At 35.0% G+C, this 144,179-nt stretch overlaps 2 protein-coding genes across 3 annotated transcripts in view; both read right to left on the bottom strand.

Moving 5' to 3' along the window:
• Positions 1–21,988: 21,988 nt before the first annotated feature.
• LOC148940974 (toll-like receptor 2 type-2) lies at positions 21,989–90,938 on the bottom strand. Of its 2 annotated transcripts, XM_089104938.1 has the most exons (5): positions 89,960–90,934; positions 86,633–87,693; positions 78,345–78,890; positions 70,575–70,720; positions 21,989–22,317 (listed from the first exon to the last, which is right to left on the bottom strand). In XM_089104938.1, the coding sequence occupies exons 1-5, from the start codon at positions 90,864–90,866 to the stop codon at positions 22,194–22,196; spliced, it is 2,784 nt and encodes a 927-aa protein (XP_088961064.1). In that variant the 5' UTR covers positions 90,867–90,934; the 3' UTR covers positions 21,989–22,193. The 2 variants fall into 2 exon arrangements, with proteins under 2 accessions (XP_088961064.1, XP_088961065.1); XM_089104939.1 differs by lacking the exon at positions 70,575–70,720 and having other exon boundaries at positions 89,960–90,938.
• A 53,221-nt stretch (positions 90,939–144,159) lies between these two features.
• The window catches only part of LOC148940975 (head-specific guanylate cyclase-like), a 287,023-nt gene continuing 287,003 nt past the window's right edge, over positions 144,160–144,179 (bottom strand). Inside the window, exon 15 of the mRNA XM_089105123.1 lies at positions 144,160–144,179. This exon is cut by the window's right edge and continues 257 nt beyond it. The gene's annotated coding sequence lies outside the window, so the exon portion shown is untranslated.

Here is a 144,179-nt window from a genome sequence, read left to right on the forward strand (position 1 = left end):
TTTTTCAACTTAATAAAAGCTTGTCAGAGACATTAAAGGCCCTTTTTTTGCCCAATATAGACATTTTCCCCCATTTTCGGGGTTTGAAGGTGATTTTTAAGCTAATAAGAGCCTACTCGTTTTATGCGTATGGATTTTGCTAGAATATTAAAGTTTCCCCCTAGTTTTAAGGAACTTAGAAATAAGGCAGTTTTTAGCTTTTAAGTGCCTACTCGCGAGTTTTTGGGGTCGTCAGTGCCTTCCCATATTAAAGCTTTTTTTATTCATTAATTTTACATTTCTGATTAAGCATTAAAAACAGGAATAGTGATGTGGCCTTGAGAGTCCCCGGGGACATTAATTTTATAGCTAAGAACATGACTCGGAGAGTTTAGGGAGATACCCCCCTCCTGTTAGTTCAATTCATACCTAAAATTTATGATTTCTTTTTCAGAACGATTTCGACCGTATAATTCACGATCACCTTACCAGTTCCATAGCAGCAGTACCAGAGACCGATACTTATGAAATACCAGCATGGAACGATGATATTCCTGAAGCCTGGCCAGAACTCAACCCCTGCTCGGTAAGTTTTCCATGCCCTTTTTTAAATACAACCATAAAGGGTCCTTTAGAGCCTTGCAGTATTTATTAGCAGTAGTTTGGGTACATCACCAGTGGCAGGGTGTCTACACTTCCAAAAGTATAGTACCCCTTCTTAATTCTATGACTAGTGCGGCGTATATGACTACCAAGAGGGTATACTAGTCATAAACGCTCTCTCTTTTTCATAGGACAATAGCTTCCAGTAAACTAATATGCTCTTATTATTTTTCTAGGCTCACACATCACCTTCACCTTGGACTACAACCACTACGAGGACATTGAAAGTTATATGAATATGTAAAAGGCACCGGAGAATAGTGAACGCGAGAGGGGTTTAAGTGCGGTGGTGAGTCCGGTTAGTGTACCACCCTTTGATTTAGAAAGTTTTTTGAGGGATCTTGCCGTCTATATTGACTATGAATGGGTTGACCAGTCACATCAAGTGAGGTCGAGACAACCTCTCACCGTGATATAGGGCAAAGTGGAGCTGGCTCGCCCCCAGTGTTACCTGATCTGTATCTAGCAGATACTGCTTTGCGCAAGATTCACGTCTATAGGGCCGAGTTCTGGGACCCGTTTAATTTCCTGTCATGTGTTACTATTCAAACGAACCCATAGAAACCGCACACCTCTACGTCAGCATGATTTGGGAACTTCTCGAAAAACATTTACGGAAGGCGGGAGGGCGGGATTCTTCAAAAGCATCCATAACATTTAAAGTTATTTTTTAATGCAAGTTTGGTTGTTTTGCGTGACTACCATATTCAAAAAAGAATGCAGACGCTACACCCAGACCTGCACAATTTTGAGGGTGTGTTTTCATACTGGGTAGGTGAAATTTTTAATAGGATAGAGGGGTATAATGAGAATGGGAGTGGATTATCGGTTTTATTTTTAGAAAAACTAGAAAAAAATATAACTAAATTTAAAAGGGAATTTGCTTTAAGAGGTGGGAGGGGGAAGAAAACGTATAAAAATTACAATAATAATTTAAAGGGTACTTAGAGTGTACAACACTTTCGTTTCGACACGGGCTTGGAGTGTTCCAAGTATTCCGTCCTTGTGGCAGGACATAAGTCGTTGAAGATGAATGGCATTAGTAAGAAAATGTTGAAAGATTGGGCAGTAAATGGGAAAGAGGGTTCTGATCTTCCAAAAGTAGATTTTAATTGTTTAAAGGGACAATATCCAGTTACGCTTAAGGGGATCGATATTTTTGAAAAGGCAAATGGACACTTAAAAGTTGGGGTAATAGTTTTACAACATGATGAAGAATTTGAATATAATGATAAAAAGGGGGTAATTTATTCTGTAAGGGTCCACCGTTCACTGTCCATTGACTCAGTGAAACACAGGGTTTGGCTTCTGTATGAACCTGCCAAAGATCCTGAATCAATTGGACATGTCTTTCCAATTCCAAATATTAGCAGGGTATTAAGTGAGGGTAAAAATTATAATGATGGGAGAATATACTATTACTGAACAATTTTTGTTTCTAGATTTCACAGCGAATTAATATTGAATAGTCACTTGAGACACTGCAAGTGTCATGGGTACCAGTCTGTGGAAACGGTTACAGGGGACAATGCTACCTTGCGGTTCAAAAGCTTTCAGGACACACTATTGCAGAGCAACAAGGTATTATTGGATATTGAGGCTGCTCTCATGGATGTGTCACATCCGTCAAATTCGAATCATGTGCAAAACATGAAACCATTGCGGTCTCTTTTGCGCAGGCGCGGAGAGATTCAAGTAATGCCATGCAATTGGTAGATTTTTTTGAGACGTTGGGTGGAAAACAATGTGTTGGCAAGTTACAATGAGTAAAAATTATAATGATGGGAGAATATGCTATTACTGCCCAATATGTGTTTCTAGATTTCACAGCGAATTAATATTAAATAATCACTTCAGACACTGCAAGCGTCATGGGTAACAGTTCTTTGGAAACGATTTCAGGGGACAATGCTAAATTGCAGTTCAAAAGCTTTCAGAACACACTTTTTCAGAGCAACAAGGAATCATTGGACATTGAGGCTGCTCTCATGGATGTGTTGCAACCGTCAAATTCGAATCATGTGAAAAAACATGAAGCCATTTCGATCTCTCTTGCGCATGCGGGGAGAGATTCAAGTAACACCATGCCATTGGTAGATTTTTGTGAGACGTTGGGTGGAAAACATTGTGTTGGCACAGCTATGGCTGCTCTCATTAAAACAGCAAATGAGGCGATTTCACGGCTGCGCCATACACACTATCCATTTAATTTATCACCAGAAGACGAGTTGGCAAATCAATATCAAGATATTTTTTAGGTTTACGAGAAAAAAATTATTGAGGGGGATGCAAAAACCCGGGACCATGATCATTTATACCAAGAAATTTTATTAAGGGGAAGTAACTTTCGGGGGGTTGCGCATAAATCGTGTAATTTAAATGTTAGGTAACAATACTTTTTACCGGTTTAAATGAACAATTCCAACTATGATTTGTAATTCATATTACCAACGTTGGCACCATTGCTGAAAATTGAACTTGTGGATGGCGCATGGGTAGATGGTTCTTTTTCATATAACATAATACCGAAATCATCTGAAAAGTTGCTAGTATTAGAATTTCAACGGCAAACAATTGATAATGGTAATACTTGTTGGAATACAATCCGTTTCCTTGATTCTTTTAGTTTCTTCCCTAAATCCCTAAGTCAATTGATTCAAGCACAACAAAGCGATGATTTTAATAGTTTCCCTCTTCTTAAACAGAAATTTTCAGATGAGGAAATATATGACTTATTAATGTGTTAGAGCATATACCCGAATAAGTACTGTAACTCAGTCTTCAAGCTAAGTGAGGAAAAATTCCCACCCATCGCAGAGTTTTATGATTCAATTCGCGATAGTCAATGCACCACTGCCGATTATGAATTTTGATAAGAGGATTTGGGAAAAGGGAGGGTGTAAAACTGGGTGGGATTACTATAAAATGTAACTGCCAAGTAATGTATTGACGTTGTTGGATATTGTCTGTAAGAACACGGACAAAATTCATGATGAATTTGGGTTTGTTTCGGGTTATTATTTTTCCACGCCTCATTTGGTGATGGATTTGATTCTTAAAATCAGAAGAGCAGAAATAGGCCCAATCGTCGACGTGGATCAGCACCTGTTTGTAGACAGATCTATGAGGGGAGGGTATGGTTTCACGGGGATCGTATCTTTGAAACCGACCCGACTGAACAACGCACCGGTGAAAAGTCGGATGGTGTTTTCTTGGATATGAATTCTCTTTATCCGTCAACAATGTCTCACTTTTATTTGCCGTGTGGGAATTACCAATTGCTTGACAATCCTTCTGCTCCAGATTTCCCCAATATTCACAGTGTTGAACAAATGGAACACAAGGATTGTTTTTCAAAATTGATGGTAAAATTCCTCTGGAACTGCATGACTCGGTAAAAGATTTTGTTTTCCCTGCGTTAATAGACCGGTTCATAGGGACTCGCCTAGTCCCTACAATTTATCATTAGTAGAGATTAAAGGCATGCACTGGACACCGACCTGGAGCCGAAACGGAATATTGTTGTACACCACGTTCTTTCGCGGTGGATGCTTGCCAACGGTGTCAATGTCAGAAGGATACATATAGCCCTCCAATTCTATCAAAAGCCTTATATGAAGACGTTTGTTGACACTTTTGTCAACCAACGGTCTCAAGCAAAAACAAATGTCGAAAAGGATATCTTTAAACTAATTTTAAATGCGGCAATTAGTGAGATGTGTGAGAGTGTGCGCAACAGGAATCTTTGTGACGTTGTGACCGACCCAGAAGAATATGCCCGAATAGTTGCGGATCAAAACTTTACATCATTCACGATCAAAGACTCCAATATGGTCCTTTTATATAGGAAAAAATAAATATAGTTTTAAATAAAATCTTTGCAACTGGCAAAGAATTTAGAAATTTTGAAAAAACTCGTGTTGGAGTTTTATTACAATGTATGTAAGCGCCAGTGGCCGAGGGAGGGATAAGTTCAAGTTTTGTATGGGGATATCGATTCATTATTGTTAAAATTTAAATTTAATAATTTATTGGAAGATTTGGAAAATTGAGTGTACATTAGCTTTCGGATGGAGTATACGAACTGGGATGAGTCCCGCTATCCGGAGCTGGCGAAACGCCAGGCCCAAAATCAATTATTATAATTAAAATTAGAAACGGGAAGTGATTTGGTAATACATGGTGTATTTATCGGTCCGTAGGTGTACTGCGTGGAAACGCACAATGAGACTACCAAAAAAGTCTTTGAAGGGGTGCCTGCAGACTATGTAAAGGAAAATTTCACCATGAGTGTTTAGAACAAATAAGAACTATATAGAACAATATTTAGGTTCAAGACTGAGTGTCATAGCCATTCGCTCTTTAAAATATAAAAACTACACAGTTCGAGTAAAAAAAAATGCCTGTCCACCATATCGGACAAAGTCTATGTACTCGAGGGTAGTTTGAGGGTACTAACACATAACCACTACCTGACTTCAGATCGAGTTGAATGTGTAGATTATAGAAAGCAACTCGGCCTGGAGAAAGCTCTATAGTTGTGGGAGGGGGAGGGAGGGCCATCTGTTGGGGGGAGGGGAGCCGTTTCCGTCAATAGCTCAACACTGCCTTTTTTTATATCGAGTCATTTTTTCGTCACAAGCTCGGCACTGCCCTTTTATTTTATATTTCTTTGTGCAAAGCGGTAATTTTCAAGTGTTTATTTCGTGTTTTATTTTTAAGTGCCTATTACTAGCCCACCGTGGAACCTTCCAGCCGTCGCGGGTACCGTCCACTGGTCACAAAGGGTGCCGGCCTGGCAATCGTTATCGTTGGTCGTCCTTCGGTCATTTTTTGTTTAAAATGGTTATGTTGTAAATATATTTTTATGTTTTATATATATGTGAATTAAAGAAACCATTATTTTATTTCCTTTGAATATTTATTAAACCGATTGAGGTTAGGATAGGTTAGTTGTATTTTGACACTGAAAGAGTATGTATAAATTCAAAACACCCTTCAGATCATCTCTTTGTGGACCGTCCATGTCCGGCAAAATTACATTTTTAACGATAATCCTTCAAAACCATGATAAAATGTTTTTAGAGAACCAAATTTATCTATTATTGCTATAGTATATGGCAAGAGTCTTATGATGAAGAAGATTATTAGAATAAAGAGTCTTAGAATAAAGAAGAGTCTTAGAATAAAGAAGATTGATCCACGCATAAAATTCATACAAGGGCTTGACGTGTTTTTCAGTATTGCGTCGAACTCGTGGCTGATTATTGACGATTTAGCTGAATCTATTAAAGAATGGTGGCGGGAAATGTTACAACTGTTTACTGTCCGGTCCCCTCATAAAAAATTTCTGTAACTATTGTTCTCCATAATCTTTTTCATCAGATTAAATGCATAAGAACAATTGCTTTGAATTGTACCTACTACATCATCTATAGAGATGTTCACGATTCAAGTTCCCTTATAACTCTCAATAAACACATCTTTCCTGGTAAACCTAAATTTTTACTTTCCGCATACAATCTACAAACTAATAAACTTTATGGTTACACATTATTAGACCTGAATCAAAACACAACCGAAGAGTTGCGTGTAGTCACTGATATTTTTGATAATGAAATTACTGTATATCTACCTGTGAATAGTAAAAAAGGTCATCAGTTGCAATCATGACATTGAAGAAGCTACATGAAACCGACGTTTATTTTTCGTTCTAGCCAATTCAAAGCCACGACTTAGAAAAGCAATTCTCAAGCATGGTTTTGACAGCAAATTTATTAATCTCTTGTCGGAACTTTGTTTAAATTTAACAGCAAGTAATGTTCAACTGCCAGATCGTATTAAACAACAGACAAGGCAACGTCGATCACTTGTACGTGCTCTAGCTTGCAAAAAGAAAGCAAACTGTAAAAGAAAACGTCTTGTTCAAGCGAGTGGTAATTTCTTTTCAGTGTTACTACCGATAATCGCCGGACTTGTAAACACTATTCTCTAGAAATGGCTAAACCCTATAAATTGACGCCAATTGAACTCACTCTTTCATCAAAAGAGCACTTTGAAGATAATCTTTATAAATTTATTAAAACTGAACCAATTGCCGGTGATGAAAAATTAGTTTTACTTCAAAATGCCCCTCGACGTGTCAACAAACGTAAACCTTACCGTGAAAAACCGCTCAAAGTAAATTCCATTTATCAACCTTCTGATAACAGTGAAATATCGAAAAGGAAGATTTAATAACAAGTGTTGTAGACTTTTTGTAACTAAGCTAACCTAGTTACTAACTAAGTTACTAACTAAGTTACTTTTTGTAAACTAAGAGAACATAGTCCATTAAAGGTAGAAGATGATTTTGAATCTTTCTTGGAAAACACACCTAGTGGTGATTTGACACCGGTGGCTAGAAAAAAGCGAAGACGTATTGATTCACCTGGTAGTATGCAAAAAGGTAGCGGACGGTTAAGAACAAAATGGATCAGATTTTTAAAGGTGTTTATGAAAACATTGGAGAACCAGGAAATTTAAGTTCTCCCTTTACACTTTCACAGGTTACCGGAATTAAAAAGAAGCTAGCAAAAGATAATTTGTAAAGTGAACCGAGCTATACTCTTCATCGAAATCATAGGACTAGAGGTAATCACTATCGAAAAACTAAAGACATTTATCCTCGGCATATATTACAAGCAGATCTTTTGACTCTGGACACGATTCAAAGACGTCATAATAAACCGTAAAAGTATATTTTAATCGCAATAAGTGTTTTTAGTCGGTATGCATATACAGTTCCATTGCAGTCAAAGAGAGGTGTTGAAGTTGCTAAAGCCGTTGAATCCATATTTGAACATGCTTCATATAAAAAAATTCAAATAGACCGTGGAAGTGAATTTGTTAATCCTCATGTAAATACAATTTTATTGAAATATAACACAATACTCTACCATAGTCATAGTCCTATAAAAGCGGCATTGGCAGAACCTTTAATACAAACTATTCGACTTTTAATTTCAAGATATTGTACATTGAAAAATACGGCTTTATTCATTCATGATTTTGATACAAGCATGCGAATATACAACCAACGTCCTCATCGATCCTTGTTCAATACTAGCGCTCAAAAAGTTCATAATACTGGCAATACACATTTCCTTAAACGATATTCTAATGAAAAGACGGGACAGAAAAAATTTAATGTTGGTGATACTGTTTGAATCAATCGTACAAGAAATATTTTTGAAAAGGGAAATTATTTGAGGTCTACTGAACTTTTTAAATTATGAAATATCCTAGACACTAAACCAATAACATATCGTCTTCGTGATATGAAAGATGAAGAGATTCTCAGCGGTTTTTATGATTATGAATTACAAAAAGTTAAAAATACTAGAATTTATCAAATTGAAAAGGTATTAAAGACTCGTACTCGTCAGGGTAAGCTACAGTTGCTTGTTCGCTGGCTAGGATACAACTCCGATTTTGCTTCGTGAATACCTGCTGCAGACGTTAATAATGTCTGAAGATTTTATGTGACATTCATGTCCAATGTTTCTGATCCTCTTTATGACTAATTGAATAAAACGAGTGATTTTCGGACAAAACTTTCTCCTGCCATTAAATTTGAGGGAAGGTGTGAAGTGACTCTTGTAGATTGTATTCTTAAAAAGAGATATGATATCCTAAGAAAGGATCATAAAAGTTAGACCCCATGATTGACCAATTGTTGACGATCAATAAGTGATTGAAAATATGAATTCATTTGAATACCCCTTTGCCACATCATCATATAAGGAGTTTGGGAGTATGAACGAATTATGTCGTGCAATCAACAAAAAAACAATTTCCGCTCGTAAAAATGGTGCCTTTCAATTTAATTATTCAAAGGAAGAGGGGAAAATCTACATTAGTTCGCCCATTGACAATGTAAAGGTTATTCTCAATGATAACCTAAGAGAAGTGCTTGGTTTCACACATAACATAATCAAGAGTAAAAGTGCAGGAAGTGCTAGTGGCATGAATCGTGTCATTTTCGAAGAGTTTCCACCCGCCTTCTCTTCGGACAGTTGTATATTTCTCTATGCCCCCTTTGTCGAGAGATCAAGAGTTGGTAGTACCAATGTCCCCCTCCTATGTGTTCTTGAACAAAAAACATTTAATGACCATATTCATCACTACAATATAAAGCACCTTCAATACGTTCCAGTCAACACTTCGTGTTTGGAGCTCTGTCAGTTCACATTAAGAAGTGAATTGGACGATCCTTTCGCAATAAAAAAAGTTTTGGCTGTAATTACATGTCATCTTTTACCCATTCAGTGAAATGGCTAATAGAACTCAGTTTGTATGTCCTGATATTGATTGCTATGTTGGTACTCTTGGACCACGCCAGTTGGGACATGGGATGGACTATTATAGGGGTCGTTCGTCAATATCCGGGTACGGTCTCGGCAGTTAGTTTGCTAAGCTTTTTCGCTCTGCACTACCTTTGGCTAGAAAATATATTGCACCGGTTGTAGCGGATTTTGTGTCCTCTACATTACATGATTGGGGCTCTGGGAAAGATATTCAAGAAAGTGTTTCGCAAAATCTCAGGTCGAGCGCACGATCCCTCGGTAAGCGATAGAAACAGACGGGCAAAGATTTAAAAAGGAGGAGAAAGACCCATCATTCATCAGTCTCAAGTCAGCCGGGAAGCGTAAAACATCAAAGAAAGTAAAAACATCCAAAAAGGATTTCTTTTCCTAAGATGGCATATCTACCACATAAAGATTCTCACCCTTCAGTCACCTCATCTCTAAATCTTTTCAACACGGAAAATGTAGATGTAAGTGTAAAACATGGATACTATGAACAATTTCACCCGCAACAACCGCTCTCTGTAAATGTCCATTTTCAAATTTATTCTAATGAAGATTACTTCATCGATTTGAATTCGAAATTTATATATTTAAATGTCATTGTTAAGAAATCGAACAATGAAAAACCAAATGCCGCCGAGGGGTTATCCTACGAAAATTGTATACTGCATAATTTATTTCGACAAATAAATGTCTACATAAATGGAACATTGGTGAGCACGAGTAATAATCTTTCAAATTATGCAAGTTATATACAATTCATGTTGATGAAACCAATATCCTATAAGCAGTTGAGAGGTATGACAATTGGATATGAATATAAAACAACTACTGATACTTCAAATATTCTTAGAGATGCGACAACTAAAGATTTACATTTAGTTGAGAAACTAAATCATGAAATATTTAATATACCTCAATGACTGCCTCCTAATGTAAAGATAGATATAAAAATACGACTCGCGCCGTCCAAATATGTTATGCGGAAAGTACTGGACGCTGCACCCGATGTAACAGTCTCTCTCGCGTCGGCAATACTCCACTTACAAAAACAACAAGTTATGAGTTATGTTGCCTTGATAATTGAAAAATTAAGAGCCTCTGGAAATAATATCAAATTGCTCGTGCCTCATAAATTTATGATTCAACGTCATATTTCTACATGTACGTGGACCTATACCGATTCTTCTTTTATCAATGGCGGAATCCCTACGAAATTGGTATTGGCTTTTGTAAAAAGTGCTAGCGCTGCTGAATCATGGAAAGATTCCCCGTATAAATTTGAATTATTTAGACTTTCATTGCTTGTATGTAAAATAAATGGAATCCCACTCTACAATTTATCCTTTGATAAATCCTTCAGGACCCTTTCTGAACTGACAATTAAATCCGTAGACCGAAATTCTCAGTTATTCAAAAACGGTATAAGTGACGACGTGTTTACGAATACGTATGGCATTATTGTATTAGATTTGTCTGGTACTCAAGATATGAGTATTGTCCGGACGGGAAATGTACGGATAGAGTGTACTTTTTCCAAACCGTTGGAGGAAAACATTGCATTTATCTTGCTAAATCAATTTGAAACCTATCGGGAAATTACCCCTGACGGCAGTGTTTTACTAGACTTGGTGCCATGAACACGGAACAAATAATCGATGTATTTAACGTGGACCCCTACATGTCCAAATATAAATCTTATTGCATACCTTCAGATTTCCTGGAGCATATTCAACATGTTGACAATACCCTTATTATTATTAATAGCAGTCCGTCGAGTGTAAAGACAGGGCATTGGTTATGCATCTTTCACACAAGAAGCAATGTAAAATTTTTCGATCCGCTTGGCTTGCCGTATTCATTCTACACACCTCATATTAAAAATTTTTTTGAGCAGAGCGGAAAATCTATTATTCAAAATCGCAAACGGGTACAAGATTTATCAACGAAGAGATGTGGTTTTCATGCCTTGTCATATTCTTTTTCGAAGTCGTAGACATACTTACATGGAATTTATCTAGATTTATTGTGACATTCCTTGATTGAACGACTTTCTAGTTGAAAATACTCTTTCTTACCCTTATAATTTAAATTTCAGTGCCCTAAAAGTGAAATGCTTTAAAAATCTATGTAAATTTGTTTATTAATAAAATTTATATGCAAAACACTGTTTCCTTTAGATTTCTTCTTCTACGTATAGGTAATCATCTGAAACGACAAGTGCAGGTAGCTTGTCAGGATTCACCTTGTATTCGTCTTGACGTACAAAGTCAGGGTCACATTTTGTACAATATAGGATAATTTTATTTTTAGTAAATCTCTTTGTAAAGTCAATAATACTACTCTGATTCTTATGATAAAATTCACGCGTTTCAATTTGCTTATTTGAAGCAATGTCACATACAAAATTCTCATATGAAGAATTACTTTCTGCAACAACCAAATAAAAGTGTGTAGGTTTATTATCATAATAACAAGTATCTTCACAGCGATGTCGTAAAAACCAGACTCTTTTATTATTCTAGCAACTGAAGGGTAGACCGGGTTCTTCTTCCCAAAATAATTTAAAGCCGTAACGATACCAATATCTTTAGAATAAACTGAACTCACGTTTAGGGTTTTCCGCAATCAGGCCAAAATAAGTATTTTCCCATTGATCAAATTTATCATACTCACAATTGGAGCATAAGAATTCTCTATTATGAGAGTCACAAATCTCTTCAAGACAAGAGATTTAGTCTTTAATTTGCACAGTATATCCTCTGTACAATTTACACGGATTGCATAATTTACACTTTTAATTATAGTCATTAGCAAAAGTACATTTCTCGCAGGATGACCAGCTGCCCAAAGTATACAAGCATAATGGGGATGTGATAAACATTTTTCGATGTTGACTGCTCTACTTCCAAAAACAAACTGACTCTCGAACAATATCTCCAAGGTGCGTTACTAAATGCTTGTCACAATATCATTTTTTCTCAATCAATATATCTTTATATAAAGCTTGGAGACCATGACGAAGATAGTCCAAAGAAGGGGAATCGATTCCCATCATATCGTTAAGCATTTATCCAGAAGTTTTATTTGAAGAGATAATTCCTGAAAGTCATCACCCAAAACTAACCACTTTTCCAATTTTTCTAGATTACGCATGATTTTCTGTTTCTCAAATCCACACTCTCACTGCCAAATACCACAAACAAGAGATTGGGTATGACCTCCTTCTCTCACTATAAAAGTCTAAAGCCTACTGCGTCATTGGCGCTTTACTGAAAACCAATATTATGACAAATATTTTCTTTTGTACTTAATATTGAAAATCAACATTAAAATTATAGTAGCATTTTGAACTGAAGAGCTTTCAGCAATTACTATCATTATACATCGAATATTCAGTATAATTTATGAGCTCTTTTTAAAGTTGTTAAAGACGAATATAGTTTTCCTACAAACAAGTGTTTGGATACTGCCTCCTTTCCTAACTGTAAATAAAAACCAAAGGCCTACTGCGTCATTGGCGCTTAACTGAAAAAGGATTATATTACAAACATTTTCTTTTCCAGTTCTTACAGTATTGAAAATAAAAATACAATTACAGTGAAAAAAAATTTTGAACTGATGGATCTTTCAACAATTAATATCATTATGCACCAAATATTCAATTTGATGTTTTCTACACTTTCCAAGACTGTTCAAGACGCATATAGTTTTCAATAAAGCGCCAATGACGCATTAGGTTTTAGACTTTTACAGTGAGAGAAGGAGGTCATACCCAATCTCTTGTTTTGTGGTGATTTTTGTTCGTTTCAAGCTTGATTTGCATATTCAATTTAAGTTTAAGATTTATTTATTAATTTACATTAATATCTATTGTATGTTTGTTTGCATTGATTGTTTATTTAATTTCTGTTCGTTTTAAGTTTCATTTATACTTCAATAGGAAAATATTCTTTTTCATTCTAATCTTGATATTATAATTCAATCTAATCATTACTTGATTTAAGATCTGTTTATTAATTTATATTATTACTTTTTGTATGTTTTTGCTATGATTGCTTATTCAATGTCTGTTCGTATTGGGTTTCACTTATTCTTTAATAGTAATTTCTGGTCGTTTTTAGTTTGAATTTTAAAAGGTATTTGTATCTGATGAGCATAAGTTTAAAATGACTTTTACATTTCTTTGAAAAACTTATTTTCGGAAAGTTTTTTTTAATTGATTTTTTGTTCGTTTTTGATTGCAAAAAATTTCAAGTTTTTAAAACTTCCTCGTTTCAAAATCAAACTTAAAAAAAATCAAATATTCATCAAAGTATCAAAACTGATATCAAAGTAACAATATCAAAGTGAAAAAAATGGTTTGTGTCAACCTTGGAGTTTTTATTATCTGATGTTTGAACTATTTTTAACAAAATTCCTATCTCAAAATTTGTATCAGATGGGTTTGGGGAAATAGGGCGTGGGGGGACTAGATTAAGCTTTGGTCTCTTTTGACTCTTCAAAAGTGAACTAGAACTTTCTATTTTCAATCAAATGAGCAATCTGTGAAGTTTACACGAGTATCCTTTCTATAAGAACCATATTTATCCCCAGAGTATAACTTACAACGCCTATCCCTGGCCCCTGGGGGTTTGTGTCGACCCTGGAGTTTTAATATCTGATGGTTGAACTATTTTTAACAAAATGGTCACCTGAAATTTTTATCGGATGGGTTTATCCATCAGATACACCCAAAGGCGTGGAGGGCGGAATGGGCTTTTTAATTTCCATTCAAATATACCCTCTCTGAAGTTTATACGAGCATACCTTCCATAAGAGCCATATTTGCCCCCAGAGCAATACTTACAACGCCTGCCCCGGCCCTGGGGGGGATTTTGTCGACACAGGAGTTTTTCTTATCTGATCTTTGAACTATTTTAAACGAAATGACCATAAGTAAAAGAGTTTTTGTTATATGATCTTTGAACTATTTAAAAAAAAATGGCTGCCTCAAATTTTTTATCAGATATACTCGGGTAAAAAGGGCATTTACCCTCTGATCACTTTTGACTATTAAAATTGCACTAGAACTCTCGATTTTCAATCGAATGAGCCCCCTTTAAAGTTTATAAGACGACCCCTTCTATATGAAGCGCCTCTGGGAAAAAATGAATGGAGTGTGGGGGGAGGCTAGCTGCCCTCCAATCTCATTTGACTCTTAAAAAGGGAATTACAGCTTTTGTTTCCAATCAAATGAGCCCTCTAGGAATTTAATACGAACATCCCTTCCATAACAACCATATATACCCCCAGGGCATAACTTATACAGCCAAACCCCGGGCCCTGGAGGGGGGGGCTGGGTCGACACCGGAGTTTTTTGGTCATCAGAACTTTGAACTATTTTTAACAAAATGTATATCTAAAAATTTTTATGTTATGCATTTAAGACTTGGAGGAGGGGGGTCTAGTAGCCCTCCGATCTCTTTTGACTCTTAAAAAGTGAACAAGAACTTTCAATTTCCAATCAAATGAGCCGTCTCATTCATTTGAAGTTTATACGAGCATCCCTTTCATAAGAACCATATACGCCCCCAGGACAACACTTACATCACCTATCCCCCGGGCTCTGGGGGGCGTTTTTGTTATCTAATTTTTAAACTATTTTCAAAACCCCGGCGATCTCAAAATACGTAGCGGACGGGTTTGGGGAAAAAGAGCGGAAGGGGGGGGGCTAGTTTAACTCTCTTGACTCTTAAAAAGTGAACTAGAATTTTCAATTTCCAGTCAAATGAGCCCTCTATGAAGTTTATATGAGCATCCCTTTCATAAGAACCATACATGCCTTTAGGGCATAACTTAGAACGCCTTTCAATGTGCCCTGGGGTGTTCTATTGACAACGGATTTTTTCTTATCCGACCTTTGAACTATTTTTAACAAGATGTCTATCTCAAAATTTTCGTCAGATGGATTTTGAAAAAAGAAGACGTGGGTGGGGGGGCTAGCTGCCCTTGGATCTCTTTTGACCATTAAAAAGTGAGCTCAAACTTTCAATATCCAATCAAATGAGCCCTCTCTGAAGTTTATACGAGCATCCCTTTCATACGAACAATATATGCCCCAGGGCACAACTTACAATGCCTGTCCCCAGGCCCTGGGGGGTCGTGATGAAATCTGAGTTTTGGTTATCTGACTTTTGATAAATTTTTAACTTAATGGCTATCTCAAAGTTGATATTGGATGCATTTGGGGGAAAAGGGCCGTGGTGGGGGCTAGTTAACCTCCAATCTCTTTTGACTCTAAACAACTTAACTAGAACTTTCAATTTCCAATCAAATGAGGCATCCCTGAATTTTTTACGAGCATCCCTTCAATAAGAACCATATATTCCCCCAGGGCATAACTTACAACACCTGCCCTCGGGCCCTGGGGGGCTGAGTTGACCCCTGACTTTTCGTTATATGGTCATTGAAGTATTTTGAAAAAAAAATTCTCAAAGTTCTTATCGGATGGGTTTGAGGAAAAAGGGCGTGGTAGGGGGGGGGGGGGCGCCGGCTAGGTGCCCTCCAATCTCTTTTGACTCTTAAAAAGTGAACTAGAACTTTCAATTTTCAATCAAATTATCTCTCTTTGAAGCTAAAACGAGCACCATTTCCATAAGACCCATAAATTCCCCAAGGGTGTAACTTACAACGTCTGCCCTCGGGCCCTGGTGGGTTGTGTCGACACCGGAATTTTGTTATATAATCTTTGAACTATTTTTAACAATGTAGCTATCTTAAATTTTTTTATTGGATGCATTTGGGAAAAAAGGGTTGGGGGGGGGGGGGGAAGCTGGTTACCCTCCAATATCTTTTGATATTTAAAAAGTGAACGAGAACTTTCAATTTCCAATCAAATGAGCCCTCTCTGAAGTTTATACGAGAATTCCTTCCATAAGAACCATATATTTACAGATGCGGTTGGGTTGCAAAATATGATTTTGTTGATTGATATAAAAATGAGCAAATTGTATTTTTTTTTTCTGTTACTAATGCAAACAGTCGATTTTCAGTCACAGTTACAAAATTTTCCTCGGGGTATCAGAGGTGGCTCTAGAAATTTCACTGTGGTGCAGATCACATATTACGAAATTAAATCAAATCACATAGGGCATAACTTATAACCCTTGCCCCTGAAGACTGTGGGGGGAGTGTCCTGCTCAAACATATAATTTTCATTACTTTAAACTACGTTGAACAAAATGGCTACATAAAAAATTTGACTGGATGTGTTTGGGGAAATGGTGGGCGTGGAAGGGGTAGCCTTCGAATCACTTTCGACTATTAAAAAGGGAGCTAGCCATTTAAATTTCCAATCGAATGAGCCCTTTCTGAAGTTTCTACGACAACGTTGTCTATAAAAAACCTTATATGCCCCCGGGGCATAACTTACAACCCCTGCCCTGAGGGCTCTGGGAAAGTTGTCATCCTGAAAGACCTAATTTCCGGAACTTAAAACTACGTTTGATAAAATGGCTGTCTCAAAATTTTTATTGGATGTGTTTGGGGAAAAGGTGGGCGAGAGGGGGGCTAGTTGCCCTCAAATCACTTTCGACTATTAAAAAGGGCGCTAGCCCTTGGAATGTCCAAACGAATGAGCCTTTTTTGAAGTTTCTACGACAACGCCTTCTATAAAAACCTTATATACCCCCAGGGTATAACTTAAAACCCTTGCCTCGAGGGTTTTGGGGGAGTGTCCTCCTCAAAAATATATTATCTATCTGGAAATCGACTACGCTGAACAAAATGGCTATCTCAAAATTTTAATTGGATGTGTTTGGGGGAATGATGGGCGGGGGGGGGGAGGCTAGTTGCCCTCCAATCACTTTTGAATATTAAAAAGGGCACTAGCCCTTTGAATTTCCAATTGAATGAGGCTTTTTTGAAGTTTCTATAACAACGCCTTTTATAAAAACCTTAAACCTACGTTTAATAAAATGGCTGTCTCAATATTTTTATTAGATGTGATTGGGGAAAAGGTGGGCGTGAGAGGGGGTTAGTTGCCCTCAAATCACTTTTGACTATTAAAAACGCACTAGCCCTTTGAATTTCCAATCGAATGAGTGTTTTTTGAATTTTCTATGACAACGCCTTCTATAAAAGAATCATATGCCCCCAGGGCATAACTTAAAACCCTTGCCCTGAGGGTTGTGGGGGAGTGTCCTCCTCAAAAACATATTTTCTATCTGGAAATCATCTACTCTGAACAAAATGACTATCTCAAAATTTTGATTGGATTTGTTTGGGGGAATGATGGGCGTAGGTTGGGGGGTTAGTTGCCCTCCAATCAATTTCGACTATTAAAAAGGGCACTAGCCCTTTGAATCTCCAATCTAATGAGCCTTTTTTGAAGTTTCTATGACAACGACTTCTTTAAAAACCTTATATGCCCCCTGGGCATAACATAAAACCCTTGCCCTAAGGGTTGTGGGGGAGTTGCCACCTCAACAACATATTTTCTATCTGGAAATCAACTACGCTGAACAAAAAGACTATCTCAAAATTTTGATTGGATGTGTTTGGGGTAATGATGGGCGTGGGGGGGCTATTCGCCCTCCAATCACTTTCGGCTATTAAAAAGGGCACTATCCCTTTCAATTTCTAATCAAATGAGCCTGTTTTGAAGTTTCTACGACAACGCCTTCTATAAAAACCTTATATGCCCCCAGGGAATAACTTAATACCCTTTCGCTGAGGGTCGTGGGGGAGTGTCCTCCTCAAAAATATATTTTCTATCTGGAAATCAACTACGCTGAACAAAATGGGTATCTCAAAATTTTGATTGGACTTGTTTGTGGGAATGCTGGGCGTGGGGGGGGGGGCTAGTTGCCCTCCAATTACTTTTGACCCTTAAAACGGGCACTAGAACTCTCGATTTGCATTCGAATGAGTCCTCTTTGAAGTTTCTACGACAACCCCTTCCATATGAAGTGCCTCTGAGAAAAAGAATAAATAGTAATAAAACACTGGAGCCGTATGGCCTTTACTATAGGCAACGCTATAGCGTTGCCTCTGATATTCACATTAGCCGCGAAGCACAATCGTTCTTCCGACTTGAACTTGCTTAATGTTCTAACATATCCATTATACATCTTGTCCCATTCTAGGGTTACTCGAGAACCCCTCGTAATTTCTACCCCAACCTTAGGCACTATAGGTCCCGTTTTATCAACACTTTCAACAGTGTATAAGCATCCATGTTGACTGTCCCACTTCCAGAGAGAAACTGATCCTCGATCAATAGTTTCAACCACCTGGGAACGTGTCTAGACATGATTTTGCGTAGAAACAGGGAAGAGGGTGTGTCCTTGAAATCTTGGCTAGACATGCCGAATATTCCTTGCACCTGCCTATTCTTGCCAAGGGAGGGAATGTCGCCTAAAAACAGGTGCGAGGGGCTAGGAACTCCATTTGTTAATTTCTCTATGTTAATTTCCCTATTTGACACGTAGAAACTCCTTATTAATCTGTTACCTGACCCGTAGAGCCTGGAACCCCCTCACTACTAATATTATCGATCAACGAAAATTTTTAAAATCTAGCAGAAATGAAAACCTTATTCCTAAGTCTTTAAGACATAAATTACATTTAAATACCCAGAAAGAATCCAATTCACTCATACACTACAATTAAAAACGTTAATCCACATCATTAAGGACAAAAAACAGAAATGACATATTATTTAATCAGAAAGACAATCTCTGGAAAAATTTTCAAACAGTTCGTGGTAACGAACTGTAAGTAAGGAGCGACCCGGTCTCCGGTGTGGTCTCAGAAATTATTTACCCGGCTCAATAGAGACCAAACTGTAAAAAACGGAATTTTCATACCAATAGATGCATCAAAAGAATCAGATTTTTATGCTGATTTCTAAGACATAAGTTTTGTCAAGTTTAGTCCTACACATCAAAAGTTACGCATCTGAGAAAATTTGCTTTATTTTCCAAAAAAGGGGAACACCCCCTAAAGGTCATAAAACTTTAATGGAAATCCCACCATCAGATTCAGCGTATCAGGGAACCCCACTATTCAAGCTCCTATTTTCAAAAATGTGGAATTTTGTATTATTTGCCAGAAGAAAAATCAGGGATGCGTGTTTATTTGTTGTTTTTTTTTGTTTGATTTTTTTTCTTAGGGGTGACCGTATCGAACCAGTAGTCCTAGAACATCGTGAGAGGGCTCGTTCGAACAAAAATAATAAGTTCTAGTGCCCTTTCTAAGTGACCAAAAAAATGGAGGGCAACTAGGCCCCCTCCCAAGCTCATTTTTTCCTAAATTCACCCAATCAAAATTTTGAGATAGCCATTTTGTTCAGCATGGTCGAAAAACACAACAACTATGTCTTTAAGGATGACTTAATCCCCCGCAGTCCCCGGGGGAAGGTCTGCAAGTTATGAACTTTGTTCAATGTTTACGCATAGGATTGGTTATTGGGAAGTATACAGAAGTTTTCAGGGGGGATTTCTTTGGTATTTGGGGGCGGGGGTGTCGGGGGTTACGTGGGAGGATCTTTCCATGGAGGAAGTTTTCATGGGGAAAGAGATATTGCTATGAAGGGGGCGCCGGATTTTCCAGCATTATTTAAAAAAACGATCAGAAATTAAACAATAAAAAAAAATCTACTGAAAGTAAGGAGTAACATCAAAATTTAAAACGAACAGAATTATTATATGATTGGGTTCACCCCCTTAGTCATCACCTAGCTCTTTACGTTAAAGTTTTGTACTTTCATCAGAGCTGTTTATTCTAATTAATGGCCTTTGTGATTAAAGGGTCATTAAAGAATTGGAACAAAATTTGAACTTTAGCGTAAAGAGTGAGGTAATGACTAGGGGGTGAAACCCTAACTCACGTAATAAAAATATACGAAAGCCATTTAGCAAACGAAAGCCATTTAGCAAAAAAAGTAGAATTAATGTGGAAATTTCGTTTTAATTATTCATGCACTGAGAGCCAAAATCAAAGCTGTATTAATTCAAAAATGTTCAGAAATTAAATTAAAATTTTTTTTTTTAACTGAAAGTAAGGAGCAACATTAAAATTTGAAACGAACAGAAATTATTCCATAATGAAAGGTGCTATCCCCTCCTCAACGCCTCGCTCTTTACGCTAAAGTTTGACTCTGTCTCACAACTCTATTTTCTAAAACAATAAAAAACTTTAGCGTAAAGAGCGTGGCGTTGAGGAGGGGCAGCCCCTTTCATATACGGAATAATTTCTGTTCGTTTTAAGTTTTAATGTCGCTTGTTACTTTCAGTTAAAAAACCTTTTTTTTGTTTAATTGTTGGAAAAGCTGTCCACAGTTGATTATTCTCAGGTTGCTAGATTGGAAAGGAATTTATTTAGTCACGATTTTCGCTTGTCTAAGGATCGACTTTATAAGAAATTAAATATAAAAAAACAATTTTTTTTTAACTGAAAGTAAGGACCAACATTAAAACTTAAAAACAACAGAAATTATTCCGTATATGAAAGGGGCTGTCCCCTCCTCAACGTCTCGCTCTTTACGCTAAAGTTTTTATTGTTTTAAAAAATAGAGTTGTGAGAAAGAGTTTAACTCTAGCGTAAAGTAATTTCAAGTTTGGCCAAAGCGTGAATGCCTTGACAGACACTATAGTTATTTACAACTTGATCACTAGATTGAACTGATTTTTTTGTCAGGTTTCGTTGACAAATATCGGTCAACACTTTGACAATTCTGTTCTCAAAGTTGTTGATTTCCTTTGTAACAAATGGTGTTCAGTCAAAAAAAGAAAAAAAGATGTTTCCAAATTTAATTATTTTGACAAATTAAAGAGCAATTCAAGTTTGGCCGAAGCATTAATGTCTTGCAACTAAAACATTTTTTCGCACCTTGGTCACAAGATGCACCATGGCACCTTGGTCACGCTTTTCGACAAACCTTTTGTCAAAGACGCTGATATCTTTGGTAACAAATGGGCTAGGGCTAACAAAAAATTAATTAGTTCAATTTTTTTGAGGGGCAAAAAAAGTGTAATTCAAGATTGGCCAAAGAATGCCTTGGCAAACACTATAGTTTTTATAGCTTGATCACTAGATTGAACTGAAGTTTTTTTTAGGTTTTGTTGACAAATCTCGGTCAACTCTTTGACAATTCTTTTGTCAAAGCCGTTGATAAATAGTGTAACATTTTTTTTCAGTTCAAGAACAAATTTATTTTGAAATATTACTTTTTGAAAATAATAATGCGCGATTCAAATTTGACAGGAGTATGACTGTTTTGCAACTAAGTTTCGTTACTAAATTTCATTAAATGTAATTGTCATAATACTCTTGAGAAATCTTTTGTTTCTTTTGTTTAGAGCAGATTACTTTTAGAGGATTTATGCATAAATGGTTTTTTATGATAAATAACTGCTCGTAATATAAACAAAAGTACAAGAGCCAGTTACAACTATGTATTTTTCATGTCACTAAATTGGCGAAACATTTCAACGGTGTGCTGAAACTAATAATAAAAACAATTCTAAATATAAACTAAGTCTAAGATTATAAACACCTAAAGAAGATGTGACATCACTAAAAAAATAAGCAAAACGTATTACAATCTAAGAAGATTGTAATTTTTTTCACTATCTAATTGTACATTCAATTTATTCTTATCTTTGGCTACTGTATTAGAGAAGAAGACATTAACGTTCCTTCGTACACTCAAATATTCTCATGAAACTTGGCAAAAACTGAGAAGATTATTTTTTTTCCTTTCATATATCTTTTTTCCATTTTTGAGCTTCCTATAATTTTACTTTCTTAAATACTTTCATAACCTTTTTTATATTAATATTTATCAGTTGCGACTACAAACTGAAATTTATTGATAGTGTTAAGAAAAATAAAGACAAAAGTGTTTTAGAAAAAAAATATTAGAAAAAAAAGAAAAGTCTTTTTTTTACAAATAAATTTATTTTATTTATTAAGTAGCTTTTTCTCATGTCTTGGGATAGTGAGCGTCATATCATCAATAACTATAATTATCTTAATAAAATTAACAAAACTTGAGCAAAACTACAACACAATTCGTCTCATTCTCAGCCCACACATGTGATCTTTTCAAATTCACCCGAATCATAACAAAATTCTGGATATAAAAGGCTATAAGTATTCTTGTTACGACACTGTGGTCAATTACTTCCGAAGTATTTGAGATCGGACGGTTTCTCAGACGGTAGTTGTAACAGGATCGCCTAAGAGTTGAACCATACGTTTGTAAAACAGTTTCTGACCTTCGGTATCATTGAACCACTCTAAATAAGTTCGAGTGCGAAGTAAATACCGTAAAACCCTGGAAAAGAAAGTAATAATTAATATTACAGTTTCATTTAAGAGACAGTTTAATAATTGAGCTGTTCAGAAGCCAAGTAATAATAGCCCCTTCTGTTTTATTCCACTAGGTCCTGGTCGCAAAGGATTTGAGTAGCTTTCAACATTTAGCAATCGCAAAGAATTGCTCTTGAATTAGAATTCCAAAGTCAGAAAAGAGCACTCCGGCAACAATATATTAAAAAATTCTTTAAAAATCCGTTTGAATAGCTTAACAATAAAATTAGCTTGGGTATAGTCTCGTAAAACTGGTGTTGGGGTTTAGCTTAACATAGTATTATTATAGCAGGTAATAATAGAAAATAAAAGGGTATTGATACAAGCTGTTCAAACAATTAACATTAAAGTTAATTAACATTAACTTTAGGGAAGCATTTAGAGTACGACTTTCTCAGGGAATCAAACAGTTCATGGTAACGAACTGTAAGTAAGGAGCGACACGACTCAATAGTAACCGAAACTCTAAAAATAGGAATTTTGATACCAATAGATACATCAATAGAATCAGCTTTTTATGCTGATTTTAATACACACGTTTCATTAAGTTTAATTTTACTTATAAAAAGTTAAGCGTCTGAGAAAATTTCGAAAAAAGAGGGAAATAACCCCTACAAGCCATAGAACTTTCGCACCATCAGAAAATCACACCATCACATTCAGCTTATTAGAGAACCCTACCATAGAAGTTTCAAGCTCCTATCTGAAAAAAATGTGGAATTATGTATTTTTTGCCAGAAGAAAGATCCCGGATGTGTGTTTATTTTTGTTATTTTATTTTTTTTTCCCAGAGGTGATCGTATCTATCGAGTAGTCCAAGAATTTCGTGAGAGGTCTCATTCGAATGGATATTAAAAGATCTAGTGCCCCTTTTAAGTCACCAAAAAAATTGGAGAGCAACTTGGCCCCCTCCCACGCTCTTTTTTCCTAAAGTCACCCAATCAAAATTTTGAGATAGCCATTTTGTTCAGAATAGTCAAAAATCTAATAACTTTTTCGTTGAGGATGACTTAATCCCCCACAGTTCCCGGGGGAAGGGCTGCAAGTTATGAACTTTGCCCATTGTTTACATTTAATATTGGTTTATGGAAAGTATACAGACGTTTCAGGAGGGATTTTTTCCCGGTGGGTGAGGCTCGGAGGAGGGGTTACGGGGGAGGACGTTTTCTTGGAGGAAAGGACATTTCTGTGAAGGGGGCGCCAGATTTCCCATCATTATTTAAAAAAGATCAGAAATTAGATTAAAAAAAAACAAGTTTTATCAACTGAAACTAAGGAGCAACATTAAAACTTAAAACAAACAGAAATTATTACGTATAAGAGGGGGTTCGCCCCTAGTCAATGTCTCGCCCTTTATGCTAAAGTTTTTTTTAATACTTTCAAAAGAGCTATTTCACTGCCTTATATAAAAACTTTCTCTATCGTTCTACTTGTTGTTTATGATGGAAAGGCAGCGTGGTCTTCGTCGCTACTAAGTCTCACTCAGGGTTGCCACCGTCAGTAGGATTTTACTAGATCTAGTAAACAAAAATCTAGTAAATTTAGAGGATCTAGTAAATTTCCCGAAATCTAGTAAAAACTAGTAAAAAGTCATGATTTATAGTAAACAAAACTTTTTTTTTATTTTCAATGAATTCAGGGGAAAAAATTATCGTAAATATATGACAATTTACAATTTTTGCTTGTCTGTCGCTTAAAGAGACAGACAAGCAGTCACCTATTTTCATAAACAGACACTTCACTTCCGGCGTCAAAAGGTCGACAAATATATCTTTCTGTGTATCAAATCTTACCAACTAAAAATGAAGCTGTAATGACACTTGGATTTCTGATGATTGGGAATCTATTGGAATCAAAACAAAAGCCATCCAAAACAAAAACCACCCAAGGTGATTTGGTGAATCTCCTCGGTCTGAAAATTTTTATTGAGCAAAAAGGAGCCTGCTGAGAGGAATTAAAAGTAAGTAGAAAAGTAACAGTTATCACTCCATAATATGCCAAAAAATTGTAGTTACCAAACTTTGAAAGCAGTAAAAGTTATCTTTTTTTCAGAATTGCATAAAATGATTCATTTTACTTGTAGATAGAAAGTTTATCATCCTTTCATCCTAGGGTAGAACTAACGTAAATAGTAATATTTGTGGGTAGGGGCGATTGCCGGTGGGGCACTCGTAATTGAGTCAAGGTTTAAAGCTATGATATAGGTTTGATACATTAATAAACATTTATTGTTGTCAGATATTAAATAATCGTCCCATTGTTTATATTTGAGTCTCTTAACTAAAATGGCTGCTGACCACTGTGTTAGGTGAATGCCGTGAACTTGAGTGCTTCTTCTCTTCTGAATGAGTTGACCTATGGTTTCAGTCTGCACAGGGGCGGATCCAGGATTTTTTTAGGGGGTGGGGGCGCAAAATAGATTGATCCGAAAAAAATATTTTAGGGGGGGGAATAGGTTGATCCGATAAACTTGAGTTATGAGCAAGTTTAATTAACGCAAACTTGAGTTTGCGTTAATTATCCGGAGGAAAACGATCACGGAGGAAAACGATTCTCCGTTACATTTCACAATTGAACCTCAAAAATGCGTGCAAACTTTGAAAAGCTCTATCCCTTTTTAAAGACGCTGCTGAAAACGAACTGTTTCCATACTTATCAAAGTATTTTCTTACTTTCTGCACCTTGTCCAATTCAAGTGCTGGAGCAGAGAGACAGTTTTCGATTTTGTCCGTCATAAAAACCGAAAATTGGAATAAGCTAAATATCTCGACTGTTTCGGCCCTTATGAAGACAAAGCAACTTGTCCTCAGGTCGTCAAGTGGAGTCCATGACAGGGTGATCCCCAGCGATTTGTCTCGGGCTACCAAGAAATGGAAACAGGTGGATTCCTTGAGTCAGAATACGACACTAGTCGATGCTTTAAATTCGGATGAGGACGAGGACGAGTAAAGCCTTTTAAGTGCGACTTTTTTAATTATGACTACATGTTTTTCTTTTTACTATTAAATTTGTATGATTCACCTGACCTGAAGACTATTGACAAAATAGTATTTTTTAAACTAATTATTGTATGTTATATAAGTTTTCTTTTTCTTGGCAGCCCTAGTCCAATTTGAGGTGTACTTTTTAACTTACATAATTTTATAACTAAACCGGTAGCCGGTTACGTCGTTTCCAGTTTGAAGTGACATAAATTAAATTGGTTTTTGATTCCCTAGAATAGGGAATCGATCGAGAAATAATCTATAAAAAATCAGTTAAAAAAAAATCATAAATTAATTGCTTTAAAATCTGCTAGACATCTTTGTAAGAAGCATATCCCAAATTTAAAGACCAGTCCAATTTGTGTTTAAAAACTGGCAAATTTCCTCCTAAAAATTCAAAATTGAAGGCTTTAGATTTCAAATCTAAAAACGGAAACTAGGGGACAAATTTCAAAATCCGTCACTTTCAAAGACACCTCAGATTCTTAGCACTTCATCGCCTGAATTGCTTCGTGATGAATTGTAGCTGTTTGTTTTCGTTGATTGTTTTCTACTTTTTCAATATATCTGAATTCTATGACCTGAAGAACATTGATAAATTTACAGCCGGGCTTCACCAGCAGAATTTCCAGAATCCAAGATTCCAGACTATTGTTTGACGTCTTGCATAGATAGACCGTATCTGGAATATGAAGCATATCCAGTAGTACATTCAAATAATCCGAAAAAAAAAGGATTTTTCAACTTGTAGGTTTCCGGAATTTTCAATCATACTATGAAAACGAAAGAAAAGAGGAAAACAGAAAAAAAAGAAGAAAAAAGAAATACAACTGTGAAAAACGTAATGACTATCCTCCTATAATAAATATCGATGGTTGATGGTGCGCGTGCGGCGTAACTACACGCGCAAAATTTTTTTTTGAGCATTTAGTAAAAACAGATGCGATCTAGTAAATTTTTCCTCTCTGATTTAGTAAATTTTTCTAGGTCAGGGTGGCAACTCTGGTCTCCCTTATGGGGAGCAATTGACCTATGATACCTTTTATTTTATTAGTTTAGGAAAAAAACACGCTAATATTATCAATAAAAAAAATCCTAGAAAATAATATTATCAATAAAAAAAAATCCTAGAAACTTGCAGAAATGAAAACCTTATTCCTAAGTCTTTAAGATATAAATACATTTAAATATCCGGAAAGAAACGCAATTCGCTCATACACTGCAATTAAAAACCTTAATCCACATTATTAAGAACAAAAACAAAAAAGACTTATTATTTCCTCAAGGGAAAATCTCTTGACAATTTTAATTTGAAAAGCTGTCCACGGTTGATTTTTCTCAGGTTGTTAGATTCGAAAGGAATTCATTTAGTCATGATTTTCGCTTGTATAAGGAACGAGTTTATAAGAAATTGGAAAGTCCAAAGTGCGATTCTTCGATGAGTTATCGTACTTATTCTCCGAGGCTTACTCCTAGATTCGCTATCGTTAATCTCTCCTCTAGAGGTCTTGAACCTAAGGAAATCCAAACTCTTGAAAAAGGTCTAAAATTCTCTTTTCCACCAAAACAAGTTCCTGTGGCAGATATAATTTCCTCTCTAGAATCCTTTTTGCACAAACACTATGAAAGTATTTCTAACCCAGATGCAGTTAGATCTTGTTTTATACACACAATTTACGGCAGCCAAAAAAAAGTTACGTTTCCTACTAATTTGACGCCATAAATTTCGCACAACATAAAAATATTGTCTAATCAATGCAAAGACCCGTCTCTTATAATAACAAAAGCAGACAAAAACAATTCACTTGCTTTCATGGATACGTTAGATTATGAAACAAAATTTATTCACGCTTAAAAGACAAAAAAAAAAACATGACAAAAAAACAAGACAAAACTACCATGACTCACGATCATACTGACAAGTTTGCGAATGATATTATAACCGAATTAAAGAATCTAAAGCAAAATGGTAAAAAACCCCACAATTGTATAATAAAATTTTCCTCCGTGGCAGCTTTTGTCCAAAACTTTAAGGTTTACCAAAAATACATAAGCAAGATATTCCTTTAAGGCATATTGTAGCATATACGAAAGCCCCTGTTTTCAATATTGGAAAGTGGTTACACGCAGTCTTCCAACCTTTGCTCTATTCCCAAAAATCACACGTATGTAATTCGGTAGATTCAGTGGAAAAACTTAAAAATGTAAGCATTTCAAAAATTACAATAGTAAGTAGTGTTGACATAGTTTCTAGGGATACTAATATTTATGTTGCAATATCTGAGCAATTACTAAAAAATAAAATTGAAGAAAATTATCATTGAATAGAAGATTCAACAACAGGAATAGATTGCGAAATTTTAATGTCCCTAGTCCAAATTTGTAGTAAGTATTCAATGTATTTTCAGTTCCGTAATTCTATTTATCAACAAACAAAGGGCCTTCCAATGGGGGCGCATATATCCGGGTTATTAGCGATTATTTATGCAGAACACCTTGAAAATTGGGCCTTAAATTCATATTAAAAAAAAACAAATCTATTGGGGGCGTTACACGGATGATGTAATATCTATCTGGAATTATGCGGAAAACGAACTTGGGGTTTTTCTAGATCACCTTAATACATATGACCGAATCTACAATTTACCTTAGAAATTGAAATTGGGAATAAATTACCGTTTTTGGATATATGAATTATTCGTAGCATTGATACACTGGATTTTACAATTTACAGAAAACCCACACAAAACAACAGATATCTGCATTTTAAATCCAATCACTCCACAAGTTAAAAGAGCTTTTGTTAATACTCTTGTCGATCATGCCCTAAACATTTGCTCTGAATCTCACATGACAACCGAACTAGACTTTATTAGAGACATACTTTTTGGAAACGGTTTTCCTATTATCTTTATTAATAATTAATTAAAAAAAACTTTCCTAAAAATAAGTTTTTCAATGAAAAGTAAAGGCCATTTTAAACTTAAGCTCAGCAGATACAAATACCTTTTCAAATTCAAACTCAAAACGGCCAGAAATTACTATTAAAGAATAGATGAAGCCCCAAATGAACAGAAATTAAATAAACAATCATAGCAAAAACAAACAACAAGTAATAATATAAATGAATAAATAAATCTTAATGAGAGTAGTGCCTTTATTTAATATGAAAATAAAACTTAAAACGAAAAAAAAAAAAAAATTCCCATTGAAGTATAAATGAAACTTAAAACGAACTGAAATTAATTGAACAATACATGCAAAAAAACATACCATTCAAATTACTCTAACTGAGTTAAATGAATAGCAAAACGAGTGAAACGTAAACTTAATATGCAAATCAAGCTTGAAACGAAAAAAATCACTACGAAGAAGAGTTTGGGTATGACCTCCTTCTCTCACTGTAAAAGTCTAAAACCTACTGCGTCATTGGCGCTTTACTGAAAACCAATTTTGTGACAAACATTTTCTTTTATACTTAATATTGAAAATAAACATTAAAATTATAGTAACAATTTGAACTGATGAGCTTTCAGCAATTAATATCATTATACATCAAATATTCAGTTTAATTTATTAGCTCTTTTTCAAGTTGTTAAAGATGAATATAGTTTCTACAAACAAGTGATTGGATACTGCCTCCTTTCCTAATTGTAAATAAAAACCAAAGCCTACTGGGTCATTGGCACCTAACTGAAAACGAATTATATTACAAATATTTTCTTTTCCAGTTCTTACAGCATTGAAAATAAAAATACAATTAAAGTGGAATAAATTCTTGAACTGATGGATCTTTCAAAAATTAATATCATTATTCATAAAATATTCAATTTGATGTTGTTTATACTTTCCAAGATTGTTCAAGACGCGTATAGTTTTCAGTAAAGCACCAATGACGCAGCAGATTTTAGACTTTTACAGTGAGAGAAGGAGGTCATACCCAAACTTTTGCTTGTCATGATTTTTGTTTGTTTCAAGCTAGATTTCCATATTCAATTTAAGTTTCACTTGTTTTAAGATTCATTTATTAATTTACATTAATATCTATTGTATGTTTGTTTGCACTGATTGTTAATTTAATTTCTGTTCGTTTTAAGTTTCATTTATACTTCAATAGGGAAACATTTTTTTTTCGTTTTAAGCTTGATTTTCATATTCAATCTAATAGTGGAGGAAAGATACGGAAAAAATGGTCAAACCTCGGGGAAATTGCAAGAGAATTTTTTTTTACACCAAAATGCTCAGAAAAATTAGCTTAATCACACAAAAAAATCCCTCCGAATCACTCCTGCACAAGTATCCCAAATTCGCCCTTGAAGGGGAAAAACGAGGGGGGAAATAGATTTTTGTGGTAATAAATATTTTGGAGCTTAAATAGTTGTTTCCGAACAAATCAAGAAAGCTGAATCCAAATATGAATTCAGATTTTAATTTTTCAGTACCCTAATGCCCATTTCCACCCATAAAGGGCAGAGGGTGGAGGGGGGTAAAACTTGAAATTAAGAGGCTGCTGGATTATTTGGTCGTTTCCTATGAAATCAATGGCGGCGACTTTGAAAATGAAGTTAAAAACTTGATTTTACGTGGTCAAGTAACTTATCTTACCTAAAACGCCTGTGAAAGTTGACCAGCACGAACTAGTTATTTTAATCACTGGTCGGTTGATTCACCATTTCCAATCAAGCTAGGAATGGCACCTTAGAATACGAGTCTCGAACAGTTTAATTTCAAACCAGTATTTCAGACTCCCCTCCCCCCTCCAGTTTGCGGTTTCCATTCCTTAGTGTCATTCTTTATAATCAGTGGAGCCACCTACCATAGTACTTACTATAAGACTGGCGTTTTCAAGGCTATATACAAGGTTTGTGCCGTTTTTTTTACTCCCGCAAAAAAAGACAAAAGAATAAACTAGGATCCGCGAACGTTGAGCATAAGTATTTGGTGAGATAGCGTTTAGAATTGTGCTTCTAATTTTTGAAAAGAGTGGATAATCATTTCTGCTTTTAAACTTCAGTTGTGCAATGCCATCTACTGTGTATCATTCAAGCTGAGTTTCTTCTAGGTGGTAATGGGTTTAATCCTGATTTGATTGTGCCTGAATTGATTTAATCAACAAGTGGTATGAAGTAATGAAAATAGCGTTTGGTTCGGGATTTTACTGAATTCACTTTGTTTGGATCCACGGTGGTACGGCTTCCCATACCCCTCTTGCTCAGCATTTCCTCCTTATCCAATACTTCTTTTTTCCCTACTATTCTTTTGTTTCTTGTTTTCTATGTTGTCATTTTTATTGTTTTTTTGTCGATTAAGTTAATTTTTCTATTATTATTATGACGAGAAGTTTTGTTTTGTGTATGTCCCATTATTTACACACCCAGCCTTAAGAGCTCTGCTCTCTGTTGGGGATTAATTTTTTTTTATTTTTATATATATTAAATAAATAAAATAAATAAATTTAGAAGTCTCATTTTCTTCTAGAACCGTCAATGAAGAAAACTTGGTCTCCCCGATATGCCAAAGAAGCATCAAACCCGGTGAAAACACTGCCATATTATCCGAGAAAGGAGCCGATAACGTGAATAACACAAGCAAAGAAAGAGGTAGTAGCATGACTGTGACGACCGGAAATGAAGTCCACACAGCGTGTCGTCTTAACTTCTGTGACAGACGTCGGATCGACAGAGAAAAGAACGCTAAAAGGAGACTTGAGCAAAAAGAACCCGTTGCAGCTCCCCCGACCAGATCTTCAGCTCCAAGCTTTGATTTTTCGAAGAACTGCCTATTCTGCAGTCAAGCAGTGACATTATGCAAGATCGTAAGTCACGAATTTGTTGAAACTTATGCAGTACGAACTCATAGCTTCGGCTGCTCGATTAGTAAAATGTGTAAGAGCAGGAACAATCAGTGGGCCGCGACAGTGCTTGGTTTGATAAATTTAAATGCTTTTGACCTTAATGCAGAGGATGCCGTTGATCATCAAATATGCTCAGTAAACTGCAAGACAGGAAAAGAGATTCCAAAAAAATTATGTGGTCAAGAAGAAGTGAGTGATGTACCTCCACTTATGAAACAGAATGGAAGACCGTGTGATAGTGCAAGGAAAGCCGCTCTCGAAGAAGTGCTTTGGTGTTACGCCAATAGTGAAGAAACTGTACCACTGACGATCATTTTAAGAAAGATGGTTCATATTCTCTCTGAAACTGACTATGATAGTTTGGCCTACAGCTTTCGTCAAGACCGTCCACACCGCGTGTCGTCGTAACTTCTGTGACAGACGTCGGATCGACAGAGAAAAGAACTCTCAAAGGAAACTTGAGCAGAAAGAATCTGTTGCAGTTCCCCCGACCAGATCTTCAGCTCCAAGCTTTGATTTTTCGAAGAACTGCCTATTCTGCAGTCAAGCAGTGACATTATGCAAGATCGTAAGTCACGAATTCGTTGAAACTTATGCAGTACGAACTCATAGCTTTGGCTGCTCGATTAGTGAAATGTGTAAGAGCAGAAACGATCAGTGGGCCGCGACAGTGCTTGGTTGGATAAATTTAAAGGCTTTTGACCTTAATGCAGAGGATGCCGTTGATCATCAAATATGCTCAGTAAACTGCAAGACAGGAAAAGAGATTCCACAAAAATTATGTGGTCAAGAAAAAGTGAAGTGATGTACCTCCACTTAAGAAACAGAAGGGAAGACCGTGTGATACTGCAAGGAAAGCCGCTCTCGAAGAAGTGCTTTGGTGTTATGCCAACAGTGAAGAACCTGTACCACTGACGATCATTTTAAGAAAGATGGTTCATATTCTCTCTGAAACTGACTATGATAGTTTGGCCTACAGCTTTCGTCAAGACCGTCCACACCGCGTGTCGTCGTAACTTCTGTGACAGACGTCGGATCGACAGAGAAAAGAACTCTCAAAGGAAACTTGAGCAGAAAGAATCTGTTGCAGTTCCCCCGACCAGATCTTCGGCTCCAAGCTTTGTTTTTTCGAAGAACTGCCTATTCTGCAGTCAAGCAGTGACATTATGCAAGATCGCAAGTCACGAATTTGTTGAAACTTATGCAGTACGAACTCATAGCTTCGACTGCTTGATTAGTGAAATGTGTAAGAGCAGGAACGATCAGTGGGCCACGACATTGCTTGGTCGGATAAATTCAAAGACTTCTGACCTTCTTGCAGATGATGCCCTTTATCATCAAATATGCTTAGTGAAGTGCAGGACAGGAAAAGCGATTCCACAAAAGTTCTTTAGCCACACAAAAGAAGATTTCACAACAGAAGTGAATCAAGTTCCTCCACCAAAGAAACAGAAGGGAATACCGGGCGATAGAGCAAGGAAAGCCCCTGTCGAAGAAGTGATTCGGTGCTATACCAATAGTGAAGAAACTGTACCTCTGATGATCATTTTAAGAACGATGGCTCATATTCTCTCTGAAACTGACTATGATAGTTTGGCCTACAGCTTTCGTCAAGACAAGAATTTGCTAATCAGTGAGTATGGTGAACGAGTGGTTGTGTCCGATTCAAACGTGAAAGAGACACTCGTAACATTTAGAGATACGGTTGACAAGATATTACGAGAATATCATCAAGAGGTGAAAGCAGATAGTGAAAACGGAGAAAGGAATCAGCCTATCAAAGTCGTTGGAAGAATAATAAGAAGTGAAATCAAATCCATTATGACAAGGAAGGATTCCTATGAATTTCTTAACGAAATATCGCCAGTAGAGAAATTTTTGAACTTTGTGTGCCCATCTCTTTGTCTACTACTTTCATCGATAGGAGTCGACACGCCTCGTCTGATATCTTCTATCGGACAGGCTATAATGCAGGCATGCAGATCACGGGGTTTAATGTCTCCTGTACAAATAGGACTGGCTTCGCAGCTGCATCACCATTTTTCATCACGATTTTTAATGACGCACTGCACAATTTCGGCTTCTGCTTTTTGTACTCAGAGGTAAAAAAAATTTGAGAGCTTTGTAGTATTAAATCAAACGTTGTTGGAAGAGTCGAAAGAGAAAGCACATTTTTTTCAGTATGTAAACGTCGATTATGATATTGCTACTATTGATAGCCTGAATACCTTTCCTGGAATGAGTCTTTTTAAAGTGTCAACACCTGAGTTGCCAGTAACGGAGCTTTCAGTGCCAAGAATAGAAGTAAGTAGAGATTAGATGAAGTCAATGGTCAACGTACCATTCTACATTTACAAAAAACCCGCCATGTCACAACAAAGGACTTTTGTTTGCTTGACAAAAAAATGCTGACCCTTATGACAATGATTGGGAGGTTGAAACGCTATGGCGCATCTCTGGCTTTTTCAAAAGTTCATACATGAGATGGTTGGCCTTTATGTGGTCAATACACCAAAAGCTACCTCATCCGGAAAAATCTAATATTCGTTTTTTGCCAATGATTAACCACAACCCAAGCGATATCTCCTGTGTTTATTCTACACTTATGCATGCTAACGAGCGCGCTAGTCAAGCTGGAAAAACTAGTCATTACCTTTGACCAACCGCTTTACTGGAGGGCGAAGTGTATCGTCGATGCAGAGCCTGCCACAAGTGCTTTAAGAAATGCTATTGTTGTCCTGGGTGGATTTAACACACGCATGAATTTCCTAGAAGCCATTGGCTTCTTTATGGCTGACTCGGGACTTTTGGAAATCCTAAGTCAAGTATACGCACCTAACACTGGGCGGAGTATGTTACAAGGCAAAGCTGTCTCTCGTGCAGAGCGAGGCCATGGTCTGTTGGAAATAACCTTTTATCATCAGAACTGGGTAACAGAGCGTTTGATGGCAATGACATGCTACCAGAGCCCCTTGAAAAGGCAAAACAGGCGTATAAGTTGCTCCTTGAAGGAGATGCCATCGATGAAGCGCAGGTGTGGGAAGCAGTAGAGCTTATCTATGAATTAGTTCAAAGTGTAAATGAACGATTGCCCGAGTGCAGAACTGCCCGTCTTTGGTTTCAGTATCTGGACTTACTCGGAATCCTGAAAAAGAACCTGAGAGCTGAACGAAGTCCCATCCTTGAGCTTTATCTACAGTCGTGGTTGGGAATACTTCTTTACTTTGATGATTCCGGCCAAAAAATTTGCATGAATTATGCATGGTTGTTCGTGCAGTCGGTGTTTAAGTTGAGGAAAGACAACCCAGAGTAGTACAGAACGTTACAGGAGTACCTGTTAATCCGAAGAACTGACAACTACTGGCCAGCACTTTCTCCTGATTTGATGATCGAGCAGACGTTAATCAGAAGTATGAAAACGAGTGGCGGTCTGACGAGAGGTAGAGGCATGACTGAATTACAGCGGACAATTTGGACATCTGCTATGCCTACTTTGGTTCTATTTAACGAACGCATGCAGAAACTGACTGGCCTCGTGGAGTTGACTATTGAAAACCACGCAGAAGCGATATCTTCGAGGAGAGCTAGAGATATGGCGGACATTGAAAAGATAGTTCGATACATTGAGCCCCTAGAACCCTACAGGAAGGAATCACAGCTGTTGAACGTGGTTACTGGTGTCCGCATTCCTCATCTGTAAACGCAGAGGATACCAAATCTATGACAGAAAAGATTCTGAAGGACATGGAAGCGAAAGAAATTGACAAATATGTTTTCAGGAGAAAGAAGAAAGCTGTAACTATGACTGAGAAGTCATCTGTGGTGATAGATAGCGAGAGGGAATGGTCGACCCTGCTCTAATCTTTCAACGTCTAGCTGCAGTGGCTAGTACCAATGGTTCTGACTTGAATGAGGTTCTGTCGTTCGAGCTCTGTAGTTTTCCATCATCACTCTTTAGTTCGTTCGAGGTGATGAGGACAGCCGACAAAGCCTCTCTAACAAATGCACTGATGAAAAATTGAGGTACTTGAGGGTCCAATGACATTGCCATCCTCCCAGAGAGTTTTATATGGTGGCTGGCTAGTCCATACGATCCCGTGGACTGCCGAATCCACATATTCTGAGGTGGCAGGATCCTACGTAGATTATGTCACAAGACATTTCGGACAGGCAGCGGTAGTTTTTGACTCTTACACTGATACACCGACGACCAAAAATTGCCCACAGCTGAAGAGAACCAAAGGTTTGTCGTGTGCAACGATTGAATTCTCTCCTAATATGAAGATCGTCAAAAGTAAGGAGGAATTGCTGAGAAATCCCAACAATAAACAACGCTTCTTCCACCTACTTACTGAGAGGCTGACGAACTCAAGATTCAAAGTTCTACATACTCAGAATGATGCCAATGTCTTAGTTGTACAAAGTGCTGTCAGTTGTGCTGAAACTTTGTTTACCACTTTGGTTGGAAGTTATACCGATCTATTAGTCCTTTTGCTGTACCATGCCAAGCATGATGCATGTGATATCTTTATGCAGACAGACACACATCGAAATAATGGACGAGTGTACGACATAAAAAGGATCAAGAACAAACTAGGAAACGAAGCAGCAGAAAATCTTCTCGTCTGCCACGCAATATCTGGCTGCGATACAACATCTGGACTTCACGGCGTAGGGTAACCAGCAGTAGTTTCCTTGTCTCTTAAAGATGGGAATTATAAGGATGCTTTCAAGATCTTCATGACACCAGGATCCAACCACCAGAAGATTGCCGAAGCTGGTAAGAAAGCTTTGCTCCGCATATACAAAGAGAAAAGCAATGAGAAGACCCTGAAGGATGTCCAGATGCGAGTATTTACAATACGGGTTGCAAGTGCAAATGCTTTTGTTCAGGCAGAGCGACTTCCACCGACTTTGGCTGCCACAAAGTATTACTTTTACAGGTGCTATTTTCAAATAATGAAGTGGCAAGACACGTCAAATTCACTAAAGCCCGAAGAGTGGGGCTGGAGCCTTTCTTCGTCACGGAATATGTATCTTCCCATTATGACAGATGCTTCAGCAGCACCGGAGAACCTACTGAAGATGGTGGGGTGCCAGTACACCAGTGGGTGCGAGTCACTCAGATGCAGCTGCCGTCGGAACGGTTTGCCCTGCAGCTTTGCTTGTGTGGGGACTGTGAAGGGGCGTTATGCACTAACGCTACAGCAAGACAGGATGAGGACGATAACGAAGACGAGTAGGAAGAAGAATTAGCTTTAGGTTGTGCTTTAAAATCAAAATGTTCTTGTGATTAATTTACCTGAGTTCTAAACGTTTTTCGTTATAACTGATTGATCTGAAGTTTTGATCTCGATTAAAGAAGTGGTTTTTCAAGATATTATACGAGTACTTAGCAACTCATATATTACAGGCCCCTTAGAGGTGGAAATAAGGTAAATAGTAAAAAAAACTGCTTTTTAACCTCATTTTAGGCAATACCGTACTTTATTTGATATAAAATGATCCTTCAGCCGCAGGAATCCGGCAAATAATGATCTGCGTACTTTACCCCCCCCCCTTCCTTGAAGGTGAAAATTGATACTGGGGTACGGAAAACTTGATTTCTGACGTCGGATTCGGATTCTTCATGCCTGATTTGATAGAAAACGACCACTTAAACCCAAAAATACGTACAAATAGAAATTCCGATTTCCCCCCTCATTTCACCCCTTCAAGGGAGATTTCGGGTAGTTGTGCAAGGGGGATTCAGGGGGACTTTTTGTGTGATTAATCTGATTTTTCTGAACACTTTGGTGTAAAAAAAAATTATGTTGCAATTTCCCCGAGGTCAAACCGTATTTTTCCTCCACTATAAGCATTACTCGCTTGAAGATTTATTTATTCATTTATATTATTACTTGTTGTATGTCTTTGCTATGATTGTTTATTTAATTTCTGTTAGTTATGGGTTTCATTTATTCTTTAATAGTAATTTCTGGTCGTTTTGATTTTGAATTTTAAAATTTATTTGTATCTGCTGAGCTTAAGTTTAAAATGACCTTTACTTTTCATTGAAAAACTTATTTTTCGGAAAGTTTTGTTTAATTAATTTTTGTTCGTTTTTGATTGCAAAAAATTTCAAGTTTTTAAAAGTTTTTTATTTCAAAATCAAACTTAAAAAAAAAAAAATATTCATCAAAGTATCAAAACTGATATCAAAGTAACAATATCAAAGGGAAAAAATGGGTTTGTGTCAACCTCGGACTTTTTATTATCTGATGTTTGAACTATTTTTCACAAAACTGCTATTTCAAAATTTTTATCGGATGGGTTTGGGGAAAAGGGGCGTGGGAGGACTAGATTAAGTTTCGGTCTGTTTTGACTCTTTAAAAGTGTGCTAGAAATTTCTAATTTCAATCAAATGAGCCCTCTCTGAAGTTTATATGAGTATCCCTTCTATAAGAACCATATATACCCCCTGAGTATAACTTACAACGCCTGTCTCTGGCCCTGGGGGGTTGTGTCGACCCTGGAGTTTTCATATGTGATGGTTGAACTATTTTTAACAAAATTATCACCTGAAATTCTTATCAGATGGGTTTGTTCAGATACACCCAAAGGCGTGGAGGGCGGGAAGGGTTAGTTGCCCTCTGATCACTTTTGACTCTTAAAAAGGGCACTAGAACTATCGATTTCCAATCGAATGAGCTCCCTTTGAAGTTTATACGACGACCTCTTCTATACGAAGTGCCTCTGGGAAAACAATAAATGCAGTGTGGGGGAAGGCTAGCTGCCCTCCACTCACTTTTGACTCTTAAAAAGTGAATTATAACTTTCAATTTTCAATCAAATGAGCCCTCTAGGAAGTTTATATGAGCATCCCTTCCATAACAACTATATATGTCCCCAGGGCATAATTTACAACGCCTACCCCAGGGCCCTGGGGGGCTGTGTTGACACCGGAGTTTTTTGTTATCAGAACTTTCAACTATTTTTAACAAAAAATGTCTATCACAAAATTTTATCTGATGTATTTAGGGCGTGGAGGAGAGGGGCTAGTTGCCCTCCGATCTCTTTTGACTTTTAAAAAGTAAACAAGAGCTTTCAATTTCCAATCAAATGTGCCCTCTCTAAGTTTATACGAGCATCCCTTCCATAAGAACTATATATGCCCCTAGAGCGTTACTCATAATGCCTGCCTCAGGGCCCTGGCGGATTCCGTCAATACAGGAACTTTTCTTATCTGACCTTTGAACTATTTTTATTGAAATGGCTATTATAAAAATTTTATCGAAGGGGCTGGGGTAAAAAAGGGTGTGTGGGGGGGGGGCTAGTTGCCCTCGGATATGTTTTGACTCTTAAAAATTAAAATAGAACTTTCAATTTACAATCAAATGAGCCCCCCCCCCTGAAGTTTTTACGAGCATCCCTTTCATAAGAACCATATACGCCCCCAGGACAACACTTACAACGCCTATCCCCCGGGCTCTGGGGGAAGTTTTCGTTATCTAATTTATGAACAATTTCCAAAACACTGGCTATCTCAAAATTTGTAGCGGACGGGTTTGGGGACAAATAGCGTGGGGGGGGGCTAGCTTAACTCTCTTGACTCTTAAAATGTGAAATAGAACTTTCAATTTGGAATCAAATGAGCCCTCTATGAAGTTTATACGAGCATCCCTTTCATAAGAACCATACATGCCTTTAGGGCAAAATTTAGAATGCCTTCCCCTGTGCCCTGGGGAGGGGATCTATTGAAACCATATTTTTTCTTATCCGACCTTTGAACTATTTTTAACAAGATGTCTATCTCAAAAGTTTCATCAGATGGGTTTTGTAAAAGAAGGGGTGGGGGGGGGGGGCTAGCTGCCCTTGGATCTCTTTTGACTATTAAGAAGTGAGCTCGAACTTTCAATATCCAATCAAATGAGCCCTCTCTGAACTTACCCTCCAATATCTGGTTACCCTCCAATATCTTTTGACGCTTAAAAAGTGAACTAGAACTTCCAATGTCCAATCAAATGAGCCCTCTCTGAAGTTTATACGACAATGTTGTCTATACAAAACCTTATATGCCCCCCGGGCATAACTTACAACCCTTGCCTTGAGGATTGTGGGGAAGTTGCCATCCTCATAGACCTAATTTCCAGAACTTAAGACTACATTGAATAAAATGGCTGTCTCAAAATTTTGATTGGATGTGTTTGGGGAAAACGTGGGCATGAGAGGGAGGTTAGTTGCTCTCAAATCACTTTCGACTATTAAAAAAGGCACTAGCCCTTTAAATTTCCAATCGAATGAGCCTTTTTTGAAGTTTCTACGAAGCCGCCTTCTATAAAAACCTTATATGCCCCCTGGGTATAACTTAAAACCCTTACCTTGAGGGTTGTGGGGGAGTGTCCTCCTCAAAAACATATTTTCTATATCAAAATAAACTATGCTGAATAAAATGGCTATCTCAAAATTTTGATTGGATGTGTTTGGGGGAATGATGGGCGTGGGGGGGGGGGGCTTGTTGCCCTCGAATCACTTTCGACTATTAAAAAAGGCACTAGCCCTTTGAATTTACAATCGAATGAGCCTTTTTTGAAGTTTCAACGACAACAGCTTCTATCAAAACCTTATATGCCCCCAGGGCATAACTTAAAACCCTTGCCCTAGGGTTGTGGGGGAGTGTCCTCCTCAGAAACATATTTTCTATCTGGAAATGAAACTACGCTGAACAAAATGGCTATCCCAAAATTTTGACTGGAAGTGCTAAGGGGAATGATGGACATGGAGGGCTAGTTGCCCCCCAATCACTTTCTACTATTAAAAAGGGTACTAGCCATTTGAATTTCTAACCAAATGAGCCTTTTTATAAGTTTTTACGACAATGCCTTCTATAATAACCTCATATGCTCCAGAGTATAACTTAAAACCCTTGCCCTGAGGGTTGTGGGGGATTGTCCTCCTCAAAAACATGTTTTCTATTTGGAAATCAACTACGCTGAACAAAATGGCTATCTCAAAATTTTCATTGGATGTGTTTGGGGGAATGATGGGCGTGGGGGTGGACTAGCTTTCCTCTAATCACTTTCGACTATTAAAAAGGGCACTATCCCTTTGAATTTCCAATCGAATGAGCCTTTTTTGAAGTTTCTACGACAACGCCTTCTATAAAAACCTTATGTGCCCCCAGGCTTAACTTAAAACCTTTGCCCTGAGGGTTGTGGGGGAGTGTCCTCCTCAAAAATATTTTCTATTTGAAAATCAAATACGCTGAACAAATTGGCTATCTAAAAATTTTGATTGGATGTGTTAGGGGGAATAATGGGTGCGGGGGTGGGCTAGTTGCCCTCAAATCACTTTCCACTATTAAACGGGCACTAGCCCTTTGAATTTCCAAACGAATGAGCCTTTTTATAAATTTCTATGACAACGCCTTCTATAAAAACCTTATATGCCCCCAGGGTATAACTTAAAACCCTTGCCCTGAGGGTTGTGGGAGAGTGTCCTCCTCAAAAACATATTTTCTACCTGGAAATCAACTGCGCTGAACAAAATGGCTATCTCAAAATTTTGATTGGATGTGTTAGGGGGAATGATGGACGTCGGGGGGGGGGGGGCTAGTTGCCCTCCAATCACTGTCGACTATTAAAAAGGGTACTAGCCCTTTGAATTTCTAATCGAATGAGCCTTTTTATAAGTTTCTACGGCAACGCCTTCTATAAAAACCTTATATACCACCTGGGCATAACTTAAAACCTTTGCCCTGAGGGTTGTGGGGGAGTGTCCTCCTCAAAAATATATTTTCTATCTGAAAATCAACTACGCTGAACTAAATGGCTATCTAAAAACTTTTATTGGATGTGTTTGGGGGAATGATGGGTGTGGGGGGGGGGCTAGTTGCCCTCCAATCATTTTCGACTGTTAAATAGGGCACTAGAACTCTCGATTTTCAATCAAATGAGCCCCCTTTGAAGTTTCTAAGATGACCCCTTCCATATGAAGTGCCTCTGGGAAAAAAAAAATAAAACGTTGGAGCCGTATGGTCTTTACTATAGGCAACGCTGCAGCGTTGCCTCTGATACAGTTAGCCGAAGACTGGCAAGATAATCCCGTAAAATCAAGGGTCTTTTACTTTGGAAAGCTCCCGCCAAGCCCTCAGTATATTTGACCTTCCATATATTCCAATAGTTACTACAAATTTAAAAAAAAATTGTACACAAAATAATTTTTATGTAGTAATTACCAATAATTTTAAAATCATGAAATCCCTAAACTCTGGTAAAGATATAGCCCCAGTTATTCAACAAAGAGGGTTTTATCAAATACCATGTGACTGTGGCCATTTTTATGTTGGTAGAACCCATCAAAATTTAGAAAATTGCCTACAACAGCACAAAGATGATTTAACTAAAGCTTTAAATTCCAATAGTAGAAATGTTTTGTTTTTTTATTCTGCTTTAAGCAGTCATATCTTTCATAATCCTAGCCATGAAATGCCTTTTGAAGAAAATTTCCTTATTAGGCATAAAACAAGTTGTTCGAGAGGCAATTGAAAATAGAATCAAAATAAATAGTAATACTTCTTTAAATAGGGATTTGGGGGAATATTCACTTAATACCTTATATACAAATTTAGTTTAAAAGGATTTACCTAATTATACTAGAAACCCAGTAAACAATTCCACTCAACCTGTTCGATATTTTCACAATTTCGATAATCATAGTCATAAAATTTCCCTCTCGCTTTTTGAAGAAAAATCCCTTATTAGCAATGATTTAGATATAAAACAGGTTGCTCGAGAGGCATTTGAAATTAGAATCAAAATAAATAATAATATTTCTTTAAATAGGGAATTGTGGGAATATTCACTTAATCTTTTATCTACAAATTTAATTTAAATGATTTAACTAATTATATTAAAAAAAAAGTAAACAATACCACTCAACCTGTTATGGACAGACATTCTGGGCTGGCTGCCAAAAAGGCAAGATTAGCTTTAAGAGTTTGTTTTTAAATGTTTTTTATTCCATTTGAATGAATTATCTTTTTCACTTCGCTTGATGTACCAGTCCTGGTTGAACTTTCCTGAAGTAATGATGCTAGGGCTGTGTTGAAAATAATTTAGTTTTAAAGATTGCATTTTAGTGTGAGTTCTTTTATATTCGTTTTTTCTTCTTTTGTTTTGGTGAGGACGGCCCTTGGATATAGGGTCGAAATATTCATTTAAAGTTGCATTTCACTGCCTTATATATAAAAATTCTCTGTTGTTCTACTTGTTGATTATGATGGAAAGGCAGTGTTGTCTTCGTTGCTTTTTAGAGGAAGACATGGTCTCTGCTAATTTTCTTACACATAAGACAATTAGCAGAGTTGTGTGCACAAGTTGTGTGCACAATCTGCTCTTAGTGTTGTGTGCACAAGCTTCATAAGGTATAATCCTTATGACTCGTATAAATCAAATAAATGATCTAACGGTTGTAATCGTTTTATAATTTTTTAAATTTTATTTGTATTAAAACGTAGGGTGCACTTAATAAATGAAAATAATTAATAAATTATGAATTAACCAGGAAAACCAATTTAAAAATAAAAACAACTAAATAATAATATTAAAATAAGTATAATTAAAAAATTCAACTAAAATAATTAATGATAGTTAGGTAGATTTAATAGAAAATGATTTGGTTAACAAATGAAATTTTTTTTAAAAATTTGGCCTGAAAATTTTGTGGGAGACACTAATCGAGCGTTTGCCCGGGCGCAAAAGAGGCCAGAATCACCACTGTCACTGCCACTAGGCAGGGAACTGTCACTAGAGACTTAATCTCCCATTTTGTCAGTATTTACAGCAATTATAAAAATCATAAAATTTATGCTTCAAGCTATTTAATGAAAAGAAAATTAATTAATGTAATTTGCTTTCTCTGTGTTTTAAACGCAAAAGTTACTTTTGGCAACATCTATTAATTTTTTAGGTTGTATAACTAGTAACAAAAAAGGAGGAGGAAAAAAGGAAGGAGACAATTAGAACCTGGTGGTTTGGGTTTTTTTCTATTCGCTGGATTTTTTCTATACATTTTAGTTTCTATTCGCCATAGTGGTTTGGGTTTTTTTTTTTTTTTTTTCATAGTGGTTTTGGCCATAGTGGTTTGGGAACCATAGTGGTTTGGGTTTTTTCTATTCGCTGGATCTTTTCTATACATTTTAGTTTCTATTCACCACAGTGGTTTGGGTTTTTTTATTTTATTTTTTTTTCATAGTGGTTTTTACCATAGTGGTTTGGGAACCATAGTGGTTTGGGTTTTTTCTATACCCTGGATTTTTACTATACATTTTAGTTTCTATTTGCCATAGTGGTTTGAGTTTTTTTTTATTTTTAATTTTTTTTTTCATAATGGTTTTCGCCATAGTGGCTTGGGAACCATAGTGGTTTGGGTTTTTTCTATTCGCTGGATTTTTTCTATGCATTTTAGTTTCTATTCGCCATAGTGGTTTGGTTTTTTTTTTAATTTAATTTTTTTTTATTTCTTTATTTTATTTTTTTCATAGTGGTTTTCGCCAAAGTGGTTTGGGAACCATAGTGGTTTGGGTTTTTTCTATTCGCTAGATTTTTTCTATATATTTTAGTTTTTATTCGCTTTAGGCTTCAATTATTCGATCATAGTCATTTTTGTTGGTTTTAAGTCCCAGTTGTTAAAAGACTTTATCACCGCCCGTCGTAGGTTGTAATGCTGTTCTTTCCCAGTCTTTTAAAGAACTTATTTAATTGTTATACGGAACAACAAAGTTTATCTTATTGCAATTCAAAACTCTCTTATGAGGAATACAAGTTTTTCAGGGTTGCCTTGATTATATTTCAAGGAATGTGTTTCAAGAGTTATCTGTAGTTTATGGCAAATTACATTATACCGACTTTTTCTTTATTCGCCTTTTTCTGGGATATTGTAAATTACCAACTATTGCATGGCTAATTGAATTTGCGTCTCTCATCATTAGCAGAAAGGCAATATAGCGTTGTTTCTACCCAAGCGGACATCAGATGTCAAAATTGTTTATAATCTTTGGTTACTTTTAAAAGTCTATCATAGTTACAACCACAATCTAAAAAAGCCACTATCTTAGAGCCATAATCACAATCTACTTTCTTACAATCTATAAAGGACCGCTTTAGCCAAAAGTTTCAAAGAGTATACAAGGGTTCTATTGTGATCTCCATGATCAAAACCTACAACCGAAGATTTAAAAATTCTACCCTTGTATACATACATCTTATCCCATTTCTCTTAGTGAGCGAAAAATAAAAACACATTTTGAAGAAAATAGCTATCTGATCGAAATACTCGTTTATTTACATTCCATGTTCTATAAACAATAAATGAATTTTTTATGCGCACCTTTTAAAGATACCAATGGATATATATCCCTTGGACTAGTTATATTTGTGTTAAAGTTGCACATAACTTGTAGGTAAGTTTAAGGAAAGTAGGAAATAAATCCTATATTCAACGCCTATAATCTACATTTATATTGCCTACATATTGAAAACATAATTCGTTTATGCTTGATACTAAAATTGGTTTAACAAAGTCTCATTGCTTAGTTCCATTGCCGAAGGTAGTCAAAAATATTTTTATAAGAAATGAAAATGTATAATTGTTTTTAATAATTGTGTAAAATTTTAAGAAACTAGAAATGAACAACAGTTAATTTAAAAAAAGTTAAGTAATTCTTATGGAAAATAGCGAAGTTGAAAATTGAAACCAACAAGAAATTACTGCTTCGCAGATTTTGCAAAACAAACCAACAAAACAAGGCCAAATAAATTGACCTGTGATGCTCCCTATATTTGTAGAGCTCTAAAAGCTAGAATTTTACTTAATACTGAGATTGCTTGATGTTTTTTTTAAGAGAATTAAAACTGTATATGAAATGGTATGAATATCATGGCCGGTGTAAGACTATTGAAAGCCTTATAAATCGAAAAGCTTATAAACAAGTTCAAATAAACTGACATGTGAATTCCCTATATTTGTAGAACTCTAAAAGTTAAAACTTTACTGAAAACTGAGCCTACTTGAGTTTTCTTTTAGATAATTAAAACTGTATATTAAATGGGATGACTACATGGGATGTCAAATGGCATATAATGGTATGAATATCAAAATGGTGTATATTATGGGATATTGAATCTGCTGGCTACTTGTGGACTTTCTACTGCTAAATGAACATTCTGTTTTTTTGTTTATTAGGGTTTTGTGTTTTCTGCAAGTGCTAATTTTAAGAATTCTACAAATATATTGAAACAGCGAGTCGTTTTTTTAAGCCAATTTTGTAGATGTTTCTTGCAAAACCTATAAGGCAATATTATATTTGTTTTAGGTTTCAACTTCGCTAACTTTGCTTAAAAACTAATTATATAAAATAGCAAAGCTTTTCTTATTAACATTTGGGAATCTTGTTGTGAAGAATAGGAATTTATTCCTTATACAGTTGGCTGATAACATTTTTAGGGATGCAATTCTGGAGCTATCTTAGTTTCCAGAAACTTCTATTTCCAGAACTTCCTCGCAGGAAATAGACATTTTAATCTTGCTAAGAGCATTGAAATTAAGGATTTGAGGGTATAATAATAAAAAATTCTTTAAAATTGACTTTTCTTTCTTACCAACATCCATAAAAATCTCCCTGTAAATGATTTCACCAAAGTTTATTATATATTCAACATACGATTTTATTATTCTTTTTTTTTACTTTAAAAAGTGTCAACAGTAAACTAATTACACAAAATAGCAAAGCTTTTCTTATTAACATTAGGGATTCTTATTGTGAAGAATAGAAATTTATTCCTTATACAGTTGGCTGATAACATTTTTAGGGATGCAATTCTGAAGCTATCTTTAGTTTCTAGAAACTTCTATTTCCAGAACTTCCTCACACAAAACAGACATTTTATTCTTGATAAGAGCTTTGAAATTAAGGATTTGAGGGCATAATAATAACGAATTCTGTAAAATTGACTTTTCTTTCTAACCAACATCCATAAAAATCTCCCTGTAAATGATTTCACCAAAGTTTATTATATATTCAAGATAGGATTTTATTATTCTTTTTTTACTTTAAAAAATGTCAACAAGAAACAATTTTACCAGTTTATTCCCTAACCTTGTCAATTAACACTGTTTTAGACACGGGCCTTATTAGTAGACACGGGTAGGGAGGGATTGGTTTTTGATACCTCCATAAAGCTACTCTTATCCCCCTAATAAAAACTCTAAAGATCCTACAGAGTTTGTCATGGCACACAATTTGTTGCACCATTGTGCATGGCGTCGATAATTTCTTAAAATTTCTATTAACAGGTCTTCTTTTTTTGTAGGGACAATTAGCTATCCTGTCGATTAGCCTTGCGAGAGTCGAGACCTAGCTCTGGGCCCTGTATTGTAAGCAGAGATTAATCGCCGAGCTACTGCAGGAAACTAAAAAGGAATTCAATTCTAACTCCCGAGGAAAAACGTAATTCCCTCTGTTCTAACTGGCCAAGTAGAGGAAACATTTCCAGCTGACTACTCATATTTATATTTCGTTATACTCAGATTCACGGTGCCAGGGAATCTATTGTACAGGTCTGGATATACCGCTAGTCCTAATTTATTTATTTCTATTTTGAGGTTGCAATTGTCTGTTTTACCATGATGTTTTCATTCTTGACACGTTATTCCACAGCAAAGTTTCAGGAAAACACGTATAAGAAGATCACTCTGAATCTATGTTCAGAGCCAAAACAAGCCACAAGCCCTTCTTCCTCCAGTGTTATCTTATCAAATATTTCAGATAGACATTTTGCTCAGAATAGTTGAAAAATCCAATAACTATGTTTTTAGGGGTGAAATGACCCCCCCCCTCCTATCCATGGGAAGAGGCCTGTAAGTTATGAAATGTGCCCATTGTTTAAGTATAGTATTTGTTACTGGGAAGTATACAAATATTTTTTGAGGGGACATTTTGTGCTTGGAGTGGATTTGCATAGGGAGAATTTTCTGTGGAGAATGAAATATCCAGGGGGAACTTTCCAGGGGAAATTTCACCCTGGAGGGACTTGACAGAATTCATATACGAAATTCTTTTTATTTGTAACAGAGACTATTCCGTATATGAAGGGACCGCCCCCCTCCTCAATAACTTGCTCTTTGCGCTAAATGGAGGGGTCCAATAAAGTCTCTGGCTCTTGGGGAGGAGGCTCCTAGCCTTAAAAGTTCTAAGGCCTAGCCTTCTGAAGATAAAATATATTACTTTTTTTATGTTTTTATGTATATTTTGCATTTATAACTTATAAGAAATCAGTTAAATAAAATCATTGATTACTGAGTTTCCCAGGAATTAATATCCTCACATGATAAAAACTCTGTTTATTTTCCTTAGTTGTTTCTATTCACCCTGAAAATTATACTGATTTATTTTTTTATTTTTCGTTGATGATTTGAAAAATAAAAGGACATTGTTTGAAATACTTATGGATTTAAAAAAAAACAAAAACGAATGACGTTATAGCTTTGGTCTTTTACAGTTAGGGTAGGAGGAAGGGGACAGTATTCAAGATCCTGTTTGAAGTAATTATGTTTGTTTTAAGTTTGATTTGAGTATTTAATTTAATTTTTACTCCTTTTACGATTTATTTGTGATTTGTTTGATTAGTGTTTTATATCTTGAGGTTTGATATGATGGTTTATTTTAATTTTTGTTTATTTTGGATTTCACTATGCCTGGATAATAATTACTGATTGTTTTAACTTTGAGTTATTATAGGACTTTATTTCTACTTATCTTATGTTTATTATGGCTCTTTACTTTTCTCTAAAAAACTTCTTTTTCGGAAAGCTCTGCTTTTGAAACTCCATACCAAAGAGTCCGTGGTAACGAACTGTAAGTAAGCGGTGATTCGGCTCAATAGCAACAGAAACTGTAATAAACTATTTTTGATATCAAACAGTTCGTGGTAACGAACTGTAAGTAAGGCTCAATGGTAACCAAAACTCTAAAAAAAGGAATTTTGATATAAATAGATACATCAAAAGAATCAGATTTTAATTCTGATTTCAAATATATAAGTTTCATCAGGTTTAGTCTTACTCATCAAAACTTACGCGCCTGAAAATATTTGGCTGATTTTAGAAAAAAGGGGGAGAGACCCCCTAAAAGTTATAGAACCTGAATGAAAATCACATCATCATATTCAGCGTATCAGAGAACCCTACTGTAGAGGTTTCAAGCACCTATCTAAAAAATGTGAAGTTTTGCATTTTTTGCCGGAAGAAAGATCACGGACGCGTGTTTATTTTTTTTTGTTTTTTGTTTTTTTTTGTTTTTTTCGTTTTTTCCCCAGGCGTGATCGTATCGACCAAGTGATCCTAGAATATCGTGGGAGGGCTCATTGGAACGGAAATTAAAAGTTCTAGTACCCATTTTAAGTGACCAAAAAATGGAGGACAACTAGGCTCCCTCCCACACTCATTTTTCCCCCAAAGTCACCCGATCAAAATTTTGAGATAGCCATTTTGTTCAGCATGGTCGAAAAATATAATAGCTATGTCTTTTAGGAATACTTAATCCCCCGAAGTCCCGGGGGAGGGCTGAAAGTTATGAACTTTACCCAATGTTAACATATAGTATTGGTTATTGGGAAGTATACAGACGTTTTCAGGGGGGATTTATTCTTGTAGGTGGGGGGTAGGGTCGGGGGTTATATGGGAAGATCTTTCCATGGCGGAAGTTTTCATGGGGGAAGGGACATTTCTATGAAGGGGGCGCCGGATTTCCCATCATTGTTAAAGAAAGAGATCAGAGATAAGAAAAAAAAAGAAAGTTTTTCAACGGAAAGTACGGAACAACATTAGAACTAAAAACAAACAGAAAATATTATATGTATGTTTGGGCTCGCCTTCTAGTCAAAAACTCGCTTTTTAATTCAAAGATTCTTTAGTACTTTCATAAGAGCTATCTATTCTAATTAACGGCCTTTGTGATTAAGAGGTCATTTTCAAAGAATTGGAACAAAATTCGAACTTTAGCTTAAAGAGAAAGGTATTGACTAGGGGGCATACCCTCTAATATACGTATTAAAAATCCATGAATATTGAAGTTCGTTACGTAAGTTAATTCGTAAGTTACGCATATTTATTACTAATAAAAACGTTCGTAAATAAAATTAAACAAGTTTCGAGAAAGCCATTTAACCAAAAAAAAGTAAAATTCATATGCAAATTTTGTTTTAATTATTTATGTACGATGAGCCAAAATCAAAACCTGCATTAATTAAAAAACGTACAAAATTAAATAAAATAAAAACAAGTTTTTTTTAACTGAAAGTAAGGAACGACGTTAAAACTTAAAACGAACAGAAATTATTCCGTATATGAAAGGGGCTCTGCCCTCCTCAACGCTTCGCTCTTTACACTAAAGTTGGACTTTCTCACAACTCTATTTTTTTTTTTTAAACAATAAAAACTATAGCGTAAAGAGCGAGGTGTTGAGGAGGGCAGAGCCCCTTTCATATATGGAATAATTATCGTTCGTTTTAAGTTTTAACGTCGTTCCTTACTTTCAGTTAAAAAAAACTTGTTTTTTTATTTAATCCATAGATAGATCAGAGGCAATGCTATAGCGTTGCCTATAGTAAAAGCCATACGGCTCCAATATTTTATTATTTGGTTTCCCAGAGGCACTTCATATGGAAGGAGTCGTCGTATAAACTTCAAAGGGGGCTCATTCGATTGGGAATCTAGAGTTCTAGAGCCCTTTTTAAGGGTCAGAAGTGATTGGAAGGCAACTAACACCCCTTTTACGCCCATCAATTCCCCAAACACATCAGTAGTAAGGGCATATAAGATTGAAAACTTACATGCACTTTCACAAGCCTGAGGCATGGATATGTGTGTAGGTTTTCAATGCATTGGGTTACCAGGGTCATTTGATACCGGTCCTATTAAGGACAAGTTTTTCTGACGTAGATTTCTAGTTCATGATATACAAGTTTTTTTTTTTATGTTTAATCCGTGGTCATTCATATTTAAGTTTATTAGTAGGTTTTTTTTTTTTTAAAATTTGATACTAGTCTAATTTGCTTAATTAATATAAAGACTAATGTTTTTTGAAAAGGGTAATTACTTCTTTAGTTTACGAGATTTGCGAATTTTTTGCGAAAAGGTATTTGCGTAAAGGTATTGCGATGGTTAAGAATGCATCACGGGTGAAACTCAGAATAGATAGGAGGCAAGATAAAAAAAAGGGCTAATTAGTGATTGGAAAATTGTTTAATGCTTTTACAATCGGAGATGTTTGTTTAACATTTGCAAAAAAGGGGTAATGGAATTTTCGAATTGGAGGAGATGTCGTGATTATGTACTGTATAATACACAAGTGATGTTTTGGAGAGTATTATCAATTTAACGAAGAAATGACTGAAAAGTGTTACTGTGATCTGATTGAATTGTCGCCGACAATGAGATTTAATCGCTGCTAAGCCTATTGTTATTGCGAAAGAGATTACTCGATTTACTTCTTTGTGTTAAATGACAGATTTCCAAATACGATCATTTTGAAAAGCAGACAAAAAAATTGGTTTGGTCCCTCATTTCTGTAGGGCAGGAGATACCTTAATTTACTTAGACAATTAACTATATTAATTAGTTATTGATTGTATCAGTGGAGAAAAAAAAAAGAACTAAACTGATTAATAGCTAAGGTAACCCCAAAGGAGCTGTTAACTGAGGTAATTTGTTATAAATTTGAAAAATACCTAACGACGAATCGGAAATGGTTGATTAACATTTGCAAAAAAAAAGGGGTAATGGGATTTGCGAATTGGAGGAGATGGAGTGGTTATGCACTGTATAATACACAAGTGATGTTTTGGAGAGTATTGTCAATTTAAATAGGATCTAACGTTCCCCGAGGGGTTTAGTTAAATTGGGTTGAGTTGCACGAAGGTTCAGTAGTACGAGAGTTCAGTAGCACGGGTGTTCAGTTGTACAGGGTTTCGGTTATACAGGGGTTCCGTTACATGGAGGGATTCAGTTGAACAAGGGGGGACTTTGGGCAGTGTGAGTCTCTTTAGGTTGTGTGTCTCTTTGTACTGAGTGAATCTTTACGGTATATATGTGCCTCTGTTGACTGTGTGTGTCGGGTTTGGCGGTGCGTCTCTCGATGGTCTTTTTTTGTCTCTTTGTGATGTTTGAGTCTCTTAGGTCTGTGTTTGTATATTTGGGTTGTGTTTCTCTATTTGCTGTCTGTTTATCTTTTAGCGGTTTGTGTCTCTATAGTCTGTGTGTGTCTCTTTGTGCTGTGTGTATCTTTGAGCTGTTTGAGTCTTTTTGGTCTGTTTGTGTGTCTCTTTGGGATGTTTGAGTCTTTTTGGTCTGTGTTTGTATCGTTGTGATGTTTGTGTTTCTTTGGGCTGTGTGTGTGTCTTTGGTCTTTGTGAGTCTCTTTGGGCTGTGTGTCTCTGTGGACTGTGTGAGTCTTTTTGATCTGTTTGTGTCTCTTTGTGATGTTATAGTATTTTTTGTGCTGTGTTTGTCTCTTTGGGCTTCTGTCTCTTTGTGCTGTTTGTGTTTCTTTGGGCTATGTGTGTCTCTTTGGGCTGTTTGATTCATTTTGGTCTGTGTGTGTTTCTTTTGGGTGTTTGTGTCTCCTAGGAGTCGTATCTGCCTCTTTGTGCTATGGATTTCGGTTTGGGGTGTTGGAATCTATTGGTCTGTCTGTGTCGGTATGAACTTTTTTTGTTCTTGTTGTGTTTAGTTATTCGATTTTTTTCTCTGATATGCAATGTGTGTCTAGTTTTGCACTTTGGTTATATTTGGAGGGATTTGAATCTTTTTGGTTTTTATTTGTATGTTTGGGCGTGTTTTATATATTTGAGCTGGGGGTGTGTGTCGTTGGGCTTTGCGTGTCTCTTCTACCTTTGTGTATTCCTCTTTAGACTGTGTGTGTGTCTCTTTTGGAGGTGTGTGTCTCTTAAGGGTGCATGTCTCGTTGGTCAGTTTGAATCTTTATGGTCTGTGTGTGCCTCTTTTGGCTGTTTGTGTCTCTTCGGGCTTTGTGTCTCTCTGTTGGATGTGTGCGTCTCTTGTCTCTTTGGGCTGTGTGTCTCTTTGAGCTGTTTTAGTCTTTTTTGTATGTTTGTGTGTCTCTTTGAGCTGTTTGAGTCTTTTTGATCTGTGTTTTTTATCTTTGGGATGTTTGTGTCTCTTTGGGCTGTGTGTGTTTCTTTGGGCTTTGCGTGTCTCTTCTAACTGTGTTTTTGTCTATTTAGCCTTTGTGTGTCTCTTTGGGCTGTGTGTATGTCTTTAGGCTGTATGTCTCTTTGGGCAGTTTGAATCATTATGGTCTGTGTGAGCCTCTTTTGGCTGTTTGTGTCTTTTCGGGCATTGTGTCTCTCTGTTGGATGTGTGCGTCTCTTGTCTCTTTGGGCTGTGTGTCTCTTTGAGCTGTTTGAGTCTTTTTGGTCTGCTTGTGTGTCTCTTTGAGTTGTTTGAGTCTTTTTGATCTGTTTGTGTCTCTTTGGGCTGTTTGAGTCTTTTTTGGGCTGTGTTTGTCTCTTTGGGCTTCTGTCTCTTTGGGTTGTTTGTGTTTCTTTGGGCTATGTGTATCTCTTTGGGCTGTTTGAGTCATTTTGGTCTGTGTGTCTTTCTTTTGGCTGTTTGTGTCTCTTAGGGGTCGTGTGTGCCTCTTTGGGCTATGCGGTCTCTTTGGGGCGTTTGAATCTTTTGGTCTGTATGTGTCTGTTTGGGCGTTTATTTTTTTTGTCGTTACGTGGTTATTGTGGGGTTTGGAGTCTGAGGGTAGGGTTGGTCTAGAGGTAGGGTGGGTTTCTGGTTTATATGTGTGTATCAATTAGGGGTGCTGTAGTCTTTTTTGGTCTGTGTTTGGCTCTTGGTGCTGGTTTCACTGTGTACGTTTTGGGGGTCTATTGTCTCGTTTTTTATCCTTGTGGTTTCTTTTTCTGGATTGTCGTTTTTTTTATCTTGATTATCTATGTCTTTTTTTGAAGAGGTTATCTTGTTGAACTGTCTGTGTTTCTGGGGGCCGTTTGGGTCTAGTAGAGGTCATGTGTGTCTCTTTGGGCAATGTGTGTGTCTCTTTGGATTGTGTTTATATTTGTTGTACTTATTGCTATTAATTGGCGTGGTGTTTGTCTATAATATGGGTTTTTGGTTCTCGTTTGGGGGTGTTTGTATATTAGGTCTTTTGATATTTCCATTGATCAGGGTTTGGTCTCTTTGTGCAGTGTGTTTAAACTTAGGCTCTATATCAAGGGTGATATTTTGTACACTGCTTGTCTGGTTGTGCCAATGTGGGCGGGGTGTGCCTTGTTGTGCTGTGTGTCACACTTTTGTCTGTGCGCTTAAATCTGGTGCGTGTAAATCGCGTTTTTCTGACCTTTTCTCTTTGATCTGTGTGTGTCTCTTTTTTATTTGTTTGTATCTTTATGCGGTGTGTATCTCGTTGGACTGTGTGTCTTTTTGGGGTGTCTGAGTCTTTTTGGTCCATGTTTGTCTCTTTGGGCTGTTTGTGTCTCTTTGGGCTGTGTATGTTTCTTTGGGCTTTGTGTGTCTCTTTGAGCTATGTGTCAATACGTTTAAGCAATAAATATCTTTAAGCTTAACCCGTCTATATTCTTTAGAATAGTTCTATTGTAAGCAAGTAACAAACTCTTTCCTGAAGTCACCTCTTGGATACACAATGCAGAAACTTCATTTAAGAAACTATGAAAAAATTGTAAGTAAGTAACAAATTCTTTCTTGAGGTCACCTCTTGGATACACAATACAGAAATTTCATTAAATAAATTATGAAAAAATTGTAAGTAAGTAGCAAATTGTTTCCTTAATTCACCAGCTGGATAAACAAAAAGACATTTTGTTCAAGAAATTATGACAAAATTCTAAGTAAGTAACAAACTCTTTCTTGAAGTTACCTCATGGATACACAATGCAGAAATTTCATTTAAGAAATTAAGAAAAAATTTTAAGCAAGTAACAAACTCTTTCATGAAGTCACCTCGTGGATATGAAAAAATTGTTAGTAAGTAGCAAATTCTTTTTTGAATTCACCTGCTGGATAAACAAAAAAAAGACATTTCGTTCAAGAAACTATGACAAAATTCCAAGTAAGTAACAAACTCTTTATTGTTTTCATGACTTAGATACACGATGTAGAAATTTAATTCAAGAAATTATGAAAAAATTCTCAGCAAGTAACAATTTCCTTCTTGAAGTCAACTCTTGTGTAGAAATATAATTCAAGAAATTATGAAAAAATTCTCAGTAAGTAACAATTTCTTTCTTGAAGTCAACTCCTGGATTTTCATTCAAGAAATTATGAAAAAATTCTAAGTAAGTAACAAACTCTTTATTGTTTTCAAGAGTTAGATATACGATGTAGAAATTTAATTCAAGAAATTATGAAAAAATTCTCAGTCTAAGTAGCAAATTCTTTCTTGAATTCACCTGTTGTATAAACAAAAAGACATTTCATTCAAGAAATTATGACAAAATTCTAAGTAAGTAAAAAACTCTTTATTGTTTTCACGAGTTAGATAAACGATGTAGAAATTAATTTCAAGAAATTATGAAAAAATTCTCAGTAAGTAACTATTTCTTTCTTGAAGTCAACTCGTAAGTAACAATTTCTTTCTTGAAGTCAACTCTTGGATACGCAATACGGGAATTTCATTCAAGAAATTATGAAAAAACTGTAACTAAGTAGCAAATTCTTTATTGAATTCACTTGTTGAATAAACAAAAAGGTATTTCATTCAAGAAATTATGACAAACTTCTAAGTAAGTAACAAACTCTATTGTTTTCACGAGTTAGATATACGATGTAGAAATTAAATTCAAGAAATTATGAAAAAATTCTCAGTAAGTAACCATTTCTTTCTTGAAGTCAACTCTTGGATATACAGTACAGATACTTCATTCAAGAAATTATGAAAATATTTGTAAGTAAGTAACAAACTCTTTATTGATTTCACCTCTTGGATATACAGTACAGATACTTCATTCAAGAAATTATGAAAAAAGCTCAAGTAAGTAACTTTTTTTCTCTTTATCACAGACAATTTTCACTTAGCTACATGATGTATAAATTTAATTCAAGAAAGTATAAAAAAATTCGGAGTAAGTAACAGTTTCTTTCTTGAAGTCAACTCTTAGATACACAATACGGGAATTTCATTCAAGAAATTATGAAAAAATTGTAACTAAGTAGCAAATTCTTTCTTGAATTCACTTGTTGAATAAACAAAAAGACATTTCATTCAAGAAATTATGACAAAATTCTAAGTAAGTAACAAACTCTTTAGTGTTTTCACGAGTTAGATATACAATGTAGAAATTAAATTCAAGAAATTATTAAAAAATTCTCATTCTAAGTAGCAAATTCTTTCTTGAATTCACTTGTTGTATAAACAAAAAGACATTTCTTTCAAGAAATTATGACAAAATTCTAAGTAAGTAACAAACTCTTTATTGTTTTCACGAGTTAGATATACGATTTAGAAATTAATTTCAAGAAATTATGAAAAAATTCTCAGTAAGTAACCATTTCTTTCTTGAAGTCAACTCTTGGATACACAGTACGGAAATTTCATTCAAGAAATTATGAAAATATTTGTAAGCAACAAACTCTTTATTGATTCCACCTCTTGTATATACAGTACAGATACTTCATTCAAGAAATTATGAAAAAATCGCAAGTAAGTAACTTTTTTTTCTCTTTATCATAAAAAATTTTCACTTAGCTACATGATGTAGAAATTTAATTCAAGAAATCATGAAAAAATTCTGAGTAAGTAAAAATTTCTTTCTTGAAGTCAACTCTTAGATACACAATACGGAAATTTCATTCAAGAAATTATGAAAGTATTTGTAAGTAAGTAAGTAACAATCTCTTTATTGATTTCACCTCTTGAATATACAGTACATATACTTCACTCAAGAAACGTGATTAAACACGTTTTGAAACTACATACTATTTGCATGCCTTTCCTTGGCACCTTTCCAAATGAGCGGGGATTCCCCACTGCTTCCTAGACATTGCAAAAAGTGAGCAGTACAAAAACTCCACGTTTTTAACCAGACTGGTTTTTTAGACAACACACCCACAGAGATGACACACACACACATAGAGACGAGACACGCACAGACACGACACACAAACAGAGTCATAGTGAGAGAGATATCCAAACAGTTGGGTTGATCTAGGTTCACTTAGAGTGGCGCGCCACTCTAAGTGACAGAGTCACAGAGAAGTCACAGAGTTGACTTCAAGAAGGAAATTGTTACTTGCTGAGAATTTTTTCATAATTTCTTGAATTAAATTTCTACATCGTGTATCTAAGTCATGAAAACAATAAAGAGTTTGTTACTTACTTGGAATTTTGTCATAGTTTCTTGAACAAAATATCTTTTTTTGTTTATCCAGCAGGTGAATTCAAGAAAGAATTTGCTACTTACTAACAATTTTTTCATATAAACGAGGTGACTTCATGAAAGAGTTTGTTACTTGCTTAAAATTTTTTCATAATTTCTTAAATGAAATTTCTGCATTGTGTATCCATGAGGTAACTTCAAGAAAGAGTTTGTTACTTACTTAGAATTTTGTCATAATTTCTTGAATGAAATTTCCGTATTGTGTATCCAAGAGGTGACCTCAAGAAAGAATTTGTTACTTACTGAGAATTTTTTCATAATTTCTTGAATTAAATTTCTACATCATGCAGCTAAGTGAAAATTGTTTGTGATAAAGAGAAAAAAAAAAGTTACTTACTTGCGATTTTTTCATAATTTCTTGAATAAAGTATCTGTACTGTATATCAAAGAGGTGGAATCAATTCAGAGTTTTTTGCTTACAAATATTTTCATAATTTCTTGAATGAAATTTCCGTACTGTGTATCCAAGAGTTGACTTCAAGAAAGAAATGGTTACTTACTGAGAATTTTTTCATAATTTCTTGAAATTAATTTCTACATCGTCTATCTAACTCGTGAAAACAATAAAGAGTTTGTTACTTACTTAGAATTTTGTCATAATTTCTTGAACGAAATGTCTTTTTGTTTATCCAACAGGTGAATTCAAGAAAGAATTTGCTACTTAGACTGAGAATTTTTCATAATTTCTTGAATTTAATTTCTACATCGTATATCTAACTCGTGAAAACACTAAAGAGTTTGTTACTTACTTAGAATTTTGTCATAATTTCTTGAATGAAATGTCGTTTTGTTTATTCAACAAGTGAATTCAAGAAAGAATTTGCTACTTAGTTAAAATTTTTTCATAATTTCTTGAATGAAATTCCCGTATTGTGTATCTAAGAGTTGACTTCAAGAAAGAAATTGTTACTTACTCAGAATTTTTTCATAATTTCTTGAATTAAATTTCTACATCATGTAGCTAAGTGAAAATTGTTGTCCTGGGGACGTATATGGTTTTTATGAAAGGGATGCTCGTATAAACTTCAGAGAGGGGTCATTTGACTGGAAATTGAAAGTTCTAGTTCACTTTTTAAGAGTCAAAAGACATTCGAGGGTAACTAGCCCCCCCCCCCACACACCTATTTTCCCCAAGCCCATCCGGTAAAATTTTTAAAATAGCTATTTCATTAAAAATAGTTCAAAGGTCAGATAAGAAGAACTCCTGTGTCGACGCAATCCCCCAGGGCCCAGAGGCAGGCGTTGCAAGTAATGCTCTGGGGGTGTATATAGTTCTAATGGAAGGGATGCTCGTATAAACTTCGGAAAGGGCTCATTTGATTTGAAATTGAAAGTTCCTGTTCTCTTTTAAGAGTCGAAAGAGATAGGAGGGCATCTAGCCCCCCCCCCCATCCACGCCCTAAATTTTGAGAGAGAAATTTTGTTAAAAATAATTCAAAGTTCAGATAACAAAACTCCGGTGTTAACACATCCCCCAGGGCCCGGGGGTAGGCTTTGTAAGTTATGCCCTGGGGGCATATATGGAAGGAATGCTCGTATAAACTTCATAGAGGGCTCATTTGATTGGAAATTGAAAGTTGTAATTCACTTTTTAAGAATCAGAAGTGATCGGACTGCAGTTAACCTCCCCCCAAACTCCATTTATTTTTTCCCTGAGGCACTTCATAAAGAAGGGGTTGTCGTAAAAACTTTAAAGGGGGCACATTCAATTGGAAATCGAGAGTCCTAGTGCCCTTTTTAAGAGTCAAAAGTGATCGGAGGGCAACTAACCCCCCAAGCCCTCATTCCCCAAATACACCTAATAAAAAATTTAAGGTAGCCATTTTGTTAAGATTATTTCAAAGATCATATAACAAAAACTCCTTTACGTAAGGCCATTTCGTTAAAAATAGTTCAAAGGTCAGATGAGAAAAACTCCTGTATCGACACAACCCCCCAGGGCCAGGGGCAGGGATTGTAAGTATTGCTCTGGGAGCATATGTGGTTCTTATGGAAGGCGTGCTCGTATAAACTTCGGAGAGGGCTCATTTGATTGAAAATTGAAAGTTCTAGTTCAGTTTTCAAGAGTAAAAAGATTTCGTAGGGCAACTAGCCCCCTCCCCTCCATGCACTTTTTTCCTTAAACCCATCCGATAAGAACTTAGTGGTAGCCATTTTTTCAAAAATAGTTCAAAGATCATATGATGAAAACTCCGGGGTCGACGAAGTCCCCCAGGGCCCGGAGGCAGGCGTTGTAAATAATGCCCTGTTGGCATATATAGTTCTTATGAAAGGGATTCTCGTATAAACTTCGGTAAGGGCACATATGATTTGGAATTGAAAGTTCTCGTTTATTTTTTGAGTGTTAGAAGACATTGGAGGGCACCTAGCGCCCCCCCCTCTCCAAACTCTATGTTTCTCAAACTCATCCGATAATAAGTCTGAGATAGCCATTTTTTTCAAAATGGTTTAAAGATCGTACAACGATAACTCCGGGGTCGACACAATCCGTCAGGGCCCAGGGTAAGCGTTGTAAGTTATGCCTGGAGGGCATACACAGCTGTTGTGGAAGGGATCCTCGTATAAACTTCAGAGAGGGCTGATTTGAATGGAAATTGAAAGAACTAGTTCAACTTTTAAGAGTCGAAAGAGATTGGAGGGCCTCTAGCCCTCCCACGCCCTTTTTTCCTCAAACCCATCCGATAAAAATTTTTAGATAGCCTTTTTTTTAAATAGTTCAAAGGTCAGGTAAAAAAAAATCCGGTGTCGACACAACCCCCCAGGGCCTGAGGGCAGGCATTGTAAGCTATGTTCTGGGGCCGTATATTTTTCTTATGAAAGGGATGTTCATATAAACTTCAGAGAGGGCCCATTTGAATAGAAATTAAAATTTTTAGTTCACTTTCACAGATTAAAAAAAGATCGAAGGGCAACTAGCCCCTCCCGCCCTCCATGCTTTTGGATTTATTGGATGGATATACCCATCTGATAAATCATTGAAGTTACCCATATGTTAAAAATAAGTTAACCACCAAATATAAAAAATCTGGGGTCGACACAACACCCCCGGGCTCAGGAACAGGCGTTGTAAGTTATACTCTGGTGAATATATGGTTCTTATAGAAGGGATACTCGTATAAACTTCCGAGAGGGCTCATTTGATTGAAAATATAAAGTTCTAGTTCACTTTTAAAGAGTCAAAAGAGACCGAAGGGCAATTATCCCCCCCCCCCTTCATTTTTTCCCTAAACCCATCCAATAAAATTTGGGGTATAGCCATTTTGTTAAAAATAGTTCAAACATCACATACTAAAAACTCCGAGGTTGACATAAACATATTTTTTCACTTTGATATTGTTACTTTAATGCTAGTTTTGATACTTTGATGAACATTTGATTTTTTTTAAAGTTTGATTTTGAAATAAGGAATTTTTAAGAACTTGAAACTTTTTGCAATCAAAAATGAACAAAAATGAATTTAAAAAAACTTTCCGAAAAATAAGTTTTCCAAAGAAAAGTAAAGGCTATTTTAAACTTAAGCTCAACAGATACAAATACATGTTAAAATTCAAACTCAAACGACCAGAAATTACTACTAAAGAATAAATGAAACCCAAAACGAACAGATATCAAATAAACAATCATAGCAAAAAACATACAACAAGTAATAATATAAATGAATAAATAGATCTTAAACCGAGTAATGCTTAGATTGAATATGAAAATTAAGCTTAAAACGAAAAAAAATATTTTGCTATTGAAGTATAAAAGAAACTTAAAACGAACAGAGATGAAATAAACAGTCAATGAAAACAAAAAAACAATAGATATTAATGTAAATGAATAAAAAAATCTTAAAACGAGTAAAACTTAAATTGAATATGCACATCAAGCTTGAAACGAACAAAAATCACTGCAAACAAGAGTTAGTGTATCGCCTCCTTCTCTCACTGTAAAAGTATAAAGCCTGCTGCGTCATTGGCGCTTTACTAAAAACTATATGTGTCTTGAACTGTTTTGGAAAGTATAAATAATATCAAATTGAATATTTGAGGTATAATGACATCAGTTGGCTGAAAGATCCATCGGTTTAAGAATTTATTTCACTGTAATTTTGATTTTATTTTTAAAGCTGTAAGAATTGGAAAAGAAAATATTTTTAATATAATTCGTTTTCAGTTAAGCGCCAATGACGCAGTAGGCTTTTGATTTTTATTTACAGATAAGGAAGGGAGCAGTATCCAGACTCTTGTTTGTAGTGAAACTATATTCGCCTTGAACAACTTTAGAAAGATTTAATAAATTAAACTGAATATTTTATGTATAATGATATTAATTGCTGAAAGCTCATCAGTTCAAAATGTTACTATAATTGTAATGTTTATTTTCAATATTAAGTACAAAAGAAAACATTTGTAATAAAATTGGTTTTCAGTAAGGCGCCAATGACGCAGTAGGTCTTAGACTTTTACAGTGAGAGAAGAAGGCGATATTCAAACTCTTGTTTGTAGTGAATCTTGTTCGTTTCAAGCTTGATTTGCATATTCAATTTACGTTTAACTCGTTTTAAGATTTATTTATTCATTTATATTAATATCTATTGTAAGTTTGTTTGCATTGATTGTTTATTTGATTATTTATGGATTTTATTTGATTTTATTTATGGTCGTTTTGAGTTTGAATTTTAACAGGTATTTGTATCTGCTGAGCTTAAGTTTAAAATGGCCTTTACTTTTCTTTGAAAATCTTATTTTTCGGAAAGTTTGTTTTAATTAATCAAAAGAAATGGCTTTTTATACTAATTCCAAATATATAAGATTCATTAAGTTTAGTGTTACCCATCAAAAACTACGAGCCTGAGAAAATTTGCCAGACATTTGAAAAAGGGAGGAAAAAACCCCTTTAGAAAATATCAAGAATCCTTATGATAATCGTGCCATCAGATTTAGCGTATCAAAGAACCCTATGGTAGAAGTTCCAAGCTCCCATATACAAAAATGTAGAACTTTCTATCTTTTACCAGAAGGAAGATTACGGATCCTTGTTGATTTGTGTTTTCCCCCAAGGGTGATCGCATCGAACCAAGGGTCTTATAATATCGGAAGAGGGCTCATTTGAACGGAAATTGAAAGGTCTTGTGCTTTTTTAAATCACTGAAAAGATTGAAGGGCAAATAGCCCCCTCCCACACCCCTTTTTATCCAACGTCGTTTGATTAAAATTTCGATATAACCATTTTGTTCAACATAGCTGAAACGTCCAATAACTATGCCTTTGGGAATAACGTGACCCACCACATCCACGTGGGGATAACCTGAAAAGAATTATTCTTAAATTTATATTTTCTTTAGTTAACATAAATCTCTCACAAATATTATTCAAACATATTTCCTAGCATGTCAATCACCTACAAAATGTTTTTCGTAATACAATTTTTCAAAGTCTAGTTTAAAAAGGGTTTGCAACATAGCACATGAAGCAGCTGGAAATACATTAGCCAAAGGAAAAAAAGATAAAGCTGAATGTGTTTTAACATCTTTGGTTGCAGGGGGTTGCAGGGGTGGATCTAGAGCAAAATCTTGGGGGAGGCCCAATGTGACAAGGGGACAAATGAGCAAAATCTTGGGGAGGGGGGCCAATTTGACAAAGGTGCCAATAATTGACCAAATTGACAAATTTATTCTTAAAAAAAGAGTAAAAAAAGAAAAAAAACAGGAGGATACCAGAAGAAATCTTGGGGGGCCCGGGGTCCCTTCCGGTCCCTGGATGCGCCAGTGCCCTCTTTACTAGGTTGTAGCCGTTCCTGTTACCCTTATTACGATCACAGTCGTTAGAAAATCTCTCTACCTCCAAGTTAAACTTTGCTTGGAGGGTACTTGCTCTGGCATAAATCTAGCGATAGGAAAGTGTATTACCATATTAACTGACTTTGGTTGAAATCAGCTCCCCTAGCTTAAAAGTGTAAACTAGGGCTCCAGCATAATTAGAAAAAAGGTAAGAAATTACATGTCTTTTTCAAATAAAAGTATGCTAAGGAGAATTTTTCAATCAGATTCGCCCGCAAAAAAATTTATGGGAAGAATTTTCAGCGAGGATTGAGTTGTCTGGGAGGTGTATTTCGCGTGGGAGGGACTTTCCATAGAGGAATTTTTTTGTGGGCAGAGAAAATTTTCCACGGTGGGGGAGCCGGATCTCCCAGTATTATTTGAAAAACGATCACATATTAAATAAAAATAAAACAAGTTTTTTCTACTTTAACTAGGAAGCAACATTAAAATCTATAACGGACAGGAATTATTCTGTGTATTAAGGGGACTATCCCCTCCTCAGAACCTCACGCTTTACGCTAAAGTTTGACTTTTTATTGTAAATCGTTAAGAAGGACTAGTGAAACGCAAGGGATATTTAATTAATATAAGAAGCTTTTTTAAAAGTACTAAAATTTTAGCATAAAAGGCGAGGGATCGAGGGGGGAGCAGCCCCTCTCATATACGGAATAATTTCTGTTTATTTAAAAAATTTTATGTTGCTCCTTACTTACAGTTGAAATAACTAATTTTTTTTATTTAATCTCTTAAAGAGCTTACCTCTAAAAGGGCAATTACTACTTAGACAATCTAATTTATTGTTTTGTTTTCTTTATTTACATGTTTGTTTGTGTTCAAAAGTTAATTTTTGTTGTTACATTTCACTATTACGAGCTCCGTTCTCCGTTGGGGTCGCATCATAATGTTCTATTTTTTGAATCGAATTAAGCTAATATTCACTCACTACAGAATCTTTATTTTCTCTGCTATAATTTGTTACGGCATTTCTTATATTTGAATCTGGTTTTGCTCCATTATAACTTGTAACTATCTTTCTCATAAACGACATTTCTCAAAAAATGCTTATCTTTTTAAGAGGTATAGGCTCTAAATAGAGAATTAATAAATCTTGATTTGCTAAGTTTTTATAACGGTATTATTTGTATTTCTCATAAACAATATTTCTCATAAAGTGCGTAACTTGATTGCTGTGAGAGTGAGCAAAACTGGGATGAATTTACAGGAAATGATATAGAAAAAAAGTTTCTGCCACTTTGGAAGAAAAGAAAGATTTGTTTTGCCAGTAAGAATTAGAGACATAGAGAATGGTAATTAGAGAGAGAGAATGAGAGACTAAATGATTACAAAATAATAAGGTCCCAGGTGCTGATAGTGTGGTAAGTGAGTTTTTTTTTAAATATGATGGTTGTGAAGTTAGAAATAAATTACTGAAGATTACGAATCTAATTTTTGAAATAGTACCTTGCAACTTTAACAAAATTTTATTTGAACCCCCCTATGATAAAGGTGATAAGAGTGAGTATGGTACTTATAGAGGAATTTGCTTGGTTTTCTATAGGAAGAAAATTACTTTATCTAATGATGCTTTTTAGACTTACAGATGCTGTAGATAAAGTCTTAAGAAAAGAACAGTGTGGTTTCAGGAAAGGGAACGGGTGTGCCAACCAAATTTTTCACTCTTAGATTAATAATTAATAAGTGCCTGAGTAACCAGGCCCCTACAGTCCTCTGTCTTATAGATTATGAGCAAGCATTTGATTCATTCGATAGAAGAGCCTTAGCGAAGGTCCTACTCTCGTATGGCATACCATATAAACAAATTGAAGTGATTAGTGCCATGTACGAGAACAACATTGCTGTAATTAATGTAGGGAATGATGTTAGTAGCTGATTTTTTATTGAATTAAATAAAAAAGACGAGTTTTTTTAACTGAAAGTAAGGAACGACGTTAAAACTTAAAACGAATCGAAATTATTTCGTATATGATAGGGGTTGTGCACTCCTACACGCCTCGCTCTTTACAATAAAGTTTTTTATTTAAAAAAAAAAACAGAGTTGTGAGAAAGTCAAACTTTAGCGTAAAGAGCGAGGTGTTGAGGAGGGGACAGCCCCTTTCATACACGGAATAATTTCTGTTCATTTTAAGTTTTAATGTCGCTCCTTACTTTCAGTTTAAAAAACTGGTTTTTTTTATTTATTTTTTGAACGTTTTTGAATGAATGCAGATTTTGATCTTGCCTCACAGTACATGAATAATTAAAACAAAATTTTCATATTAATTTACTTTTATTTGGTTAAATGGCTTTCTCGAAACTTGTTTCATTTTATTTACGAACGTTTTTTATTAGTAATAAATATACGTAACTTACGAATTAACTTACGTAACGAACTTCTATATTCATAAATTTTTAATGCATACATTAGGGGGTTCACCCCCTAGTCAATACCTTGCTCTCTAAGTGAAAATTTTGTTCCAATTCTGTAAAAATGACCGCTTAATCACAAAGGCCGTTAATTAGAATAGATAGCTCTTATGAAAGTACTAAAAAATCTCTGGCTTAAAGAGTGAGGTATTGACTAGGGGGTGAACCCAATCATATATGTAATTTTTCTGTTCGTTTAAAGTTTTGATGTTGCTGCTGTTGCAGTTGAAAAACTTGTTTTTTTATATTTAATATGCTGGGAAGTCCGGCGTCCCCTTCATAGCAATGTCCCTTCCCCCATGAAAACTTCCTTCATGGAAAGATCCTCCTACATAACCCCCGACCCCAGGCACGTACGCAGGAATTTGTTTCGGGGGGGGGGGGCCAAATCCTTCGAACCCATTATTCTGTGAGAAAAATCAGAAAATTATGGGGAAATGAAAAAAATCGCGAGATTTCGGGGGGGGGAGGCTGGTCCCGGAGACCCCCCCCCCTGCGTACGTCCCTGACCGACCCCCCCCCCACTACCAGGAAAAATCTCCTATGAAAACGTCTGTACTGTATGCTTCCCAATAACCAATACTATATGTTAACATTGGGTAAAGTTCATAACTTTCAGCCCTCCTCCCGGGAACTTCGGTGGATTAAGTCATCCTAAAAGACATACTTTTAGTATTTTTGAAAATGGTGAACAAAATGACTATCTCAAAATTTTGATCAGGTAACTTTGGGAAAACAATGAGCGTGGGAGGGGGCCTAGTTGCCCTCCATTTTTTTTCGGTCACTTAAAAAGGGCACTAGAACTTTTAATTTCCATACCAATGAGCCCTCCCACGATATTCTAGAGCCACTGGGTCAATACGACCACCCCTGGGGTAAAAAAAAATAAATAAACATGCACCCGTGATCTTTCTTCTGGCAAAAAATGCAAAATTCCACATTTTTGTAGATAGGAGCTTGAAACCTCTACAGTAGGGTTCTCTGATACGCGGAATATGATGGTGTGATTTTCATTCAGGTTATATAGCTTTTAGGGGGTCTTTCTCCCTTTTTTCGAAAATCAGCCGAATTGTCTGTAACTTTTGATAGGTATTAAACTTTCCCCCTTTTTTTGGAAATAAGCCGAATTGTCTGTAACTTTTGATAAGGATTAAACTTGATGAAACTTATATATTTGAAATCAGCATTAAAATCCGATTCTTTTAATGTATCTATGTGTATCCAAATACCGTTTTCTTGAGTTTCGGTTACCATTGAGCCGGGTCCCAATAACCAATACTATATGTTAACATTGGGTAAAGTTAATAACTTTCAGCCCTCCTCCTGGGGGCTTCGAGGCATTAAGTCATCCTAAAAGACATAGCTATAATATTTTCGACCATGTTGAACAAAATGGCTATCTCAAAATTTTGATCAGATGACTTTGGGAAAAAAATGAGCGTGGGAGGGGGCCTAGTTGCCCTCCATTTTTTTGGTGCCCTAGATTCCGTACCAATGAGCTCTCCCACGATATTCTAGGACCACTGGGTCGATACGATCACCCCTGGAAAAAAAAATAAATAAACACGCATCCGTGATCTTTCTTCTGGCAAAAAATGCAAAATTCCACATTTTTGTAGATAGGAGCTTGAAACCTCTACAGTAGGGTTCTCTGATACCCTGAATATGATGTTGTGATTTTCATTAAGGTTCTATAACTTTTAGGGGGTCTTTCCCCCTTTTTTTCGAAAATCAGCAGAATTGTCTGTAACTTTTGATAGGTAAAATTAAACTTGATGAAACTTATATATTTGAAATCAGAATTAAAATCTGATTCTTTTGATGTATCTATTGGTATCAAAATTCCGTTTTTTAGAGTTTCGGTTACCATTGAGCCGGGTCGCTCCTTGCTTACACTTAGTTACCACGAACTGTTTGATTATACGGCCCTTGTGTTTCAGTAGCCGTTCTTAAAAAATGGGACAAACAGTAGAAATATAACATAAACAGCAATGTATTGAAGAGGAGGTAACCCTCCATATACGCAATAATTTCTGTTCGGTTTGATATACGTATATGAGGGGGTTCGCCCCCTGGTCTCTTTACGCTAAAATCACAAAGGCCAATTAAGTAGAATAAATAGCTCTTTTGAAAGTACTAAGAAAAACTTTAGTCTAAAGAGCGTGGTAATGACGACAGGGCGAACCCCCTAATATATGTAGTAATTTCTGTTAGTAAAGCTTTTCATGTTCTTCCTTACTTTCAGTTGAAGAAACATTTTTTTATTATTTTAATTTCTGATCGTTTTTTAAATAATCCTGGGAAATCCGGCACCCCCTTCATGAAAAATTCCCTCCCCATGAAAAATTCCTCTATGGAAAGATCCTCCCACGTAAAACAACTCCCCCAGCCCCCCCTACCAGAAAAAATCCCCCCGGAAAATATCTGTATACTTCGCAATAACCTATACTATATGTAAACAATGGGCAAAGTTCGAAACTTGCAGCCCTTCCACTTGGGACTGTGGGGGGTTAAGTCATCCTTAGAGACATAGTTTTTACATTTTTCGAGTAGGCTGAACCAAATGGCTATCTCAAAATTTCAATCAAGTGACTTTGGTAAAAAAAAATGAGCGTGGGAGGGGGTCTAGCTGCCCTCCAGTTTTTTGTCACTTAAAAAGGGCACTAGAACTTTTAATTTCCGTTTGGATGAGCCCTCTCACAATATTCTATGACCACTGGGTCGAAACGATCACCCCTGAAAAAAAAAGCACGCATCGTGATCTTTCTTCGAGCAAAAAATGCAAATTTCCACCTTTTCGCAGATAGGAGCGTGAAACTTCTTTGATAGGGTTCTCTGATGTGATGGTGTAATTTTCGTTAAAGTTAATTAAAAATGCAAAACTCCACATTTTTGCAGATAGGAGTTTGAAGCTTCTTTAATAATGTTCGTTGATAAGCTGAATCTGATGGTGTGAATTTCGTTAAAGTTAGTTTAAAAAATTTGCAATTAAAACAAAATTTTATTGTTTAAAAAAAATTGAGTTTTGAGAAAGTCAAACTTTAGCGTAAAGAGCGAGGTGTTGAGGAGGGGACAGCCCCTTTCATATACGGAATAATTTTTGTTCGTTTCAAGTTTTAACGTCGTTCCTTACTTTCAGTTAAAAATTTTTTTTTTTTATTTCATTTGTGAACGTTTTTTAAATAATGCAGGTTTTGATTTTGGCTCACCGTGCATGAATAATTAAAACGAAATTTGTATATTAATTTTACTTTTATTTGGTTAAATGGCTTTCTCGAAACTTGTTGAATTTTATTTACAAACGTTTTTATTAGTAATAAATACAAATAACTTATGAATTAACTTACGTAACGAACTTCTGTATTCATATATTTTTAATACGTATATTAGAAGGTTTGCCCCATAGTCAACACCTTGCTCTTTAAGATAAAGTTTGAATTTTGCTTCAATTCTTTAAAAATTACCCCTTAATCAGAAAGGCCCTTAATTAGAATAAATCGCTCTTAAGAAAGTAATAAAAAATCTTTAGCTTAAAGAGCGAGGTATTGACTAGAAGGTGAACCCAATCATATAGCTAATATTTTTTTGTTCGTTTTAAGTTTTGATGTTGCTCCTTACTTTCAGTTGAAAAACTTGTTTTTTTATATTTAATTTCTGATTTTTTTTTTAAAATAAGGATGGAAAATCCGGCGCCCCCTTCATAGCAATGTCCCTTCCCCCATGAAAACTTCCTTCATGAAAAGATCCTCCCATATAACCCCCGACCCAACCCCACCTCCACTACCAGAAAAAAATCCCCCAGAAAACGTCTGTATACTTCCCAATAACCAATACTATATGTTAACATTGGGTAAAGTTCATAACTTTCAGCCCTCCCCCGGGGGGCTTCGAGGGATTAAGTCATCCTAAAAGACATACTTTTAATATTTTCGAACATTCTGAACAAAATGGTTATCTCAAAATTTTGATCGGGTGACTTTGGGAAAAAAATGAGCGTGGGAGGGCGCCTAGTTGCCCTCCATTTTTTTGGTCACTTAAAAAGAGCACTAGAACTTTTAATTTCCGTTCCAATGAGCCCTCCCACGATATTCTAGGACCACTGGGTCGATACGATCACCCCTGGGAAAAAAATCAATAAAAAACAAATAAACAAGCATCTGTGATCCTTCTTCTGGCAAAAAATGCAAAATTCCACATTTTTCTTGATAGGAGCTTAAAACCTCTAGAGTGGGGTTTTCTGGTACATTGAATATGATGGTGTGATTTTCATTAAGGTTTTCTAACTGTTAAGGGGTTTTTTCCCCTTTTTTCGAAAATCAGTCAAATTTCCTCAGGCGCGTCAATTTTGATGGGTAAAATTAAACTAGATGAAGCTTATAAATTTGAAATCAGAATTAAAATCTGATTATTTTGATTATCTATTGGTATCAAAATTCCGTTTTTTAGAGTTTCGGTTACCATTGAGCCGGGTCGCTCCTTACTTACAGTTCGTTACCACGAACTGCTTGATTAGGAGTTAAGCAGGGTTGCGGTCTATCTTTATTTATATGAATAATTTAAGGACCACGGTAAGGGCTATGGGATAGTATGGAATCAAATGGGAAAGTCAAATCTCTCCTTGGCTTAGATTAGTGTCCTAGATGAAAAATTTAGTAAAATGAAGGATTAGAGGTTTTGAGGATTACAGCGCAAGAATTGGTTTGAAACTTAATGGTACGAAGACTAAGTCTCTTAGACTCGGAATAAGTGAAGGTGAAGAGGTGATACTGGCCTGCTGGGTAGCAATACGATGGATTTAATGGATAGCTTGATTTAGCTATGTAGTATCATTAGTAAATATGTTGGATGCAGGAAAGATGTTATAAGTAAAATAGTCAAGGCCTAGGGTGTTTTTTTTCAGGGTCGAAAAAAATTGGAGGAACGGGAAGATAAGAACGCAAACCGAAATTAGGATATTGGAAAATACAATGATGATGGTGGTCAGGTACGGTTCTGAAAAGCCGACGACCTGAAAGACGGAGGAGGATTTGCTAGATGTTTTCCAGTGGAATTGTGTATTGATTCTTTTAGGTACCCATCCGATTGACCTTGTTTCAAAATAGTAAGGTGTACAAAAAATGTGGTTCTATCCCGCTTTCTAAGGGTATAATGAGAGAAAGATTGAGATGCCTAGGACACTGTCTGAGGATGAAGACCTGGCATATTGCCAAAGTTCATCCTTTTCGGACAACCATCTAGGGCCTAGCGAAAAGCTAGTCGTCCTTGCATGCGGTGGGAGGAGGTTGTAACGAAAGATTTTTAGGGAAATTTGAACCTTCTGGGAGGATCTAAAGAGGCAGGCTTTGAATAGCTTGGAAGATAGGAGATGCATGCATAGTTGTGTTGGCCACAGGCGGTTTAGTATTGCGTCGAGGTATTTATTAGATCGAAAAGGACAATTACAAACGAATCTGGTTTTCCGACCGTTATAATTTGTAAGGATATTAATCATATTCTTCATAAACAAATATTTCTTATGAACAATACTTCTCATAAAAAAATGTACCTTGGCTGCTGTTAAGGAGGAATAGGCTCTAAGAGAACAATTACTATCGAATCTTGGCTTTGTTCTGTCAAAAATTTATGAGAATAATAATCATATTTCTCATAAATTACATTTTATGTAAATTATATTTTTCGTAATGTACTGACCTTGGTTGTTGTTTAGAAGGAATAGGCTCTAAAAGAACTATTACAACGGAATCTCGGTTTTGTTCCGTTATAATTTGATGTGCCATTTCCAATTCATGCATACACCATTGACTTTGAATGTAACTCTGAGACAAAATGATGATTATCTGGAAATGGGAATTTCGATTAATGACTGTGAAACAAAGGGTCGAGAGCGAAGGGGAAATTAGATTTCTAGCATAACGTTATACTTGATATGAAACAGCAGAGACTGAAAAGTAAACACGAAAGCTTATTGCTTTACTTTGCAATTTTCAGCGAAATGAATTGATGCTAAGTATATAAAAAGAGGATACGACACAAAGGATATTTTTTATTCATTAATTTTTATGAAGCTAAGATAATCTAAGTTGAAAGTTAGAACAAATTGATCGTCTCTTGAACAGGAGACTTTTAACCAAGGGTCCATATATGGGATTTTACTTGGCTCGAAAGTGTTATCGTTGGGACCCTTCAATGCTTAAAAACATGGAGCATGAAAGTCTACCACAGCTATATATTAAGACGAGCTACTGTCCCACTCTCGACATCTATTTATTCTTTGTTTCCCCGACCTTTTCCAATACAAGTTTCTAATACAACCGTTTCTAATCCTGGGTGCGTGTTTATTTGTATTTTGTTTTCCCACAAGATCGAAATAGGGCTCATTTGAACGAAAACAGAAAGTTCTAGTGTCCTTTTTAATTTACGAAAAACAATTGGAGGTTAACTAGCTCCCCTCCCAAACCCATTTCCCCCCAAAGTCGTTTGATCAAAACGTGAAGATAGCCATTTTGTTCAGTATACATGAAAGGTCCAATAACTTTGCTTTTGGGGATGACATGAGCCCACAGCCCACGAAGGAAGGGCCACAAGTTAGGAAATTTATATTTGATATTGGAAAGTATACTGACTTTTTTCAGAGGCGGATTTTCAGGGGATGGATTTTCTAAGGGAAGAGTTTCCCATTGGGATGAAAGTTTCTGAGATTGAAATTTCCAGAGATAAATTTACACGGGGAAAGTTGGATTTAACGTGGATTTAATTAGAAATTGGAAGTCCTTGTGCCCTTTTTAAGATTAAAAGTGATTGAATTTAAGTAAGATGCGATATTTAAGAAAAACTACATTTTTTTTGTATCTTTTACGTATCATAGCGTATTGATATCATGCTAACTATTAGATCATTGCTAGATTCCAGCCAAGGAAAGTTCAGATAAAAGAAGAAGCAAGTAGAGACAAATAAAAGTTATAACAGCAGTAGCCTAATGAACAGCAAATTACCACCGATAGTAACTGAAATGAAGAAAAAAAAGTTTTCAACAATGAAACTTGGTGAAAATTTTTTCAATTGAGATTCATTTAAATATAGTAGCTTTTATTTAGGTTTTAAAAATTACAAAAAGAGCCTAAAACCCCTCAAAATGAGGTGAGATCGATATACAAAGTGTACCTTTCACATTGCTGCATCTCCCTTTTTTTTAAGTGCCTTCAGTATTCCAAATGAAGGCTTTTTTGAAAAAAGAAGAGGTAGTTATGGTACCCATTGCTTTTTTTTATTCTTTTTTCTTTTAATGAAAACACCCACATAGGTTCTTCTGGTGCAACTATGAGCATGACGTTCCTGGTGCAATGATGCGCCATGAAGTTACTGGCTCAAGATTTGTACATGACGTTCGTTATAGCATACAATTGATAATAAAAACTGCGCCGTTGAAGTTGCCATTGTCAAAAATCTGAGACAACAAGGAAAATCATATATTTAGGTAGCACTGTAGCACAGGTGTCTCTGATGAGTCATTTTTTTTTATTCTTTTTTTTTTCTTGTCATTTCTAGTAGGGCACTGGAACAACATGGACTGCGTTTTTACCACCTGTAGCACGAAAGTGCTATTTTAGCACTATTTGATCATGTCTAGCACTGTAGCCCGTGCTACATTGAATGCAGAACTTATTCTCCTATATGACCATATTGAAAATATAGACATATAAATTGTAATTACATGATGTGTCTCACATTTAAATATGTTATATGTGTTTGCGAGTAAATTTTTCCATTCACTGCTCTAATCAGCTACATTTTTTATGGATACGTTTTTATTCCTGTACATAAAAAAAGATTAAAATTGACCTAAAAACTAATCCAAGTACACTTAAACGGAAAATAAGCGTGTCACGGCACAAGTTGCGACACAAAAAAATTTCTGACAGTAGCACAGAAAGTCGCTGTATAGCACGCAAATTTAGGCAACTGTAGAACATTAGGAACTTATAGTGGTCGCAACCCTGATAGTAGTATGAAATTATGTACTCTGTGGCTGAATATTGTTGCTTCACTTTGATAAATAGTATCTGCTTTTTAAGGATTCATTTGAAAGGAAATTGCTATATTCTACGTACTTTATTAAGTAATTAAGTAAAAAACAGGCTTTTTTGACTGGGAATAAGGAACAATATTTAAACTTAAAACAAGCAGAAATTATTCTGTATATGAGGGGAGTTGCCCCCTATTCAATACCTCGATCTTCATTCTAAAGTATTTTATAATTTAAAAAAACTTCTTATTCTAATTAAATGGCCCTTGTGTTTCAGGAATCATTGTTAAAGAATTGGGGCATTATTTTCAAGTAATTCCAAGAAATTCAGCTTCCCTCTGTGGAAAATTAGCTCCATCCACAGAAAACTTACAAGTAAAGTTCCTCCCACGTTAAATACTTCCTTTCCCGGAAAATCCCCCCAGACAATTCCGTCCATGCTGAGAATCCCCCAGAAAAATTTCTTTCGGACCCATTAACAAATAGCCTACTATACGTAAACAATGGTAAATTTTGTAATTTACAGCCCTTTCCCTTGAAAAATTTTCCTTGGCATACTTTCATTTGAAAAAAAAATAATTTCAGATCTTTTTACAGATCATGTCGGATATCCCCCTCCGTGGAATATTTATCCCGGAGACCCCCAGTGGAACGTCGCTGTCGCGAAAAAATCCCCCATGGATATTTTCTCCCACGGAAAATCCCCCATGATTTTGCTCCAGACAATCTCAAATTTTCCCAGGAACAACCCCAACTGTCGAATTTAGTCGGGAAAGATATAGTAAGACAGATAAAAAGAATTTCGTAAAGAAATTCTTGCAAGTCCCGTCTGTGTAAAATTTCCTCTGGAAAGATCAGCCCCAGAAAATTCCCTACCACGGAAAGTTTTAACCGTATTAAAACCCCCCAAGAAGAAATCTTCCCCCAAATAAAAATAAATATCTGCATGAGACTGCATGCTTCTAAATAATAAATACTATACGTAAACAATGGATACATTTCGTAACTCACAGCCGTTTCAACAGGGGATAGGGGGAGGTCAAGTTAGGCCCAAAAGCATAGTTTTCAGACCTTTCAAATATGCTTAACAAAATGTATATCTCAAAATTTTGATCAGACGACTATGGGAAAAAAGGGAATGGGAGGGGGGCTAGCTGTCCTCCAATCTTTTTGGTTATTTAAAAAGAGCACTAGAACTTTGATTTCCGTTCAAATGAGCCCTCTCCCGATCTTCTAAGATCACTAGTTCGATCTGATCACCACTGGAAAAAAAAAATAATAAAATAAACACGCATCCGTGATCTTTCTTCTGGCGAAAAATGCAAAATTCCACATTTTTGTATACAGGAACTTGAAAACTCTGCAGTGTTGTTTCCGAATACTTCGAATCTGACGGAGTGATTTTCATTAAGATTATTTGATATTTTAGAGGTGTTTTCCCACTTTTTTCAAAAAATGGGTGTATTTTCTCAGGATTATATATATATATATATATATATATATATATATATATATATATATATATATATATATATATATATATATATATATATATATATATATATATATATATATATATATATATATATATATATATATATATATATATATATATATATATATATATATATATATATATATATATATATATATATATATATATATATACATATATTATGAAAAATCCACTTAGAGCCATAGCAAAAAAATGAAAAATGACAAAAACAATGGTACATGACGCTAACACATAACAAAACAGGGTAGATTACGATAATAATGAAAAAAGTATAACAATTGCAACATAAATAAAAAAAAATCACATCATACGGTAAGCTCACACAATTACAAAATAATATTGCATACGTGATATATAGATACTCATTGCTCTAAACCCACATGGACCATGGCTGTAAGAGGAAAAATAAAATACTTCAAGTACACCTTCCCCCATTGAAAAAGTCTCTTTCTATGTGTCATTCCCAATTTAGTATATTTTTCAATGTTTTTTATTGTCTCATAGAATTTCAGTCCTATTACTGAGACCAACCACCCACTCGACCGTAAACTACTAGAAAAAAATTTATTTCTTAAATCCTGTAATTTAGGACAAAGAGCCATGAAGTGAAACAGATCCTCACCCTTTTTTCCACACATGGGGCGCGAGTAGGGACCATCTATTATCCTTACTATCCTTAAGTACTACCTTCTTTCTCCAAGTGCTAGGGAATTATCCCTCCCTGACATATGTCACTTAATTTTTCCACTATTTAAGCCCACTTTAAAATAAATATTGTGCCCCTAAACCTCCTTCCATTACCGGTAATTTCCAAGGTACGCCTAGGCTGCGGCTTCAAACTGCCATTTCTGAATCACCTGATTTTCAAACACACCCTTTACTAAATTATCTGCATTTCCTTTCTCTAGTCCAGTCCCCTTACCTTCATTTCAAACACCTCCCAACCCACAGCTATTTTAAATTGATCTTGCCTGGGAAGCACATGAACTTTTCCTTCTGTCCTGCAGCACTTCCAGATAAGGTGCCTTTACTAACTTATTATTTGTTAAACCAATAACCTTTTTCCAGTATACCATCATTCTTACCAGTCTTTATACCCTTAGTGAAAACAATCCTGTAGCCTATTACACCAAGAAATAAATCATAACATTGTAAAGATTATAGTCTTACATTTGATGGCCGGGGTATTCCATGTAGGCAATTATTTTACAAAGCTATTAAATACTAAAAAAAAGAGTTTTTTTTCAATTCAAATTAAGGAGCAACCTTAAAGCTAAAAAGAAACAGAAATTATTACGTATATGAGGGGAGCCCTCTTCAACACCTCGCTCTTCACGTTCAAGAATTTTAGTATTTAAAAAAAGCTTCTTTTTGTTCTTATTAAACGACTCTTGTGTTTCAAGAGTCGTTCTCTAAGAAATGACACAAGAACAAGATTCAAACTTTAGCATAAAGAACTTATCTGTATGGACAATTATCTTTGTGGTAATGGTTTTAGTCTCTGCTTGGTTGAAACGATTAGCCCCTGGGCTAAGGACAGATAGTTTCAGAAAACCTTACCATTGCAAAGCTTTGTTGTCGTGAATTGATCCATCAGACCATCATGGTTGCATTGATAGCTACAATCTGGTAAAGAGCAAACCCCAGTCCATGGTAAAGGAAAGCTTAAAAACGCATTTCCAATAAAAAATGTCTAGTGAGAAAAATTGCCGCTTTAAACTAATCCGGATAGTGTAAATCTTATTTCAAATGACTTTAATTGTAAAAGCTTATGATAAACAGAAGTTTATAGGGATTTGGAAAAAAAGATCCGGAAAATCCCAGAAAATGCCCTTATCTTGAATATCCACCAATGTATAATCTTTAGTTTAACACTCACCTAGTAAGGGTAAAAAGCCTAATTGATCCTATACCAAAAGACAAGAAAGCTTTATATCTTCTTTGGACTGCGCTTTCCAGCTCGTGAATTAAGACTTTATCTTGTAGTTCGTAATTATCAAATCTTGACTTTTTTTCTAACTTCTGTTTTTCGTTTTTTTTCACTTTTTTGTCGAATCATTCCAGGTGGGGTTGCTACCCCTAGTGATTTATAATTATTTCTAGTAATTTTTTGTTTTGACTAAACAAACAATCATCAAATCAGCACGTAAATCACTAGATTATTGAAAAAATATCACTAAATCAACCAAAAATCACTAGAATCTATTGTTTTTTTCTCACCGGGTGGCAATCCTGATTTTAGGTCTCCTAAAATGTTGAAGCTCAAGAAGAAAAATATTGAAAAGTATGCTTTCTTCTGAGAAGTTCTAAATTTTCAGCATTAATGATCCCGAAAAATTACACTAGTAATGACTTAAAATTTTGTACATAATACTAAAAACGTATCTTAAATTCCTTGAATATCCTCAGTTTTCTAAAATCTATATATATTTCTAATAGGATAGGATTTCATAAACAACGGTAATTTAATCTTCAAATTCTCAACGATACCTAGGATAATATACACCTTGGAATCTTTGTTTTGCAAAATTTTGTTTTGCTTAAGAGGGATATTAAGTTTAACGTTTATATGTATTATGCCATATTAAAAAAAAATTATTTGATTTCTGTAGTTCCATTGCCTCGAAACAAAAATCTTTGTGTAAGGTTTATAGTGTATATTTTTAAAACCTACTGAAAACACAAAATCAGCGCAACGAAGTACGATTAGTAAAAGAAAATCAAGTACCCTGCGGGAAATAAAGGACTAATTCATAAGGTTTTCAATAGTTATTCACCTCGTATGAAATCAGCAAATTTTGGGATACAATTTTAATTCTCTCAGAACTTCAAGTGAATTTATTTTTCAGAAAAGTAATAGTTCTTCAGAATTTCACACATTGGGGAAATGTTATGAGTCGTAGTATTCGTATAAATATTGCAGATTTATGTTGCATAATCTCCAAGCAATAATTTTTGTTCGTTTTAACTATCATCTTTTATCATTTCTTTGGTCAGATAAATTTGTTGTCAGATAAATATTATTCTTGCATGCCGCCATGCGGTATTACATAGAACAGAATTACATTAAACTAAATATGCCAGAAAGTATTTCCTTTTTGAACAAGAGAATGCATAGTCGGCAGTTTTACCCACGTGCTCTGACATTTGTGTGGCTCGATGCAAATCGAGGTTTTTTATGACTTCGCCAACAATCTGGATCTTGGTTCATTTGGAATTTTCCATATGTTAATTCTGTTAATTAAAAACTGTTTTGAGAACCTGTAATTTATCCCCTTTTTAGCTTCATAGTAAAAAAGTGGTGGATATAGGCGGGAGGGCTCTTGGGTTGGGCACAATTTTTTTGTGTAGTTTTCAATTTTATTTACACAAATTTGTTTGGCAAAAGAAAATGGTCATGAAAATTATTATCATAAACACGAATACCATATATTAAAAAAATAAACTACGAATATGGAGATAAAAAATCTATATGAATTCTTAGCAGCCCCTCCCCCTCTCTCACAACTGATCCGCTACTGAAGCTAAAAAAAGCAAAATTAAAGAAAACAATTTGAGTAGAAAAGACAATGAATTTATGGTTTTGTTCTTCCGTTTCCTAATTTCTCATCTGCATTTTTTTTTGCCAATATAAAAAAATCTGGTGTCCATGCGCTTTATTAAGGATTAAAATTCCGTATTTTTTTTTATTTTCGGTTACTATTGATCCGGGTCGCTCCTTACTTACAGTTCGTTACCACGAACTGTTTGATAACATAACTTTGTTTGAAGGACTAAGGCTACTTAAGGTTTTTTCTTTTTGACCCGTGCGTTTTAACCGCAAGCCTCGGCATACTCCCTGGCTAAACTTTGTCTATAGCATCTCTAAGTCTAAAATTATTATCACACTAAGTAATTTTAGCCAATATAAAAAAAGACTCACCTTTTTACTCTTCATAATTGCTTGTACTATATTTTCTGTTATCTTAATTCCTGGTACAAAATCCCGGTCATGAACACATAATCTATAGTCATAATTAGTGTCGCTCTCAGGAACGATGTCAATTTCACAATTTTTTTCTAACTTTGGTATCAAATTTTCATATACCCAAACCCGATCATTTTCACTATACGAAACAAAAGCATCATATTCAGTCTCGTCAGAGTTTTCTGAATCATTGTACTTACGAGTATAGAAATATCGTTTAATATAATACCGGTTGTAATAGGTTACTGACATGGTAGTACATATCAGTATAAATACTGAAGCAGATGTGATAGAAATGACCGTTGCCGCATCATGGTTTATTTTGTCTGCTATAGTGTTTGAACTCTTACGACACTGTATGTATGTCATCTCTTGTATCTGTTCACGAGATTGATCTGTTGTGTTGATGCAGATATAGGCAAGAGGGTCATCCCAACGATTTATTGTAAGGCTCGAACTATTCATCTCTGTTTCGTTTGCCATAAGTAAAAGTTCATTTAGCTAGAAGAAAATACAAAATAATTAGATCAAAACTGCTGATAATAATGATGATCATTTAATTGCCTAAGACCAAACAGTTCATGGTAACGAACTATAATTAAGGAGGGAGTCGGTCCAATACTAATCGAATTTTTTAAAATGGAATATTGATAACCACACATACATCAAAGAAATGGGTTTTTATGCTGATTCTAAATATGTAAGATTCTAGATGCTACGAGCATGAAATAACTGATTCTAAATTAAGTTCAATGTTGTCCATCAAAAGCCACAAGCCTAAGAAAATTTAACTGGTTTTCAAAAATTGGAAAAAAACCATCAAAAGTTTAGTGATCTTAATGAATTTCACACTATCAGATTCACCATATCAGAAAACCCTAGCATGGAGTTTTCAAACTCACCAACAAAATGTGGAATTTTGTTTTGCCAGAAGAAAGATCAAGCGTGTGTGTTCATTTATTCATTTTTTTTTATTACCACAGGGGTGATCACATCGAATCCCTAGTCCTAGAAATCAGGAGGGGGCTCATTCAAACAGGCATCAAAAGTTCTTATGTTGTTTTCAAGTGACCAGTAAAATTCCAGGGCAACTACCTTCCTCCTATACCCCTTTTCCCCCAAGGACATCTGATCAAAATTTTTAGATAGTCAGTTTATTTAACACATTTGAACGAGGATGACATGAACCCCTATAGTCCCTGGGGAAAGGGCTATAGGATACGCAATTTGCCCATTGTTTACAAATAGTATCTGTTACTGGAAGCTTTTTGGGAATTTTTTTGTGGGGGTGGGTTGAGGGGCACAGAGAGAATTTTCTTTTGAGAGGGATGTTTCTGCAGTGACTTTTTCAGGAAGTATTTTAGACAGGAAAGGGGGGGGGTTGATTTCCAGACATGATTTGAAAAACAGTGAGAAATTATATTTAAAAAAAACATGTCTTTTCAACCGAAACTAAGGAGCAACATTAAAACGTAAAACAAACAGAAATTCTTCCCAACTCATTCAACCTGTCCTGGCTGAGTGGTTGGCGCGCTGGGCTAGAAATACTTTGTCCAGGGGGAACGGGTTCGATTCCTGGCGTGGCCAGTTATTTGGTTTGGGACGGGTGTCAGTGGTGTGACTCTGTAAGCTCAGTTAGAGTCGACCCTTCTCTAAATGGGTACCTGGAGAAATATGGAGAAGTTAAGCAGGAAGGGTGTGTGAAAGCACTGGATGGCTGGCCCCAACCCCTCTTTGCACTTCCTGGCTGAAGGGCCACGAAACGGAGATGAGTACCGTGGTTTAGACCTTGGGGTCTAGTGCAGTTATACCTATTTACTTACTTTATTCCTTACTTATTCATTCATGGACGACCTAGTTTTTGTTTGGCCCCAGATTGAAGGTCATAAAGAACAATGTTTGGCAATATGTCAATCCTAATCCCCAAAACCTAGTATTGCTATCTCAACCTTTCTTTCATTAAAGCCCTAAGAAGTGGGATAGAACTACATTTTTGTAGAGCTTGTGGTTTGACACGTGGCCAGGAAAAACGGGTACCTAAAACTATTCTTTGAGGCCCATATTTCAAATCCATACTTGACCACCGTTAATACCGTCGGTTCTAATATTATAGTCTTTTTTCGTAGACTGATCTTTCTATTCTTCTAAACTTCTTCAACTGCGTAAAAATGCCCTGGATCTTCGACTTTCTACTTTTTACATCTTGACTGCATTAACCATCTTTACTAATAATTCTACACTAGTAAGTGAAGCTATACCCTTGATCGATCTTCTCGTTACCCAAAGTCACCTCTTCACCTTGGCTTAGAACTGAGTTCTAACCCATCTATATCAGAAAAATATACTCTTTCGAATCAGACACTTCTTTCACTTATAGCCCTTTGTAACAGAACTTATTTTTACTTCCATTATAGAGGCATTTCTTATAGACAGAAATACGGAATTCCAATGGGCACCCTTTCACCAATAGAGGCTGATATCTTTATGGAAGACCTTGAAGAAAGGGCTATTTTGTAAAGTTTTTTGTAAACCTGAATTTTGGGTTCGTTTTAAAGAGGATATTTTCACTTGTGGGAGCATGGTGACGAGTCTCTGGGGTCTTTCCTTCACTTGCTCAACTCCTTGGATCAAAAACTTAAATTTAATCAGGAATCAGAGGTATAGAGGCGACTTCCTTTCTTAGATGTCCTGGTGCACCGAAATGATACATGTTTCGATTTTGGGGTCTATATAAAACCCACACATAGTGACCGTTACTTAAATTATTCCCCTAATCATTCTCCTGCTGTGAAAAGAGGAGTGGTCACTTCTCTAGTTGACAGAGCTTTGTAAGTTTGTTAAACACGTTTTCTGGATTCATAGCTCGACCACCTTAGAAATATTTTATATGGGAATTGTTGTCAAATTAGTTTAATAAATTCTGTAATTGCAAAAGGCATTAAAAGATTATCAGATAGTGACACAGTAAACGCAAATCAAAGGGAAAATCCAGTTTATCTTGGTCTCCCGTACGTTAAAGGGGTTTCAGGCCACATTTCAAAAACAAATCTAAGAAAATATAATATTGACACTATAGACCCAGAAAAACTATCAGTTCCCAAATTTATTAAGGTAAAGACCCTATCCCCATAGGTGAAAACTCCGGTGTCTACAGAATTCATTGCTTCTGTGGGCTTTGGCACATCGGAAGAACTGATCAGCGACTTACGAATAGATTAACTCAGCGCTCTACCTCAATTAATAACACCATTAAAAAGCGGAAAAAACAGATAATTTTGACTCTGCCCTTGATGAGTGCATTTTTGATTACCCAGACCATACTATTTTATTTAACTAAACTAGCCTAATTTCGCATGACAAAGGTATTGTCCAACATTACAGAGAAGCTGTTGAAATCTATAAATACCACATTTAGGCCTAGCTTTGAACAGAGATTCAGGTGATTTAAAAATAAATGAGTCGTACTTCGGTTTTCTCCAAAGAGAAGCCGATACTTTAGTAGTCCCTGATATAAACCTTGTACCGCCTTCCCAATCACATAATCAAACACGTCAAAAATCCCTTAGGTCTCAAAGGGTGTCTGCAAGGAATGCAATTATTAAAATCAGGGATCAGATGACGTAGTTCTCAAACTCATTTATTTGCTGGTTCGTTTTGGTTTGAGCGAATAAATGTTTTCTTTTATTTCTCAGTTATTTGCTAGTATCCGTCGATGGCAGTTCATATTTTTTTGGATTTTTGTAAATTACGGATATTGGTGAATAACTCACTTTATGGTTGATAGATATTCGATCTTAATTCTTATAATTTTTGGCTTTTATTAAATTTTGTTCATCTTTTTATTTTGGGGGTTTTTTCATTAGTTTTTTGTTTTTTTTTCACATTGACTTTCCGCGTTTGTTTTGTTGTTTTTTTTCTGCACTTTCCTTGAATGTATTTTTTGTTTCTCGCTGAAGAAAAGAGGTGTTTGTTCTCTCATATTCGCTTTGTGTGTTTTTTTTAGTATTTTCGTTTGGCCTTTAAAAACCCTATTTTTGATCTTTTTTCTTTCTTTATATTATGGCAGGTCAATGTGGTTTAAGAAATTATTTTCACCCTGTTTAACGCCTGATTCAACACGAAACGAGCGTCTAACCTCACTTCCTACCTTAACCAGAGTAATATTGTCCTCGTACATATCGCTAATGACTTTAATGGGATTATCTGGTATAGCATAGTGGTATAGTAGTACTTTTTACAAAAAAAAAAGAAAAGTACAAAAGCAATTAAAAGAATCAGTAAAACAAGTAAAAACGATAAAAATAAGAAAAAAAAAACTTACAAAACGCTAATATAAACATAATCACCATAGAAGACGCTTTCATTGATTAATGTCCGCACGAATAAACAACGCCAGATTTCTAATGCAAACAAAACACCCATTTACCAAAAAATCTTCCACCCAAAACTCTTTACCTCCATCTTCTCCAAAATCTTAATTTCTTAAATCCCTTTACTCTTCCCACTTCCCCAGAAAACGCAAAAAGTTTCCCTCCCACTTTGCACACATCGGACAGCTGTAAGGACCACTCTTCTTTCTAATCCTTCCCGAATATCGTCTTCTATCCCCAAGTGACATCAATTTGTCTCAAAAAGAAATTACCCATTTTTTATAATTACGAGCCAACCCAGCTGTAAATATACTTCCTCCCCCCATATATTTTACCCTAGATTACAAACCAAGAGAGTAACACAATCAGATCAGACGCACCCACTTTTCAACTAAAATTGAATATGGCTGTACCGAAAACCTGTCCTGCAAGGATAGGTCCTTGACTAATAAAACTCAATAAAAAAACAATTACTGGTTCGGTATTGAAGCCAATAGCTCCTTATCTGTAACTAATGGGCTGTAAACATATACCCATTTTCTACAGAAATAGCGGGATAACGTATGTTATACATTCTCACAAGAGTTCGGAGTTGAGAGTTTTATTCATTCACCAATAAATACAGATTGGAAATAAAATACTCTTATTCCTCCACGAAAGGTTTCATGGCCAGGGATACAAGGGGGATACAAAAAAAACGATATAAGCAACAACCAAAAAAAGAGAACAATAGCCAAATAACATATAAGATTAAAAAGACAACATACCTGAGGCCTGGGAGTCAAAGCGCAGAGATGACAATCATTCACCATGAAACAAACACTCAGGGGACATCAACTCCTCAAAAAAAAGGTAAAGAAAAATAAATAAATAAATATGTAAAACAAAACACTATTCTGTTTGATTTTTAACTAAATGGTCCTTAAGAACGCCTTTAAAAGTCCCAAACGAGTGGAATCTCTGTACTGAAGAAGGTAGGGAATTCCAGACCTGCTGACAAGCAATGAGGGGATTGAAATCTGACGGCTTAGTAGGGGTAGGAGGAATACAGATATTGTTTGAAGAACAAAGGCTATATAAAGCTGGATCACACATAAACACAAGAGTTTTTGAAGAGATTTTGGAAGATTACCATGAAGCTGATGAAAGACAAAAGAGGCAAAAGAAAGAATGTAAATAGACTGTAGATTTAAGAGCAGTTTTTGTGAGGAACGGTTGGTGTCCATAACCAGACGCTGTGATTTATTTTGCATGACAGAAAGTGACCGTAGTGTAGAAGAAAAAGTAAACATCCATACAATGGGGCAATACGAAATAGATGACTGGACAAGGCAGAAGAAAAGAAGCTTCAGAATAGATCCAGGAAATATGTGTCTGAGCTTTCGAAGGATACCCAGACTCCGTGAGATTTTAACCCTAATAATGTCTATATGGATTGTAAATGAAAGGTTCTTATCGAGCAGGATACCAAGAAACCAGACCACCTGATTCTCTGATCTACACAAGGAGCCTTGTGACACCTGAAGGTGTGCAAGCTGAGGGAAAGCTATACCAATTCGAGAAAAAATAAGTAACTTGCCAACATTCAAGGCCAAGTAATTCACATCAAACCCATGAAAAAACTCTCTCGATTGCTACCACAAGGTTAGACTTGGTATCACATTCCATCTTCTCAGGGTTCCCAAGGGTGGTGTTATCTGCAAAAGCAACGAGAAAACCTTCATCATAAGTATTATTGGACCACGAATAAACATCAGGATGACAGCTTGCAGCATGCTAGAGGCTATGTATTTTTGACTGCCGAAATCAGATCATTAACATAAATCAGAAATAAAACGGGGCCAAGAACAGATCCCTGAGGGACGCCATAATCTACTTCAGAAGAGCTTCAGAAAAGCATATTAATTCAAATAAGCCTACCAGAAAGATATGATTCAAACCAAAAGAAAGCATTTGATCTTATGCCAATATACGATAGTTTCCAAAAAAGAATCGGACGGGTGAATGAATCAAAAGCTTTACGAACATCCAAAAATAAAGCTGCCGGGATACGACCAGAATTTATTCCCGAGTGAATGAAATTCAAGAGAACTGCGCAATCATGCTCTGTAGAGTGATTTGCTTTGAATCTAAACTGTAAATTATGCAAATTTTTTTTTGCATCCAGAAAGCTAAGAAACCTGGATAGCATAATCTTCTCAAAAACTGTGCTGAAAACATATAGGAGAGAAATTTGCCTATAATTAGCAGGATTACTCCGAGAACCACCTTTATACAACACTATAACCTTAGCTCGCTTGAGAGATTCAGGGAAAATTCCTATCTCAAATGACAGATTGACAAGCTTAGCTAATGGTGATAAAATAGCTGGCAAAATGGCACGGATAACCCCTGTAGGAATTATTTTTGACCCTGAAGACAATGATCCTTTAAGAGTATTCACGATACGAGCTACCTCGAACTCAGAAACAGAGTTGAAGAGCATTGACTTTAAACATGAGGGTCCAAGATAGGCTCTAAAATCGCAACGAGCAGTTGCAGAGCTTGCAGAGGCAGCACTTGTCTTCCCTATATTAACAAAATAAGATGTAAGCACTATCTGAACATCCTCTTCTCCTTGGACGGTTTTACCGTCGATTATCAGCGTTGTTGGAACTGAAGGCAGAGGGGGAATACGTCTAAAAACCGAATTAATTAAATACTATGTCTTCGTAACATCCTTTCCACAATCATAAAATTTCCTAGGGTAATACTGAGACTTAGCCTTCCGACACAGGGAATTAAATATACTCCTATAGGCCTTGATCCGTTGATGATGAGCTACAGATGATGAAGCCTTGTAAACCTTCCACAAATAATTTTTACTTTTTCAGCTTTTATGGAGACCTGGAGTCACCCATGGATTCAGCGGTGCTGTCCACCTCTCTCTATCTGTTTCCTGTTCAGCCTCTCCATCCTATATCCTGGAATATCTAAAACTATATACTTATTTGAATCCAAGAAAGCTTCACATAATCCAATAATATCAGGAGTTCCACCACTAACTATTCGTTTCAACTTATCAAAAGACGAGTGAGGTCCTTGAATGTTAAGGTGAATCATAGAGAAAACACACTCTCGTTTAGAGGAGGCAGAACCATTTAATTGCGAAACTTACTTACTTTTAATACCCGAATTAGGATCATTAATCTTCTGATTTCTACTTCAAACTGAATTATTAATTTTATTTTCTAAATGATTATTTTGTAACTCAACAAAATGTTCCCCCAAAGAGTTGATACCACCCTGGTCACCAAAAGAAGTTGTCAATCTACTTACGGTGGATGGTAGATCCACTCCGCGAATAAACTCACCAGACCAAAGGTTGTCAACATTACAGCAGAGCTATGGCATGGGAGTCAAGGATGGATGGGAAAAGATAATGATGGGAGTCATTGGGGGTAAAAGGTTATTTGTGAAACGCTAGAAAACAAAACGATTTTGTTTCCTTTTTCTGATTTTGATTTTGCTAAAAGCATTTTCTGCGGCTTTTTTGAAGCTTTTTCGTTACCGTCAGTGTGGGGAAATAAGGACATATTACCCTCTAGAATTTTTAACCTTCTAAGTTTGAAAAAATACCTTGTTTTTCGGAGGGTGGTATTCTCGTTGACAAGTATTTATTTAATATTTTGCTGAAAAAAAAAAAAGAAATTTGCCCCTTCCCCAAGAATTAAAATAGAATTACCCCTACTTTTTCGTCAATTGACGCCACTGACTATTTTGCTACCGTATTAGATCCTTTTATTTTAATTTTTCTTTTTCTTTCTTCAGGTTCTGTTTTGTTATCAAACCTTGGCATTTTTTCTAATTTTATTAAAAAATAAGCTACCTTACCCCACAATGACAGATGAACGGGTTTTCGCTAAGGTTAATAGATCTCAGATTCATAAATTCATTATAAGTTCCATTGTCCAGAAAGCTGATTGAATTCATAGATAAATCGATGATCTTAATGTTTGTTACGTTTTCTACAGTGCCAAGAGGCCACTTTTCCAGTTTATTTCCATGCAAATCCAGTACTTCTAACTGAGGAAGGGCCATCAGAATCGCTGGTTCAAACCTTACAACGCCGTTGTGTGCGACGTAAAGCCGTTCTAATTTCTCTAAGGGAATAAACGTTCTCACTAGATCATCAACGGTTAGTTTATGCCTTGCAGTTAGGGTTATGTAGTTCCGATCAAGAAAAAGATTTGTTAACGTTTGCAAGCCTTGAAATACACCTTCACCGAAGACATCTACTTGGACATTTTCGCCAAGGTCTAAGAACTTCAAACTAACCTGAGTTTCAAACGCTCCGGGATAAACTTTTGGGACATTTGACCCCCTTATTAGAAGAACGGTTAAATAGGTTAGATTGTAAAATGCGGGTGCTCGAATCTCACTTAGTCTCATATAATTCATATCAATCCAAATCAGATTTGACATGCCATTGAACCCATTATTGATATTGAAGCTGGCTCCTCCTTCTAGCTCCTGATCAGGGTTCTCTCTGATGCTTAGTAGTCTTAAAGTTGGTATTGTAAGTGCTGGAGGAAGTTGGGTTAGCCTATTTCTACCTATATACAGTGTCGTAAGTTTTGGTAGATTTTTGAAAGCACCAGTTTCAATAATGCTTATGCCACAGCCTTCTAAGACGAGGGTGGCTAATCTGGGCATAAGTGGGAAGGAGTTGTTACGCAGTCTAAAAAAGGAATTCCTTGCAAGGTTGAGAGAAGTTAGTGTCCAGCTGACATCACTTAAAAGACTGTTTGGAATTCTGTCCAGCAGGTTGTAACCTAGTCCTAGTTGTCTGATTGTGGGCATGGCTCTTTGGAAGAACTTGTCAAATAAAGTCAGAAGACCAGGGTTGTCAAACAGGTCAACATGACGAAGACGCCGTAGAGGCGCAAATGCGTCTGAAAAGGAAAACAATTCTCAGGAAAAAAGATGAATCCTCACATGAAAATAAAAAGAAACACTTAAATAGATTTCTTCTTTTATTTTCATAAAATAACAACAAAAGACACTTTTTTCAAATGAAAGTAAAGATCATAATTAAAACAGAAAACAAAACCAAATTTATGGTATATATGAGTGGAGGCTACCAGCCCCTCAGCCCACACTCTTTACACTAAAGTTTGCAGTGCTTAAAAAACGCTTCTTACTTCAATCCTCCTAGTGTTTGACAGTCAATCTGACAGCATTGGGACCAGTCAAACTTTGGCTTAAAGAGTGGTAATTGAGTAGGGGACAAACACTTCCCCCCATATTCGGAATCATTCTGCTCGATTTTAGCATGGATACCTCTCTTTATTTTCATTTCATTTTCATAATAGCATACCCAGGGTTCCCTAAATAAGAGTAGTTTTCAGCCAAAAGCAAACCCAACTCTCGAAATCGAAGTTTAATATTTGCACAGCAGTGCATTGAGAAAAATTAACATTTGTTGCATTTAATTTTTAAAAGAAAGAATAGTCCCTGTTCAAAGTGAAACCTCGGGAAAAATTTACCTTGCTAATCGAAAAAAAAAATCTGTAATTGTCGATAAAACGGATAAAATACGTAGTCGATAAAACGGATAAAATTCTGGAGGCGGACGATCTTTTTCTTGTCCTGGGCAGTTTCTAACAACTGCCTGGGCACAACAGTGCCTGGGCAAGACTATTGCCCTAAACAATAAAAGCCATGTGGTTCCTTCAAATTTAGCTTAAGAACAATTACAGCCTGTCTTATATGCACTACCTCTGCACATACTGAACAAGAGTGTAGAGGTCACTGTTCTCTCATTACAGTAATATATGTACGTTAAATTTTTTCAGAAAATTTATATGTTCTTCTTGACATATAATCCTATATAAAAGAAAAAATGGTATTATCCGATTATGCGGACCTCTCTAAAAAGTCAAGTTTGGTTAATGCTAATGAAATAAAGTAAAATAGGATGAATATATAATAGTTTATAAACAAATTTGGGCTATATATTTGTACATTAGGGGTGGGTGTGGGTGTAAAACATTGCATATATTAAATACGTAACCTAACCTAATCTAGATACATTCCCCCCCTAAACCCCCAAAACACGCAGTTTAATATCATATACGCAAAGAAAACCTTGCTATCATTGCCAACTCTATAACAGTTAAGATGTCAAAAACGGGTTTTATCATTACCTACTCTATAGTGTTTAACCTGAGAGGCCCGCATAATGGGATAGTACCGAAAAAAGAAAGAATTTAATTTACTTGGCTTTAAAAATAAAAACCAAGTTAAGCTGGAGTTTGAGTTTTCCAAGTTTCCGTAGCCCTGATAGGAATAGCTCGAATTTTTTTTTTACAACAAATGTTCTTTTTGTTTTTTTTGTAGGTACCCCTGTGCCCCTCTATTAACAGATCCACTAGCCCCTCTCTCAATAGCTGTTGCGCAATTTGCAATCCTGTTTAGGCCCTAACCACTGGTGGCTGGTGATGTTTGATGAATAGTCGCTAGTTATCGTCTATTCGGCGTGAAAAAGTAAACCTCCACTGAGAAGCATGGACTCTGAAACTAAGATATTTTAAAATCATTTTTCCTATAGTTCTAAACAGATTGGCCAAATTAGAATCTTTACTTGATACTCGTCAAAATTGTTTTTTAGGCAAAAAATGGCATATATTAGTAATTTGGGTACTGGTAATGAGAGGCGAAACCCGCCAAACGGGTTATTTTCAAGAGACCGCTATTGAGGAATAAAATACAAAGCGTATTTTTCACTGCGTTTACAATATTTTAACATTTGTTTTTTGGGGTTTAGGGGGGGGGGAAGGTACCTAGGTTAAGTTAGGTTACGTATTTAATATATACTATGCTTTACACCCCCCCCCCCCTAATGTGCAAATATATAGCCCAAATTTTTTTATAAAGTATTATATATACATCCTATTTTATTTTATTTTATTAGCATAAACCAAAGTTGACTTCTTCGTAGTGCCCGCATAATGCACCAGTACCGTCATTTGTTTTATCGCAATGGGTTTTATTACCTAAAAAGAATTCTTAAAATTTTAAAGTAGATCTTTGGGTATTGAAATTATAAAGCCCGTAACCAAGTTTTTGGCAGATACAATGGTATACAAGATGGGCGACAAATATTGACTACTACCACCCTCAGCTCCAAGGAAAGTCTTTGGAGCCGGGATCAATTACCTGGATCAATTAGTTCCAAAGAACAACCTTGAAGATTGAGGTCTTCTAGCTGGCTTTCCCGAAGAGATTGGAATATATGCCATGTTAGTCGTTTAATCGGATTGTACCCTAGGTTTAGATAAAGCAATTGAGGTAAGATTGTTGCATCAGTTAAATTCACGTCTCTAAACTGAATCCGATTATTTTGAAGTGTAAGAACTATCAGATGATTAAGTTCAGAAAAAGTTTCCAGCCTCAGTGTGCTAAGGTTATTCCTTTCTATCGAAAGATATAGGAGTCCTTGCATACCACTGAAGCTTTCTTTGTCAATAGCATTGATTGAATTTTTTTTTAGAACCAGCATTTTGATTGTTGATTGGTTAAAAGCCCATCCAGGTATATTCTCTACAGAAGTATCCAAGAGTTCCAGCGTATCCAGTCGCTTTGGCAATTCGGTAGGAACTGCTGTAATGCTTTCATTTGCACAGACTAGGTTCAACTTATCCAGAGTTCTATAGTAGCAACCAGCTACTTCCCAATTGTCCCTGGCTGGAGGGGACCTAACGAGGGAAAATGATTCATGCCGGAATATATTCGACCCGTTGCTATTCGTAGGAACTGGAGACAGTACTTTATATTTGCAATGGTTAAGAAAGTAGCTGCGAAGGTATGGCTCTTTAGCGTAAGTCCGAGAATCAATGTTCCTCTGATTAGCAGCCTCATCAAAATATGAGCCATCAGGCAAAACAAGTTTTCCATCAGCATCTAAATATGCTTGAAATCTATCACTATCAATCCCAAAATGATCACTATCTCCGAATTGATCACTATTATATATGGCAACACAATAAGTAAAACTAAATAATAAAAAGAAAAACAGGCATGAAATATTCATTTCTGATATCTTTTGGGAAATTCCGTTTGCCATGGAGCTTTTTTTCAAAACTAGATGATAAAATCTAGTTAATTAGTCGTTTTCAGGCCGAGATAAAGGTTTGATAAAAAGTATCATGTGTCGTGCTTGTTTGTATTTGATAAGAAAGGGCTCATTTTAGCGTTTGTTGAATTAATGCAAACTATGAGTGTGAGTCTCACTACTGTTTGTCAAGACTGATTGTGTGCGATACTTCTAATGAAGATTATGATATGTCTCAGTTTTTTTTCATGACATCCATAAAACAGACTTTTTGCTAAGATTAAATTTCGCTAGTTGTATGTCATCATTTTTACTGAAAATATTATGCTGCAAAGCAAATATACCCACTTTCGCTAGAAAAACCTTTTAATGTTGATGATTTTGGTATCACATCTCAAATTTTCCAGTATTTCCTGATAATACTCTAACCTTAACTATCCACTCCTGTCCCACGTACTACATATTCCATGAGAACAGCTTAGGGGATGGAACTGAAACTTCCAGAGTTTTGGGAGAAGGTGGCCTTTTTTGTCTTTAATCCACCAAAAGTCGTTAGCAGCATGATCCCCTGGGGAACTTAGAATTTATGGTAAATCAGATGTTTACCTATGTTACAAAAATAGCGTATATGCAATAAATCGGGTACGCCTTGGGGGATTGAATTGAAATTTCTTTGGAGTGTCAAATAGGGAAATTGGACCTTGAGTTAGACTCGGGGAAAGGCCAAGGGTAGGAGTAGAAATGTTTTGTCTATTATCCACCTCAAAGTTTCAGCACTATCAGCCCCTTTGCAACTATAAGCTCCTAGTGCATGATCTATTCACGGTTAAGTTCCGATGTAAATCGAAAGACATCATGTGTACACAAGTTATCAAAATAGTGTATCAGCCTTATCTTGGGACCAGCTTGGCAATGAATTTCAAAGTTACAGGGAGAGCAGAGGGAAACAAAAGACACTGTATTTATCCAGGCTATTAAGTTAGCACATCTGCAAAATCTCGGGATCAAGCGAGAACATTCAAGGAGATATGTCTATCCAAAATATTGACAGAATATGTGGTGTGGAATGTCTTAAAGTATTGATTTTTACATTTATTTTATCTTAATTCGTTTCTCGTGTTTTTTGGGTTGAGTTAGTATAATAAGATAACATAAGGTTTAATATTGGGGCTCTGGGGGTGATATTAACCCCGAAGGTAAACATATTAGACATTTCAAAGTTTTTAATCAAATCATATATCTCAAAATTGATTCAGACAAGAGGAGGGCCGGATAGCAGAAAAGGAACCGAGAGGGAGGTTTATTGCCCCCGCCCTAGTAGCTTTTGGTCTTAAAAAGGAGACGAAGTCTCCAAGTTTCTAAAACATCCCCTTCCATTTGGAGTGGGTTAGGAAAAAGTTTTGACACTTTTCTGGCCCATTTTTGGGATGAATTTTAATGGAAGGGGGGATATTATTTTCTTTTGTACTTCTGCATTGATGTCTTCTTAGCACAAAGTTCTATATAAGTTGCAGGTCAATCGAAAAAATTAGGCACTTTTTTGAGGCCCCTTTATTAGAGGAGGGACCAATTTAAAAGGGACAAATCCTTTGAACATTTTTTCTTGTACATTAGTCCCTTTGGCCCAAGGACTTATGGCTGTAAATTTTTATCCAGGTAGACACAGTATGTATTAAAATTATTAAATTAACATATCTGCAAGATCTCGGGATCATGCGAGAACTTTCATGGAGATATGTCAATCCAAAATATAGGCAGAATATGTGGTGTAGAATGTCTTTAAGTATTCATTTCTACATTTTTGTTTTATTTTAAATCTTTTCTAGTGTTTCTTTTGGTATAGTGATCATCAAAGGATAAGATAAAGTTTAATATTGGGGCTGTAGGGGTGATATTAAGCCAGTACGCAAAGTTATTAGACATTTCAAATTTTTTTAAATAAAACAGATATCTCAAAATTGATTCGATGTCATAGGTACTAGATGAGGGCCGGATAGTAGAAAAGGAAACGGGAGAGATTTTGAGCCCTCTTTGTCAGAGGAGGGACCAATTCAAAATGGAAAAATTCCATGAATATTGTTTTGTATATTAGTCCCCTTGGCCCAAAGACTTACGGCTGTAAATTTCAGATTGATGAGGTGAAAAGTTTTTGTATTAAACCTTAAATTCGGACGGGGGGGGATAAAAGATTTGTCTCCGATCCACCTAAAAGCTTTTACCCCATAAGCTCCTCTAGGGCTTGTAATCTATCCATGGTTAACCAGCAAAATAAATAGAAAGATCTTATGTCCACCCATGCTATAAAAACTGCTGCTAGGCTTATTCCCCCCAGGAAAATTACCCCCATAAAATTCCCCCAAAAAATTTACCTGCACAAAAAATTCCCCCCAAAAATTCTTTCCGGTGAAAAATTCCCCCTTCCCCTGCAAAATTTCTCCCCACAAAAAATTTTCCCCCCTCCTAGAAAATTTCTCCTCCATAGAAAATTTCGCCTCCATAGAAAATTTTGCCGAGAAAAATTCCCCTCCGTGGAAAATTCCCCCCACATGCAAAACTGAGCAGCCACAGACGAAGTTTCACAAACAAAAATTATGAGGAAAAAAAAACAATTTTGGAATACTTTACCAATATTCCAAAACATGGGCAGAATATGTTGTGCAGAATGTTTTTCAGTATTTTGTTTCACATTTTATTTTAATTCCTTTTTGGTGTTTCATGGGGTTAAGTTATCATAGCAGGATAAGATAAAGTTTAATATTGGGGCCGTTGGGTGATATCAACACCAAAGGCAAACTTATTAGACATTGCGAAGTTTTTAAACAAAACAGATATCTCAAAATGGATTCGATGTCATAGGGGTTAGAGGAGGGCCGGATAGTAGAAAAGGAACCGAGATGGAGGCTGATTCCCCCACCCCAGTGGCTTATAGCCTTTAAAAGGGTCATAAGAACTTTCAATCTTCAATCAAACAATCCCCCTTCCAAGTTTCTAAAATATACCCTTCCATTTGAAGTGGTAGGGCAAAAGTTTTTGACACTTTTATGGCCCTATTTGGCTGCATTTTGAGGGGAGCAATATTATTTTCTTACTTTCCTTCTGCCTCGAGGTCCTCTCAGCCTAAAAATCCATATAAGTTTCAGGGCAATCGAAAAAACTGGGCACTTTTATGAGCCCCCTTTGTCTGAGGAGGGACCAATTGAAAAGAGATAAATTCTTTGAACATTTTCTTTGTACATTATTCCATTTGGCCCCAGGACCTACGGCTGTAAGTTTAGATTGATTACGGCTGTAAGTTCTTGGGGCCGTTTCTGGGCCCCTAACCTCTTCCTAAAGGAAGATTTTGATGGTGAAAGCAAGATAATAGTCCCTGAAAGTATCACGCCACTGGACTCCCAAGATCAAACATGCCCCCCTTTTTCTACTATAAAATATGTGTGTAAAGAATTGGTAGTTCACATAATTTACGGCCCATATCCCTGGAGCATCTATCATCCTTGGCTGCAAGTTTATTGATATTCTCAACTATTCTGAACAAGATGGGCCGTAATAGGAGTTTTGTAACCTCCTAAGGGGTTACAAAATGACAATGTATCAAATTAGGTTTTAGGGGAGGGGTTAGGTGCTCTCCAATCACTTTTGATTAAAAAAAAATTGATACTAGAACTCTCAACTTCTGATCGAATGAGCATCCTCTGAAGTTTCTACAACCATAAGGGGGACTAGGGAGGGGATAGCCTCCTCCTACATCGAACAAAGTCTAATCGTTTTAGGGTTTAATGCTACTGTTTACTTACATAATAAAGGCGTTGACCACAGATATTCCCAGAAATCAAGAGGGAAACTAATTAAGTAATCTAAAAATTAAAGAGGGAAATCTAATTTATTATTATTAATTAGTTAATTGAGTTATTATTAAATGAGTTAAGTGAAGCAGAAAAGTTTTTCTGCAACAAGAGGGGAGTCATAAATTTGCAACATCCTTATTAGGGCTTAGTCTAAATGACAGGTAATGAGAGATTAATACCAGCCCCCATGCCCCTTCCTATAATTATTTGAAGACTCATGGAGATTTAGACAATTTGGGCATTGAAATAAGCTCTTAGACATCTATCCTCCCTTCCCTCAACGCCTCAGCCGCAAATATTTGGCCAAAAAATATTGACCGAAATATATCTGGTAGCTTCCATCAACAGGTCACCTTTCCCACGTCACAATAAAACTAACCGTTACTCTGCAGCATTGAACTTAATTAAAGATTCGGCTCATGTACTGTGCAATTGCATGTACTGTGCATAGATCTAAAGTACCAAACAGATTTAAAATGGTTCTAAGTCAATCCTCGCTGATATACATAAACTTTTAATGTCTTTGTAGAAACTTAAATTTAAATAAAAAAAAATATAGGAAAATAGGTACCAGAAAAGGCATATGTTAAATTCTAAGGATGAAGGACCACGTGAATATTTAAGTCTCGCCTTAAATGATATAATAAAGGTTATATGGATTTTACACTTTAAAAAGGTTACATAAATTGTGGATATCACCATATCTTACTTCATGTATAAGGCGATTAGAACAGATTAAAAGATATAAGGAGATTAAAAGGTGTTAAAGAGACCTTGAAAGACCAGGCTCTTCTTTTGATCCATTAACAGTTTGGATCTATAGTTGATGTTTCTCTATTCTACGTTTCTCTAATATGTTTCTATATTCTATGTTTCTATGTTCTATAGAATATGTTTTACATATTCTATGTCTCTCTAATAAGAAAAATAGAACGGTCTTCTGAATTATTTTTATTAGCGCTATTAGCCTTATTCATGTTAATGCCAAAAAAAGAAAGATCCTTACTACTGTTGTTTTCCAATTCAGAAAACCCAGTGTATGAGTAATAAGGGTGAGTTAGGGTGAGTTTTAGGACTAAAACTCATTGTTTTCATTGGTCCAATTCCCTTTGAGGAAGGTAAACCGTAAGTTAATGTCCTACACAAGTTATCAAAACAGTGTATCAGTAGTATCTTGGGGACAGCTTTGGCATCAATTTGAAACTTTCAAGGAGTGCTGAAGGACGAATTGGACCACGAATTTTGACTTCGATAGAGAGAGCAGAGGTATACCAAAAGACATTACGGCTTAAATTTATAAAATTTTGTCTAGATACATTTCCGAACTTTTCAAAATTTACTTAAGTTAAAATTAGTTTTAGGCACATTGTCTGTGCCTAAGTTTTTCTTCCAAAGTTCTTATTATTTATTTCCGATTTGGCTGAAAAGAGCCACAAAACAAGCAAAAATTTTCTTATCAAATTATGTTAATTCCTTTGCAACGACAAATAGCTTACGAAATTTGACTCCCGTATTGATGCAATTTCAGTTAAATTTTCATATTGTTGTTTTAACTGTTCTAAGAATGACAGTCATAATCTGAAAATGATTACTAGCCAAAAGAAATATTGCATGTAAACTAGTTATTGCGTGCATTTATTAATGGCTGTTTGACATGTGTCGTGATTAAGGTGGCAGAGGGAAAAGGCGTTGGTCAGGGTAAATCAAAATGACTTGTGCCACAAAACACAAAAGATTTAAAAATACGTTCTGTTTTTTCTTTCATTGTTTGAACGAAAAACTTATTCCTATCCATATAAAATAAGAAAAAAAAGGCTTTTGATATGAAAAGCGTCATAGAAAAACTATTTACTTGAGTTTGAAAAGGAAGAGAAACAAATCAAGAAAATATACAAATATAAATAAAAAATGAAAATTATAAGAAAAATATAATAAAAAGAAAACAGAAACTTCTTAATTTCCGGAAACCAAATACTGTCGAAGAAAATGAGGTTACCAAACTGTTAGAACTTGTTTAGCTTGGCAAATGTGGGCTCATTATAAATCTAAATTTATGCCAAAATTTCACCTACTACATTTTATATCACTGCAAGTTGATGGTCCTATGGCTTTGGATTTTCTGCACTAAATTCCTCAAAATTTACAAATGCCTATTATTTAAACCTGTCATAGTTATTTTTTCCATTAGTCACGCCAGGATTTTAAAAACTTAGGACCTGAAATGCGATTAGTTAAACGTTTATTTTAAAGGAATATATTTTTTTTTAAGGGAATGGACAGAGAAGCTTTCAAGCTGATCATTCCAAATAGAAGTACATTGTCTTATAAAGCTGTTCTTCCAGTACTCAGTGCGGGATATCTCCTCCTGTATGTAATTAATTTAAAAAAAAACATAGTTTTCTAAGGAAATTAAAAAGCGAACTTGAAACTAAAAACAAACAAAAATTATTGCTTCACAGTCTATCTAACATATAAGATGAAACTAGTGCAAATATACCAACTGATAATATTTTCCTATGTTTGTATGATCATAGAAAACTAGCGCTTTACTGAAAACACAAAATAATTTAGGAGTTTTGACACCAAAAGTAGAAGCAAACCGATTAAGGTTTTAAAAAAATAAAGCATTTTAGGACTTTTGCCCTTTTTCGTGTAATTTGGTATCACTTCTGCACAGGGAGCTCAGTGCAATGATGGAATCACGTTTTGGCTCTTAAAAGGACATTTAATGATCAGTTTGTAGGCATATCCGGAGTGAAGCCATCTTGATATTATTAGGACTATAGACTACCTTTAGAATTTGTATCATAACTTGAAATATTCCGTTGTATAGAGAGAAATATCCGGATTTCCGGAATTCATATTATGGTTTATTTATTCTTCATTTCGAATTACACTCTAGTGTGTTATTTTACAATTAAAAATTATGTATTACTCACTGTCGGTGATATAGCTGTTGAGACCAAAATGTTACCTGATAAATCAACCTATTATTTGTGTATGCTGTTTAGTGGCTTTGCGGCTATTAAAATAACATTTATTTCTATACTTAAATTTTAAGTTAATTTTAATTTCATACTGGAAATAACTGATTTCAGAGCTGGTGTGAAACAATGAAAAGCGTTATAGATTAGCGTGTTGTCGTCAGGCTGTGGACTCACTTTTGACTCCTAAATCAGTATTCTTGTTTTCTTTTTTTATACTGGCCTTTGGGTGTTTTCAGTAAAGTGCTAGTTTTCTATAATCATACAAACATGGGAAAATATTATCAGTTCGTTCATTTGCACTAGTTTTATCAATGTATGGTAGATTAACTGTGAAGCAATAATTTGTGTTCGTTTTAAGTTTCAATTTTGCTCTTTGCTTCCCTTACATTCACTTTTTTTTAAGTTAATCTCTCCCCGTTTTTAATTTAAATTTCATGTAGAACATACACTACGATGATCTATTTTTTTTTAATGGGGAAAAGCTCCCCCCCCCCGTCATATACAGAACGATTTCCGTTCGTTTTAAGTTTCAATGTTGTTCCTTACTTCCAGTTGATTTGTTTTATATAATTTTTGACGGTTCAAATAATGCTAGGAGATTTCCATTCCCTCTTGTAAAATTTTTACTTTTTTTTTGCTTAAAAAGGGCACTAGAAATTTTAATTTTTGTTCGAATGTGCCATTAAACATCTCATTATGTTGTTCTGGTAATTCACTAGCCCTGGTTAAAAAAAAGTAGAAAAGGACACATCAGTGCTACCCATGCAAAATAGTGATTTTCTTTGTTGTTCAAGGTGGGGGGACTCTAATTATTTTACAAAAAATTTTAGACCATTCTCATTCTTATGGTACACTTTTTAATTTAATCCAATGCCATTTTCAAGGAGTTTAGGTTCTTTATTGAAATCACCATAAATTTGTTTTCTGAACAAACTTTTACTCTTAAGACTAACCGAAACAATAGTTACTATTCCTCATTCAGTGTAAGATGGCGATTTTGTCTCACTACGCAGTTTTTTTTCAAATCAGATTTTTAAACTTTTGGTTACTATGGGCAACTTTTGGTTACTATGAAAAGATAACATGTCAGCTACTGCTGCTACTACTGCAATATGTCTACCTGTTTGTCGTATTGGCTTGGGATACAGTGATCTAAAAAGATATAACTTGTCAGAGGGAATGTTGTTGGTATTCTTCAAGAAATTATCCATTGTTGCCACATGAGATCTATCACTGAAAGATTGTAAAGCTACCTCATTCTGATCACTACATCGTTGCAGATCTCTGCTGCAACTCTCCATTAAAGCCCAATTTCAGATCTTATAGCTTGGTGCCAGCACAGTATATGAACTAAAAAAAAAAATGGGAGTCCATATTCAGTAATAGGCATAATACAGGACTTATGCACAGGGATAATCAATCTGGATGATCAACAAATGTTTCTAAAAGAGAATTACACACAGCTCTCTTTCCCAGAAGGATCAAATCCGATCGAGATATTAATAGTGGCTCCCTAGCCTCAAACCTCTTAAGATTAGCCATCCTGGCATCAGACCACTTTTTATCGGCAAGAAATTCCATTGTCAGGAAAGGGAAGCTTGTAAAGAGTCATCCTGTTTGTGAGCATCTGCATGGACCATGGTATTGTCAGAGAAATGGTAGACACATCTTTGGAAAGACCGAACCATTGTTCCTAGAAAAATTTCCTAAACAATGTTCGGCGAGGTGGGTTTTCAATAGTATTTTGGTGTTTCAAGAAAAAGAATATAAAGAGTACACCACTGGCCTTTACAGTTCCTACCGGTGGTGTATATTCTACCGGATTTTTGGACCCAGTAGAAAAATGGAAATGTTGGTATTCAAGCTGAATAGCTCAAATTAAAAACGCATCAGGCATTCTTTTTTGTTATTTAAGTTTCTTTTTTGTTAAACTATTCTAGAAATATTTTGGCCAGCCAGAGTTCCTAAGCATCTCAATTAGCTAGAGTTAATTGAAATCTTCCAAATCCCTTTTTTAATACAAAATATTGCTATGTAGGATTTTGCAGAGAAATGATTTGAGAGATCAGATCTTTGAGAGAGGTCAGATCTTTTGGATCAAAACCTACTGCCTTGAAGTCCTGAAAAATATATAAACATGTAATGTATAAACCTGCAACAGCTATATAAAAATATCAGTGCCACTGTCAAGGCAAATTATCACTTGAGATGTTGAACCATCCCTGGAAAGAGTTGCCTCCGTTAAAAAATAATGTCAAATTTTCTCATAATGATTGTCTTTGACTAGAACGAATTATGTTATTCGCTTTTGAAATCAAAACTCCTGCTTTTAGAAAGTGGATAGGTTTCCTTTTTACTTAATGAAGACTATGTAAAACTGGACAGCCCTCTGAGCCACTTCCATGACGGAGGAGGAGGCATGGGTGGATACGGGATTTTTGTGGGGGAGGGGTGGCAAAATAGGTTGATCCGAAAAACTTGCGTTAGGAGCAAGCTTAATTAACGCAAACTTGCGTTAATTAAGTGAATTACACTACTTTAGACTACGTTAGAAGGGAGGGCTTCCCCCTCTGGATCCGCCACTGGGAGGAGGTCAGATTACAGATGAGAAATATCTGCGAAATGCACAAACAAGAACCAACACTGAGAAGCGTTTTAAAGACGTGACAAATGGTTAACAAAGCAGGGAAGATTGAAAAAATGAGTATGATGTAGAAAGATCAAAGTGGTTTTCAAAAGTTGTTCGAGAGTCCATTAAGTATCTATTCCTAAGTAAGCGTTTCTATTGAGATACTTCTCCAAGTGTTAAATAATCATTCATGGAGCTGTTCCATAAATGTTCCCATCTCTAAGATTATCGGCAAAGATAACCAGTTTGAATAAGGTTAGGATGATTTGCTAATGCTGCCTCAGGTGTAATAGATCATAAAAACGACTTCCGTTACCAATCATTTGTTTGGCTAAAAGTTAAAATAACCTAGGATATCATAAAAGAAAAATTTGTTGCTTATTGGCCCATCTTACGTCTATTCATAGGTAAAAATTGGGATTCTTCTAACATATTTCTTAGAAAGTTTCGCAGTCATTTAACATTTTGCTTTCAAACAAGAAGGAAAATATATCTAATTTATCTTTACAGTTTTAGACTGTTAGAAAGGTTCAGGGTATTAGAAAATAGGATTTTAGGAAGTATCTAGATGTTAACTCAATTCTGACTTTGATCTTTTTTTTTCTTTTTGAATATGATAGAAAACATTTGATGTCGAGGAAATCAATTGCTGTCAACTCTTTAAAAAATTCATATGACCTAGGTATGTTAAATCGGTTTTGAAAAGCAGGGTTAATAAATTTGAACAGGAGAGCTTACGTTATTTCTTCATCAGCATTATCAGTACATCTCCATCTGCTTCATGAAAATGGTCATGGAAATAAGGCTAAGGTTTATTTCAAAAACTTTATTAATCCATATGCTTCAAAATTTGTTTATAAAAAAGCGATTCGTTTGCACACCGAAAAGCTAGTTAATCCGTTTGACACTAAAACCTTAAAGTAAAAGAAACAAAAGGGGCTAGCAAATCTGCTAACATGTTTGTTATGATTGTTAATAAATTATGAATTTTAAATTAATAATTTTATGGCTATTTTTAATAATTCTGTGGCAGTATCAAATTTCATCAGTGTTGCCACATTGAACAATAAAAAAGACTAGTTGGTTACATTTGGTAATGCCTTTCGTTCGTGAAATTCAACTATTAACAGTTTCTTGGTTCCAAAAGAAAAATACAACTTCAAAAAGAAGCAAAATTTTCTTCAGCTGTTTTAGCCAATTAGGTCCCCGAATTAGCCATTTTTTATTCTTTATTTATTTTATTTAGACATATCATAATTAAAAGCTAATTCTCTGTAGAGTTTAAAGGATGTTGCAGAAATAGAGGCTGTTGAACCAAGCTAAAATTGAGGTTGTGTAGAGTTTCAAGCTGGAAATTATGAAAGAAAGGTTCTAATAAATAAACTCTTGTAATTGGTATGATAAGAGATTAGGGGTCCATATAAATTAAGGGAGAAGGGAGTGATGGGGCTCAAAAGGGTTGGATACCAGGGCTTCAATCACCCCTTAGAAAGGCCATATCCAGAGGGGGGGCTAGGGGGTTTTAACCCCCTCCTCCATCCCCCCTGAAATGTTTGTTTGAATCGTAAAAACGTAACAAAAATGTACATAAATAAATTTTTTATACTGTTTTTGTGTACCCCCCTCCCCTCCTGAAAAAAAAATATTTGAGTAAAACCCCTCTGAAAAAAATCCTGGCTACGGCACTTGTCCCTTAGAAGACCAAGCAATACAAACACCACACAATTTTGTAACATTCAAAAGGGAAAACGACAGTTTTTGAAAAAAAAGGAAATTTCTGTTCAAAATTTGACCCCTTACATTTTGTTTCGATCAGAGCCCCCCATCCCCCTCTCTAAACCTTCTAAAAGATCTGTGGGTGCTCTCATGAGAATGAGGGGTCAAATTAATTTCAGGAAGCTTGATCATATGTGTTTGGTTTACAAAGGATATAAACTATCAGTTTTAAGCATCATTTATCTTTTTTATATTTGAATGACTTACAAATTCACGCCATCTCTATCAATTTATTAATTTTCATTAGCACCGAAGTTAGCAGTCGGCACTATCCTTTTCAAATAGCTTCAAATTTTCAGGGCACTGAAGTTAGTTAATAACCCACTACATAAGAACGCCTAGTAATTAACTTAAACCATCCTAGAGAGCAAAAACTATAACCAATTGATGACCACAATTTTTTTATGTACTGATTGCTTTTCAAAATATCAGATCTGAAACTATTTTGGTTTAAGCTATTGCAAATAAATAAGACCGTCCCTTTTAATTCAGCCAGGATTGAACTTTTTAAATTTGTAAATCCTCGTTCAAACGAGCCTTTTACCAATTTTCTACTGGTCTGATACAATCACCATAACATAATCATAACATAATCATAACATAACAAATAAACAAATGAATACGCATCAATGCAAGGATTTTTCGAAAAAATACAAAATTTCGTATTTTTGCGTTAATGAACTGAAACTTCTTGAACATGTTGATGTGATGTTGTCATTTTCATCAATATTGCCTACCTGTATAGGGGTTATCTCTCCCATTTCTAAGATTATGCAGGTTTTAATATGCCATAGCTTTTGATCGGTACCTTTTCGTTCTTTTAGTTTTATTATTTAAGGTCACCATACAAACTAAATTCCGTCAAATATTTTTTTTTAGTTTTTTTTTAATGTTTTTTTTTAGTTTTAGTTTTAGTTTCTATTTTATAATAGTCAAAAATCAAAGTGTTTGAAAATATCTCAGTTCCTCGTTTTGCCTACAAGTCCAGTTGACACTGTCCATCATGAGTCAACTGAAAAATCCAGGTCAGTCCTATTGCAAATCCAGTGGCCTCCCAGTAGGCAAAGCTCATATAATATGAATAATCTCAGTCGCCCACATGCTTACAAGTCCTGTGGGCATGGTCTGTCATAAGCCTTTGACTCATTTTTTGGTGTCCAATGGTGTTCAGATGGCTCAAAGAACTGGTAGACTATTTGAATTACCCTTACTCTATGCTATCTACCTTAGTTGCGCCCTAAAATGGATGATAACCTCTCATCACGAAGTGAAATTAATCATTTTAATATAACTCTGAAAAATTTATGCCAGGTTTGCCTCTCAAAGAGACTCTTTGTCTTGGCTGTGCTCACTAATTAGCCATGGCTCAAGTTGATAATTCAAAAAAGCTGTTATTTGGCAATTTATTACCGCAAATAGTTTGATTTTCCTTATGAAATAGTCGAATGTTTAATGCTTTTATTGTGTGCACAACTGTTTAACAATAGAGTGGTCAAAAAGAAGTGCAATATTAAGAAAGTACTTTCAAATCGAATCTGATTCTCACTTGATAGCAGATTTGAAGATATTAGACAGATAAAATGACTGCTTTGTTGTTGACTTTTTTGGCTATTCTGTTCACTTTTTTTCATTTCATTACAATGCTTATCTCTGTCCCTCCTGAATTTCCCATTGAAAGCCTTATTTAGAGAGTCAATAAAAGTTTTGGGGACTGCTGTTCCCCTCAGAAAAAAGAGAGCAAGAACTAGCGAGACTACTTTTTAAATAAAAGAGAGAAAAAGTGAAGTACTGACAAAGAGAAAAAGAAACTTCGATGCTACAAACCGATTTTAGTCTCGTTTGTTTGTTTTATGATATATTTTTTAAGCCGATGATTCTGTTTCTGAAGTGAAACAGATGAGGGATGCAAAATAACATAATCTTTTTAACCCACTTCACTTGATGTTTTTATGTCAAAATTTGAGACAGTACAAAAAAAAACTGAGAGATTTTTTGTTGTAAAATTCAAGTGAGAAAAAAATAATTAAAAGCTGTTGAGTTGCAACATTTTGAAGTTAAAATTGAGTTCCCTTTTTTCTAAAATTTGGCTTTTGCTTTTGGTGAATAATTACTTTGGTGGTAATTTGAGGTCTTCCATTTCATCTGCAACTCTAAATATTATTTCTACCTGGATTGCAATATTAGAATCACCTATATCGCCAGGAATGATTGTCGTAATTTCAACCTTTAGAAATGGCCATGTCAAGCAGAGGCAGTGCCGGCCTTACTGGCGCACGGGGGCCAGTTGCAGCCACTGCTGCGTGGGGCAATTGATAGGAGCCTTTTTAAAACTGAAAACAAAAGAAAAGGGCATTAATCTGGTAACCAGGGCCAAAAGACTTTTTTATAACCACTGGCCCCGATCCACATAAAGGGGGCCCCATATTTGAAAAACCCAGCCGTACATTCCACGACTTTTTCTGTGAGACTCCTCACGATGTCACAAAATCACTCAATCGATTGTAATTCGTAACATATTTGGTCCTGTTAGAAAGGGGCTCCGGTAGGCATGGGAACTGGAGCGGTCACCCCATTTGTCACCTCTAAAGGCTGGCACAGAGTAGAGGAGAAGGGTTTGTTTCAAGTTAAAATTAAGAAAAGTACATTATGAATAAGCAAATTCAAACTAAAACAAACCTTTTCCTTTTTAATTTTTAATTTTATTTATTATTTTTCATTTTTTTTAAATAATTAAAAACGAACAGAGATTAAATAAAAAAAAAAGTTTTTTAAAGAAAAGTAAACGACGAATCTATGTCTTAAGCACAGAAAAAATAACTGAAATTATAATGGACAATGAATTAAAAGTTAAAAAACAGATATTAAACTTCATAAAAAATGAAATAAATAATAAACTTATAAGGAACCAACAGTTAAAATTGATATACAATTCAAACTCAAAACGAAACGAAATTACTAGACATATGAACCGGGAAGCTATCTCCCTTGTACCCCCAATCATAGGCAGCACAATAGCAGTTATAAGCATTTGAATACTTCTAAGCATTTGGTTATAAGGAAATACGGGTTATAAGTATTTGTTTCAACTTAAACGCAAAAGAACAGAAATTACTAAATATATGATCTGGGAAGTTTGGGAAGTTTGGAAGTTTGGGAAGTTTGGGAAGTATATGATCTGGGAAGTTTTCCCCCTCGCACCCCAAGCATAGCGCGAGTGTCATTCGCGCTTTACCGAAAGCAATATATATTTTAAGCGATTTGAAAGTGGCAGAAAAATAAAAATAGAATGTGTGCCAAATAAAAACTGGAGGTCGTATCCAGAGTGAAGGGTTTACCTGACTACAGATAGCCCCCCCCCTCCATCACCCAAAGGTTAAATTCTACTCGTAAAAAGGCTATAAAATGCATATAAACAAATTTTGATGTGTCTTGTATTTTGTCCAAAAAACAAACTTTTACTTCCTCAGCCGAAAAAATCACAAATACGGTCCTATAAAAAGTTTACTGTTCAAAATGCATATTGTTTTCAATGATATACAGTTTAAAATTTGTAAAAGAAAAGCGAAAGGTAGAACCATGTTTGTAAAAGCTGATTTATCCTGGGACGTCATTTTACTTTGTTGCGTTGTTGTTAATGTTATAACAGATGAAAGCCAAATTATTTTTTTCTATTAATTATTAAATAGAACTAATAATTGAAAACTCAAAATTCCAATAACAATCAAGATCACACATAAGAAACTTTCACGTTTAAGAAAAAAGTTTTATGTAGCTTAAATAATTTCTTAGACCACACTGCTTTTCCATTTACAAAAAAATAAACAAGAAAAACAGGTTTTAATTTCTATAAAGCAGTGAATACAAACACTTAATTAAACAAAAATACTCCGAATATTTTGGCCCCACATCTGGGAGCCTTTCTCAATGGAAAAAAAAAATGAAACCAAAAAAGTTCTTTTTTAAAAAACCTTAACTTACATCAACATAAAAACATACTAAACAAACAAAAGAAAAAATATAAATAAATAGGAAAACAAAACTCACATATTAAATAAACACTTCCATTCACTGGCGTATAAACAAAATTGAATATTTATATTGATTGAAACATGCCTTCTCACAGTATATAAATAGAAATCTATCAAAAAATGGAAATATATTTATGCTTAAGCTAAAACAATAAATGTCAGCTAACCGCTGACCCATAACCCCTAATTAAATCTCACAAGTTCATCACCCAATGTTTGAATTATATCTGTTCGAATCTGTTCAATCGGTGTGAATATGTGTTTGAATCTGTTCAATTTATATAAGCAAACGAATCTGTTTAATTTATAATTCAAACATTGGGTGATGAGCTTGTGAGATCTAATTAGGGGTTATGGGCCGGGGGTTAGCTGACCTTTATTGTTTTAGTTTAAGTATAAATATATTTTCATTTTTTGATAGATTTCCATTTATATACTGTGAGAAGGCATGTTCCAATCAATATAAACATTTGATTTTGTTTATACGCCAGTGAATGGAAGTGTTTATTTAATATGTAAGTTCTATTTTCCTATTAATTTATAATTTTTCTTTTGTTTGTTTAGTATGTTTTTATGTTGATGTAAGTTAAGGTTTTTTAAAAACGAACTTTTTTTGTTTCATTTTTTTCCGTTGAGAAAGGCTCTTGGATGTGGGGCCGAAATATTCGGAGTATTTTTGTTTAATTAAGTGTTTGTATTCACTGCTTTATAGAAATTAAAACCAGTTTTTCTTGTTTAATTTTTTGTTTAGCTTATAAATTATTCTTTTTAGTTTAATTTTTATTCAGAGATATAGAGCAATGGTACCTCTATTACTTTTTGAAATTAAATATTTTTATTTTTAGAAGAAATCAGTTTTATTCTCTGAAGTGAACTTTTGCAATGATAAATCTATTCGGATCTCTTATGCAATTTAAAGAAATATGTTTAGAATACAGAAATATTAATGGAACTTCAGTGTGTATCAGCCTGATAGAACTAGATTGATATTAGAAAATTTAATGAAATTAATTTCGAAAGCTCTTGCTAATCTATTTATTTTTTAATGTTGTGATGGTAAAAGACAAATTGATGATAACGCTTTCAGTAAAGCGCGAATGACACTCACACTATAATTGGGATGCAAGGGGGAAAACGTCGCAGTTCATATACCTAGTAATTTTTGTTCTTTTTTAGTCTGAGTTGAATATAAATTTTAGTTTTGGCAAACTAAAAATTCAAACTTGGTTAAAAAAACTTAAATACTTAGAAACAAATACTTATAACCACTACTTACTTATAATCAAATACTTACAATTATTAAAATGCGGTTGGGATTGTAGTATTCAAATGCGGTCGGTGCATTATAAGTTTATTATTCGTTTCAATTTTTCTTATTAAGTATAATATCTGTTTCTTTTTAACTTTTAGTTCATTATTCATTGTAATTTCAGTTATTCTTTTCCTCTGCTTACGAGACAGCTTCGCTCTTTACTTTTGTTTAAAAAAAAGTTTTTTTTTATATTTAATTTCTATAAAAAACCATAGTTTGGCTTGCTAATTGTATTTTGGAGAGACTTTTTCAACAATCTTTAATCTAGACACAAATATTATTGCTTAATTTAATTTTATACCTCCTCAAATTTACTTGGAAATTAAAACTTAATATCATTCCCAAAAACGTATACCTATGCTCATTGACAACCTGGATATACTAACAATCTTTTGATTTATTTAAATTGTAAGAGCGGAAGTAGTGATTGCAGTAGTCCCGAAAGTTTCAACTTAATACCCCTAGTCGTTCTCAATATATTACTTAGATATCTTGTTGGCAGCTATACACATAGTGCCTTTTGATTTAGTTTTAAAGCGACATTCAATTTTAAAGCATAATGACCCAATTTAATAATTAGGGGGGTTGATATACCTAATATCCCTAGAGACATAGTTACTGGACTGTTCTACTATGCTGAACAAAATGGCAGCAAACCTTATTGATTTTGTTTAGTAAACCGAAGACTGGCAGGATCAATACAAGATACTAGGATATATAGGAGTGCTGTTATTGATGTCAAAATTAAAGATCACTATCTATTAGATTCTAGGGTTAATTTAAAGCTCAAATTTCGGAAGGGTAACTAACTCCCGGGAAGTTATGATGTTGGAAGACTCCAGGATGAGAATTTGAGAGACTCTTTCCAGGAACAGTTGAATACTAACCTTGAGAGTTTAAATTTGACAATGTGGAAGATGCTTGGAATAATTTTAGAAAAATAATTTGTAAAGTTGCGGAAGGTGACTTAGGGAAAAAAGCTAGGACTGCAGCTAAGAATATTAGTGAAAAAGCTTTATGTTTAATGGAAAGGAGAAGGGACTTGTACAACGATTATCTGAGTGATAGATCACATGAAAATAAAAAGAATATAAAGAAAGTGGAGAAAGCATTAAGATATAAGGAGATGTGAAGTGAAGGCCATGGATAAAATTGCCGAGGATCTGGAAGATGCACCTAGACGGCACAATAGTAAAATATTGTACTGGCATGTTAATAAGGGAAGAGGGAGTAGTCAATCAGGACTTGTCACAGTTAAAGATGGGAACGGGCCCACAATTATGTATAAGGAAATAGTAAAAGAGAGATGGGCAGAACATTTTGTGAATTTGCTAAACCGAGATAGAGTTGCAGCAAAAGATATAGAGGAAAATGAAAAAGTTAGTGATACCTTGGATGTGAATGAAGATTTGTTTTGTGAGGAAGAATTAGCGACAGCACTAAAAGGATTAAAAAATAATAAGGCCCCAGTTGCTGATAGTGTTGTAAATGAGTTTCTTAAATATGGTGGCTCTGAGATTAGACATAAATTACTGAAGATTATGAATATGATTTTTGAAAAAGGGGAAGTACCTAATGATTTTGGGAGTGAGTGAGTGAGTTCTTTATTTAACAATAAAAATCATAAGCAAAAAGCTACATCAACAAAATCTCCCCCGTAAGGCTCCATGGCCGGTAAAGAACAGGGGAGAAAAAAATACCTACACAAAAAAAATATATAAAAAAAATCCAAAAAACAAAACAAAAAATCCAGTCGCCCACCTTAACAATTCCCGGAATGACAAGCTAGGCAGGGGAGAGTACATGATTTAACCAATTCAAATAAATATCCAATTCAATCGAGAGACATCAACTCCAAGGAAAACCAGAAAAAAAACAAACTAAATTACTAGCTAGAAAATCTCTAACATAATTTTTGAACATACCAAACGAGTGGTAGCTTCGTACACACACAGGGAGCGTGTTCCAAATCCTGTTGCAAGTTGTCAGAGGGTTGAAGTCAGACCTCATTGATGGAGTATGAAGAATCTGTAAATTGCTGGAAGCACGGAGATGATAAGTCGATTGATCAGAAACAAAAGATATATTATTATATAGAGCAGCAGGAAGATGGCCGTACAACTGTAAAAAGATGAAAGAATAACAAGAAAGAAAATAGGGAGATTTCAAATCAAGCAAGGGTTTAAATGACGATCGGTTATTTTTCTTAATAAGAGTCCTCGCTTTATCATACAATTTTGAAAGAGGCATCAGAGACAAGAGAGAAAGTTGAAGTCCAAATAACAGAACAATATCAAACATAAGACTTAACTAGGCTGTAGAACAAGATTCTAAGAATCGACCCTGGAAATATGTGTTTAAGCTTTCTAAGGATTCCAAGACTCCTGGAGACTTTCATTTTAATCAGGTTAATATGATACTTGAAGGAAAGATTTTCGCCAAGAAAGATGCCTAGGAATCGAACGTAACGATCCTTTGGTCTACTTAGGGAGCCTCTTGATACGTGTATTTCATTTAAGTCTGGGCAAGCCTTTGAAACTCTGGAGAAAATGAGAAAAAACGACTTCCCGACATTTAAGGCAAGATAATTTACATCAAACCATTGGATAACTCTTTCAAAAAGGGCATCTATCTTTGAACGACGATCAGACTCAGTTCTACCAGCTGTGCCAAGAGTACTGTCATCAGCAAAAGCAATAAGTGCATCCGGTAAGGACGAACTCCTGTCACAATTAATGACGGATGCTGGTTGAAAAAGACGACAGCAAATGGTATGATGTTTGATTGTAAATGAGGTTTTAAATTTTGAACCGCATTAATAAGGCTATTGAAATAGATTAAAACGAGTATCGGCCCAATAACATATCCTTGTGAAACGCCAAACTCTATTCCCGAAGGGTTAGAAAAGTGCGGATCAACCGAGATGAATTGACCAGATAAATATGATAGAAACCAAGAATAAGTATTCCCTCTTATACCATACTGGGACAGTTTCCAAAGAAGAATCTTGTGTGGTAATGAGTCGAATTCTTTTCGTACAACGAGAAAAAGAGCAGCAGGTATCAGACCAGAGTCAAGAACCAGAGTCAAGAACTGAATGTAAATAATTCAAAAAGAGTTGCGCATGCATGCTCAGTTGAGTGCTTCGCCCTAAAACCAAACTGGAAATCAGGAAAAAAGTGTTTAGAATTATGAAAATTAAGAAGTCAAGAAAGCATAGCTTTTTCAAATACTTTACTAAACACGGGATATGGGATAAAAGGGATATGGGACGATAATTTGTAGGATAATTCCTTGATCCGCCTTTAAAAAGAATAATAACGCGAGCATGCTTTAAAGCACATGGGAAAACACCATTTTTAAATGAAAGATTGATAAGTCTCGTAAGGGCAGAAATGATGACAGGAAGAATGAACTTTATAACCTTAGTCGGAATACGGTCTGAGCCTGAAGATGAAGAACCCCTTAAACCATTGACAATTATGGCTATTTCAGCTTCAAAGGCAGGTTCCAATGCCATTGATTTAGGACAAGGCGGTCCAAGGAAAGATCTAAAGTCCGGTAGAGAAGAAGAAGGACTTACAGAAGAAGCTGTAGTTTTGTAGATATTAGCAAAATAGGAAGTAAGCGCATCTTAAACTTTTAGCTCACCCTCTACATTTTTGCCTTCCATCACAATACTTGAAAGGGCAGAAGGAGGCAGAGAATATTGCCTGATAACAGAATTGATTACTTGCCATGTCTTCCTAATGTCTTTATGACACGCAGAGAATTTTCTGTAATAAAATAACGATTTGGCCTCTCGGCAAAGCGAATTGTAAACTCTTCTATAAACTTTGAAATGTTGAAGTCGAGAATCACGAGAAGATGGCTTAGAGGACCTGTAAGCCTTCCAAAGATTATTTTTCTTCCTCCAACTTTTAAGGAGTCCTGGAGTCATCCAAGGATTCAAAGGGGTTGTTCTTTTCGATGCCAGATTCAACTGGGACGCAACACATGTATCCAAGGTAACTTCTTTCAAAGAATCATAAAAAGAATTAAACAAAGAATCTATATCAGATTCATTTTCAGGAATACTCCACAAACAACCCAGCAACCCTGACCTAAGAAGATGCAAACCCTGATCAGTAAATTTTAAAGAGGAAAACCCAGCTCCTTGGTTCCTCCTTGGCAACGCATCAGAATAATCATACGTGGAAAAAACAAGAAATTGGTCTGAGATATCACTCGTCAACACAAAATTTTGCCGCAAGGTCAACGATGAAAAAATATTATCAAGCAAAGAAGCAGTAGTGTTAGTAATGCGAGTGTGTATGCATGCAGAAGGTAATGTTCCACAAGCGAGCATTGTTGAAAGAAAATGTTGTTTTCTCACAATTTTTAAATGATGAAAATAAGATATTTCCTAATAAAAATAAAAAAAAATATTATTTGCACAAATCTACAGCGGAGTAAAATAAAACTAGGGGATTTAATGCTGTTTTTGAATGTGTACTGAAATATGGGGTGAATTGAAGTGGGGGTGGATTGAACTGAATGAAACGTAAGGAAACATCTATCTATTATCTGTTTTTTCTATTTACTGAAAAGTATCTCTGTTTTCTAGTATCTTTTATATTAGCTTCATCCTATCTATACTATGTACTTTCAACTCCTGCAATCTTTACTCACAAAGCTTTATGTAAGTTTTTCTTACAATGTCAATTGACTTTCAACTGAAATAAGACCTTTGGGAAATCTTCCTTTAAGTTTTCAACCAATCTGATCTCCTTCTCATTGCGTATTTTTCCATATTTTTGGAAAGAAGAGAAAGTATCCCAAAGAGAGTTTAGTACTTAGGAAAATTCTCTCATTAATCTTGTCTTAAAACCTTTGAACAGACGTTTCAGCCCTTACTACAAAACCACAGAGTTTTGTATTTTGCCCAAGATGGATGGTTAAAAACGCTTGTTCTTTTTTATTGCTGCTGTTTTGGGGGGGAGGGGAATGGGGGTAGGGGCAGGTTCCTAGGAATGCTACACCACAGCAAAATGACGCCTTAAAAAGGTGGGTCTATAGTGTCTTAAGTTTCCCTTTCTGACTTGCTTAAAGCGTCATGTGATTGGCTTACGAAAATATGTTACAGACATGGATCAATGAAATAGAGCGCAGTTTTTTACAAAAAAAAAAAAAAAAAAAAAAAAAAAAAAAAAAAAAATAGCAAAGAATTACCAAGGTATTTACCAAGGAATAAAAGCAAAGTAATCCATCTTGCTCCTATTGGTTGAACTTTACCTTACGATCGGTTGAGGGTATAGCGGATGCCTCATATTTATGATAATATCTATTTGATTTAAATTTTAGTGCTGCTTATTAAATTGTATAAAAACTTGTTATTTTATGCCAAGTCAAAAACAAGTAATAATATGTTTGGCTTCATAGGATATTATTATATAATGCATTTGAGGTTCTTGTTTTTATGCTTTATTTGCTCATTGTTTGTACATAAAACTTTCATTTTATTAATATTAGACATAGAGCATTTTTACCGAAAACTTTTAGATGGAACTGAAACTTTTAGATGGGATTGTTTGCGCAATGAGAAGAACATCAGATTGGTTGAAAACTTAAAGAAAGATTTCCCAAAGGCCTTATTTCAGTTGAAAGTCAATTGACATTGTGAGGAAAACTTACATAAAGCTTTTTGAGTAAAGATTGCAGGAGTTGAAAGTACATAGTATAGATAGGATGAAGCTAAATATAAAAGATACTAGAAAACAGAGATACTTTTCAGTAAATAGAAAAACAGATAATAGATAGATGTATCCTTACGTTTCATTCAGTTCAATCCACCCCCACTTTAATTCACCCCATATTTCAGTACACATTCAAAAACAGCATTAAATCCCCTAGTTTTATTTTAAACCGCTGTAGATTTGTCCAAATAATATTTTTTGTTATTTTCATTAGGAAATATTTTATTTTCATTATTTAAAAATTGTGAGAAAATAACAAACTTGTCCCGCCCCCACATTTTTATTGAATGTATATAGAATATATAGGATAAACTAAAATAAAAATACAGTAGAAGAAAGATAGACATTATGCAATAAATATATGAATAGATAACATATGAATAATCAAAAGTGTTTGATTTTTAATATTATTTCAACGATGGAATAATAACAAACTTTTCTTCAAACTTTAATTACATCCTATTAAACTAATAATAAAAAAAAATTTTTTGAAAAAGCCCTTGTGTTTCAGGAGTCGTCCTAAAATAATTGAGACAAAAATTCAAAATTCAGCGTAAAAAGTGAGGTATTGAAGAGGGGCATCCCTCTCATATGCTGAATAATTTACTCGTTTTAAGTTTTAGTATTGCTCATTACTTTCAGCTGATACAATTTTTTTATTCAATTTCTGATCGTGTTACAAATAATATTAGAAAATCTGCCCCCCCCCCTCCATGGAAAATATCCTCCACAAAACTCCTTCCAGGAAAGTTCCTTCCGAGCAAAATCCCCCTCCCCTCAGAAAACTCCTCCCGAGCAAATCTATCCTTGCTAAAAATTCCCTCTGGAAAATTGCTTTCGGATAATTCCGCCTAAAAGTTCTTCTTAGGCTATGTCATTTGAAAAAATAATAGTTTTTTATTTTATTCCCGATCTTTTTCAAATACTGTCAGAAATCCCCTCTCCGTAGAAATGTTTTCCTGGAAATCCTCCACCTTTCAGCAATGGCAAGTTTCTCCCTCGAAAAATTCCCCCATGTAGAATTTTTTTCACGAAAAATCCCCTTCCCAGAAAAAATTTTCCCAGACGATTCCAACTCCTGTAAAAATTTCCCCCTGACATTTTCCCAGAACATCTCCACATGTAAAATTGAGTCGCCAAAGAGAAAGTAAGACCAATTAAAAGAATATTTTACAGGGGCTCTGGAAAATGCCCCTATGCAAAATTTCCTCTTGAAAAATCATCTACAGAAACTTCCTCCCCATTGAAAAACTCTTCATGTGAAAAATCCTCCCTGCAAAAATTCCCTTCCGTAAAAAATGTCTGTATCACTTCCCAATAACGAACACTACATGCAAATAATGCGCAAATTGCATAACTTACACCCCTTTCCCCAGGGGCTGTTGTGTTCTGTATCATTCTTAGGGGTATGGTTATTTGACCTTTCAAATATGATGTACAAAATCTCTATCTCAAAATTTTGATCCGATGACTTTTAAGAAAAAAGAGGCCTGGGAGGGTGGTTAGTTGCCCTACATTCTTTTTGGCCACTTAAAAAGGCCCTAAAACTCTTCCCACCCGAATAACCGTCTCTCGATCATTTAGGACCATTAGTTTGATTGTCACCTCTAAAAAAAAATAAAAAAAATAAACACCCATACATGATTTTTTTTGCATAAAAATACAAAATTCAAGACTTTTGCAGATGGGAACTTGAAACCTCTACAGTAGAGTTCTCAGATACACAGAATCTGATGGTGCAATTTTCATAAAAATTCATTGACTTTTTGACTGTATTTCGCACCTTTTTCAAAAATCAAGCCAATTTTCTCCGGCTCGAAGCTTTTGATGGGCAACATTAAACTAAATGAATTTTATACATTTCGAATCAGCACAAGAAGCTAATTTTGGTAATCTATCTTCGTTATCAAAATTATATTTTCAGAGCTCTGGTTACTATTGGGCCGACTAGCTCCTTCCCTACAATTTTATTACCACGAACTGTTTCTGCTACTGATGTTGCTATATTGACCCAGGCATGTATTCAAGGAAAAAGACGTTAGAGTCCAGTGTACTTACCGTAAAATCTAAAGCTTTCCACCATACTACTGTTGTTTATTATATTTCCTGAATTTTGGACCTCCCTCCTCGGTAAAATGTGGAGTGGATTGGCTTTATATTGCAGGAAGAATATTACAATGAAAATACGGAATGATCTACGTGTGAATAAAGAGATGGTTTTTGAATCAATGGTGGTTGAACTTTGTAAGTCAGGAAAATTTCTCTTTGTGGTGGTTGTTTATCGACCTCCATCTGGAAATGTGCAGGAATTTAATGATTTGCTGGAGCAGCAAATGGATAAGTTGTTGGGTTTAAATCGCCCATGCTTTGTTTGTGGAGACTTTAATCTTGATCTATTTTCAGTAAATATAAACCCGAGAGTTCGTGATTTTTTAAATGTTATGTTGGGTTACGGTTTAAGACCGACAGTTAATATATGTAGTCGATTGACTTTGCGCTCAGAATCACTTTTGGATAATATATTTGTTAATGTGAGTTATGATTTTGCTGATGTTATTTTGAATGATGTTTCTGATCATTTTGGTGTTCTTGTTGTTATTAGAGAGTTTGGTGTCCCTACAGCTATGAATATACCACCACAAATTTCTGCATTGAAAATGGATGCTGTGGCTCTTAACATATTCAGAAGAAAATTAAAGAACACTCAATTTGACTTTTTAGAAAGTAGCGATCTGCAAGTGAATGAAAAGTTTTCATTGTGGTATTCAGAAATAACTAAATTACTAAAAGAAAGTTGTACAGTTATTAAAAAGCCGGCGTTTCATGTTACTACTAGAAAACCCTGGGTTACTAGAGGACTGATGAAGGCGGTATCAACTCGAAGACTGTTATATAAATATTCTTTAGTGTCTTCTGAGGTGAAAGTTAGATTCAATAAGTATAATTATGAACTCAATAACCTATTATGAGCAGCGATAATTGAGTGTTATTGAAATTAGTTTAAAAAAAGTGCAGGTAATCCCAAGCAAACGTGGAGAGTAATTCACTCTGTTCTCATCCCTTCCAAAAGTTCAATTTTACCTGAAAATTTCAACACTGATGCTTCGATTCTAGATAATATGTGTGACCATTTTTCTATTGTTGGTAAACGGATAGCGAACTCCACGAGAAAATTTTCTGAGGATGGAACATACCACCAGTTTTTACCCGAGGAAAGTGATGTATCTGCATATCTGAAACCAGTAACTGCTAGTGAATTACGTACCACACTGTGGAACATGAGAAATAATGCTTCGGGTGCTGACTTCCTTTCATTGCGTGTACTTAAGTTAGTTTTCTCGGAAATATGCGACCAGGTTTGTGATCTATTTAATATGTGCCTAAAAGTTGGTGTTTTTCCCGATTTTATGAAAATTGCTAGAGTGGTTCCGCTTTTTAAGGGCGGGGAAAAAAATTTGCCGAATGATTATAGGCCTATTTTATTGCTGCCAGTTTTATCGAGAGTTTTTGAAAAATTGATTAGTGGCAGGATGGTTGATTTTCTTGAGAATAAAAAGTATTTTAGTAAAACTCAGTTTGGATTCCGTAAAGCAATGTCGACAGATCAAGCTCTTCTTTTTCTCACGACTTTTGTGAACGACGCTCTGGACCAAGGGTGGAAAGTTGCATCTGTTTTTTTGGACATTGTGAAAGCCTTTGATGCAGTGGACTATGGAATTCTTCTGGTGAAGCTGAGGAATTGTGGTTTTCGAGGTATGTTTTATCGTCTATTGGAATCTTTTCTCCAGGATAGAAAGCAGTTTGTCAGTGCTGGTGAAATTAAATCGCAAGTTAAAAGTGTTGAATTCGGTGTCCCTCAAGGGTCTGTTTTGGGGCCACTACTGTTTCTTATATATATTGATGACCTGCGAAATGCTATCGATGGACTGTCTTTTGATTTAAAATGTCGTGATACTGGAGCATCAAAATCTATTTTGCCTTATTTTGCTGATGACACGCATCTAACTGTTGCTGCGAAAAACCGGGGAAATGCTTATACAGAATCTTCAGATTGGCATGTTAAACATTGAGAAAGGGATGAGGGTTAACAGACTTCAGCTAAACCATGCAAAATCCCATTTTGTAATGTATGGGAGAAGTAGCAATTACTACCCTTGGATTGAAAAAATACAGTTAGGTTAAAATATTCTGCCTCGGGAAGTTTCGACAAAGTATCTAGGGGTGATTGTTGATGAGTGCCTGAACTTCAAAGAGCACATTTCATGTGTCAGTGGCAAAGTCGCCTGAAATGTTGGGATGATGAGGAAACTGAAGCACTTTTTTCTGAAAGTCATTATGAGATTGCTTTATTTTTCTTTTGTTCACCCATACCTTCTATATGGTTGTCTTGTGTGGTCAAGTACGTTTTTAATGCACCTTCGTCCCCTTAGAAGTTTACAAAATAATGCCCTAGGTGTTTTAACTGGAGATAATCATAATATGCCAGTTAGACATAGATATAATCAAGTAAATATATTACCGATGGCTGGATTATTCCGTTTTTATAATGCTCTTTTTATGTTTAAATATGCACACGCGTTATTACCTGAGTAGTTTAGGGAAATGTTTACAAGTGGTGTTAATTTTCATAATTACTCGACTAGAACATCAACACTAGTTCGGCGACCTCAGGTTATTACAAAGCGATCCGTTTTTTCCATAAGACATGTTGGCCCTCGGGTATGGGAACCATTAACGCAGGCAATTTCACCAATTGATGAGCTAAATGAATTTCGCAATAAATTGAAAGGACAGTGTTTGTCTACATATGAGTTTTAATCCTTGCTGGGCGAATTTTCTCTCAAGTGATTTTGACACTTTTTTTTTGGGAGGGCGACGAGGAGGTAGAATAGAATGAATGATTTTTAGTTTTGTGTCTTCGGTATCCAATTAGGTCGTGAAATTATTAGAAATTAATTTATTTCGTTTATTTTTATTTATTTATTTTCTTCTTATTATTTTTTGTCCTTTTTTTGGGGGGGGGGGATCTAAGGCTGGATGGTAGTAATTGTGTCTGTAGGGTTTTGTAAAAGGTGATGTGTACCCATACAAGTTTAATAAACTTCGGGTTTTGTTGTTAATGTGTTGTATATTTTTTTTTAATAAAACCTTTTTTTCTCTCTCTCAAAAAAAAAATACCACTTAGGTTCCGAAACGGAGCCCTTCAGCTATAAAGCTGATTTCTTTAAATATTTGTACTTGAATACTTCTTGCAAAACTCTGAAATCTTCACGCATAGTGAAAGCAATCCCAGCCAAAGGACAGAAATATAATAAATAACTGCATTAAGGGAAGACAACTAAAGGAAGGCAAACACCATAGATTAGTAGAACATCAAAAAAAGCTAGAAAAATGTTCTTTTTAATAATATCCATCCGGATTTCAATTTACATCATCCAGCTAATCCAGTTTATTTTCATTAAAAGGAGTTTACACACCATGGACTCAATCCTCTCCAAAGGGTAAATTCCAGAAAAATTTCTGGAAAAAGTTCTGGAAATTTTTTGTTAGGTACTCGTTGTTAAGAAAAATGGATGTTTCGCTCTCACAGACTTTACAGGGCTCAATATGTCGGTAATAAATAACTAAAAAAGAATATTATTCCGAAATTAAACGAAAAACAAATAAAATCTTCTCAATTTAGAGACAATAGAGGAGGTTCTTTAAGTACAAGAACAACATAACAAATTGACTATTAAAATCCATCATGGACCGTTACAAATACCTAGGCAAAGAATAATTTTCTAATTTCAATCAACTATTCAATCAAATTCAATCAACTAAGATATACAACTATAGAAAACAAAAACGGCTCATAAAACTGAATGAAATTTCCGTTAAATCAGTTTCTTTGCAATATGAGACGCCTGGTATCTAAGACAGTATTAATATCTTTTGGGTTTAATCAGGGAAGAAGGCGACAATTCCTAAAATAGTCAGGGTAAACGAAAAAACGGGGGTGTCATAAATGGAACAACTATTATCTAAATATAATGAAGAATTTATTTAACCTATGTAAATGGAATTTCTAAGAACAGGTTCAAATATCAACTCATCAAAATCTCTGAATGGTATGCTCACCTAGATCAAATACAGTTGTTTTTTTTTTAATAGTAGTGAGTCACCATCTTTGAGGTACGAGTTGAGGAGCTAGGTGGACCATCTTTCAGGAAAGAGATGAGGAGCTAGGTTGAACATCTTTAAGGAAAGAGTTGAGGAGCTTGGTTGACCATACTTGAGGTAAGAGTTCAGCAGCTAGTTTGACCATCTTTGAGGTAAGAGTTGAGGAGCTAGGTGGACCATCCTTGAGGTAAGAGTTGAGGAGCTAGGTTTACCATCTTTGAGGTAAGAGTTGAGAAGCTTGGTTGATTATCTTTCACGTAAGAGTTGAGGAGCTAGGTTCAACATCTTTAAGGAAAGAGTTGAGGAGCTAGGTTGACCATCTTTAAGGAAAGAGTTGAGGAGCTAAGTTGACTATTTTTGAGGTAAGAGTTGAGGAGCTAGGTTGACCATAATTGAGGTAAGAGTTGAGGAGCTAGGTTGACCATCCTTGAGGTAAGAGTCGAGGAGCTAGGTGGGGCCACACTAGACCCAATCGTCAAGGATATAGATGAAAACATCTCTAGATGAAAGAGGAATATTTTCAGATACAGATGAAAAGGATTCTTTTTTCTGCTGCACTCCAGTATTCAGAGCTCCACAAGAGGACGAAATGGATATCACTGTTGATTAGCCTCGTTTTTAGATAAAGGGAGTCTTTTTTTCAATCGCCACAATGTATTCAGGTGATGAAAAGCTATACTAGTTTGCCAAATATAAACTACACCTCCTTTTCACTGGATCTATTCTGTTGGACTGTATTTCCAAGGTTTCTGCACTCCATTAACTTCCCTCTTTTTTTTATCCCAGCATTTAGGTCTGGATGGTGAGTCACTTGTTACCATGCATGTGTTGTTGTTTTCTTAGATGAATTTTCGGACTAAAAGGACTTGCTTTCTCTCAGATTGGATTGAAAAGAATCCGAAGCGCCACCCTTATTTGCATCCATCAGGGTGATGTTGTCGACGAAATCAAAATCTGCTACTCCTTTGCTACAGATTTGGATGGCAAAGTCAGTGGAATCCCTGAATTCATAGTCAATCACCAGAATTAATAGAACAGGAGAGACTTCATACCCTTTTCTGATTTCAGAAACTATGTTGAAATATCATAAAAGTCCTTCATGGGCTCAAACGCAGCGATTAATTTTTTCGTAAATCAATTTATATAATCAATTGATGGATTTTCAAAATCCTAAAACACAAGTTATATCACTTGCCTACAAATGGTGCATTCCTCGATCAACATGTGTAGAACACATACAACGTCATACTGTTCATCTTAGGAGTGGTTATCCAAGGCTGTTTTGATACGACGGAGATTATATTTTGGGTATTTTCCCGGGGATGAAAAAGAGGCTGATATCCAGCCAATAATCATGCTCATGTTTGGGCCATGTCATGCTCGTGACTGAGCCGTTTATGTTACAACGTTTCCTTATGATCCCACTGGTTACTTTACAGACGGCTCTGGAATCACATCACTTGGCTTGCGTTTTCTTTTATCAATAGGTTGTCTTACCTTCGATACATCTGGGTACTCAAGACTCTTTCACTATTAGCTCTGGCATTAGAAAATGTTTTTTCAGAGTCAGAAGACCCTCGATAAGTGTCCATCTCCAATCGGATGGATAGTCATAATTTGGTCTTCTCTTAAATCCAATTATTTCTGTTGCTATTCGATTATAGACATCCTTAGGGTGCTGCAGGCTGTATCCATGGTGTCACCAGCATCCAAAACTAGACTTGAGTCAAGCTCTTTAATGTATCTGGAATCTCCATAGTCAAGTTATTCCGAAATGTCCCATTGGAGAGATTTTCAGAGTAATATACTGATTTTTATTTGCTTTGAGATTTTGCTTTTGCTATAAGTAAAACATAGTCTGAAGCATCGCTCGCTCCTCTGAAGTTTCTTATGTCTTTTATGCATGGCTTTTAATTTTTTTTAGTTAGGATTTAGTCTCTCTGGTTGTGGGCTCGTCCATCAGGTAAGTTCCATATACGCATATGGATGACCTTTATGCCAGAACATGGTTCCTGCCAAAAATGAAAATGAAATTGGTGGGCCAAATTGCTCCTGGCTAAGTGGTTGGTGCGCTGGGTTGGGAATTTTTTGTCCGACGGGCACGGGTACGATTTGTGGCGTGGCGGGTTATTTGTTTTGGACGAAGGGTCAGTATGGTGACTCTGTAAGCTCAGCCAGAATTGAACCAGCTCTAAATGGGTACCTGGAGAAATCTGGAGGGTACGCAGGAAGGTTGTTCGAAGGCACAGGATAGCTGGCCCCCAACCCCCCATCGCACTTCCTGGCTGAAGGGCCACGAAACGATGATCAGCACCGCCGGTTTGGGTCTTAAGGGTCTAGTGGCGTCATACTTACTTACTTACTTAAACATTGGTCACCCACCATGTATTCGAAGATTTTATTGCTATCGCCATGCTTTCGACCAGGAAGGATAGAAATTCAGCTCTTATTGTTGTTAAATAAAAAAACAACTGAAAAAAGGAGCAACATTAAAACTTAAAACGTCAGAAATTATTCCGTATATGAAAGGGGCTGTCCCCTCCGCAATAGCTTGCTCTTCACAATAAAGTATTTTATAACTTTTAAAAAAGGTTCTTATTCTAATCAAACGGCCCTTGTGCTTCAGTAGTCGTTTTTGAAGAATTGGGACAAAAAGCCAAAATTTAGAGCTAGATATTGAAGCGGTGGCAGACCTCTCATATACGGAATAGTTTCTGTTCTTTTTAAGTTTCAATATTGCTCCTAACTTTCAGTTGAAACGACTTGTCATTTTTATTTAAATTCTGACTGTTTTTCAAAAAATGTCGGGAAATACAGCTTCCCTCCATTGCAAATTCCATTCCCCACAGAAAGGTCCTCAAAGTAAAGTTCCTTTCATATAAAATAACACCCCCACCGGAAAATTACCTTTGGATAGTTCCATCTTCGCTGAAAATCACTCAGAAAAATCTTACGAAAATTCTCCTTAGCATACTTTCATTTGAAAAATACCGATTTTAATTTCTGATCATTTTTCAAATCATGTCAGAAATCCACCCTCCATGGAAGATTCTTCCCAAAATCCCTCCCCCCACCTCCAGTGGACTGTTGCTCCGGCGGAAAATTACCTCATCGAAAATTTCTTCTGGGGACCAAGCTCCCTCTCCCACCCATGAAAAAAACTTCCAGACAGTTCCAACCCCACTGAGAACTTACCCCAGAAGATCTCCACAAGTTAAATTTTGTCGAAAAAGACAAATTAAGACAAATACAAATAATTTCGTATGGTATTTTTTTTTCCCATGACCACACTGTCTTTTCTATGACGAAATCAATAAGGGTTCCAAATAGGAATAGGTCCTTTTATTGGACAGTGAAACAAAAATATAAACAAAGACTCTAAATATTTCGATGACACAGTCGGTCATCAGCATCAGTAGGGTTACTAACATATCAAAATTAAAGCAAACTGTATTTATACTAAACAAAATAATCACTTCAGGGTCAAAGCAGGTTACCGGTCCATTGACTTAGAAAGTTCACTAACTGCTCTTAAATTCTGTAATACTGCGTTGAATAAAGGTGTTGCGATTTTCTTCAAATTTGTAGGTCAAATCAGGTTACCAGTCCATTGACTTAGAAAGTTCACTAACTGCTCTTAAGTTTTGTAATACTGCATAGAATAAAGGTGTTACAATTTTATTAAAAATTGTAGGTCAAAGGAGGTTACCGTCCATTGACTTAAAAAATTCCCTATCTGCTCTTAAGTTTTGTAATGCTGCGTTGAATAAAATTGTTACAATTTTCTTCAAAATTGTAGGTCAAAGCAGGTTACCGGTCTATTGACTTAAAAAGTTCACTAACTGTTCTTGAATTCTGTCATACTGCGTTGAATAAAGGTGTTACAATTTTATTCAAAATTGTAGGTCAAAGCAGGTTACCTGTATATTGAAATAAAAAGTTCACGAACTGTTCTTGAGTTTTGTATTACGGCGTTGATTAAAAATGTTACGATTTTATTCAAAATTGTAGTTCAAATGAGGTTACCGTCCATTGACTTAGAAAATTTCCGATCTGTTCTTAAGTTTTGTAATACTGCGTTGAACACATGAGGTGCGATGCTCGTCAACATTGTACTCCACAGCAGGTGTTAGTACCTCATCTTCTAAACTTGTAGTATTTCCTACTTAGTTTACCACTGGTGTTACAATATACTAAAAAATTGTTGGCAAATGCATATGGCAGTATCTTATAGTAAAAAGTTCATTATCGGCTCTTATATTCTGTAATGCAGCATTGTATAAAAGTATTGCGATTTTATTAAAAATCGTATATCAACGCAGATTGTCTGCCATTGACTTAAAAAGTTGCCTAACTGTTCTTGAGTTTTATAAGACTGCGTTGAATAAAGATGTTACAAGTGTATTCAAAATTGTAGGTCGAAGCAGGTTACCGTCTATTTAATTAGAAAGTTCCCTAACTGATCTTGAGTTGTGTAATGCTGCGTCGAATAAAGGTGTTACGATTTTCTTCAAAATTGTAGATAAAAACAGGTTACCGGTCTATTGACTTAAAAATTTTACTAACTGTTCTTGAATTCTGTCATACTGCGTTGAATAAAGGTGTTACAATTTTATTCAAAATTGTAGGTCGAAGTAGGTTACCGTCTATTGAATTAGAAAGTTCATTAACTGCTGTTATGTTTTGTATTACTGAGTTGATTATAAGTGTTACGATTTTATTAAAAATCGTAGGTCAAAGAAGTTTATCGTCCATTGAATTAGCAAATTCCCTATCTGCTATTAAGTTTTGTATTGCAGCGTTGTTTAAAGGTGTTACAATTTTTTTTCAAAATTGTAGATAAAAGCAGGTTACCGGTCCATTGACTTAGAAAGTTTATTCACTGTTCTTGACTTCTGTCATACTGCGTTGAATAAAGGCGTTACAATTTTATTCAAATTTGTAGGTCAATGTAGGTTACCGTCTATTGACTTAGAAAGTTCACTAACTGCTCTTAAGTTTTGTATTGCTGCGTTGAATAAAAGTGTTACAATTTTTTTTCAAAATTGTAGGTCAAATGAGGTTACCGTCCATTGACTTAAAAAGTTTACTAACTGCTCTTGAATTCTGTCAGGCTGATCTGACCACATGTTGTGAGAGTTTATTAAATAGTGGTGTCCACAGGTTATGTCAGAACATAATATGCTAATGAATTGGAAATACAGGCAGCGTTTTCTTAATGTTTTACTCTTTTATAAAAACGTTTAGGCAAATGCAGGTTTCAGAACCTTATCGTCTTAACTTCACTAACTGTTCTTGAGTTTTATAATACTGCGTTGAATAAAGGTGTTACAATTTTCTTCAATTGTAGGTCAAAGCAGGTTACCGGTCCATTGACTTAAAAAGTTCACTAACTGTTCTGAATTCTGTAATACTGCGTTGAAAAGTCTTCTAACTAAAAATGAAATAATGCTGAATTTATAGGTGCTAAGTTTATCATTTTATTCTTCTAATAGCAAATGAAATGTTGTTGATTGTAAAGTTAGTCTGTCAACCCCATATATACGACGTTGGTATTTTTTTCCCATTCATTTCCAATAGAAATGATTATTATATTCGTAATCACCATAAGAAAAAGGCATCGAATGGTGTATTCACTTTATTCCTAACTCAATAATATGATTTGGTAGAAATTTACCAGCAGATCTGTAGAAAGGGGTCTATTATCTCTATTAAAATAGATAAAGGGGTCTATTATCTATTATCTAATCGGTAGATAAGATAGTTTTGTAGATAGTTTCTGTAGATAGTTATAGTTTGTATATAGTTATGTAGTTAGTTGTATATAGTTATAGTTATGTAGATAGTTTCTCAGAAATTATTTACGAGTTGCTTACGGGGTGCTTTTGACCAAGTCTGTTCTTAATCATTTTGATTTGTCTAAAAAACACGCCAACATTATTAATCAACAATAATTAATCAACACTGCTATCAAGGGTTGGGTACAAGACAGATAATAGACACTGTTTTTCAAAAGTAATTGAAGATGAAGTGTTTCTATTGGAGTGCAAGACTAGAAAACACCCCAAATAATAATCCCCTTGGTGAATAAGGATCTCAGATAAATTCTGAAGAGCGTGGCTTTCTAGTTTTTGTATATTGCTCTAGGAATCCTGTTAAATTAAATGGGAGCACTCAGGGAACGATATTAAGCGTTACACTGGGAGGGAAGCTAATATCCCAATGGACATGACACTCCAATCTTTTTGAAAGTTTTTCCTGTTTCTATTAAAGCAGAAGCATATGCAAAAAATGTATTTATAATGTGCAAGAGGTATTTATCTGCATATAAAGTTAATTGTTCTGTTTATTGTTCTGTAAATTTATTGAATTAACAACGGAGGGACGTGAAAAGGGAAATACATTGTTCGTTTTAAGCACAGCGAGTAACCTTCCAGCTGAAAATTAGTTTTGAATTAATTTGTGCTTTTAAAAATGTTATAGTATAGAGATACTACTACTACTACTACTAACAAATCACTGCAGCACCGAACAGCCTGAGGCCAACACAGCTAAGCACGCACATCCTCCATTGCAATCTATTCGAAGCCTTCCTTTTTACGCCCTCCCAGACAGCTCCCATTTCCTTTAGATTTGTCTTTATGACGTCCTCCCACCCCAGATGAGGACAACCCGCTCTCCGTTTACCCCTTCCGTACTCCCCTGGATCATAATATATCATGTATCAAACTTTTAAAGCTGCTGCTTAAGACTCTTTTTTAAAATGAAAGTTTATTACGAGACTTTTATTTTAGTCTGACCAATTTCAAACTGAAAAGGAAAAAACTAAAAAAATGGAAGCAATGCAAAAATATCTTACCCAGAACTTACTATAAATGAAAATGGGGTCGAGTTCGAGATAACGAATGTTGTTGCTCAATACTTCTGTCAGTATTTTCTCATATTAGTCGTGTGGTTGAACTTGAAATCCTTAAATCTCTATATAATGCATGTAATTAATACCTCCCGTCATCTGAAAGTTCTAGCATGTCCTTCGCCCCTGTTACTTTTAAGGAGTTCAAGAAAGTAATTATGAACTTGAAACAGCTATAAAAAAGAGAAATTACTGGGTTTTTTTTTATATCAATCGCATTCTATGGTGTTAACTCGAATATGGTAGCTTTGCAATAATTTCTTAGACCGATACGGTAGTCAAACAGTTTGTGGTAGCAAACTGTAAGTAAGGAGCAACGCAGCTTAATTCTAACCAAAATCCTAAAGAGTACACTTTTGACAACAATAGATATAGGCCTATCGCAAGAATGAAATTTTTATGCTGATTCAAAATATATAAAGTTCATTAAGATAAATGTTACCTATCAAAAGTTACAAGCCTGAGAATGTTTGACCAACTTTTGAAAAAGGGGAGGGAATCCCCAAAATATCCATTGATCTTAATGAAATCGCACCACGCAGAGGTTCCAATTTCCTGTATATATATTTATATATATATATATATATATATATATATATATATATATATATATATATATATATATATATATATATATATATATATATATATATATATAGAATTTTGCATTTTTGCCAGAAAAAAATGACGGATGCAAGTTTATTTTTATTTGTTGATTTTCTTTTCCCCAAGGGTCATCCTGTTGAATCGATACTCCTATAAAGTCGGGAGAGGGCTCATTTGATCGGAAATCAAAGTTCTAGTCCCCTTTTTAAGAGACGATAAAGATTGGAGGGCAGCTAGTCTCCATCCAACGCCCATTTTCCCCCAAAATCGTCGGATCAAAATTTTCAGATAGCCATTTTGTTCAGCATAGTTAAAAGTTCTAATAACTATGCCTTTGAGGATAGTCTGATCTCCCAACAGCCCCAGGGGAAAGGTCTATAAGATGCGAAAATTGCTCATTATTTACTCATAGTGTTTGCTATTTTAAAGTATGCAGACTTTTTTCTGGGGGGGGGTGTAGGATGAATTTTCTGCTAAAGGGAGTTTTTCGATGTGGTAATTTACCCCCTCCCCTATATATACCAATTCAGGGTCAGGTTAGGTTGTAGAAATATATACCCTGAATTGACATATATAAGAGGGGGGGGGGCTGAAATTCATTTCCGATAGAAATGATTACTATATTCGTAATCAGCATAAAAAAAGGTATCGAACAGTGTATTCACTTTATTCCTAACTCAATAATATGATTTGGTAGAAATTTACCGATCTGCTTTCCTACCTAGTTTTCAGTACTAGTGCATTAGATGGTCACTTTTATATACTATGCAAGGAAACAAGTCATGCAATGACAGACGAAACCCGCCAGAGACCGGTTATTTTCAAAGAGGCCGTTATCTAGAATGAAATGCAGAGTAGTTTTCATTGCGTTTACGATATTTAAACTGTTGTATTTTGGGGTTTAGGAGGGGGAGGTACCTAGGTTAGGTTACGTGTTTAATATATGCTATGCTTTATATAATGGACCCCTATTATCTATTATCAGGTCTATTATCTATTATCTGTCTATTACATGTCTATTATCTGTCTTGGACCCAACCCTTAATTGCAGTGCGTATACTCTGTCTCTGAACCTCCCTCTGTAACCGTTTTCTACTCAGTTTTTGGTGCTCATGTGGCAAACAACTTGTGGGGTCATTTTCTAACCCTTTACCAAAAGGAAGATTCTTGGGTCTCTGGCTTTGTCAACCGCACAACCATTAATTCACAGACATAAGTATGTTTTGCTTCTCTAGACTCAAAATTAAGCTTAAGTTCTTCGATCAAGCCAGTTCAACAATTTGGTGTAAGATAATTTTGGTTCTAAATTCTTAAAAAGAGTCACGAAAGAAATAGAAACAAATATTTTTCGAACAAACGAATCATAAAACAGGTAAGTCCATTTTAAACAGAGTAAACACCCGAGTTAGGATAAAAAGGCCCTTTTTATTGTACTACAGAGGTCAATCTAATAATTTTTTACTTTAGGGATTATTTTTGAACGGCCTTAAAGGTTTTAAATGATTTTATATTTTATTTAGAATAGATTTATATTTTATAAATTTTAAACAGCATGATCTACTACGCTTCCTTAGTTTCATTACCACTAGCATTTTTTTCTGATTTCCTCCGTGTCAAGACTCATCATGGAAGAATATCAAGCCTTCAAGTTTTACGAAGTAAATCAAAGCGTAAGAGCGTAGAATAAGTAATGACTTTAAAATAATTATTTAAGCCCAAAACTAACGTTTTATAAATAGATAACTTCTTTTTAAACTTTTAAATATTAGATTTGCCGAATTCAAACTTTTTTTTAACAATCTAGTCATGGAAATGAGAGATAAAACCTGCTATCCTACTTGAATTCCCATTTTGATTCATTATCATGGAATTTTGAGAACCTGATTGGAACAAACTATATTCAAGCAAGCACAAAAATCCTAACGAATAAGCAAAAATGACACAAAAGCAATAAGAACACCCCATGCATTGATAACTTTCTCTTTAAGATTCTGAAATGGGAAGTCCTCCAGTCTCAACTTTTACATACATGTATTTAGACCCCAATGCTGCGTCGGTTTTCTTTTCGGCGGCAAATTGCTGATTTTTAGGGAGAACAGCGACGTGCCATGCCTTGCCATCGGTTTTCTTATTAGAAATTTTATTTCTTTTCAAGTCTGTAAAAAAAAAAATAAAACTGCAAGTGGTACATCTTTCAAATCCGAATAAACAGACGAGTCCATCAACCCCCTTGTATTGAATCCCTTGTAAAATAGCGCTTTATGTTTAATCCAGAAAATTGAAAAAAAAATTCTCCCCGTGTATTTTCAACCCTTTTTGCGTCTTCATTAGAAATATAGTACATTTACTCGGAGCTTTGTATATATACATATAAATGGATATATATATAAGTAGAATGCTAATAATGAATTCTACGACTTTATGTTCCTTTCCGTGCTATTCTACGACTTTATGTTCCTTGGCACCTTTCCAAGGCAGATTACCAGACTGGTTATTGCTATTGACATCAATTGCACATGGAAACATTTCCAGAGCATGTACTTGACGATGGAGAAAAAGGGTTAAAGTGATTAGCAGTTAAGGTAACCTCAATGGCGTTTGAACAGTGTTGTCAGTTTAAAATAGAGTCTAACGTTATAGTATACAAGAAAGTTGATACTAAGAGAGATATAGATGGTAAGAACAGAATTTTATTAATGGATAGCTTTACTTATTTGATGTGTTCTGTATCATACACAAGTGGCGTTTTAACAGAGTTGTCATTTTAAAATAGAGTCTAACTTTATAGTATACTAGAAAGTTGATACTAAGAGAGATGTAGATGGAAAGAAAAGAATTTTAATAATGGATAGCTTTACTTCTTCGATGTGTTCTGTATAATACACAAAGTGGCGTTTTTGAACAGTGTTGTCAATTTAAAATAGAGTTTAACATTATAGTATACTAAAAAGTTGATACTAAGAGAGATGGAGATGGCAAGAAAAGAATTTTAATAATGGATAGCTTTACTTCTTAGATGTGTTCTGTATAATACACAAGTGGCGTTTGAACAGTGTTGTCAGTTTAAAATATGGTCTAACGTTATAGTATACTAAAAAGTTGATACTAAGAGAGATGTAAATGGCAAGAAAAGAATTTTAGTATAGAAATTCAGAACAATCATTAGAAATCCTTACAGATCAAGTAGTGAGGTATAATTGAGTATGAACCATCATGGATCATAAGCACCAACGACCCTAACCACCAGGGACTTCAACCCTCCATAGGTCTCCTATCCCCAAACTCGAAGGGCGCCCCCTCCCTCCAACTTTTTGCCCCCCCCCTCCCCATTTTTTTTATTTTTTTTAACATGATATATTTTTTTCAACTTTTTTATTTACATGTTTTCGAATGAGATGAAACATACTTAAATTCAGTAGTGTTTTGTCGTGGTTTACCTTGTCACAGTTACATTCTCTTGATTTTCCAAAGTTAATTTTGGGTTTCTTTAATTGAAATGCAAGAGTTGGAATATTTCAGTAGTGTTTTGTCGTGGTTTACCTTGTCACAGTTACATTCTCTTAATTTTTCAAAGCTCATTTTGAGTTTTTTTGTTGAAATGCAAGAGTTGGAAAATTTCAGTAGTGTCTTGTTGTGCTTTACCTTGTCACAGTTACATTCTCTTGATTTTTTTCAAAGTTCATTTTGGATTTCTTTCGTTGAAATGCAAGAGTTGGAATTTTTCAGTAGTGTTTTGTTGTGCTTTACCTTGTCACAGTTACATGCTCTTGATTTTTTTCAAAGTTCATTTTGAATTTCTTTCGTGAAATGCAAGAGTTTGAATATTTCTGTAGTGTTTTGTCGTGGTTTACCATGTAACAGTTACTTTCTCTTTATTTTTCAATGTTAATTTTGAATTTCTTTCATGAAATGCAAGAGTTGGAATATTTCAGTAGTGTTTTATCGTGGTTTACCTTGTCACAGTTACATTCTCTTGATTTTTCAAAGTTCATATTGGATTTCTTTCCTTGAAATGCAAGAGTCTGAATATTTCAGTAGTGTTTTGTCGTGGTTTACCTTGTCACAGTTACATTCTCTTGATTTTTCAAAGTTCATTTTGGATTTCTTTCCCTGAAATGCAAGAGTTAGAATATTTCAGTAGTGTTTTGTCGTGGTTTACCTTGTCACAGTTACATTCACTTGATTTTTCAAACGTTCATTTTTAGATTTTTTTCGTTGAAATGCAAGAGTTGCAATATTTCAGTAGTGTTTGGTTATGGTTTACCTTGTCACAGTTACCTTCTCTTGATTTTTCAAAATTCAATTTGGATTTTTCCCTTTGAAATGAAAGAGTTGGAATATTTCAGTAGTGTTTTGTCATGGTTTACCTTGTCACAGTTAAATTCTCCTGATTTTTCAAAGTTCATTTTGGATTTTTAAATTTTCTTAATTTTTAAAATTTCATTTTGAATTTCTTTAATGAAATTTAAGAGTTAGAATATTTCAGTAGCGTTTTGTCGTGGTTTACCTTGTCATAGTTACATTCTCAATTTTTTTCGAAGTTCATTTTGGATTTTTTTTCCTTGAAACGAAAGAGTTTGAATATTTCAGTAGTGTTTTGTCATGGTTTACCTTGTCACAGTTAAAGTCTCTTTACTTTTTAAAGTCAATTTTGGAATTTTACATTCACTGGATTTTTCAAAGTTCATCTTGAATTTCTTTCGTGAAATACAAGATTTTGAATATTTCAGTAGTGTTTAGTCGTGGTTTACCATGTCACATTTAAATTTTCTTGATTTTTCAAAGTTCATTTTGAATTTCTTTCATGAAATGCAAGAGTTGGAATATTTCAGTAGTGTTTTATCGTGGTTTACCTTGTCACAGTTATATACTCTTCATTTTTCAAAGTTCATTTTGGATTTCTTTCCTTGAAATGCAAGAGTTGGAATATTTCAGTAGTGTTTTGTCGTTGTTTACCTTGTCACAGTTACATTCTCTTGATTTTTCAAAGTTCATTTTTGGATTTCTTTCGTTGAAATGCAAGAGTTGGAATAATTTCAGTAGTGTTTTGTCTTGGTTTACCTTGTCACAGTTACATCCTCTTGATTTTTCAAAGTTCTTTTTGGATTTTTACATTCTCTTGATTTTTCAAAGTTCATTTTGAATTTCTTTCATGATATGCAAGAGTTGGAATATTTCAGTAGTGTTTTGTCGTGGTTTACCATCTCACAGTTACATGCTCTTGATTTTCAAAGTTCATTTTGAATTTCTTTCGTGAAATGCCAGAGTTGGAATATTTCAGTAGTGTTTTATCGTGGTTTACCTTATCACAGTTACATTCTCTTGATTTTTCAAAGTTCATTTTCGATTTCTATCCCTGAAATGCAAGAGTTGGAATATTTCAGGGCAGTTTTGTCGTGGTTTACCTTATCACAGCTACATTCTCTTGATTTTTCAAAGTTCATTTTGAATTTCTTTCGTGAAATGCAAGAGTTGGAATATTTCAGTAGTGTTTTGTCGTGGTTTACCTTGCCACAGTTACATTCTCTTGATTTTTCAAAGTTCATTTTGGATTTCCTTCCTTGAAATGCAAGAGTTGGAATATTTCAGTAGTGTTTTGTCGTGGTTTACCTTGTCAAAGTTACATTCTCTTGATTTTTCAAAGTTCATTTTGGATTTCTTTGCTTGAAATGTAAGACTTGGAATATTTCAGTAGTGTTTTGTCATGGTTTACCTTGTCACAGTTACAATCTCTTGATTTTTCAAAGTTCATTTTTGGATTTCTATCGTTGAAATGCAAGAGTTGGAATATTTCAGTAGAGTTTTGTTATGGTTTACCTTGTCACATTTACATTCTCTTGATTTTCAAAGTTCATTGTGGATTTCTTTCCTTGAAATGCAAGAGTTGGAATATTTCAGTAGTGTTTTGTTGTGGTTTACCTTGTCACAGTTACATTCTCTTGATTTTTCAAAGTTCATTTTGGATTTTTACACTCTTTTGATTTTTCAAAGTTAATTTTGAATTTCTTTCGTTGAAATGAAAGAGTTGGAATATTTTAGTAGTGTCTTGTTGTGCCTTACCTTGTCACTGTTAGATTTTCTTAATTTTTCAAAGTCCATTTTGGATTTCTTTCGTTGAAATGGAAGAGTTGGAATATTTCAGTAGTGTTTTGTTGTGCTTTACCTTGTCACAGTTACATTCTCTTGATTTTTCAAAGTTCATTTTGAATTTCTTTCGTGAAATGCAAGAGTTGGAATATTTCAGTAGTGTTTTGTCGTGGTTTACCATGTCACAGTTACATGATCTTGATTTTTCAAAGTTCATTTTGAATTTCTCTCGTGAAATGCAAGAGTTCTAATATTTCAGTAGTTTTTTATCGTGGTTTACCTTTTCACGGTTAGAGTCTCTTGATCTTTCAAAGTTCTTTTTGGATTTCTTTCCTTGAAATGCAAGAGTTGGAATATTTCAGAGCAGTTTTGTAGTGGTTTACCTTATCACAGTTAAATTTTGTTGATTTTTAAAAGTTTATTTTGGATTTCTTTCCTTGAAATGCAAGAGTTGGAATATTTCAGTAGTCTTTTGTCGTGGTTTACAATGCTACAGTTACATTCCCTTGATTTTTTAAAGTTCAGTTTTTGATATCTATCATTGAAATGTAATAGTTGTAATATTTCAGGAGTGTTTTGCTGTGTTTTACCTTGGCACAGTTACATTCTGTTGATTTTTCAAATTTAATTTTGAATTTATTTCGTTGAAATACAAGATTTGGAATATTTTAGTAGTGTTTTGTCATGGTTTACATTGACACAGTTACATTCTCTTGATTTTTCAAAGTTCATTTTGAATTTCTTTAATTGAAATGCAAGAGTTGGAATATTTCAGTAGTGTTTTGTCGTGGTTTACCATGTCACAGTTACATTCTCTTGATTTTTCAAAGTTCATTTTGAATTTCTTTCATTGAAATGCAAGAGTTGGAGTATTTCAGTAGTGTTTTGTCAAGGTTTACATTATCACAGTTACATTCTCTTAATTTTTCAAAGTTCATTTTGAATTTCTTTCGTTGACATGCAAGAGTTGGAATATTTCAGTAGTGTTTTGTCGTGGTTTACCTTGTCACAGTTACATTTTCATGATTTTTCAAAGTTCATTTTGAATTTCTTTCATTGAAATGCAAGATTTGGATTATTTCAGTAGTGTTTTCTAATGGTTTACAATGTCACAGTTACATTCTCTTGATTTTTCAAAGTTCATTTTGTATTTCTTTCTTTCAAATGAAAGAGTTGGAATATTTCAGTATTGTTTTGTCGTGGTTTACCATGTCACAGTTACATTCTCTTAATTTTTCAAAGTTCATCTTGAATTTCTTTCGTTGAAATGCAAGAGTTGGAATATTTCAGTAGTGTTCTGTCATGGTTTACCATGTCACAGTTACATTCTCTTGATTTTTCAAAGTTCATTTTGAATTTCTTTCATTGAAATGCAAGTTGGATTATTTCAGTAGTGTTTTGTTGTGGTTTACCTTGTCACAGTTACATTCTCTTGATTTTTCAAAGTTCATTTTGAATTTCTTTCATTGAAATGCAATTTGGAATATTTCAGTAGTGTTTTCTCATGGTTTACCTTGTCACAGTTAAATTCTCTTAATTTTTCAAAGTTCATTTTGAATTTCTTTCATTGAAATGCAAGAGTTGGAATATTTCAGTAGTGTTTTGTCATGGTTTACCTTGTCACAGTTAAATTCTCTTAATTTTTCAAAGTTCATTTTGGATTTCTTTCAATGAAATGCATGAGTTTGAATATTTCAGTAGTGTTTTGTCTTGGTTTACCGTGTCACAGTTTCATTCTCTTGATTTTTCAAAGTTCATTGTGGATTTCTTTCATTGAAATGTGCTTTGTTGTGCTTTACCTTGTCACAGTTACATTCTCTTGATTTTTCAAAGTTCATTTTTGAATTTCTTTCATAAAATGCAAGAGTTGGAATATTTCAGTAGTGTTTTGTTGTGGTTTACCATGTCACAGTTACATTCTCTTGATTTTCCAAAGTTCATTTTGAATTTCTTTCCTACGTACGCGCGCGTACGTAGGAAAGAAATTCAAAATGAACTCTGAAAAATCAAGAGAATGTAACTGTGACAAGGTAAAGCACAACAAAACACTACTGAGATATTCCAACTCTTGCATTTCAACGAAAGAAATCCAAAATGAACTTTGAAAAAATCAAGAGAATGTAACTGTGACAAGGTAAAGCACAAAAAAGCACATTTCAATGAAAGAAATCCACAATGAACTTTGAAAAATCAAGAGAATGAAACTGTGACACGGTAAACCAAGACAAAACACTACTGAAATATTCAAACTTATGCATTTCACCGAAAGAAATTCAAAATGAACTTTGAAAAATTAAGAGAATGTAACTTTGACAAGGTAAAGCACAACAAAAAATACTGAAATAATCCAACTCTTGCATTTCAACGAAAGAAATTACAAACGAACTGTGAAATATTAAGAGAATTTAACTGTGACAAGATAAACCATGACAAAAAATTACTGAAATAATCCAACTCTTGCATTTCAATGAAAGAAATTCAAAATTAACTTTGAAAAATCAAGAGAATGTAAGTGTTACAAGGTAAATCACGAGAAAACACTATTGAAATAATCCCACTTGCATTTCAATGAAAGAAATTAAAAATGAACTTTGAAAAATCAAGAGAATGTAACTGTGACAAGGTAAACCACGACAAAACACTACTGAAATATTCCAACTCTTGCATTTCAACGAAAGAAATCCAAAATGAACTTTGAAAAATCAAGAGAATGTAACTGTGACATGGTAAATCCTGACAAAACACTACTTAAATAATCCAACTCTTGCATTTCAATGAAAAAAATTCAAAATGAACTTTGAAAAATCATGAAAATGTAACTGTGACAAGGTAAACCATGACAAAACACTATTAAAATATTCCAACTCTTGCATTTCAACGAAAGAAATTCAAAATGAACTTTGAAAAATTAAAAGAATGTAACTGTGACAAGGTAAACCATGACATAACACTACTGAAATAATCCAACTCTTGCATTTCAATGAAAGAAATTCAAAATGAACTTTGAAAAATCAAGAGAATGTAACTGTGACATGGTAAACCACGACAAAACACTACTAAAATATTCCAACTCTTGCATTTCAATGAAAGAAATTCAAAATGAACTTTGATAAATCAAGAGAATGTAGTGGCAAGGTAAACCATGAAAAAACACTACTGAAATATTCCAAATCTTGCATTTCAACGAAAGAAATTCAAAATGAACTTTGAAAAATCAAGAGAATGTAACTGTGACAAGGTAAACCATAACAAAACAATACTTAAATATTACAAATCTTGCATTTAAAAGATAAAAATCCAAACATGAACTTTGAAAAATCAAGAGAATGTAACTGTGGCAATGTAAACCACGACAAAACACTACTGAAATATTCCAACTCTTGCATTTCAAGGAAAGAAATCCAAAATAAACTTTGAAAAATCAAGAGAATGTAACTGTGATAAGGTAAACCACGACAAAACTGCTCTGAAATATTCCAACTCTTACATTTCAAAGAAATAAATCCAAAAAGAACTTTGAAAGATCAAGAGACTCAAACTGTGAAAAGGTAAACCACGATAAAAAACTACTGAAATATTAGAACTCTTGCATTTCACGAAAGAAATTCAAAATGAACTTTGAAAAATCAAGAGCATGTAACAGTGATATGGTAAACCACGACAAAACACTACTGAAATATTCCAACTCTTGCATTTCACGAAAGAAATTCAAAATGAACTTTGAAAAATCAAGAGAATGTAACTGTGACAAGGTAAAGCACAACAAAACACTACTGAAATATTCCAACTCTTCCATTTCAACGAAAGAAATCCAAAATGGACTTTGAAAAATCAAGATAATCTAACAGTGACAAGGTAAGGCACAACAAGACACTACTAAAATATTCCAACTCTTGCATATCAACTAAAGAAATTAAAAATTAACTTTTAAAAATCAAAAGAGTGTAAAAATCCAAAATGAACTTTGAAAAATCAAGAAAATGTATCTGTGACAAGGTAAACCACAACAAAACACTACTGAAATATTCCAACTCTTGCATTTCAAGGAAAGAAATACAAAAGGAACTTTGAAAATCAAGAGAATGTAAATGTGACAAGGTAAACCATAACATAACTCTAATGAAATATTCTAACTCTTGCATTTAAACGGTAGAAATACAAAAATGAACTTTGAAAAATCAAGAGATTGTAACTGTGACAAGGTAAACCATGAAAAAACACTACTTAAATATCCCAACTGTTACATTTCAAGGAAAGAAATCCGAAATGAACTTTAAAAAATCAAGAGAATGTAACTGTGACAAGGTAAACCACGACAAAACACTACTGAAATATTCCAACTCTTGCATTTCAAGGAAGGAAATCCAAAATGAACTTTGAAAAATCAAGAGAATGTAACTGTGGCAAGGTAAACCACGACAAAACACTACTGAAATATTACAACTCTTGCATTTCACGAAAGAAATTCAAAATGAGCTTTGAAAAATCAAGAGAATGTAGCTGTGATAAGGTAAACCACGACAAAACTGCCCTGAAATATTCCAACTCTTGCATTTCAAGGAAAGAAATCGAAAAAGAACTTTGAAAGATCAAGAGAATGTAACTGTGAAAAGGTAAACCACGATAAAACACTACTGAAATATTCCAACTCTGGCATTTCACGAAAGAAATTCAAAATGAACTTTGAAAATCAAGAGCATGTAACTGTGAGATGGTAAACCACGACACAACAATACTGAAATATTCCAACTCTTGCATATCATGAAAGAAATTCAAAATGAACTTTGAAAAATCAAGAGAATGTAAAAATCCAAAATGAACTTTGAAAAATCAAGAGAATGTAACTGTGACAAGGTAAACCAAGACAAAACACTACTGAAATATTCCAACTCTTGCATTTCAACGACAGAAATCCAAAAAGAACGTTGAAAAATCAAAAGAATGTAACTGTGACAAGGTAAAACACGACAAAACACTACTGAAATATTCCAACTCTTACATTTCAAGGAAAGAAATCCAAAATGAACTTTGAAAAATAAAGAGAATATAACTGTGACAAGGTAAACCAAGATAAAACACTACTCAAATATTCCAACTCTTGCATTTCATGAAAGAAATTCAAAATGAACTTTGAAAAATCAAGAGAATTTAAATGTGACATGGTAAACCACGACGAAACACTACTGAAATATTCCAAATCTTATATTTCACGAAAGAAAATGCAAGATGAACTTTGAAAAATCAAGAGAATGTAAAAATCCAAAATGAACTTTGAAAAATCAAGAGAATTTAACTGTGACAAGGTAAACCATGACAAAACACTACTGAAATATTCCAACTCTTGCATTTCAAGGAAAAAAAAAATACAAAATGAACTTTGAAAAATCAAGAGAATGTAACTGTGATATGTTAAACCACGACAAAACGCTACTTAAATATTCCAACTCTTGCATTTCATGAAAGAAATTCTAAATGAAATTTGAAAAATTAAGAGAATTTAAAAATCCAAAATGAACTATGAAAAATCAAGAGAATTTTACTGTGACAAGGTAAACCATGACAAAACACTAGTGAAATATTCCAACTCTTTCATTTCAAGGGAAAAAATCCAAATTGAACTTTGAAAAATCAAGAGAATGTAACTGTGACAAGGTAAACCATAACAAAACACTACTGAAATATTGCAACTCTTGCATTTCAACGAAAGAAATCCAAAAATGAACTTTTGAAAAATCAAGCGAATGTAACTGTGACAAGGTAAACCACGACAAAGCACTACTGAAATATTCTAACTCTTGCATTTCAAGGAAAGAAATCCAAAATGAACTTTGAAAAATCAAGAGAATGTAACTGTGGCAAGGTAAACCACGACAAAACACTAATGAAATATTCAGACTCTTGCATTTCAAGGAAAGAAATCCAATATGAACTTTGAAAAATCAAGAGAATGTAATTGTGACAAGGTAAACCACGATAAAACACTACTGAAATATTCCAACTCTTGCATTTCATGAAAGAAATTCAAAATGAACTTTGAATAATCAAGAGAATGTAACTGTGACAAGGTAAAGAACAACAAAACACTACTGAAATATTCAAACTCTTGCATTTCAACGAAAGAAATACAAAATGAACTTTGAAAAAAATCAATAGAATGTAACTGTGACAAGGTAAAGCACAACAAGACACTACTGAAATTTTCCAACTCTTGCATTTCAACGAAAAAATTCAAAATAAACTTGGAGAAATTAAGAAAATGTAACTGTGACAAGGTAAACCACGACAAAACACTACTGAAATATTCCAACTCTTGCATTTCAATTAAAGAAACACAAAATTAACTTTGGAAAATCAAGAGAATGTAACTGTGACAAGGTAAACCACGACAAAACACTACTGAATTTAAGTATGTTTCGTCTCATTCGAAAACATGTAAAAAAAAAAGTTGAAAGAAATGTATCATGTTAAAAAAAATATAAAAAAATGGGGAGGGGGGGGGGCAAAAAGTTGGAGGGAGGGGGCGCCCTTCGAGTTTGGGGATAAGAGACCTATGGAGGGTTGAAGTCCCTGGTGGTTAGGGTCGTTGGTGCTTATGATACAAGATGGGTCATACTCATGTATACCTCACTACTTGATCTGTAAGGATTTCTATGGATTGTTCTGAATTTCTTTATTAAAATTCTTTTCTTGCCATCTACTTCTCTCTTAGTATCAACTTTTTAGTATAATATGATTTTAGACCCTATTTTAAACTGACAACACTGTTCAAACGCCACCATTGTAATATACGGAACATATCAAAGATGAAAAGCTATCCATTATTTAAGTTATTTTATACCTATCTACATCTCTCTAAGTATACACTGTTTAGTATAATATAAATTTAAACTCTATTTTAAATTGACAACACTGTTCAAAAACGCCACTTGTGTATTATACAGAACACATCGAAGAAGTAAAGCTATCCATAATTAAAATTCTTTTCTTGCCATCTACATCTCTCTTAGTATCAACTTTTTAGTATACTATAACGTTAGACTCTATTTTAAACTGACAACACTGTTCAAACGCCACTTGTGTATTATACAGAACACATCAAAGAAGTAAAGCTATCCATTATTAAAATTCTTTTCTTGCCATCTATATCTCTCTTAGTATCAACTTTCTAGTATACTATAACGTTAGACTCTATTTTAAACTGACAACACTGTTCAAACGCCATTGAGGTTACCTTAACTGCTAATCACTTTAACCCTTTTTCTCCATCGTCAAGTACATGCTCTGGAAATGTTTCCATGTGCAATTGATATCAATAGCAATAACCAGTCTGGTAATCTGCCTTGGAAAGTTGCCAAGGAACATAAAGTCGTAGAATAGCACGGAAAGGAACATAAAGTCGTAGAATTCATTATTAGCATTCTACTTATATATATATATATATATATATATATATATATATATATATATATATATATATATATATATATATATATATATATATATTATATATATATACAAACATACATATATCTATTTATATGTATATATACAAAACCCCGAGGAAATGTAATACATAATGAGACACATATTGTAATATTTGGGTTATTGTTTTTGTTATTGCTTTTTTATTGAAATAAATGGATTTTGAAGTTGGATAAATTACCCAAAAATATGTAGAATGGAGATTCTTTTTTCAGACTTTTTAGCCTCTTGTTATCCAATAAAGGGTAGCGTTCACTTCCCTTCGTCTTTGTGTTTCAATGATACCTGTCGTTGTACTCAATGAAACCCAGTAATTTCAGTACATGCCTTTCAACCCAGTGTGTGGCACAATTCTCAAACTCATTTGAGTATGGCCACGACCAGATTTTTGTGTAGCCACAGGAGAATGGCCAGAAAGCCCAATTTTTGGTAATCTGTCCTCCTTCATCCGTAAATAGTTTCCCAGTCATCTTTAGATTTTTTTTTCATTGTAGCCCTGGAAAGTAGGAGCGAGCCACTCTCTTTTGTATAGCTTACTGTTTCATATACGGTCAGTCAAACGAATACCCAAAATTATCTTTAACAATTCAGTTGGAAATCATTTGAAGCGTACCGAAGCATAGATGTTAAAATTATCTTTAAATAATTAAGTTTGAAACAATTTAATGATCCATTGCCAACCTCTCCGAAGCTACCATGTTTTAGAGTCATAATTGACAACCTTCATGACCCTGACTTCCATTATTTTAATATTTGTCAAATACGGTAAGTCAAACGAGTGCCTAAAATTATAATTAAACAATACAGTTGGAAACCATTTGAAAAATAATTACCACCCTGCCAGCCACCGTAGCACCCATTTCTTAGAACCATAATTGACTACTGTCATGACCCTAACTTCTCAAATTCTAATATTTTCTAATTTCGGTCAGTCTAGCGAGTACTAAGTTCCAATATTCTAGTATTTTCCAAATTCGGTCAGTCAAGCGAGTGCTTAAAATTATTTTTAAACCGTTCAGTTGGAAGCAACTAAACAAATCATTGCTACCTTACCAAAGCACCCATGTTTTAGAGCCATATTTGGCCACGGTCATGACCTTGACTTCCAATATTTTAATATTTTTCAGATACGGTCAGACAAACGATTGCCAAAATTTATCTTTAAGCAATTCAGTTGGAAACAATTTAACAAATCATAACCAGCCTACCGAAGCGCTCATACTCTAGAGCCATAATTGGCCACTGGCATGACCTCGACTTCCAATATTTTAATATTTTTAAATACGGTCAGACAAACGAGTGCCTAAATTTATCTTCAAGCCATTCAGTTGGAAACTAATTTCACAAATCATTACCAGCCTACCGAAGCACCCATGTTCTAGAGCCATAATTGGCCACTGTCATGACTCTGGCCTCCAATATTTTAGTGTTTTTCAAATTTGGTCAGTCAAACCAGTGCCAAAAATTATGTTTAAATAATTAAGTTGGAAACTATAAAACAATTCATTGCCAGCCTACCAAAGCATCCATGTTTTGGAGCCATAATTAGCCACGGTCAAGATCCTGACGTGCGAAATTTTAATATTTTTTAAATACGGTCTGTCAAAAAAGCGCCTAAAATTATCTTTAAATAACCATTAACCATTAACACTTACCATTAACAATTAACAATGCCAGCCTACCGAATCACCCATGTTTCAGAGCCATAATTGATGACCGTCATGACCCTGACTTCCAATATTTTTACATTTTTCAAATACGGTAATTCAAACGAATGCCTTAAATTACGTTTAAACAATTCAGCTGGAAACCCTTTAATAAATCGTTACCAGCCTGCCAGCCACGGAAGCACCCATGTCTTAGAACTATAATTGGCTACGGTCTTGACCCTAACTTCCAATATTTTAATATTTACAAAATCGGTCAGTCAACCGAGTGCCTACGACTATCTTTAAACAAATTAGTTGGAAACAACTTGACAAATTATTACCACCCTACCGAAGCAACCATGTTCTAGAGCCACAATTGGCCACTGTCATGACCCTAACTTCCAATATTCTAATATTTACAAATTCAGTGAGTCAACCTAGTGCCTAAGACTACCTTTAAAAAAATAAGTTGGAAACAGCTTGACAAATTATTGACACCCTACCGAAGCAGCCATGTTTTAGAGCCATAATTGGGAACTGTCATGACCCTATCTTCAAATATTCAAATATTTACAAACTCGGTCAGTCAACCGAGTGCCTAAGACTATCTTTAAACAAACTAATTGGAAACAACTTGACAAATTATTGCCACCCTACCGAAGCAACCATGTTTTAGAGCCATAATTGACCACTGTCATGACCCTAACTTCCAATATTCTAATATTTACAAACTCAGTCAGTCAACCCAGTGCCTAAGATTATCTTTAAACAAATTAGTTGGAAACAACTTGACAAATTATTGCCACCCTACCGAAGCAACCATGTTTTAGAGCCATAATTGGCCGCGGTCGTGACCCTCCGACTTTCAATATTTTAATATTTTCAAAATACGGTCAGTCAAACGAGTGCCTAAATTATGTTTTAAGCAATTCAGTTGGAAACCATTTAACAAATCATTACTAGCCTAAAGAAGCACCGATGTTTTAGAGCCATAATTGGCCACTGTCATGACTCTAACCTCCAATATTTTAATGTTATTCAAATACGGTAAGTCAAACAAGTAGTGTAAAATTATCTTTAAATAATTAAGTTGGGAACCATTTAATGATCCATTGCCAGCCTACCTAAGCACCCATGTTTAACCATAAATTACCACCGTCATGACCCTGAATTCCATTATTTTAATATATTTTTTAAAAACGGTAAGTCAAACGAGTGCCTAAAATTATGTTTAAACAATTCATTTGGAAACCATTTAACAGATCATTACGAGCCTATCAGCCACCGGATCACCGATGTTTTAGAATAATAATTGGCTACTATCATGACCCTAATTTCTAGTATTTTCCAAATTCGGTGAATCAAGCGAGTACTAAATTCCATCATTCCAATATTTTCCAATTGGGTCGGTCATGCGAGTGCCTAAAAGTATCTTTATAAAATTCAGTTGGAAACAACTTAACAAATCGTTGCCACCCTACGAAAGCACCCATGTTTTAGAGCCATTATTGGCCACGGTCATGATTCTGACTTCCAATATTTTAATATTTTTCAAATACGGTCAGTCCAGAATTATCTTTAAGCAATTAAGTTGGAAACCATTTAACAAATCATTACCAACCTACCAAAGCACCCATATTTAAGAGCCATAATTGCCCATTGTCGTGACCCTGACCTCTAATATTTTAATGTTTTTCAAGTACGATCAGTCAAACAAGTGCCTAAAATTATCTTTAAACAATTCAGTTGGGAACGATTTAACAAATCATTACCAGCCTACCGAAGCACCCATGTTTTAGAGCCATAATTGGCCACTGTCATGACCCTGACCTTCAGTATTTAATCTTGGTTTGTGGACTTATTTTAATAAATTTTCACAGTTTTTTTTCTACTGCGGAAAATACACTGCACCTTGGTTATTTCGGTTTTTATACCTTTACTAATTAACTATATTAACTGATAATACCACCCAGGTAAGTAAAGCCATCCAATTTTTATTTCTATTCAATAATCTGTTTCTCATTCTTCTAAGAGATAATAAAAGTAAATGAAAAATAAACGACATATTATTCGTTTGATTATTTTATTAATTACTCGTATATTAGGATATCAAA

Source organism: Artemia sp. Qi Xiang Cuo, chromosome 19 (genome assembly GCF_049724085.1).
Source record: "Artemia sp. Qi Xiang Cuo chromosome 19, ASM4972408v1, whole genome shotgun sequence".
Taxonomy (NCBI): domain Eukaryota; kingdom Metazoa; phylum Arthropoda; class Branchiopoda; order Anostraca; family Artemiidae; genus Artemia; species Artemia sp. Qi Xiang Cuo.

Coding starts and splice junctions, on each gene's coding strand:
- LOC148940974 (XM_089104938.1), bottom strand. CDS start 90,866: ATGGCAAACGGAATTTCCCAAAAGATATCAGAAATGAATATTTCATGC. Junction 87,694..89,959: donor TTTGGAACTAATTGATCCAG/GTAATTGATCCC, acceptor TTTCCTTTTCAG/ACGCATTTGCGCCTCTACGG. Junction 22,318..70,574: donor CCTTCTAAACAACAACCAAG/GTCAGTACATTA, acceptor TTTCTTTTCCAG/GGTTTTACGGTATTTACTTC.